This window comes from Lepidochelys kempii, chromosome 22 (genome assembly GCF_965140265.1).
Source record: "Lepidochelys kempii isolate rLepKem1 chromosome 22, rLepKem1.hap2, whole genome shotgun sequence".
In the NCBI taxonomy this organism is placed as follows: Eukaryota; Metazoa; Chordata; order Testudines; family Cheloniidae; genus Lepidochelys; species Lepidochelys kempii.
In genome coordinates this window covers 2,290,142-2,434,320 of record NC_133277.1, presented here as the reverse complement: position 1 = coordinate 2,434,320, position 144,179 = coordinate 2,290,142, and the positions used below count along the sequence as shown (strand labels likewise).

The window sequence follows — 144,179 nt, the reverse complement described above, 5'->3', positions numbered from 1 at the left end:
ACAGGGACACGATTTCGTCATGTGCGTGTGCAGCTATATGAATAACAGCGATCCTACCAGAGCGGGAGCTTTCCTGCAGGGCCTCTCTCCTAAGCCTTTACTCTTGTTCAGGAAGATCGTACCCTTAAATAAGCAATGCCCTGTCCCACTGCCATCCATCGGAGTATGCAAACATGATCACTGTGAGATGTGAGCTCCTTAGGGAGGGACTGGCTTCATTCGTGTCTTCTCCAGGGCTGAGCACATGGTCAGAGGTAAGAACTCACACCTGACCAGTAGTCATAGGAATAAATACTAAAGAACCCAGTTCCCATGTGTGGGTGCCAGGTGGCATCCGGAGCCCAAGTCCCACTGAGAGTCATGGAGACCTGTGCCCCTAAGTCCCACAACTCCTTTTGAGGATCCTGCTGTGAAGGACTCTGTCCTCTTGCATAGACAATGAGTCAGTAAATTCACCCCCTCTGAAACTTGACTCTGTGTCGACTGTCACTCAGCGATGCCCTAGAGGCCCAGTTGCTAAAGTCTCTCTAACGCACACACAGTCAGAAATCCTGCTGGAGGAATATCCCATAAGGACATGTTCTCAGCACACCCAGCCCCAAACAACCAAGTGCTGCTCCAGCTGCAAGCCAACAAGTCACAAAAGAACTCTGAAAAAAGAAAAGCTGACAGCGTTTCCCACACAGAGCAGAGTCTTTCCTTTTGTCATCAGCCAGCCAGGCTCCCCATACCTTTACATACAGACAGAGAGGATTATTCCAATGGCAGGCATTCACTGCATGAACAGACCTGACTCTGTGCAGCCTCTCCTTAGTTACAAAAATCAGCCACAAGTACAAAGCACACATCTCCCAGCTATCGGTGATAACAATAAAGATGCTATTTAATCTCAGCCAGTTACACTGATGCATAATATAGAAAATAAGGCAGGTGCAACTTAAATTCTTAGAGAGGAGTTTCTTATCTAGGAAATATGGGGCAGGTGAGAAGAAGTTGGTGTGATGGGTTCCTCCTGGGGTGCCACCTGGAACTGGGGTATCACTGAGCCCACTGACTCACCAGCCTGGGCTCCCTCTCAGCACTGTACTGCTGTGACAATCTGCAGACCATTCTGGGTCCTACACTCCCACCAGCATTCACTCAGGCAGGGACACACCCAGCTTCAGTTACATGCAGGTTCTGACCAGCCACTGAATGAACCAACAATAGAGAGGCTACAGCCAAGATGCCCTCAGCTTCCCAGCCTTGTACCCCAGAGCTCTATCATCCTGCCCTGGTCAAAACCCCCACCAGTATGAATTTATTACTCAGTTTTCCCCTCCCTCAATGTGGAGAGGAATATGCACACTTGTGTTAACCACACTGAGATTTCCCCCCAGACACTTCACTCAAAAACACACTGGTTTAGATAAAGCAAAAAATCCCCAAGTTTATTAACTACAAAAATATAGATTTTAAGTGATTATAAGGGATAGCAAACAGATCAAAGCAGATTATCTAGCAAATAAACAAAACTAAAAACTAAGCCTAAGATACCAGAAAGACTGGATATGAATTAGCAAATTCTTACCCTGGCTGATGACACAAGCAGTCCACCAGGTTTCCATACACAGGCTAGACATCCTTTTAGCCTGGGACCAGCACTTCCCCCAGTTCAGTCTTTGTTTCTCAGATGTTTCCAGGAGTGTTCTTGTGTGGGGAGTGAGGTCCCCAGGTGATGTCACACCCCACCTAATATAGCTTTACTATATGACAGGAACCCTTTGTTCCAGATTCAGTTCCCAGCCCAGTTTGTGGAAAAATACAGGTACCCAAAATGGAGTTCAGTGTCATGTGGTCTGGTCACATACCCTTGCTGAGTCATAGCAGCCATTACTTACAGGGCAGCTGAAACATTTACAGGAAGGCTAAGTCCTTTCATAGCCCATTGTCTTTGCTGATGGGCCATCAGCCCTGTCTAGCTTCTTCATTGTTGTACCTGAAAGGCTAGCTGTGGGTGTTACTCAGAGTAGGCACGTTTGGAATACAGATACATAGTCAGTATTCATAACTTCAGATACAAAAGGGATACATGCATACAAATAGGATAACCATATTTAGCAAATCATAACTTTTCCAATGACACCTCACATGACCCGTCTTGTACAAAATGCATCACAATAATGTCATAATTACATCATAATCATACAACTGTGAAGAATATGGGCTGCAGTGTCACAGTCAGTGTTTATAAACACAGTAAGTTCATTAACTTTCTTACACAACCAGAATGATGTAGGGATCCTGTAATCCTGGACTCACATGAGTCGTCCTTCCTCCCATGTGCAGGGCTTGGAAAGGGTTTCACTTCAGGATTCATCCACATCAGTTGCAAAGTGTTACAAGAGCTCTAAGCTTTAAGCCACCCTCTGTGATCATGTTCCCACTGCAAGGGCCTGCGTCTCCGCATGCAGGACATGACAAACATCCGCTGCTTTTGGTCTACTCGGAGCCTGCAGGGCAGGGCAGCAGGCTCCAGGAATGGGGAGCAGGGGAATAGCTGTCTGTGATCCAGCTGCAGACTAACGTGGCAGAGCTGCTGGAGTCAGGGAAGCCCATTCTGCATTTAAGACTCTTGATCTTCATGCACAATGGACCAAAGTGATTCTGGAGGAGGCAGCTGCCATTCCTAGCAGAATGCTAGACGGTATTACATGGTTCAGCCACTAGGTGATGCAGTGCGTAAAAAACTTAGTAAGCGAATCTCCAGTGAGCACGTCTGGTGAGCATCTCTCTGGGAAGGGAGCTCTGTAGTCAGTCTGTACCTGCTATTGTAGCCCTGCAACCTACTGTGTACAAGGTGTACATGACAGGTCCCAGATCTCAAACCAAACATGCGCAGTCTCTGGCTTTAAACCCGGTGCTAGGAATGTCCATGAGCAGAGCTGGAGTCTCCAAACCACCAGTGTGGGTGGCCAGGTCACCTCCTGGGGCGGGGCTAGTTCCTTTCCTTCGCCAAACCCTATCCCTAAAGGAAGGAAGCCCACTACCACAGTGGACAAGAACTGGTGCCCCCTGCTCTCCTGCCAGTCATCTATGATCGTCCTCTGATGTCACATACCGGGCAATGCAGGGCAAGGAGGGCCAGGCAGCCACAGCCTGGAGCGTTGATATTTAGAGGCCACAGGAATAGATAGCTGAGAAATGGTCTAAGGAGTACCTCAGACATGCAGCAAGGCAAACAGTGCTGTGCTGTTGCATTACACCTGCAATGTGACTCAGACACAGGCTTTGGATTGGCAGAAGTCAGCTTTTCCAGTCTGCAGAAAAAAGAAATTATGCCAGGGTGCTCAAGGGGTTGGCTGATTCACCCGGCTGGGTGCACGAACACCATCTGTGTGAAAGCCAAGCTGGGTGGCAGCATTTGTGCACATGTCCCAGAGGAAAACGTTCCCGCGTTCTGTCCAATAGCAGTGTTTTCTCCTGCTGTTAGTTTCTGAGGGCGTAAAGCAGTAGTCTCAAACTTTTGCATTGGTGACCCCTTTTGCACTGCAAGCCTCTGAGTGTGACCCCCCCCCTTATAAATTGAAAACACATTTTTTATATTTAACACTACTGTAAATGCCAGAGGCGAAGCAGGGAGTGGGATAGAGGCTGACAGCTCACGACCCCCATGTAATAACCTTGTGACCCCTGAGGGGTCACAACCCCCAGCTTGAGAACCCCTGATATAAAGGATCTGTGTGAGCCCCCTGGAAGTTCTTGGGGCTTGGGTCACAAGTACAGCTCTGAAATCAGGTGATCTGAGCTTTGGGGGATCAGCTTTGAAAGCCATGAAGAATAAAGAGAAGGTCCTGGCTGGTCACTGACTTTCAGGACAGAGACTGACCTAGGCAACTGGTTAGTGATTGGTCAGTACAAATGGGAAACACTTCCTCCTGTCTGACCGCCTCGGTCTCTTCTAACATGGCATGGTAATTACACCTCTCTTCTTCAGTTGTCCCCCAGATCCCGGTCATTAGTTTGATCACCATTTTACTGGGAAGTGTCAGGCTCTTGAAACTTTGCTGAGAAACAGTGCATTGATTCACCTACTTGGCTTTTAACTGAAGAGCTACTAGGAAACAAGGGAAAGAGATGCAGTATCTATGAGGATTGGAGGTGGCGGCAGTGGGAACACCGACGGGGTCAACATAGACTCAAGGACAAATATGATCAAATCCCCCTCAAAACACCTCTGTGGTGCCCACCAGTTTTGAGTTCCTCCCTCTCCGAGTTATTTCTTCCCCTGGATTTCCCAGTACACCCTGTCTCCCAGCTTGTAAGTTCTTTGGGGCAGGGACTGTCTGTTTGCCATGAATGGCTCTGAGCACTGGTATCTAACAAAGAATAAATAATAATAACAAACGAGCAGCTTTCCTCCCTGCGCTTGGAGAATCAGCACCACCACACCAGATCTCCCAGTGCAGTCACTACTCCTACCCCCATCACCAGTCCCAACCCCAATCATTGCTCCGACCCACGCCGATCACCCAGACCTCCCTTTCTGTCCCTTCAGCCATTGCTTGCACATACCGGCGGAGACAAGCTTTTACAAGGAGGTAAATATTTGGAGTCTCTTTCACCAGCCTCTAAATCCCTGGGGTGCAGCATCCTGTCAGCCGAATGATTCCCCAGAGGTGAGAGGAAGTAAAAGAACCATCCCTCAGCCTGGCGGCTCTCCCCACAGGCGCTGCGGTGACAACAGCCCCTTGGGGCAGCCCGGTGTTGGTGGGGCGTGCTGCTCCGCGGCTTGCCTGCCTCGAGCCAAGCCGGCTGTGGGACTCAGGAGTCTGGTGAAAGGCGCTTACCTCGCAGCCGGTGCCGGTGCCCAGGCTGGTGGTGCTGGAGCTGCCTTGTCTGCCTGTTGGGCCCCTGCAGGCCCCTCCTGCCCTGTCCCTCTGGCCAGGTGCAGGGACACGGGCACACCTGGGAGCCCCAGCCCCAGGGGAGGGAAGCCAAGCCCAGCAGGAGGAGTGCCGAGAGCATCTCGAGGAGAAACGCTCCCAGCCAGATCCTGGCTCCGAGAAGCAACTTCCCACAAGAAATTCTTTCCAGTCAAAGGATCCAAAGGCGAGGCTCCTGCCCCCGCCCTGCCTGCGCGGCTCTCCCCTCCGCTGGGGAAGGTATTGGGAATTTGTTATGAAGCATGTTTTTCAGCTGCTTTTGTACTTTTTTTCCTCCTTTTTTTCCCCCCTTCTTCTTTTTGAAGTGGTGGACAATGGGGGAGGAAGGCATGTAGGCCCCATGCTGTGAGGGGGCTGCGTGGCACCACGGGGGCTGCTTTCTCCGCACCATCTGTGACATCAGAACAGCGAGGGGGGGCAGCACCACCAGGAGTTGGGCGCAATATTGTGAAGAACTAAATTAACTGATCAGTGGAGAAAAGGCAAACAGCGTCTTTGTGGTTCCTTCTCAGCACCAGCCATCTCTGCCTTTAACCCCTTTCTCTGCCGTGCCTGCGCTCTCAGCCGGCCCAGCGAGACTGGCTCCATAAAGGAATGCCTCCTGCTTTAGAAAAGGCTGTTTTCAAACAAAATTGACCGTCCCCTGATAGATTTAACCGCTTGTCGGCTGCTCCTTTGTCAAACTGGTGTGAGACGGGGTAGCTTGGAGGGGGCCTGCGACATGTTCATTTGTCACAAGGAGACAGGCACTTTAAATGGTTACAATTACAGTTATTGCACTGGCTGCAATTATTTCATCATTCCACTGCTGAAAATCATGGGGGCTCCTTTTGTTCTTATGGCTCAACCCAGTTTCTCTCCAGCCCATTTTCCCTTTTCTCTTGTTTTCTGGGATTTTTTATTCACTAAGAAAGATTTAACAAAGATAATTAAATGAAAGAGATTTGTACCCAGTTAGCTCCTGTGCAAAGCCATCTATCTTCCCAGCTCCTCCGATCTCCTCCCCACCCAGCCGTCCGCCCACCCAGAATGCAGACTCCCAACAAGCAAAGCCCTCTCCTCTGGGCGCCTGCCTGCCCCCAGCGAGCAGAGCCATCAGCACCCCACCTCAGCTCCAGAGGCAGAGCCGCCTCACCTCATCTCTGTGGCTTAGCACCTTCAGGGCTGACCCCAAACTTGAAAGTGCCCAAAGCGTGGGGCTGCTGGACCGCACAACTCCAGCGTGGCCCGTGAACAGACAAGGGCCTGTCAGAAGCTTCCTTCCCCATCGCCCAGGGCTGCCCAGTTGTGGGTTTGGTTTGGGCCTATCGTGACACAGCCAAACAATGCACAGAAGGAGTCACAGCCTGGCTGATAGATGTCTGCGGTGAGTTCAGTGCACTCCTGTTGATTCAGAACTGACAAGGCCCGAAGGGCCCATCCAGACCATCCAGTCTGACCCTCTGCATAGCCCAGGCCAGAGACATCTCCCCTCCCGCCACACTGATTCCTGCCTCCAGCCCAGCACTTGTGGATGAGCTAGAGTGGAGCTTTCGCACAGGGACACCTGATCTCGAGCTAAAGGTTTCCGGAGATGGAGCCTTAGCTGCATTGCTGGGTAAGCTGTTCCAGTGACTAATTCCCCTCACTGTGAAACACTTATTTCCAGTTTGCATTTGTCCAGAATCAGCGTCCAGCTATTGGCTCAATTCTGCCTTTGCTGGGAGATTAGAGAGTTGTCTACTTTCAGAAATTTCCTCCCCGCATAGGCACTTGTAGATCCCAACCAAAGCGCATCTTAGTCGTCCCGTTGTTAAGCTAAATAGATTGAGCCCCTTCAATCTCTCTCACTATCGGGCATTCATTCTTGTGGTTCTTCTGTGAACCTGCTCCAATTTATCAATATCCTTTGGCTGTGTGGATGCCATTTCAGTAATGGTCTCACTAGTGCCCAATACAGAGCTAACCCCCAGCTCCCTGCTGCTGCTTGATTTCCCTTTTATACATCCCAGGGTCACGTCAGCGCCTTTTGTCACAATGCTGCACTGGGAGCTTGTGCTTGGCCGATTATCAGCAATGACCTCAATTGTCTTTGGTACTCACCAAAAGTCAGAGTCTCATGAACTTTAGCCCCAGTGTGAGTGGGACGGTGTTGCTAATTACTCTCCTGCTTAAGAAGTGTCTGTATCCAGTCAGAGAGCAGACACAGGACTAAGTGGCTGGCCACATGCTACAAATAATGAAGAGGAACTTGCTGGAGTGAATGGGGGCTACAGTTGTCCACAGGAAAGACTTGGTGAATACTTATGAGTAACGAAGAGGCTCCCAGAGACCAGGATCAGGACATGAACAGACAAAAATGATTTATACAAATGGAATCATTCTACCGGATCTAATTACAGCAACGACCGTGGAGTGTGTCTGTGAGACTGAGCAATGCAAAGCCCTCCTGTGACGTGTGGGGGAGGGCTGAGCTGTGGTTGCTGCTGGAGCATCACCACCTGACCTTACAGCAGACTTACGGTCTGAAAAGGGACGCTATAAAAATGGCATTATGGGCTCTGTGTGGGCCTTGTCTCTCGGTGTCTCCACATCCATCACAGGGCTGCTTTTCCAACTGCCTGCCCTGCAAACTCGCCTTGGAACTGAAAGTCAAACTCTGTTCTTTCTGAGGCTCAGTCTAACTAGGAGGGCTTTGCCAGTTTAGCTACATTGGTTCATCCACTGATAGCCATGGAAGTGGCAAACCCTCACATCCACGCCACTTTCATGGCTATCAGTGCTGGCTAACATTGCGCCGGCAAATATCTGACAAGATGCTGCAACAGCTAGGGAGTACATAGAGATCCTGGCAAATCCCACACGACCAGCCCACCCTGACCGAGAACGGCCTCCTTGCCACCGACCCAAATCAAGAAAACCCATCTGGTCTTGTGGCCCAACCCTCCTTGTGGAAGAGAAGGATGTTCACAGAAGATGGTCTGAAGTCTGAACAGCTGCCAATGCACCAAACAAAAATCTAATCAATGACCCAACTGTGCACGTCTTTCCTCCCCCGGCACGTACAGACAGCTCTAACCTGTGCATGCTTACTCCATAGAGGGAAAGTGAGGGAATTGCCGAATGGCAACTGTGGCATGGTGCAAACTGTTGGACACATCACAGACAACTGGCCAATCCATGTTCACCCTGGAAGTGTCGGAGCCATTCACATGGCTACCCCCTCTGCTCTGGACTGGATAAGAGACCTTAAGATCCAACTGGAGCAACTCCATTGCTTTCACTGTTCCACTATCACATATGAAAGAAGATGATGGGCAAACTCTCCTCATGCAGACAGAGCTTACACTGGCAAGACCACTTGTGCTGGTATAGCTTATACCTTGAACCCAAATGGATACACTGTACCGATGTCACAGGATCGGTGCCATGCCCCAGCTTTTCAATAATGTCTTGGAGGAACCCCTGCCATGTGGCAGCCCTGCTGAGGAGCCCAACTCATCCTTCAGGGCAGGCCACACTCCTAGGCTCCAGCACTCCGGCTTCACACTGTGAGCTCCACCCAGCACATCCAATGGAGACAGGCTCCTGGTGGAGACTCGTATACACTTCACACGTCAGGGACTAGTGCACCTCAGCCAGTATTTTCAGTGACACCCGCGCAGCGTTTTCCAGACACAGTCGGGTTTAGTAGCCAGCATAGCCCAGTCTGGTCACGCCAGAGCAGGTCACCAGCCAAGCTGTAGAGAACTCCATGTCAATTGTAGCAGGCCTTGGCCTTTGCATGGCTCTTCCTTTTTGTCTGTTGCATCTTCCACCCCGGCTGGTTGTAGTAATGCCGGAGCTTTCAGCGCTAAGGGTGTGACGGCTCGGCTAGGGGAGAGACTCCCCTCCCTTTGCCCCATTTGTGGAGGTAATCCCCCAGCTGATTCACCACCTCCATAGAAGTCATCCCCTTATTCTTTTGAATGCCCTGAAGCCTTGTCCTATCAGCCTCTGGAGTCAGTTCAGATTTAAGCAGCAACGCCACTTGAAGTTGCTCATAATCCCTGCAGTCTGAGCCATCCATGTGGCTGTAGGCGTCTACAGCTTTGCCCCAATAAGGGGGGAGAAAATGGAGGGAACCCGATTCAAGTCACAAGGCTTTTAAAGGTGGGGAGATAGGCAGCAATATGTCCCCCTCCTTAAACTGGGCAACAGCTGAGCATCTCTGCTGACAGCGAAGTTAGCATGACATGCCCTGCCCCAGCTTATCGGTTCCCCAGATCTCTGGCTCCTCATATGCTCAAGGGCCAGCTCCTGCTTTGTCTGTCAGTCTTGCTTTGGTGCTGTGCCACCTTGGGCTGGTGTTCTCTAGCACACCTAGAAAGTGGCTTCTCCTCATGCTGTTGGGGCCAGTCCCGCTCTGCGCTCTCCCACGCATAATCACTCAGCCTCTGCCACTCCCACTTCGCTTTCCTTAGCTGCAGTTTTTCCCACTGCAGACGTGGGGTGCTGTGACTGGATGGGGCTTGGTCACTGCTCTGGTCACTGTATATGCTCCTGACATCCTCCTGCACACCTCCCTCCGGCACCTCATTGCAGCCTTGCCATCCCTGCTGGTCCATTATGGCCTGTGTCTCCTGGGGCACCAGCATGCCCTGCAAGAGAGCCGGGACCCTCTCCCAGCTCCTGGCCCGCTCTGCCTTTGGACAGCTTCGTGCAGCAAAGCTCTGTCCTTTTAAGCTCTCCAGAGTTTAGTTTAGAGGGGGAAAAGCAGTGGATGACTTTAGCAAAACTTTTGATACAGTCTCCCACAGTATTCTTGCCAGCAAGTTAAAGAAGTATGGGCTGGATAAATGGACTATAAGGTGGATAGAAAGTTGGCTAGATTGTCGGGCTCAATGGGTAGTGATCAATGGCTCCATGTCTAGTTGGCAGCTGGTATCAAGTGGAGTGCCCCAAGGGTCAGTCCTCGGGCCAGTTTTGTTCAATATCTTCATTAATGATCTGGAGGATGGTGTGGATTGCACCCTCAGCAAGTTTGCAGATGACACTAAACTGGGAGGAGAGGTAGATACGCTGGAGGGTAGGGATAGGATACAGACGAATCTAGACAAATTGGAGGATTGGGCCAAAAGAAATCTGATGAGGTTCAACAAGGACAAGTGCAGAGTCCTGCACTTGGGACGGAAGAACCCCATGCACCGCTACAGACTAGGGACCGAATGGCTAGGCAGCAGTTCTGCAGAAAAGGACCTAGGGGTTACAGTGGACGAGAAGCTGGATATGAGTCAACAGTGTGCCCTTGTTGCCAAGAAGGCCAATGGCATTTTGGGCTGTATAAGTAGGGGTATTGCCAGCAAATCGAGGGACTTGATCATTCCCCTCTATTTGACATTGGCGAGGCCTCATCTGGAGTGCTGTGTCCAGTTTTGGGCCCCAAACTACAAGAAGGATGCGGAAAAATTGGAAAGAGTCCAGCGGAGGGCAACAAAAATGATTAGGGGGCTGGAGCACATGACTTATGAGGAGAGGCTGAGGGAACTGGGCTTGTTTAGTCTAGAGAAGAGAAGAATGAGGGGGGATTTGATAGCTGTTTTCAACTACCTGAAAGGGGGTTCCAAAGAGGACGGATCTAGTCTGTTCTCAGTGGTACCAGATGACAGAACAAGGAGTAATGATCTCAAGTCGCAGTGCGGGAGGTTTACGTTGGATGTTAGGAAAAACTTTTTTTCACTAGGAGGGTGGTGAAGCACTGAAATGCGTTACCTAGGGAGGTGGTGGAATCTCCTTCCATTGAGGTTTTCAAGGTCAGGCTTGACAAAGCCCTGGCTGGGATGATTTAGTTGGGGTTGGTCCTGCTTTGAGCAGGGGGTTGGACTAGATGACCTTCTGGGGTCCCTTCCAACCCTGATAGTCTGTGATTCTATGATTCCCTGGACAGCTCCCCTAGCTCCTCTTCCCTGAGGTGTTCACAACTCACCGTCTGTCGGTCCTGTTCTCTCCTCCCAAAGAGAACATTTTTCTCTTGTATTTCACAACCCAGGGTTGTGAGTTCAATCCTTGACGGGGCCATTTAGGGATCTGGGGCAAAAATTGGGGATTGGTCCTGCTTTGAGCAGGGGGTTGGACTAGATGACCTCCTGAGGCCCCTTCCCACCCTGAGAGTCTGTGATTCTTTCTACAATACTTGTTTCTACTGCTGTCGTCACGTGCTGGAACTTCACCACTTTCCTGTTCCACATGCACTGCCACCGAGATGTCCCCGTTACTGGACTCACTGGACCTCTGGCTTCACTGAGTGCAGCCTCGCAGTGCTGGGCCTCCTGCTCTCACCCGTCCCAGGACAGAATGCTACAGCTCTCTCACCCTTAGCACGGGCCCTGGGCTACTGCACCCTTGGTATCCACCAGGCTTCTCCAGCAGGGGGTCAGCACCAGGGGTGCCGGAACAAGGGGGCCAGGGCCCCATCACTTTTAAAAATGGGAGGGCTATGCCCTTCCACCAGTTATCAGCTGTAAGGGTGAGGGAGGGAGGAATACAGATGTAGGGGCCTGGCAGAGCTGGTATGGCTGGTCACTAAGGGGTTAAAGGAAGGTGTCGTCAGCAAAGTCTTGATTAATATGGAGTCTCTTGGAGTTACACACATGGGAGGCTGCCTTGGTTGCTGATTCCCAGGAAGGAGCCAACTTTCCAGCAGCCCCCTCTTCTGTTGCTTCAGTTTCCCATAGTCAGCATGTCCCATTGCCTGGCCATCTAAGGCTGGGCTGGGTTCCCCAAGGGGACGGTCGGTACATTGGGCAGCTCCCAGGAGCTGAGAGCGCCTGTTCCCCCCTTTGACACCATGAGCCCATAAATCACCATGGGATGGAGTGACACTAACGCTGGGTGGCAAATTTCAACAAAACCCATTTCTTGTTCATTTTTGTCTAATTGCTCATTTCCCTCTGAAGCTGCCCACCGAAAGTCTCTGGCTGCGAGCAGGCACTTCCCCTGCAAATCTTTGCTTCACCAGAAACCCATTTGTCACTGAGAAGCGCCAATGAAAACATTTTGAACAGCCCTAACTGACACCATGTGACTCAGCCTGAGTGAGGAGCCGTGCAGCTCCGCACTGGCCCAGGAGCACAGCTGGGGCATCATAGGGCCCTGGAGCATCTGAGATTGGGCCCAGCTTCCCCTCTGCTCCGTGGGGCAAATACACTGCACTAGCCCTTCTCCTTGCCAAGCTCTCTTCCACCTCCACACCTGCTCCACTGCACTGGCCAGTGCAGGGACAAGGCAGAGGGGCCTTAGCCTGCTCCCCCCTCCCCTCGCTATTCCTTCCGCACACAGCCTGATGATGCAGGTGGCCAGTACAGGGCAGGAAGGCAGCACCGTAGGGTCCCAAGTGAGTGCGCTAAACTCAGTGAAAAACCATTCTGAGCTGGGAACATTTTCCACTCAGTTTGCACTGGTGTAAATTCGCAAGGTGCAGGGCAATGGAGAATCACGCCTTTTGTGTCAGCAGCTTGTACAGGGAAGTTGCTGTGCAAAGGGCTTTGTGCACATCAAAGTTTCTAGGTTAGACAGCTGTGAAGGAGAACACGGCAGTAATGGAATTGTGGAAGAAATCAAATCCTCTCTCTCTGTTTGGACGCAGTAAGTCAGAGACAAGTTTTATTTCAAGCAATTGCAGGGGGAGACTGCAAGGCAGGAGTTACCCTGGCCTTAGACAAGTCTCCAAACAACAAGCGGTTTATCACAAATATTTATAGTTTTCGTTACATACATTGACAAATAGCAATTGCACTTTGTTCATACATTGTCCTTCCTGATATCTTATTATTATTAATGATTTTCTGCTACCACTACATTCTATTTTGTCTAAAAACAAGGTCAGACAGCTTAGCAATTTTCTGTATGCTTTCCCCAGTCCTGCCTTTGCAAGTTTCGCGTTATTAGGGTTATAGTTAGCCTAACTTTTGCTCTGTTTCTACAGAACCAAGGTGGCTACACAAAAATCTCTTTCTCTCATTTCCTACTTCCACAGAACATTCTGTAAGTCGGGGGCCCTGCTGTCTTCCGTCAGTGTGATGCACACAACTGCAGATAGACAGCACGTGCAGGTATGCACACAACCCAGTATGTGCCACACACATCCAGCAGGTGCAGGTATGCTGTCTGTCTGTCTGTCCTGGCTCATCTCTGTGTATTGCTGTCTGTCTGTCTGTCCGGGCTCATTACTGCGTACTGCTGCCTGTCTTTCTGTCCCGGGCTCATCACTGTGCTATAGCCCCTTCCAGCAGAGGATCTCCAAACACTCACAGGCCCATGTCATTCTCATGCTGCAGTGGGGAAGTTGAGCCCCGGAGAGGCCGAGTGACGTGCCCAAGTTCTCACAGGGAGTAAGCAGCTGAGCCAGGAATTGAACCTGCGGCCTGACTGCCAGCTCTGCCCACTAGGCACACCCTCACTCCCACCCTCCCCGACTGACACAAAGGACGGTGCATGGATCCATTACCCATAACCCGCAGTGAGGGCTGGAGGCTGTACAGGCCTTTGTGCCCCGCCCCGACTGGGGCTGGCAGCGGAAGGGGCTCCCTCCCCGTCTGATCGTTCTCAGCCCAGCTGCCGCCTGCCCAGGAGCACGTCCGCCCCCCTCCCGGCTTTCACCTGTGAACCGGCACGGTGGGGGCTGTGCAGACACACTCCTGCCTGCCCCGCACAGCGCCGAGCAGCAGGGGCCCTTTTTAATCCGGGGTCGACCTTTAAATTGGTCCCTAATCATCCCCCCGGGAGGACGGGGGGCTTTCGGATGCCTCCCGAGGAGCGGCCGTTTGCCCAGAGCCGCCGGCCTTTGTTGGCCTGGTGCGCGCGCCGACAGCTCGCGAGGGAAGGGAAAGGCCCCCCTGCAGGTGAGCGCGTTGGGGGGGCGCCTTTCTTCCCCAGGGAGCTTACTGTTCCCATGGCGACCAATGGGCCACCCCCGGCCACTGGCCCAGTCACCTCCCCGCTGCCACGCCGGCGCCCTGAAAGGAAGGGTGGAGTGCGGGGATGTTTCCCGGAGTTGGTTAACAGGCTGCCCAGTCCAGGGGGGCACGTCGGGGAGGGGGCGAGCCACCCGGTGGGGTGGGGGGCTTGTGCTTCAACAAAGAGCAAAGCCAGGCAGCGAGGCTACGACCGACTTCTGCTTGACTGCAGCTCAATGGAGGTGGCCCGGGCTGCAGGGAAGGGGCTTCTCTTTGTGCCTCGTCCCCAGCTGGCACCTGACAAAGGGGGCTGCTCCGAGCCCCCAGTGAAATACTGCTCCAGCCCCGCTTTGTTCCACTGATTTTCCCACTCGTCTGGGGGAGTGGCGGGGGGGAGGGGAGGTGTGTGAACGAGGCAGGGCGCTGCGGAGCCGGGGGAGCTGCTACGCTGGAGATGGGCTGGTGAAGGTGGATCCAGGAGAATGGCTGTGTGGGCCTGCAGCCGCCAACTGCTGCGCAGCCTCTGAGATCGCTCCAGGGCCCCCCCAGTCCGCCTCCGCAGTGACCCAGGCTGCCCCTGGGGCATTTAACCCTCCTAGCTTTCCCCACCAGGGCCCATTCCCAATGCCGGGGTCTAGGCAAAGCCCCGTGGGCTGCAGGCTCGCTGTACAGCTGAGGCCTGCTCTTCTGGGGCACACGGCAGGGACTGGCTCCAGACCAGCTCTCTGGATTCTGGGGTTCATCTCACTTCCTCCCTGGGGCAGAGCTGGGGCTGATGTGGGTGGTAATCCTGCAGGGGTAGATGCCCTAGACTAGAAATCGGTTTAGATGCCTCAGTTGAGCCACATTCCTTGGAGCTTTTCCACCTCCTGGTGCCCAAGGATCCCGGTCCAATAATGGTTTAAGCAAAGGGCCCTGGTGTGGCCATGGGGACACTAACCCAGGCCACATAGCCATGGCAGTGCTCAGGGCCTGAGTCTGAGCTTTAAGCCAGCTTGGGGCTTCCCCTATTCTGGAGCTTGACCCTGGCACAAATTAGAGCAACTGCAGCCCCGATGCCTGTGTCCCCAAAGAGCCCTTCCAGCAACTGGGACTAGCTGGAACCCAGCAGCGCTGCAGCCATGCTGCCCTGGTTCCTGCCACAGCCCCTGCAGAGCCCCAGCCCAGGCTGGGGGGAAGGGGTGGCTGGTGAGCAGAGGCCCCTGTCTAGGGCTGGGCGCAGAGAGTGCACCCGCGCCCCCTCGGATCTGACTGCATGGAGGAGGGGCCAGGCCCCCTTCACCAGTGCTTGGCCTCTCTGCTGGGCCTGTCGCCAGGGGCCACCTGGGGAGGTAGAGCTGGGGATACGGACACCTGTCCGCTAGGAGCTGGACTGAGAGGCACAAACTCAGATCACACAGCCCCCCCCAACAGCCAGCCCCTAGTCACTGCCACCTGAAGCCAGGTCTGAACCGGTGACGTTGGGGTGGAGGCCTCCACACCCTGTTACCTCACACAGAGCTTGGTAATCAGGTGAAGCTAGGAAACAGCACTGGCTGTGAGCGGCTGGCTCCTGCGCTGAGCCCTGAGCAATGGAGGGCCAGGAAAGGCGCCCCTCTCATCTCCTGAAAATGACCCCTTCCAGCTGGAGATGGTGCCATATGCACTCTGCCCTAGGGCCCTGCAGAGAGGCAACAAGAGCTGGGAGCTCAGGGGACTGGGCCAGGTGAGCAGTGGAGCAAAGCAGTGCTCTCAGGGGTGCGTTCTTTCCACAGGGCCCTGCAGGGGAGGGCAGGAGCATCCTGGCTCTGGCCATGGGGGCAGACACTAGGGAGCGTTTCTTCCTGGCGGAAACTTGCTCTGGACGCTTGTGGCCCAGTGACTGCGCTGGGCTTAGAATGAATCAGTCCAACTCACTTTTCCTGCTGTCCTGCCCCGTCGCCTTTGCTCCTCTCTCCTCTCTGCTCCCATGGAGCCCAGGGAGTGGAGAAGATCGAGGGGCAGTTTAGAATCCATGGGAGCACAGGGGCTGTGAATGCCGTACATATTCCCATCCGCACCTCCCTGATTGTCCGGCCCAGGCCTCCAGCCCATCCATAGTGTTTTGAGGCATCTGCCCATTCTGAAGAGCCTACAGGAGCTGAGGAAAACCATGAGAGGGCTCCCTGGACTAGAGGAGTGATCTCTGCAGCAGGGAGGCCAGCCCGTTAGCCCAGGACAGGCACAAGGAGGTAAAGGTACCCTGGTCTCCCCACACAGAGCCTTCCAGCTGCTCCTCACAGTCATTCCAAACACCTACAGGTGCAAGAGAAATGTGAGCGTCAATGGAGGCACCAAGGGACATGGGAAAGCTATAAAGGGCTGAGGGTAGAATTTACAGGGTGCTACAAGAGATTAACACCCCATTTATTATTAGGTTAGATGAGGTTTTTGATCAGCATAGTCTCCACTCTCCCTACCCCCACATGAGGCTAGAATTAGGAGTAGCCCCAAGCCAGAGGCAAACCCACAGCTGTGCTTTGTCTCTATTCTTCGGCCGCACTTGCTAACCTTTGGGCTAGCAGACGTGAAGGGCTTTAACCTGCTGCAATAAATCAAGCTCCTGCAGCAGAGCCAGGTATCCTAGCCACCAGCCCGCACACCTCTCATTAGCTACCTAATATACTCTTTACAGCTGCAGAAAAAGTGTTTCACTGCATACAGTGGCATTCTTTACTGCTGATCACAGAGGAGTTTGATTCAGGGGCAGTTTTTTTCAGCAGATCACAAAGCTCCATGTATCTCAAACACCCTACCTCACACCACATGGGCTTGGGGCCTCTAGGTTTAGCTGAGAAGAGGAAGCACAACCCCTTACTCCATCGCTATTGGTTATGGTGGTAGCATCTCTGGCAGCTGCAAAATGGTAAGGAGAGGGAAGGGACGGTCCTGGGGTTAACAGAGCCCGGAATAGGGGTCACTTGATGTTGGTGACCTTCTGGTCTCCATTCCCAATACAACCAACACCCAAATTGCTTCAACAGCGAGACAAGAGTCGGGGCTATAAAAGGAACCTCTCAGAATCAGCCACTCCTCTTATGTGGGAGCTCTGCTTCTTCCAGTGGGAATCCATTTTCCATTCTGAATTGCCTGGGGAGCCATAAAACATTTAGTTATATGGGCCCAGCCAACCTTAAAGTGTTTGATTTAAAGGTAAAAGCTTCCTGAGACAGAGCAGCAGGAGAGACGGGCAGATGAAGAGATCAGCCATTAACCTTCAGGGGCAGACATGCGGTGACCCCGCTCCAAATATGTTGTACACAGTATGTGTGTAATTAACCCTGCAGGACAGCTCTCCTCTGCACAACCCATTTCACTGCAGGGAAGAGGGCAGCAGGTAATGCCCCTAAGGAGAGAGGGAGAGAGATGGGTAGGAAAATGATGTCTAGTATGGACCCGGAGCACGGTGATACCACATGCTAGCAGACCAAGTAGGGACTGGGAGTAAGTTCCATTAAAATTCGATCCCTGTCTGCCATTAACTCCTGATGTGCTCCATGCCTCAGTTTCTCCACCAGTGACAGGGGGATAATGATACCCACCCATGTAGAGCACTGGGAAATTCTCCGACGATGGCTGCTCTGTAAATGCACATGATTCCTTCCCTTTGTTTATCATTTTGAAATGATCCCAGTTCCTGTGTCCCCTTGAGCACAGGCCAGACTCAAAAGTGTCACCCAAACCAGTGTGTGGATGCACACACCGAACAAGAACCAACAGGACTCATTTTCCTTCACTCCCCAACCAACGTTGACTCGAAAACCATCTCCTTTCGCATGAGACCAGAACGAGCAATTTCAGCCCCCAGAGTAAATGTGGGATTTGAACGACAGTACTTCCTCCTCCATAGCTACAGCCTGGTGTGACCGCTTAAGTCTCCACTGGGTAAGGTGGTGCCAGCCGTGTGCCACATCACTGTGGAGCCACATTAGGGATCCCTCTGTCTCACAGTCATGGCATAGGCTGCAGCCCCCTGGAGAAAGGCTAAGTGTCTCGGCATTCTCTGGCTGGCAGAGACGCTGGGAGCCATGATTAAGCCGCTGAGATTCCCCCTATTTCTGATGTGAAACAGATGGTTGTTGCATTCTGTCCAAACCAGAGACTGTCCCCAGGCGGGACTGGGGATGAACTTAACCGAGCTTCACATTACCTGTCCCCGCTGCTCTTTGACTGAGTGTCTGTGAATGCCCCTGCTGGCTTTTTATTAAACCACCCAGACTGGCTTCAAATTTACTTCATTCTGCAAATAAAGGCTGGTCAACAACTTCCCAGCCGTCTGTGGGGGCGGAGGGGAGCAGGCATCGCATTCGCACCTGCCAGCCATCCAGTTCAGTGTGGCTTCAGCCCTGCAGTAAAACAAAGCCTTTCATGCCCTAAGAATCCTGGCCTGGGCTCTGTACCCAGGACTCTGTACCCAGGGCTGTTTACTGGAAAGACAGAGATGTGTCAGAAATTCAGCCCCAGCGCAAGAGCCTCCCAATCCCATGACATTCACTTCAGTGTCTCCATGCTCAGAAACAATGCAGTCATTCTTGGCATGGCCAACAAAGCAGCTCCAGGTCAGTGCATCCTAATATACCCTCAGCTGCCCCTGGGGGCAGGGCTAATCATGGGCAGCTTTCCAGGGAGTTACACACGGGACAGCCAGGATGGGCTGGGGAGCACCCACTGAAGACATGGGCAGAGAGGAAGTGCTCATATTCCTGGGATGGTGATGGAGGTTCCAACTTCCTTAAAACTTAGATAATCATAATAGTTCCTTCTAGCCTTAAAAATCTACATCTATTGTCTCCCTCAGGAGATCATCCACCTTCCATGGCATGGCACTCAGTACAGCTCCTCAGTTGGTAAGCAAGGTTTAAAACCCCTGCAGTACAAAAAGGGACACCCAAGAAGCATCATCTAACTATGTCACAGATTTACCATAAATCTGCTTAGTCCACCTACATTTCAGGTCTTCTTCACAAGACCGCATGTGCCTGGCATTTGCTCATGCATAGAAGAGAAGATTTATGCAGCTGCAGAGAACCATACATTGGTCTCAGACTTTGGGACCCCGGTTGCAGTGCACAACGGAAAGCCTAACGTAACACAGCCACCGAAGAGAAACAGAACCTGACGGAGCCCTTTGGAGCAGCAGGGCTAATCCAACTGGAGCAAAGATCGTGACCCATCAACTGACAAAATGGTGATGCAAATATCAGTAAGACTGAAAACAGAAGGTTAAGAGGTGACTTGATCACAGTCTGTCAGTATCTACAGGGGGAGACATGATTTCTGTGCTCTCCACTCTAGCAGACAGGCAGAACGCGAGCCAACAGCTGGAAACTGAAGCTAGCCAAATTCACAGGGGAAATAAGATGCAAATTTTAACAATGAGGGTAACGAACCACTGGAACAATTTAGCAAGGGATATGGTAGATTCTGATCATAGAATATCAGGGTTGGAAGAGACCTCAGGAGGTCATCTAGTCCAACCCCCTGCTCAAAGCAGGACCAATCCCCAACTAAATCATCCCAGTCAGGGCTTTGTCAAGCCTGATCTTAAAAACCGCTAAGGAAGGAGATTCCACCACCTCCCTAGGTAACCCATTTCAGTGCTTCACCACCCTCCTAGTGAAAAAGTTTTTCCTAATATGCAACCTAAACCTCCTCCACTGCAACTTGAGACCATTACTCCTTGTTCTGTCATCTGCCACCGCTGAGAACAGTCTAGATCCATCCTCTTTGGAACCCCCTTTCAGGTAGTTGAAAGCAGCTATCAAATCCCCTCATTCTTCTCTTCTGCAGACTAAACAATCCCAGTTCCCTCAGCCTCTCCGCATAAGTCATGTGCTCCAGCCCCCTAATCATTTTTGTTGCCCTCCGCTGGACGCTTTCCAAACTTTTTTCCAATACGTGGCGGGTGCACTAGCTGGGTCTAGCAGGGTGGTTATCCCACGCCGGCCCTGAAGGGATTAAAGCAGCCCTGGAGAGGGCTATGGCTAGGAACAGCTAGGCTGATTGGGGGAAGCAGCCACAGCTGAGGCCACGCCTCAATCAGGCCACAGCTGACCCTTAAAAGAGGGCTGTGGGCCAGAAGCTGGAGGAGTCTGACTCTAGCCCTGGAGTGGGAAGGGCTAGCTGCCTGGGAGCAAGATATCTGAAGCGGGGAAGTGCACGGGGAGCCCCAGGCTGCAGGCCTTATTAAAGGCCCAAAAAGATAGATAGGCAAAGGCAGCAGGTCCTAACCTCCTTGCCAATGATGAGTGGTTTACAGACGGCAGTCTGCCCCAGTGAGTGGGGGCTAGATGATGACTGGCAGTAGCCACTGAGGCAAGGTGGGTTTAGAGCGTTGGGGTTCCCCTGGGAGGGGAGACGCAGAGCGAGGGGGTACTGCTGGGGCAGAACCCTGAGGGAAAGGGGCACTGGGGTCCGGGAGGGACACGGGGCCAGCGGCAGGCAAGATGCTGGGGCCTGCAGAGGGCGCTCCATATGCTGGACAGCTAATTCCCAGGATGACCAGCAGGAGGCGCCACACCAGGGAGTCATCGTGTCGCTACACCGGGGTACGTGGCGGGTGCACTAGCTGGGGTAGGGGAGGAGATGTCACCATTAGCCCTCGAGCACTGACACAAGTTTACTGACAAGCAATGGGGAAAAGAATCTATCACCACCCTGTGAAGGAGGCCATCGCCTTCATTTGGCATTTGAAGCTCTTGACCAAAACGCAGCTAAACCCCTTTAAAAATCCTCCTGAGCAGATGGTCTCCTCGTTGTTCAAGTTTGGACCTAAACCAGGAAGTGGTTCATTTCATTACAATTAGTTTTTCCCACTCTTCAGCTTATAGCCATGGTGAGTGCCTTCCTTTCTCCCCCCTCCTGCCCTGTCCTCTACCTCCAAGCCATCTAGGCCGGAACTAATAGGATTGACTCTGTTTCATTCATTCCCTTTTCTGTTGCCTGGTTGGATTTCCACCACACGTAGCCCCATCTTTCCAAACATTTATCAAGGCTTAAGGAATGCAGGGAGCCAATGTGCCTAGCAATTGGCCTGCAAGTCGAGGTGACTCATGTTTGCAAAGAGATCCTTACAGGAGACGACTGAGTGCTGTGTGTTGCTGCTGTCCCTTCACACATGCAGCCACCTTGTGAGCTGGACTTTCAGAATACTCTTGTTGGCCTGGCTCCTGGCAGGGAAGCGTTTTGTGAGGCAGGTGGGATGTTCTAATGAGCTGGAAAACAGGTGAGGCATCACCGCTAGAACTGGGCGTTTCAGGGCACCCTGTGTCTGGACAGCACAGGAGTTTGCTGGAGTGGAGCCCAGGAATAGTGGCACCAACGCTCTTCTGGCTTTTGGTGCCTTGCGTTTCTGGGAGGGGATGGTGGCAGGTGACTGCCATGCCAGGCTTTCGCTCTGACGCAGAGCTGGGCTGGGGCACATCTTTGTTAATTCCAGCCCAGTAACTGCCTGGAACAAGAGTGACTAAGAGGGCAATAAATACACCAGGGGACAGACACCTAGGAGAGGATCCTCTGACAAACCGCGTTAGGTACCTGGGTCTCCAGCCACCTCGTCTGTGGCCCGACCATCCTCAGACCCAGAACTCTTGAACTCATCTGGCCTCTCCTTGTATAACCTGGCTGGCCTCCACTGTGGACTTCCCTCCGAAGGCAAACACCGCCCCAGTGCAAGGAGCAGCCAGAAGGGGCATGTGTTAAACAAAAGGAAGAGACCAGAGATAGCTGGAAAGAAGCAAGGCTGGAGGACAGCTGACCTACAGCAGCAGCCGCATCGCCAGAGACGACAGGGCTGGAGAGCTCCCTGCCTGTTGTGTTGCTTTGCTGCAGAAGTCGAGAGCCTGTTCTGTGGCCTGCTAACCAAGGAAGGCCCCTGAGGAGTGGTCCAGTTCCTGGGGCAGGACACAGGGTCAGACATCTGAGCCCTGGGACGTCTGTCTGAAAGGTGCCGGAACCAGCAAAGCCCAGCTCTGCAGTGAGACTGACTCCAGCCCCCTGGGAGCTCTTGCTGTTAGGGACCTGCCGTTACCATCACGGCAGAGATTTATCCAAACAGCTCCTTGCTCTGAGCTTGCTGCGCGAGATGCAGCCCTGGGGGCGTCCCCCCACTGGCCTCAGCAATACAGTTAAAGCCAGTCAGGGGAAGAAATGAAATATGGTGTAGAAAGGCCAGCAAGATGGAGGCAGTGCCGTCACTGGGACTACAGGCATGCCCAGGGGGAAAGGGCCAAGGACAAGGCTACGATGAAGGGAGGGCAACTAGCTGGGCCCCGTTGAGGTGCCTTGCCATCCCAAAACGGTGAGGGGTCGCCAGAGGCAGAAAGCAGGGCCAAGCACCGTTCCTCCATGTTCGGTTACACAGACCAAACACACTGGGGAAGACAATCCAGAGAGTGATTGTGCAGACCTGCTGAGAGGAGGGCAGCCTGTGACATGGGCTTGCACCCGGCGCCGAGGAAGTGCATCTAGATGCCCATGGGGATACTGGCCGTTTCACAGTAAATGGGAGCTAATGGAAACTGAAACTTGTTCCCACCAGCATTGAAAGAAAGAAATCACGAGAATGAGGATCTGGGCATCTCCGAAGAAGCTGGCGAGTCAGCAACAGGAGGGTCTCTGCAGCATGTTAAAAGGGTTTGTGGTTTCTTCTTCACCAGCGTGGGGAAAACACCCTCCTTTCCTAGCTTCCAAAGACTGGGCTTGTCTTTGCGCTTTCAAGCTGTTCCCATTTGCTTTCATGGTTCCTCATTGTTTGTTTGCTTTTCCTGGGCTGGGCAATGGGTAGGTGCTTGAAGCCAGGCTGGGTGGGTGAGGAAGTATCCCCTCCCTGCCTGATTGCTTCATTCCCTGTTGTGAGGTGATGCTAACATCACACACAGGCCCCATAACCTGTGTACATATCTCATCATGACTGAGTTCTGTGCATTACAAGCTTGCATAAAAGATCTTACCTTATACATTATTACAGTAAAATAACATAGCATGAAATCAGCTGGTTTAACTGCTTATTTTTCTGGATTTAGACCTTCTGTTCTCCCCTGGGTATGTCTGGACTCTGACTGTCACATACTCGCCTACATGGGTTTCACTCTTATCCCTTTCCCCACTCCTGCTGCTAACATGACCAGCAGTTAAATAGAAAAGGAGGACTTGTGGCACCTACTTGTTAGAGACTAACTAACTTATTTGAGCATAAGCTTTCGTGAGCTTCTTTCATGAAAGCTCACGCTCAAATAAGTTTGTTAGTCTCTAAGGCGCCACAAGTCCTCCTGTTCTTTTTGCGGCTACAGACTAACACGGCTGCTCCTCTGACGAGCAGTTAAATAGTTATTGCTTATATTCAAGTGTCATCAGTGGTCTTGGGCGTTAACACCCCAGAGAGATCAATGGGCAGAAGAGATGGTTGCACCTCTCACAGCAATTGTTTCAGGCTGTTTGCAGACTCAGGCAGACGTTGCAGCATCAGATGACCTTGTGTACAGGGGAATGTTTGTTTGGTGTGCTTTTCTGCTCGAACGCTACTGGTCTAACTATACAGTGCATCCCCACCGCTTTGCTTATGCAACTTCAGGTCCTTCCTGTGTATTGTGTTCACACAGCTCTGTGCCTTTTCATTCTGTGCAGATATCCCACGGTGCAATGTTTCATTGTTAAGCTCAGTGAATTCTGGGATTTTCCTTGTGGTGCATTGTGGGATACCTACTGGAGCCAGCTGGAACTCTAGGTCTAATTAACAAACTCTCCTGATATCTTTCATGGTATCCCATGATTCATCTGGCTTCAGCGATCCAGCAACATTTTCAAACTGTTGTCAGATAGCAGGGAGAAAACACTGCTGAGTGCCATGATCCATACAGGTATTGACGTGAACAGGCTGCTCCAGTCGATGTACTGGCAGCCAGGATGCTTTGAATGAGTTGAGTGCATTCACCGGTATAGCCACTGTGATGCTGGGTGGCTCTTGCTCGAGGAGAAAGAGAACGACATTGAGCAGGTACTTCTGCAGGGCATTCTCCTGGAGCAGCTGCACACAGTGGAGTGTCGCGTCCAGGCTTGGCCACCCACCGCCACCCGGTCAGACAGGCCAGTGCAGCAGGATGCAGAAGGCTACTTTCCTGGAGATCTGAGCCGAGCTCATGCCAGAGCAGCAGAACACCGACATGAGAGCCCCCCTCAGCACTGGGATACCATATTTCAAGTTCCCAAATGGAGGACACTGCTGGGGAATGGGGAGTTCGAGGCCCAGGCTCCTTCTCGCCTCCAGTGGGATGGCAGAGGGGCAGGCTGGGCAGTGTTTTCTGAGGAGCCACTCAGGGACCTCACACCACGGCTGTGCTACACACTGGGCACTTGTTCCACTCCATGTTTCCTGCCTGGCCGACGCCAGTCAGAGCGGCATACATCGCCACACGTGCTTTTTGGAAATGTCTCCCAGTGGCTGGCCGGTTTGGTGAATGGCAAAGATCCGCCGGTCCCGCCCCCGACAGCTGCTTACCCCCAGGCATGTTCCCATACACGGCTGCCAGGTCCCCAGCACCCCCCTTGGTTTGAATGCCACGGGCAGAGAGTGAGCCCAAAGCCCGGCGCCAGCCTGTACCCTGGGCACAGGAACAGCAGACTCTCAGGCCACCCAGCTCGGAAGGCAACGCAGAAGTAAGGGTGTGGGAGCGGGGGCTATTGCAAGGGGCTCCCGCCTTGTGCTCATGGTTCACTAGGGTGGCTGTCACGCCTAGCAGTGATAATCCAAGGAGGCGGCCGTCCTGTCTAGTGGCAATAGTTCCCTAGAGCGGCCGTCCTGCCTAGTGGCAATAATTCAAGGTGGTGACAGTCCTGCCTAATGGCTGTCACCAGGGCAGGAGCAGGGGAGCTTGGGCCCTCCCTACTTCACTGGGTTCTGACCCAGGGTCCTGTGAAGCTGACTTGGCTGCTCACCTGGCTTCATCTGGTTTTCAGCTTCCCTAGGTCGCTTCCTGCTCCAGGACGGCTCCCATCTGGCCGCTGCACGACTCTGGGGAGCGTTGGCTTCTGGCTCCTCCGCTGGGTGCTGCAGCTCCCATCACTCACCAGCTCGATACTGGCTCCATTCCAGTCCTTCTGGGGAGCTCCCAGGGCGCATCCTGATCACTGGCTTACCAGCCCCAGCCTGAGCTGCTGGCTGGCTTTTAAACCTGTCCTCCAGTCTGAGCATGCCCCGCGTGGGGGTGGGGCCTTATTAGCCCATAAGCGTTCCTTAACCCTGTGATTGGGGGGTGTTTCAGGGGCTCCTGCCTAGTAAGGGGGTCTTACACCCCATCACAAGGTGGCAATGCCTTCAGAGCTGGGCGCCCGGCCAGGAGTTGCTGCTCTCCAGCTGCCCAGCTCAGAATCACGGACACGTGTTCAGATTTCAAAAATCCACCTGGACGGAGATTGGAGGACCATAGAGGTCATGTCTGGGAAACCCGGACGTGTGGGAACCCTACTTCCGCATGGAGATGCATGTGGCCGCCTGGATGCTCGTCCCCCTCAACTGCCCATGAGTAGCTAAACGGTTTGGTGGGGGTAGATCACGTATCATGGAGGTGTTCTGCTGTGGAGAGGGTGCTGCTGTGCCAGGCCAGAAAGCTGGGCAGTACCCAGGAGGTTACTGACAGATTTGTACATTGGGGTTCCTGAATTGTATAGAGGCCATTGATGGGCTCCCTGTACCTGACCTTTGCCCCTCAAAACAGGCCTTGGCGTTCATCAACAGGAAGGGGAGTTGCCCCCTTGTGCTGCAAGGCCTGGCTGATCGGTGCTGCAGGTTCACCAGCACTGATGTGGGTTAGGCTCCATGCTACCATGATCTTTAGAAACTCAGCCCTGTTTTAGGCAAGGAAAAGTGGAACTTTTACTTCCCAGGCCACTATGGACATTAATGGTGGATTTCAGAGTAGCAGCCGTGTTAGTCTGTATTCGCAAAAAGAAAAGGAGGACTTGTGGCACCTTAGAGACTAACCAATTTATTAGAGCATAAGCTTTCGTGAGCTACAGCTCACTTCCTCAGATGCATATCGTGGAAACTGCAGTTTCCACGATATGCATCTGAGGAAGTGAGCTGTAGCTCACGAAAGCTTATGCTCTAATAAATTGGTTAGTCTCTAAGGTGCCACAAGTCCTCCTTTTCTTTTTTATTAATGGTGGAGTGATTCCTCCTGTCAGATGGGGGGGGCTCAGTTTCCCCTCTGCTTCTCTGCCTTATCAAACCATTTACTTGTCACTTGGACAGGAGAAAAGAGCTGTCTGACTGTTCCCCATGTGGCTGCAGACAGAAGGGAAGGTGGAGGTTTCTCATGACAAGGCTGGAGGGCTCTGAGCAGTCTCTGTCTCCCTGGATAGTTGTGTGCTGTGCTTTGCACAACAGCTGTGAGACCAAGAAACCCAGTCTCCCTGAGGGCTGGGAGTCGGAGAGCTGGGCTGGGCTTGCAGAGAGGCTGCCTCGTGGCTGGTCAGGGAAGCGTTGTGCTGTACTCTCAGGCCAGGGTGGAGTGCAGAAAACCAAGGAAATGAGCAGAATAGATTTGCTTTGTATGGCGATGCTATTAGGAATGGCCATTGCTCAGGGGGGCTGAGCCTCAGAGGGTTGTAAATACAAACCCTCTGCTGATCGACCTGAGAACACAGGGCACAGTGAAAGAACTGGGCAGGCCTGCCCCGAGTTGGAGCCACTCGTTGTCGGGTGGGTGGCAGGTGCTAGAGGACAGAGGCACACACGTTGTTATTGTCCCAGTCCCAGGCTCCAGGCCAGCAATGATGATAAAGCATTGCTTTTTTTTCTCTGTTTTGGATTCCTTCCTCTTCTGCTCTCCCAGGCTGCGGTGCCTTGGAGATAGTCAGAGGTTTCCATCTTATTTCTCCCTTACACAGGCCCCCTATACCAGTACTGGGCAGCTGGGCTTGGGAGGGAAGGACGGGGCCACCCAGGGGCAGTTAGTAACTGCATGTGAACCTCCGCAGGCCGGGGGTGTCACAGAAACCCCGTTTCCTCCCAAGGTGTCGGCACCGGCTCCAGCCCCTGACCGAGCTCACACGCTAAGAGTAGAAGTGTAGTTGTGGAGGCGGGGGGGGACTCGTTGCCTCAGTACAATCCCATCTAAGGCCGCAGTTACGTACGGGGGCAGCTGGACCCCCCCAGCGCTCCCACCCCCATGGCACCGCTCCTGTTTCCCGTTCGGGCAGACTACCTCGATCAGCGCTAGCCCAGGTGTGGGCGTGAGCTGGCAATGACCCGCAGGAGGTAACGCCCTGGCGCCAGCCAAGCCAGAGCTGCAGGCCAGGCAGCGGAGGAGAGCTCCGCAGGGGAAGTCTGGGAGCCGTTTGTCTATTGTCTGCAAGGATGCGAATCTCTGCCTGTTGGCAGGGCAGACTCTGCTAGCTGCAATCCCAGGGTCACGGTGGCTAATTGGTGAATTATTCACTGTTAAATCCCACAGGACTTTCCTACTGGGAACCCCTGCACAGAGCTGACAACCGGCTTCGACAATAGCAAGTACACCCTGTGAGGTCCATGGAAGGAGCAGCCCTGCACCAAACCTCGCCAGTCCCTTGCATTGCTCCCGTCCCCTCTGGCTCCCCATGGATCCAGCCCACCTCTCTCTGGGGTAGGGACCACGTCCCCTCCCGTCTGTAAAGCACCTTGCACTGGTATAGCAGAGCCCTCTCTCAGAGGGGCGCTGACTTCTCTGGGGATTTCCTGTAAGTGCACATGTGGCCTGCAGGGCTGGAGCAAGAGCCTCAGCTCACAGATCCCTCGATTCCAAGGCCAGAAGGGACGCCTGTGATCATCTAGTCTGACCCCCCCTGCACAGCACAGGCCAGAGCACTGGTGCCAGCTTCCAACTTACCCCAGGGCGGCTCAACCCCTGCCCCAATTAACGCTTAGAGCAGATCATTTTGAAGGACATCCCACCTGGATTTTAGCATTGCCAGTGAAGGAGAACCCCCCACGACCCTTGGTTAATCCCAGATGCTGAGGAGCAGACCTCTCAGCCATAGCTCCATTCCCAGCCATGCAGAAACTTTCCCAGTGCTTTGCCCTGCGTAGCTTTCAGTGAGTCAGGATACGAGCTTCCTGTTGCTCCCCAGGCCAGCAGATCTCCCCTTCCTGGAGCCTGCAGTGGCTTTTGCTGCGTCCCGTTCTCCTTATGACTCTCCGGTGCAGGGAGAAGAGGTTCCCAGGTTACAGCTGCTGCCAGCCAGTGCAGGGCGTGTCAGGGTGCTGCTCTCAGACCTGCTCTGCCGTGGGTCACCCGCTTCTCTGCTGCTGCATCCCTGGACAGGCCGAGCTGAGCAAACAGAACCTCCCCCGCCAGCTCCCAGCCCCCTGCTACCAACAAATGCTTCCCAGCCAGTCGTAATGTGTGGGGCCTAGTTCAGCCCCCTTGGGGCTCTTCTTGCTCTGTGAGATGGGCAAGAGCTGGTGTGTCAACCTCGGCTGTGAAACACAAGCCCAGGCCTGCTGCTTTTGAATCCCCAAAGTCTGACGTGTGAAAAAGTTCTTCTGCACAACCAGCCCGAGGAGGCCGTTTCTCTACACGGCAGCGTGCCGGTCCTGGGGCAACAGTGCCAGGGGGGTCCGATGGGGGCCTGCCGGAATGCCCCTGCCACTTGTGCCCTCGGCGTGACCCCCACACCCTTGCAGCCCTTCCTGCTGTTGGGGTGTGCGACAGCCCCTCCTCCTGTTAAGACGGGAGAGTTAAACCATTTTATTCAGTAACAAACATCCCCTACACACTTTGCTGCTGCTAAGTCAGCGTGGCGCTGTGCTGGGTGCATGCCGCACGGCTGCAGGGCTGGGGGACACTCTCTGCTCTCTCTGCGCGAGCTAGGGGCGAATACTGCCCTGTCGCTGCACCATGGGGCTTGTCACCTGGATTGATTTTTCCTCCTTTTAACATTGTTGCCCTTAGGAATCCATTGGGCCCGATTCTGTGCAGCCCTGCCCTGGTGCAAAGCGAGCAAGCCAGCGCTCGCCCCACCACACCCGGTGGTCGGAGACGGCCGAGGTGCCAGGCAGGGGACGCAGGCCCTGCTTCGATTCTGTGTCTGGCAGGCCCGTGTCAGTGCGTCTCCCTGGGGCGGTTGAGAGCTGCCATGCCAGAGTGGGGTCCAGCTGTGCCTGTGAGTGCCATTGGAGGGTACGGACATGCCCTGTCCCACTGGCATTCGGGGCGCGGGGTGGTGGTGGTGCTGGGGGCTGACTCTGACACCGGGGGAAAATGGCTGTTGTTCCAGATGACCATTTATGTGAAATTGCCCTGTTTTTTCTGACTCCTCCCCCTTCCCCTGGCATTCAGGGAGGCGTGGGCTAGGAGGCTGGCTGGGCCCACTCGGCCACACTCGGGGCTTGTTCCAGCCAACACCGGCATTCTCAGAAATGCACACTTAAGAAACAGCAGGGTTGGCCATTCTGTGGGAAACACGAACCAGCCCGATGCTGGGCCTAGACCTGCGCTGACGGGATCGACGGGCTGGGGCCAGCCCATGGCCTTTCAGCTCCATCCGGCGGCTTACCAGACTGCACACGCTGCTTCCAGACCCACGCGGCCCTGCCCCGCACGCCGTGCTCTCCTGACCCGCCCCCTCGGCTATCACAGCTAGCCCTGTCTAAGGAGGCCCTGCCGACTTGCTCGGGTCCAAGGGGCTATCGATGGGTGTCTCAGAGGGGTTCCGGTAAGAACCTCCAGCGGGGTCTAATAACCCAGTGCTTCCCAAATGTCCCAACCTGCCCAAGGCCCAAATTCATGGCAGGGCAGGGTGGGAGGAGGCCCAAACTCATAGGCCAGCATCCTTCTCTTCTGCCACCACCTCCTTGCCCACCGAGGGGGCGCCACCCCTCCCGCCCGCACCAGGACCCACCGTCTGGCACCGCAGCCCCAATTCCCTCTTGTCCACGTCCGCTCTAAGGTGCTGATCCCAGTCGTTTCCACCTCTCTCTCCAGGAGAGCTTTTCCACGGCCTTGATCTTGGTCCTCACCCGCCTCTAAACCCCATCTAAAGAAAACGACAGCGTGGTAGCAAAACCGCTCATCTGAGACCAACTAGACAAAAGCAAAAGCTGGCAGACGTGCATCCTGTGCATTTCCTTTAGGGGTTTTAATTGCTGTGTCTCGCTTTACAATATACTGTACCCTTTCTACATCAGTACAGCTGGGAACAGAAACTGGGACACACAGAAAGGGGCCTGTTTTCCCGCTATAGCAAAGTTAGTCTCATAATGAGGAAAGTGCAAGGAGGAGTGACACGTACGTTGCCATGGAGAGCGGAGCTGATGACATGGGAAGAGGCAGGCAGGTCCATCTCTCAGGCCAGTGCGGCAGGCCACAATCCAGCTGAAAGAGACGTGTGACTGGAAAGGGTCCCTACCCCACACCTTCATAATGCATTCATTTTAAAAGAAGGAAGCTACCCAAGCACCCTTTCCAGCAGAAATCCCCCCTGCTCCTCCCATGGCCCAAAGGAGGACTAGTGCGACTTTTACTTCTCCTCTATGATGGGAGAAGTCGGCCTCAGGCTTTTACTGCAAACCCAGATTTTTCTGTCTGATTTACCCTAAGAATTGGCCTCTGCCTTCAGCATTGCCGCAGTGACTGTCCACTCAGTATCTGAGTGCTGATTAGGATCTGGAGAGGAGCCCTCCAGGAGCTGCACCCGTCCAGCGGAGTGGAGCCTCAAACAGTCCAATTGCCCCAACGATTCTAATCACATGCTGAGCCCAAAGTGATTCCACTTTGCAGCCATCTCTATGACTGGGAAAGGGCCAGAAAGGGCCCACCAACCAGCAAACAAGCGTTTGCACCACAGCTCACCTACGACTGGCTCCAACCACCCCCTGCATGCTCAACACCAGGGCGGGAGTGACGGGGTGAGCACCAGTCCCTGGCTATTAGAGATGCCAGACGTTGTTCCTCAAGAAGGGCCATTCCCCTCCTTCTGGCGGGGTTCGTGCCTCTTTCTCTTCAGTGTGTTGAACAAACATCTCTATGAACTGCTTCCCCAGATTCTGAATCAGCTCATCCTTCAAGCACTAGCCTTGGGGTCCTTCAAGCACTAGCCTTGGGGTCATGAGCTGGCCAGTCCTGTGGAGCAGGCAAGGAAGGGACTTGGTTCATGCCACACCCAGTTATAGCAGGGCCCTCGTTCTTGGTGCACTGTAAGATGCATTCTGTCCCGAGGGGCACTCTACAGCGGCAGAGGCTCGCAGATGAGCGATTCTCCATTGCTTGCTCACAAGGCACTGGGGCTATTGCTTGGCTTCGGCATGACACAGTTGGCTGAGGATTGTTCTGCCTGGAGCCAACCTTAGAATTAACCATCAGAGCTGGGCGAAATCTTCCGGGCCAGCTTTCTTTTTTTCCACCAAAACCACAGATTTGGATTGGTGGAAATATTTCACAAATCTGGGTTGAATTTGCCTAATAAACAAAAAACCACCCCAAAACCCAAAATAAAAATTCTGGAAAAAATCACACCTTTCTGTTGGGCTATTTGACTTCAGTTGTTTGTTTGAAAAAGATTAAAAACCTTCAACCCGAAGGGCTTTGTTTCAGGCTGAACAAAGCGTTTCATTCATCTGGGGGCAATTCAATTTTTTTCAACTATTTCAGTTCACTGAAAAAAATTTCATTTTGAGCCAACCTGAAACAAATTCCTCCCTCGCCCCAAATTTTTCACTCTGCCCAGCGAACTGGAAGCCCAGCTTTGTGTACAGCTCCAGGCACATCAGGCCTGGCCTGGCTCCCTGGCATCTCAGAAGCTGCTACTGGGAGGAGAGGGGTGCTGGGGCTCTGGCACGGGTTTCCTTTAACCGAAGCGTTAATGAGTCATTGGCGTTAAATGCCTGGTACCAGCGAACGGGCCCCAGGGGGTTCACGGCCTGGTGACAGTCCCCCACCAGTGCTGCCGCTTGCCTCCTGCAGCGTCGTCAGTGTCCGGTCTCTGCTCCCAACACAGTTTTCCAGCCTAGACCGGACCTGGGTTTCTAGTGTAAAAAATCAAGTGAAATTGAAGGGTCCTGGGACCCCCTCTTCGTGCGGAGGGCACAAGGCCTGGTGGCCCCCGGCAGCACATACAAGGCAGCTGCTGGCTGCAGAGCTGGGTTTGTGGGGCTCAAAGGAGAGGGGGCAGAGCCACTGGGAGCCTTGGGGGGTTGCAGAGCCATTCACATGACCCCAGCCCAGGCGTTGGGACTAAATGGGTTTTTTGGGGGGGGCAGGTTCTGCTGTTACTTGGTCTTGTCCCAGCTCCCACAGGTGCCCGCACTCCTCTCCGCCCTGGGCACCAGTTGCTCCCTTGGCAGCAGACACTGACCCCGGGCCCCTTGGATCTGCCCTGAGTGGTGGAGTCGACCCGGCTGTGCTCAGGCTCTGCCTGCCCTGTGCTTTGGGCTGGGGCATGGATGGACTTTGCCCCCTTCTTCCCCTCACACTCTTTAATTGCGGGGTGGGGGGGGCTCACTGTCCCCTCCCAGGGGTTGCCACCTGACCAGGTTTTCCCAGGATCACCCCTCTTTCGAGGGACATGTTCCGGGAAATCTGCCCGGGGCTGAGCACTCCTGGCTAGTTGTCCAGTTCTGTGGGCTCAGGATCCTCCCGGATGTGCCGGGCTCAGAGATGGCAGCTCCTCCCGCAGGGTCTGTCTTCACTGCAGTTCGCCTGGCTCTCCCCAGGCTCCACCCCACCCCCACCCCAAGCGGGGTGGTGCTTTGAGCCCCAGCCAGCTGGCCTGGCTGGGAGGTGGGCTGGAGTCTGGGCACCGCTCTCCCTAGAGCTGGGTGACCTGCCCTCTTTGCAGAGTGGATGCAGGTTAAATCATTCCAGTGCCGATAGTCCTCCAGTGCTTTCCCACAATCCCCCCAGGAGGTCAGACGAGTTCTCTGACTGTTCACCGGGGAAGAGTCGTAGAGTGGGTTGCTCCGTGCAGCACAACGCACCCTGGGATGTGCCCCCAGCAGACCGAGCGACACACAGCAGGGCGTGCAGCCGCCAAGAGGATGCAGTAACTTGGGCAGGGCTTTGCAGTGCAGTTGGGCTGCACTAACTCAGTGCTCAGACCTGGGTGCTGATCACCTGGATTACCTCTGCAGTGAAGACTGCCCCCCCAGGGATGGAGTGCCCCCCAATCCGAGTTCCTCCACAGGTCTTACATAACTGCCGGTGCAGGAGTCACTCCTGATTTACTCTGGCCTGGCTGAGAACTGGGTCAGGCTGTGAGCCTGCAAAGCTCCCTCCTTCAGAGAGTGAGATGTTTTTCTGAGCCCTCAGCTCAGCACCAAGGAGCAGAAAGTGCCTGACCTGAGAGGTGCGTTGGTCATGTTTGGCCTCGAAAGCTGTTCCACAGTGGGCTAAAGGTGCTGAGGAGTCTTAAAATCACCCTCAAGCTTTTCCTCAACTGTTTCTACGTGTTGAAGGTGAGGCCCCAGGTCCCGGCCCGGCCAGACCCGCCTGTCTGCGATGCGCACAGCTTGGGCGCCAGGTTTTGTTCGGCAGTGGTGGCAGATGAATGGAGCAAAGCAGCCAGGCTGGAGGGTAGTAGGTTTAGTTTATTAGTCAACAGTGTCTGCTCTTACAGGGATGCAGTACAAGCTCTTGGGTGTGAGGAGGACGTGGGACCCTGACCCCTCCTGGCTAGATGGCAGCTTCTCTCACCACACATTGCTGGGGGTGGGATGAACGTCTCCATGCCACCGTCCCCAGAGAAGTCCAACATGAATATGTACCAGTGTCACGTCTGAACGTCCGTGTAAAGAACAGGCCATTTTCACAGAAAATAAAGACATGGCAGAGCTGGCGGGGGAAGGGAAGACAGCAGTCGGGCCAACTAAACACTTGTCAGGCAAATCCCAGGGCCCAGCGTGCTAGAAGCAAGCAGACTGCGAGGAAACGTGGTCCGTGCAGCTGTATGTGACGGGACGTAGAGCTATTTCACAGCAAAAGAACATACCCCAAGCTGTGCTAGTGACCTGGAGTTCAAGTCCGGGCCCTCGAAGGTCCCCCGTCCCCCCCGCCTGGGGGGCTGCCTGCAGGAAGTCAGTGACAGTCCGTGGAGCTGACCCTGCAGGCAGCAGGGTGTCACACGCCAGCCTGCACCTCTAGCTTCGCCACGGGGCGGCGCCGTGGAGGGAACAGGGCGGCTCCCGTTGGGCTGGCAAAGCTGCCCCGCTCTGCTGCCCCAAGCAGAGATGAGATGAGGCTGAGGCTGGGGGCCTGGTGGGGCCAGGACTCACATCTGCGCTCGCTGAAGCAGTGACTTCGTGCAGCTGTTTTGGGCCCTCTGCGCTGCTCTGGCGGGGCAAAGGGCTGGAAACTGCAGGTTCCCCTCAGCTGAGGAGTCCCCGTGGCATAGGTGTGGTGTGGAGAAGGGTCCCAACTGGAATAGCCAGCTCCTAAGCTGGCCCCTGGGGCAGCCCTGGGCATATGCACGGCCGGAAGGTTACTGCTCTGGCTCTTCTCAGCGAGCATGTTGCCCTCTTGGGGCCACAGCCAGCCAGAAAATTTTGATCTGAGGCTGCTTTAAAGTAGGCTGTGGCTGGGGCCCCCTGTAACTGGTCCCATGATCAGGGACCCGCAGTGAGCTTCTTTGTGGCTGTCAGCTCCACCCAGTGGCCGTCTACTTTGCTTTTGTCAAATGGAAGGACAGAGCATGCTTAATTCTGGGACGGCTCTTGTCAGCGGCCGGTGCGTGTTCACACGCAACGATAACACTGCCGGCTGGGGGGCACGCTCACGCACCAGAGGAGTCTCTGCAGTCCTGCTCATTTGGGGCATGTTTAAATCCAGCTTGCTGAGACTCAGACGCAGAAAAGCAGGTAAGGGGGAGCGCAGACATCACTGACCGGCCAAAGTGTCGGCTTCTTGGAGGGGGTCATGTCCTTTTCTGGATTAAGCCCTGTTCAAAGGCCTGGTGAATCAGGTCTGGAATGTGATCTACCCTAACGTCCAGGTCTGGAATGTGATCTACCCTGTGTTTGGCTTGAGGGGAAAGTGGCACAGCCCAACCCCCTGCATTCAGTGGCCGGGTGACTCCACTGAGCACAGCCATCAAGCCTAACTCCGGCACAAGCATGGACTAGCTTCAGCAGCATGCTGCCTCTGACGGGCCTTCCAGCCTCGCACCAAGCCCTGTAAATGAGCAACGACTCACCAAGCAGTGTCCTGACAGTCCTAGGCCTCCGCTCCCTCGAAAGCAGCACCGCAGTGCTTTGTGAATGTCTGCGAGGTCCGTCCAATGATCAGCACATGCAGACAGGCCCCCGCTACAGGGACACGGCCACACGTGTGTGCCCACAGACACGCTCCACGCCGACATCGGCCCACAGGGGTGTGTGTGTGTGTGCGAGCTCACATGCAAATGCACTTGCCCACAGGCTCACGTCATGTCACACTGAGATGCACCTTCACGCAGACATGCACACCTAGTCACACTCGGAAGCATGTCTGCTCACACATGCCTACTCATGCTAAGCTGCACACACCCACACTCACGCTCACACACACATGCAGCGCTGCATAGGGACAGATCTCAAATGTGAGGGAATTAGTTTGACACCCCAGAAAGCCAAAGCTTAGTGAGCTGCCTGGGATTGCTCTAGAGTGTTAAATAGCAAATTAGTGTCTTTAAATCCGCTGAAGCTTGAACACTGAGGCTACAGTAAATTTTAAACTGGGCTCAGCCAGCCAGCAGAGCAACGCGATTCACCTTTATCGACAGGCAGTACCTGGGCCCACACGCGGACATACACACGCCTGAAACAAACGCACTGCCACCTGCTAGAGACACATTCCTAGCCAGTGGGAGCTTCCTGTTCACACGAGCTAGATGCCCTCAGGCATTGATTTCGACAGAGTTGCCCTCCTCCTGCTCCCGGATGATATGAACGCCAGCAGTCCGCAGCATGCGAGTAGCGCTCCGGGAGCACACAGGAGAGCCTGGGGACCCTGGTGGGGATTTGTGTACTCTGGAGGAGGCTGGAGATCGGGCTGGGGAGCGGTGATATCTGCGAGCCGATCGAACAGGAGGACCTGGGGATCTGCCAGGAGGAGAGCTGGAGTAGCTGGGCGGTCCTTGCTCAGCTGCGGTTCTGGCATCCGGAGGGGACTCCTCTTCTGCCTCCGGAGAATCCTTCAGGAATACAAGAAGAAGCAACAGGTGGCATTCAGGATGAGCTGGGCAAAGACAGTAGGGACACTGCAGTTGAGGCAGGCCTTAAAAGCCAGCAAGAGGCAGATCCTGCAGGAGTGCCGTAGCTGGGTTCAGGAGCTGCGTTCTCCAGCCAGCGCTTTTCCATTCCCAAAGCCACACAGGGATGAATGCTCGTGTGACCCCCAAGTCACAGCACTAGGAGTCACGGGCAGCCTTTGATAGCATGACTTACTATCGTTCAATCTGTTCCATCCTCCTCTGAGCGCAGACAGGTCTCAGGCCGCTGCGGAGCGGGGACAGATCATGCCAGAGGGCATTTGTAAACAGCATCAATCGTGTTTGCTGCCAGTGCCGGACCCCTGGACGTTTGAGGGGGTTTCCCAGGAGCTGCCTGCCCTAAAGCGCTGCTCAGATGGTGCTTTCTGATCTCCTGAGCTGCGGATTATCGCACACACCGGCTCCCTTCCCTGGAGAAGGTTCAGCCTGCAGGGGATCAGAATGGCACGTTTTGCTGCCCACGCCCACAGTGCTTCTGCACAGCACCCTGCTCTCTGCCTGCCTACCAACTGGTGTTGCCCTTGAGTCACAATAAGCTTGAATGAGACAAGCCCTCAGAGAAGGATGAGGGGGCGGGGCATTGTTGAAGCTGAACTTGTCTTCCTTGCTTGTTCTTTTTAATAACAGCGCAGGTGAGAAATGAAGAAGCCACAGTCCATGGTTAAGGATGTGACTCAGCTGCCATTAAACGGCTAGTTTTTATATCCCTCCCAGGTTGCATTCTGAAAAAAGCCCCTTGCCGTTTGAAATTCCTTGTGTGTACAGTTCAGCCAGGGGACAATGATCTGGAAAAGCCTGGGCTTACCAAGACAGGTTTGGGACTTAGCAAATTGGGGAGGGGGGGATTTCAATTTTTGAAGAATCTTGTCATTTTTCTGTTCTGTCTCTGTTAGGCCTGGGGCTGGCTACCCTTTATGTGTTTGATAATTGGTTCTATGAGATGCTTTCGTGTGGGATCGCTGTCGCACTGAGTGAAGCAGGAAGGCCTGCGAGATGCCCATCCTGCCACACCAGTGCTGGGCTGCTGGACATACTTAATCCACTCCCAGGGTGCTGGAAGAGTTCCCAGCCCTGGGACTACTGGAACAGAAGAGCCCAGCAGCCACTGTCAAAGGAGCCCACGTTCTGGGCCCATGGTAAAAGCTCACCCTGTTTCTTGCAATTGTCAGCTGTACAGAGGCCTGGTAACAGGGAGGGGGTCTACTGGAGCTGTGTGGGAGTGAAAGCCAGGGGCAGGCTATTTTTGTACACTTGGTGGGCCGGGCTCCTCCATACCCAGATAAATGCAGTCTGATATCCTGGGTTGAATGTTCCACTGCAGCCAGCTACTTGGGACCTGCCAAACTCACAGGTGCCACAAATCCCATTGCTACCTGCAAATGCGCCCTGGCATGTGCTGATCCAGCTTCTTTTCATGCATGGCAGGTTTGTTAGAGCCAGGTGAATCTCAGCAATTTGCTTTGGAGGAGCTCGACTGGCCATTTCCAGGGTGGGTCCCCCTGGGATTCACGGCCCACAAGTTTTGCTTTGAGTTTCTGGTTCAAACAAACTTCAAACCTCAGAGAAATTCAGTCAGAATGTCTGGGTCTCCCCCTGTTTCACCTGAAACCACAAGTCCTGCTCAATTTCCATGCACGGCTCTAAACTGCTCCAAATTTGTCCAAGACAAACAGCTTCCCCCAAGCAATGCAGAAGACTCAGCCAAGCAAGTCTATGACTAGTGCTGGTAAAAAAAGTTGCTAGGGCTTAACTGAAAGTGTTTCACACAGTTCCAGGATTGCGAGTCCATTTACAGGATCCATGCCCGTGCCTCCATGTGAACATGTCCCCTTTGGCCTTGCCTGGAACAATGCTGTTTCACCCTCTTATATGGAAAGAAATTGCCCTGCGCCATCCCAGGGGAAAGCTGTGAAATTACTGGCCTACAGACCCTACGGCTTACAAAGCACAACACTTACTTTGTCCTTTAAGATGTAGAGAGCAACCGGATTCCTGCGTTCATGTTCTCCGCTGCGGGGGACAATCTCAACTGCACAGAAACAGCAACAAACCCCAGTGACATTTCTGATTAATAGCTGGAGAAGGACCCTACGCACAGCGTGTGTGTGTCTGTGTGTGTGTTTGTGTGTCCGTCCGTCCATCCCAGCTGCTGCCTAGGCCGGACCTGGTGTGTGGGTGTTAGAATCCTCCTGGCTTTGCTTAGATTCCAGGAACAGGACAAAGACTCAAACTGCAAGTTTACACAATCTTCCAGTCTCCATTAAGTCAGACTTACTGAGCTAGATTTTGGAAATCCTGCCAGTTGTTTGTGTGACTGAATTACACTGCAGTGCAGGCATGGGCTGCCAAGTACAGAGTCACACATGAGTGGGGTAAAAACATGCCCATGCGTGCTTGATCAGGAGTGGGCAGAGCTGGCAATATTGGCTTCCTCCCGAGTGTAATATTTAGACAAATTCTGTGGGCAGCCCCCAAAGGCTGCATCGTAGCAGGAACCTGAGATCACAGCAATCAGCTACTGAAGTTTAGGGAGCAAGAGCCAGCAGCTCTAGGGGTGGCCTTTGGCATATAGAACCCCTCCTCTGCTGGGCCCCACATGAGAAATTGGCTCAGATACAGGAAAGGGAAACAGGACTTTTTTGCTCAGATTCGTGGTCTGTGCAAAATCAAACAGGAACCAGGGGGTTATGGAGGATAGGACCCTCAATGGCTGTTAGACAGCATGGGCAGGGATGGTGTCCCTAGCCTCTGTTTGCCAGACACTGGCAATGGCGACAGGGGATGGATCACTTGATCATTACCTGTGCTGTTCATTCCCTCTGGGGCTCCTGGCACTGGCCAGTTTCGGAAGACAGGATACTGGGCTAGATGGACCTTTGGTCTGATCCAGTATGGCTGTTCCTATGTTCTTATACAAGTCCCTTTGTACCCCCCAGCCCTGCAAACAGGCCGAGTGACACAACACTTGCTTTAGGATCCCATCTGGCCTCTGGTTTCATGCATGCATACAGAGCCCCACTGAAGGAACAGGGTCTTAAGCAGAAGCCAGAATAAATGATGGGACTCAGGAGCTAGAAAGCAGAGAAACCTGAAAACAGTTTTTTGCCAGAGCATGGTGCTCCAAAGCCTTCAGTGGAGATTTCCCACCTCCATGTGAAGCAGGGCTTCCATTGAACCGATGCCACAGAGGAGTGGTTACATGCCTGAACCTCCCCATGCTGGGAGCTCAGGATTAATAGCTGAAAGAATGCACAAACTGAAAGAGCGTGCAAAAAATCACAAGGGAAATAGTGTATGCACATGTGGGCCGGAGCCACCGGTGCTGTATTTATTAACGCTTGTCTCTTCCTGCTGGTTTGTCTCAATGTTAAAAGTGTGGGTTTGGTTAGGCCTGTAGTCCATTAACCCTAGGGTGACCAGCCAGCAAATGTGAAAAATTGGGACGGGGTGGGGGGTAATAGGAGCCTATATAAGAAAAAGACCCAAAAATCGGGACCGTCCCTATAAAATCGGGACATCTGGTCACCCTAGTTAACCCTGGCTCTGGGATGATGCACAGGCAGGGACATTTCACCCACACATTGATTATTCAGGATAACAACATGATTAAACATTTTCAGACTAATTTTCTGGCTAATGGATCCCTGGGAAATAATTGCTTAGGACAGAGCCTGGTGCCCTTTCTTATACAGGAAGCCAGAACAAAATCTAGCCTGTTATTATTTATTGTACATGACGTTGACCCAGCTAGCGTTTACTAGTGGCTCTGGAGCTACCCAGCGTGAGGAGTCCTGCAGTGATGACTGCGCCTAACGGCAAGGGTCTGCAGGTCGTGAGGGTCATCGCATAAGAAGAGGGTCACTAAGGAGCCCTGACAACAAGCTGTTACCAGCTGTTTTCCGAGCTGCCCAGTTTGTGTCAACAGGAAAACTCCCCTTTGACTGTTTTCTTTGCCTGCAGCGGTGCTGTGATAAGTGGCTACAAATAGCAACAAAAGCCACATTGGCAGGATTGGCCAACAAGCCCTGGGAGGCTCCAGCCATCTGTGCCCTGCAGAGAGTTCAGAGTAGACAGAATCTCAGGACAATTATTTACCTTCGTGCTTTAAATGCTCTTCGTTCTGATCCATGTATTCGGAGGAGCTTTGCTTGTCCAGCTTCTGTTTGTCTCTGTTAAATGTACAAGGTGTTTTGTAAAGAACAAGCCGGGAGACGTGTGCTCAGATGCCCTTTACTAACAATGTTCTTGTCCCAGGGGAAGGCCCTTTGTGTGCTACTTGTCCTGCAATGTTCACGGCTCTTCTGCTCTAAGGCAGCACAATGGCACTGACGCACTGCTGCTGGGGAGCTTTCCCCAGCTTTATACATAGCCGAGGCCGCTGATGAGGAATGTGTTCAGTGGCCGAAGGGAACAAAAATCCCAGGACTGCAAAATGAAAGGAGGATGGCAGCTGAGTCTTGAAGATGCTGCAGCTGGACCCTGCCTGCTCCAGGACCTGTCACCTCAGCTACTGCAATAATGGCCAGCAAATTCCTGGGACAGCAGGATGGTTTGAAACACACATAGGGTGACGTGGGGCAATGTGGGAAAGCAGCCAGGCAGTGAATGAGCGGGAGAGAGATTGAGGGGATTCGGGAATTGGATTGGGATGAGATCCCAGCTCTAGGGGGACAGAAGGGAACAGCACTGCAGCAGTGACTCCAGGGAAAAGGCAGGTGAGGAGTAGGGGTTAAATATACATGAGAATGGCACCGCGTGACTAAGGTCAGAATCCACTGCATCCTACCTGGAGTATTGGGGGGAGGGACAGCTCAGTGGTTTGAGCATTGGCCTGCTAAACCCAGGGTTGAGAGTTCAATCCTTGAGGGGGCCATTTAGGGATCTGGGGCAAAAATTGGGGGTTGGTCCTGCTTTGAACAGGGGGTGGGACTAGATGACCTCCTGAGGTCCCTTCCAACCCTGAGATTCTGTGAAACAAGGAACTGACTTGTAGCCCGGGTTCTATGGCAGCACTAGTCACGGAGGGGCTGGGGTAGGGCTCCTCCACTGGGAATGGCTTGACTTTTATCAGGGGTTTAGGTCTGGAAATAGCTCAGGGTGCATGATTAGTTAGCCCAGTCTGCCCTATTGTTGAGGTGGAGATAAGCTGGTGTTTAGCCGTCCCCAATTTTAAACATTTCTGGTTTTTAAAAAACCTACCCAAGACTTTGTAAGAGACTATTTGAAAGTGAACTACAGCGGGGGGAGGGGGGGCGCGGTGGGAACGACTTGCAGTCCCTTTGGTAGAGCTGTCCCAGGCTGTTCTGTCCTGTGACCAGGGCAGATAATCATGAGCCATGCCCAGCGCTGCGACAGCCCCTCCTGTCTGCACGCAGCGGGGACTCTGCCCCGCTGGGTGCGTGGGGTTATTGGGGTTATTCATTAATTCCTGGGGGGGGGGTCAGTTCATCGTAGGTTTGATTGATTGCGGAGTTTGTCGAGTTTAAGTGCCCAGGGCTCTGGGGAGCCCCTTCTCGGAGAGAATAAAGACACCAAGGACGTGTTACTGGGGTTGTGTTCCCTGTGGCAGACAGAAACCCCCTGGGTCCACAGACAGCCCAGCAAACCACATGGAGCCATTTGCTGGGAGATGGTCCCCAGAGCGCTCCCAGCTCCTCAGCCAGCCCCACCCCACTCCCCCCGTCACGGCTGCCATGGGTGAGAACATGCAGTGTGAGAGGACAGATTGGAAAGAGAGAGAATAGGCCACAAGGAAACAAATACAGATAATACTGGTGTGTCCAAGAGAGACAGGCCTGACAGAGCAGGGGGAGCAGCCAGGGAAGCTGTGTCCCCATGCGATCCCTGGGATAGGGCTTGGAGCCGGGAGGGGAGCAGCCAGGGGGAGCTGTGTCCCCGTGCAATACCCGGGATCGGGCTGGGAGCCGGGAGCCTGGTGCAGGGGATCCATCGGGGGAGCTGTGTCCCTGTGCAATACCTGGGATGGGGCTGGGAGCCGGGAGGCTGGTGCAGAGGATCCATCGGGGGAGCTGTGTTCCCCTGTGATTCCCGGGATGGGGCTGGGAGCCAGGAGGCTGGTGCAGGGGATCCATCGGGGGAGCTGTGTTCCCGTGCGATCCCCAGGACGGGGCTGGGGGCTGGGAGCTGGGAGGGGAGCAGCCGGGGGAGCTGGGTCCCTGTGCAATACTCGGGATGGGGTTGGGAGCCGGGAGGCTGGCACTGGGGAGCAGCCAGGGGGAGCTGTGTCCCTGTGTGATCCCCGGGATGGGGCTGGGAGCTGGGAGAGGAGCAGCCAGAGGGAGCTGTGTCCCTGAGCAGTCCCCAAGATGGGACTGAGAGCTGGGAGGCTGGCACTGGGGAAGCAGAGTGACAGGTATTTTATTCAAGTTAGGTGAAAATGCTCACTTTTTGGAGGGTTTCCAGCAGGCACAGACCGTCACCAAGGTGACGAGAAGGAAAATGCCCCCAGTGGAGAGGATTATGTAGAGGGAGCTCCTTCCTAGGAGAGAGAAGGCAGAGGAATTACCGCTCACACCCACAGCGGCTGCCCTGTCACTGCCTCAGCCTTGACAATGCCCATTCTGCTCTCTGCAGACAGTACAAGGAACAACCCCAGCGTCTGTCCGCCCTCAGCAGTGCTCAGCTCGGGGTCACGCTGACACCCTGCCAGGGATGCCCCAGCTCCCACTGACGGAGGAGAACCCAAACAGCCCTGGAGATGAACACAATCCTCTGTTTCTTTCAGTTCCAACACACACAGCTGGGGAAGGCTGGAGAAGAGCTGGAGCAGCCTCTATGGGCCCCCAGCATAAGGCAAATGGTGCAGAAAGAGACAATTTGCCCCTCTTCTAGGCTTCCAGCCTGAGCCCCCAGGACTTAGTTAAGTGCCCTGCTGCATCACTTCCCAGGTGTCTGTCAAACACCGTACCCAGCAGGGATTCTGCAGCGGCACTGAATGCCAGCGACTAGCAGAGAACATTTGCTGGCCCTGGATCTTGGACACACTGGACCCTCAGTGCCCAGGCTGCGGGATTGTCTGTGTCAGTGAGACTCAGACCTCAGGGATTCAGGAGCCAAATTAGCGATCAACAGTACCCAAAAGAGCCATCGTAGTGTGAATTCATTGTGTCATTTACTATAGTACTATTCATATTTAAACAGTATGATGGGAAAATTTAGTTTTTATATATATATATAAATATTAGGGCTGTCAAGTGATTAAAAAACGTCATCGCAATTAATCGTGCGATTAATCACACTGTTAAACAATAATAGAATACCATTTATTTTAATATTTTTGGATGTTTTCTATATTTTCACATATATTGATTTCACAGAATACAGTCTTCAGTGCTGACTTTATATTTATTTTTATTACAAATATTTGCATTGTAAAAAACAAAAGGAATAGTATTTTTCAATTTGCCTAATACAAGTACTGCAGAGAAATCTCTTTATCATGACAGTTGAACTTACAAATGTAGAATTATGAACAAAAAATAACTGCACTCAAAAATAAAACAATGTAAAGCATTAGAACTTACAAGTCCACTCAGTCCTACTTCTTGCTCATCCAATCGCTCAGACAAACAAATTTGTTTACATTTGCAGGACATAATGCTTAGGGTTGCCAGGCATCTGGTCTTCAACCGGAACGCCCAGTCAAAAAGGGGCCCTGGTGACTCTGGTCAGCACCGCTGACCGGGCCGCTAAAGGTCCGGTTGGTGGAGCAGTGGGGCTAAGGCAGGCTGCCTACCTGCCCTGGCTCTGTGTGGCTCAAATAAGCGGCCAGCATGTCCGGCTCCTAGGTGCAGGGGCAGCCACGGGGGCTCCCCATGCTGTCCCTGCCCGAGCTGCAGGGCCGGTGCCTGAAAGAGCAGGCAGTGCACAGAACTCCCCGGTTCCTCCGCCTAGGAGCTGGGCATGCCAGCCGCTTCCAGGAGCTGCATGGAGGCAGGGCAGGGCAGGCAGGGAGCCTGCCTAAGCCCCACTGCACTATTGCCCAGGAGCCACCTGAGATAAGTGCCACCCAACTGGAGCCTGCACCTGAATCCCCCTCCTGCACCCCAACCCCCTACCCCAGGTTAGAACCCCCTCCCGCACCATAACTCCCTCCTGGAGCCCTCACCTCACACCCTGTCCTTCACTCCACGCCCCTGCCCCAGCCCTGAGCCCCCTCCCACAGCCAAACTCCCTCTCAGAGCCCGCATTCCACATCCCCTCCTGCATCTAAACCTCAGCCCTGAGCCCCCTCCTGCACCCAAACTCCCTCCCAGAGTGCAGACCCTACACCACCCTCCCACACCCCAACCCCCTGCCCCAGCCATGAGCCCCCTACAGAATCATAGAATAACAGAGTTGGAAGGGACCTCCGGAGCCCATCTAGTCCAACCCCCTGCCCAGAGCAGGACCAATCCCAACTAAATCATCCCAGCCAGGGCTTTGTCAAACCTGACCTTAAAAACTTCTAAGGAAGGGGATTCCACCACCTGCCTAGGTAACGCATTCCAGTGTTTCACCACCCTCCTAGTGAAAAAGTTTTTCCTAATATCCAACCTAAACCTCCCCCACTGCAACTTGAGACCATTACTTCTTGTCCTGTCATCTGCTATCACTGAGAATAGTCTAGATCCATCCTCTTTGGATCCACCTTTCAGTTAGTTAAAAACAGCTATCAAATCCCCCCTCATTCTTCTCTTCCATAGACTAAACAGTTCCCTCAGCCTCTCCTCATAAGTCATGTGTTCCAGACCCCTAATCATTTTTGTTGCCCTTCACTGGACTCTCTCCAATTTCTCCACATCCTTCTTGTAGTGTGGGGCCCAAAACTGGACACAGTACTCCAGATGAGGCCTCACCAATGTTGAATAGAGGGGAACAATCACTTGCAATGCCCCTACTTATACACCCCAAAATGTTGTTGACCTTCTTGGCAACAAGGGCACACTGTTGACTCATATCCAGCTTCTTGTCCACTGTCACCCCTAGGTCCTTCTCTACAGAACTGCTGCCTAGCCATTCGGTCCCTAGTCTGTAGCGGTTCATTGGATTCTTCCGTCCTAAGTGCAGGACTCTGCACTTGTCCTTGTTGAACCTCATCAGATTTCTTTTGGCCCAATCCTCCAATTTGTCTAGGTCCTTCTGTATCCTATCCCTACCCTCCAGAGTATCCACCACTCCTCCCAGTTTAGTGTCATCCGCAAACTTGCTGAGGGTGCAATCCACACCATCCTCCAGATCATTTATGAAGATATTGAACAAAACCGGCCCCAGGACCGAACCCTGGGGCACTCCGCTAGATACCGGCTGCCAGCTAGACATGGAGCCATTGATCACTACCCGTTGAGCCCGACAATCTAGCCAACTTTCTACCCACCTTGTAGTGCATCCATCCAGCCCATACTTCTTTAACTTGCTGACAAGAATACTGTGGGAGACCGTGTCAAAAGCGTTGCTAAAGTTGAGGAATAACACATCCACTGCTTTCCCTTCATCCACAGAACCAGTTATCTCATCATAGAAGGCAATTAGATTAGTCAGGCATGACTTTCCCTTGGTGAATCCATGCTGACTGTTCCTGATCACTTTCCTCTTGTCTAAGTGCTTCAGAATTGATTCCTTGAGGACATACTCCATGATTTTTCCGGGGATTGAGGTGAGGCTGACCGGCCTGTAGTTCCCAGGATTGTCCTTCTTCCCTTTTTTAAAGATGGGCACTACATTAGCCTTTTTCCAGTCTTCCAGGACTTCCCCCGATCGCCATGAGTTTTCAAAGATAATGGCCAATGGCTCTGCAATCACATCCGCCAATTCCTTTAGCACTCTTGGATGCAACACATCCGGCCCCATGGACTTGTGCACGTCCAGTTTTTCTAAATAGTCCCGAACCACTTCTTCCTTCACAGAGGGCTGGCCACCTCCTCCCCATGCTCTGCTGCCCAGTGCAGTAGTCTGGGAGCTGACTTTGTTCGTGAAGACAGAGGCAAAAAACGCATTGAGTACATTAGCTTTTTCCACATCCTCTGTCACTAGGTTGCCTCCCTCATTTAGTAAGGGGCCCACACTTTCCTTGGCTTTCTTCTTATTGCCAACATACCTGAAGAAACCCTTCTTGTTACTCTTAACATCCCTCGTTAGCTGCAACTCCAGGTGTGATTTAGCCCTCCTGATTTCATTCCTACATGCCCGAGCAATATTTATATACTCATCCCTGGTCATTTGTCCAATCTTCCACTTCTTGTAAGCCTCTTTTTTGTGTTTAAGATCAGCAAGGATTTCTCTGTGAAGCCAAGTTCATCGCCTGCCATATTTACTATTCTTTCTACACATCGGGATGGTTTGTCCCTGTAACCTCAATAAGGATTCTTTAAAATACAGCCAGCTCTCCTGGACTCCTTTTCCCCTCATGTTATTCTCCCAGGGGATCTTGCCCATCAGTTCTCTGAGGGAGTCAAAGTCTGCTTTTCTGAAGTCCAGTGTCCGTATTCTGCTGCTCTCTTTTCTTCCTTGTGTCAGGATCCTGAACTCGACCATCTCATGGTCACTGCCTCCCAGGTTCCCATACACTTTTGCTTCCCCCACTAATTCTTCCCGGTTTGTGAGCAGCAGGTCAAGAAGAGCTCTGCCCCTAGTTGGTTCCTCCAGCACTTGCACCAGGAAATTGTCCCTCTAGTTTCCAAAAACTTCCTGGATTGTCTGTGCACCGCTGTTTTGCTCTCCCAACAGATATTAGGATGATTGAAGTCGCCCATGAGAACCAGGGCGTGCGATCTAGTAGCTTCTGCGACTTGCCGGAAGAAAGCCTCATCCACCTCATCCCCCTGGTCCGGTGGTCTATAGCAGACTCCCACCACGACATCACTCTTGTTGCTCAGGCTTCTAAACTTAATCCAGAGACTCTCAGGTTTTTCTGCAGTTTCATACTTGAGCTCTGAGCAGTCATACTGCTCCCTTACATACAGTGCAACTCCCTCACCTTTTCTGGCCTCCCTATCCTTCCTGAACAGTTTATACCCATCCATGACAGTACTCCAGTCATGCGAATTATCCCACCAAGTCTCCGTTATTCCAATCACATCATAATTCCCTGACTTTGCCAGGACCTCCAGTTCTCCCTGCTTGCTTCCCAGGCTTTGTGCATTTGTATACAGGTGTAAGCAGCGTCAGGATGAGCTCCACCCTGACATCTGGTGGTGAGGTGTGGCAAGTTGTGGAAAAGAACTTCAGGGGCTGATCTAATTTGCATAGGCACACCGACCTCGCCTAGCATGAGCCCATAGCTGCCCAAATGGTCACTTTGGCTGCTGTGGGATCCCCAGTGTCCCTGTTATTGGGGCAGGAAGAATAAATTGTTATTACCCTGACTATGGGAACTGTGCTTGGAACTGTACTGGGCCTTTTGTTATGATGGAGGTACTCGCCATCAACTGAGCAGCACTCGCTAGGCAAGGGACATGGGTTCCAAAACTCTGTGAATAGAGAGAGAGGGGGACTGGGGGGTAAGTATTAATACTTGGTGGTATGGGCCCCTTGGTGAGGGCCTTACATGCTAATTGCACTTCTTCCTCTCTCCACTGTGGAATATCAGGGCTAATTTTGATTCCATTAGGAGTCTAGTTACAGGCTGCTGAGCTCACTTTGGGCTAACGGTGCACCAGCACTGAGGCTCCCCTACCACAAGCTGAATTCACCCAAGAGCTGAAATCACTGAGTGTTGTGTTAGGTAGTGGGGGAGCCTGAAGATACATGGTGGAGCAGTTTGCGGGACGGCCGGAGCGGCTGGTGGACAGGCTGGGGGAGCAGTTTGCGGGACGGCCGGAGCGCCTGGTGGACAGGCTGGGGGAGCAGTTTGCGGGACGGCCGGAGTGCCTGGTGGACAGGCTGGGGGAGCAGTTTGCGGGAGGGCTGGAGCGGCTGGTGGACAGGCTGGTGGAGCCGTTCATAGGACGGTGGGAGCTGCTTGTGGGACGCCGAGCGAAGCAGTTCGTGGGGCGGTGGGCGGAGCGGAGCAAAGGCCTATGGAGCTGTGGGGTGGTCAGCTTCAGATCATGTAAGGTGCCCCTTACCTCTCTCTCTCTCTCCCCCCCCCAATCTCCACCCAGGTTGGGAGGTAAAACTCTGCAGATAAACTTTCGAACTCTGGGGCTGCCTGACCAGGGACAGAGACTTTTGGGCCACTGGACTTTTGGGACTTTGGGTGATTTGGGGTTACTGGACTCAAGAACCAAAGGGAAAGGACATGCCCCGATTTGCTTGGGGTGGGGTTTTTGCTCATGGGTTGTGTTATGAATCCTGTTGGTGGTGTTTCCCCAACATAATGCCACATTGTTTCTCTCTGTTATTAAAAGGCTTTTTGCTACACTCAGACTATATGCTTGCGAGAGGGGAAGCATTGCCTCTTGGAGGCACCCAGTGGGGGTGGTATATATTTGTCCCAGTTCACTGGATGGGGGCTTGAGCCGGTTTGCATTGTGTTATGGGAATGGATCCCCTAGATATTGAACCCGGCCCTTGTTGCTGCCAACTCTGACGGGCAGAAGGGTTACATAGGCACTTGAGATAACCCGCTGATCACCCTTTGTTCTCAGGATGAGGCAGGAGCCCTCCCCTCTCACATGCTCCTGCTCGTGCTTCCTCCCGGTATCCCGCTTCCCCACTTACCTCAGGGCTTTGGTGTCCTTCCCCCGGTGAACCTAGTTTAAAGCCCTCCTCACTAGGTTAGCCAGCCTGCTTGCAAAGATGCTCTTCCCTCTCTTCGCTAAGTGGAGCCCATCTCTGCCTAGCACTCCTCCTTCATGGAACACCATCCCATGGTCGAAGAATCCAAAGCCTTCTCTCCGACACCACCTGCGTAGCCATTCATTGACTTCCACGATTTGACGGTCTCTACCCAGGCCTTTTCCTTCCACGGGGAGGATGAACGAGAACACCACTTGCACCTCATACTCCTTTATCCTCCTTCCCAGAGCCACGTAGTCCGCAGTGATCCGCTCAAGGTCATTCTTGGCAGTATCCTTGGTGCCCACGTGGAGAAGCAGGAAGGGGTAGCGATCCGAGGGCTTGATGAGTCTCGGCAGACTCTCCGTCACATCGCGAATCTTAGCTCCTGGCAAGCAGCAGACTTCTCTGTTTTCCCAGTCAGGGCGGCAGATAGATGACTCAGTCCCCCTGAGGAGAGAGTCCCCGACCACCACCACCCGCCTCCTTCTCTTGGGAGTGGTGGTCGTGGAACCCCCAACCTTAGGACAGTGCATCTCATGCCTTTCAACTGGTGGAGTCTCCTTCTGCTCCCTTCCCCCAGACGTATCATCTGGGCCACTCCCCGCAATGGTACCTGTGGAGAGAACATGAAAACGGTTACTTACCTGTATCCGCGTTGCTGGTACATGGACGTTCCCCCTTCTTCGTCTGGAGGTCACATGCTGCCAGATTTCTTCACCGTCCTCCTGTCCACGCTGCGCAGCATGCTCTGAATCTTCAGAACCTTGTGCCCCTCCTGCACCCCAAACCTCTTATCTCTGGTCCCACCACAGAACCTGCAGCACCAGCTGGAGCCCTCACCCCCTCCTGCACCCCAATCCCCTGCCCCAGCCTAGAGCTCCCTCCTGCACCCTGAACCCCTCATTTCTGGCCCCACCCTAGAACCCACACCCTCAGCTGGAGCCCTCACCGCCTCCCGCACCCCAACCCCCTGCCCCAGCCTGGTGAAAGTGAGTGAGGGTCAGAGAGAGCGAGCAACAGAGGGAGGGGGGATGGAGTGAGTGAGGGTGGGGCAGGGGGAGAGGTAAAGGTGTTCGGTTTTGTGCGATTAGCGAGTTGGCAACCCTAATAGCGCTGCCCACTTCTTGTTTATAATGTCACCTGAAAGTGAGAACAGGTGTTTACATGGCACTATTGTAGCCGGCATCTCAAGATATTTACATGCCAGATGCACAAAAGATTCATCTGTCCCTTCATGCTTCAACCACCATTCCAGAGGTCATGCGTCCATGCCGATGATGGGTTCTGCTTGATAACGATCCATAGCAGTGCAGACCAACACATGTTCACTTTTATCATCTGAGTCAGAGGCCACCAGCAGAAGGTTGATTTTATTTTTTGGTGGTTCGGGTTCTGTAGTTTCCGCATCAGAGTGTTGCTCTTTTAAGACTTCTGAAAGCATGCTCCATACCTCGTCCCTCTCAGATTTTTGGAAGACACTTCAAATTCTTAAACCTTGGGTTGAGCGCTGTAGCTATCTTTAGAAATCTCACATTGGTACCCTCTTTGCGTTTTGTCAAATCTGCAGTGAAAGTGTTCTTAAAATGAACAACGTGTTCTGGGTCATCATCCGACATGGCTAGAACATGAAATATACGGCAGAGTGCAGGTAAAACAGAGCAGAGGACCTACAATCACATTCTTTTTTAATGAGCATCATCAGCATGGAAGCATGTCCTCTGCAATGGTGGCCGAAGCATGAAGGGGTATACGAATGTTTAGCATGTCTGGCACGTAAATATCTTCCAATGCCAGCTACAAAAGTGCCATGTGAATGCCTGTTCTCACTTACGAGTGACACTGTAAATAAGAAGAGGGCAGCATTATCTCCTGTAAATGTAAACAAACTTGTTTGTTTTAGCGACTGGCTGAACAAGAAGTAGGACTGAGTGGACTTGTAGGCTCTGAAGCTTTACATTGTTTTATTTTTGAGTGCAGTTATGTAACAAGAAAAATCTACATTTGTAAGCTGCACTTTCAGGATAAAGAGATTGCACTATGGTACTTGTATGAGGTGAATTGAAAAATACTGTTTTACAGTGCAAATATTTGTAATAAAAAATAATTATATAAAGTGAGCCCTGTGCACTGTGTATTCTGTGTTGTAATTGAAATCAGTATATTTGAAAATGTAGAAAATCATCCAAAATATTTAATAAATGCCAATTGGTATTTTATTGTACAACAGTGCAATTAAAACTGCGATGACTTAATTTTTTTTGTTAATTGTGTGAGTTAACTGCAATTAATCAACAGCCCTATAAATAATATATGGATTGATTATTCTCACAGCAAAATGACTGACCAAGTATTATTATTTTATCAACTACAATTGGCTAATAACACAGTAAAAGCCTCCTGATTGGTTAATAGTTTAGACTGGTTAATAATCCAGTCACCCAGTGTTTCAATAACATGTGCTGCAAAGAGCCACAGGAGACACATTAAAGAGCCCCTCATGGCTCCCAAGCCACAGTCCGAGTGTCCCTGGTCTATGTGCTCCAGCCCCAACGCCTTTGACTCAGAAATGGGCTCTGTGCAGAAATGCCCATGCTGCACTGACGCTCCTGCTCCTGGCAGGGCTAATCTTCTGGGCACCAGGCTGCAGGTGGCCAATTATGGCCCATGTTCATGCTGTTTCCAGTGGTGCTGGGTGCTTCTGGTTTGGTGGGTGCCCAGCTGAGCTCTGGGCCAGAGGGAGGCCCCAGGACATGGTGATTTTGTTTTGCTCTGTAAAAGCCATGTTGCCGACTGATTACAAGCCCTCTGGCCAATGCTCTGGTCATATGGACACTCGCTGTAATACATGGCTACAGTCTGGGACTGGTGTCCGGCGGACTGAAGCCCCTGGGTTCATCCAGCACCTCAAGCCAGGCCTCTGCCTCTCCACCAACCAGCTTGTGCCTCACCCTCAGGAGGGGAGTGCAGAACAACTGGCCTTGTGGTGTGACCAGGGCCTCTTGCTGAGAACCGCCTGCCCCCCGCCCCCTCCGGGTTACACCAGAGGCTGAGAGTGTGAGCTGCTTATTGTGCAGGAACATCACCGACTGGCTCAGACTCAGCATCGAGGAGCGGGAGGAAAGATCAGTGGAGCAGCAGCCAGCCACCTGAATTCAGGCCAGTCTGCAGGCTGCGTGGCTGCAGGGTGGCCCCCCTGTGCCATGGCTGCTCTGAGCGCTCCAGCCAGTTGATAGGTTCCCTCTCGTTCCATGCCTGTGACGGAACATCCCGTGCTGTTCTCAGCCCCACCTGAGCTCACCTCCAGGCCGCTCAGCAAGGACTGACAGGTGTGGGATACGCAGACTTCGCTCTGAGCAATGCACGCTGGGAGTTAGCGATTGCAGAGTTATAAACTGTTCTGAAAACAGCTGGCTCACAAAAATGTTCCCAGAGCTAGTTACCGTGTTTGTAACGTTCTGGGTTCCAGAGGGGTGCCAAGAGTAGGCCAGTAAGTCTAGCCGTGATGTGGAGACAGGCTGAGAGGACAAGACTACAGAGCTCAGCTGGGCAAACTTTTTCAGGAAAATAGATTATTCACTGAAAAACGCCATTTCACAACAAATCTGATGTGAATTCACCGACTCGTTCTGGCCAAAAATCTTATTTGGGGGGCTAGAATCACAAGGGGACTTTGGGACTGTTCACAAAGTGGTAGTGGAGGAGACTCGCACTTGACAACGTTTAGCCCCGTGGTTAGGGCACTCATCTAGCATGTGGGAGACCCAGGTCCAAGTCCCCTCTTGACCTGCTGTGGAGCAGGGAGTTGAATGTGGGTCCAGCCCCCAGGCGAGCACTCTAACGGCTGGGTTCTGGGGCTCTCACACGGGCCCGTTGAAGCTGTTCCACTTTGGATAAATAACTAAAGAGCCAGTTGGGCAGCTCACCTCCCAGATGAGTGCCCTAAACACCAGACCATAAAGTCATTTATTCTCTCACTCTCTCTGGCCCAGTGACTAGTTCCTGCACGGTAGAACAGCACCAAGAGGAGAGATTGAGGGATCCCCACCTTAGAGCAGTCATTTGCCTAATGGTCAGGAAGCTCCCCGCAGTGCTTGGAAACCCACATTCAAAGCCCTGCTCTGAAACCTGAATGCTGGTCTCCCACATCCCAAATGCCCTAAGACTGGAGATAGAAGTGGGGGCTTTCCAGCTGGTTTGTGCTGGTTTGTCTTTTAAAAATTGCCAGAAACAAAATGGTTTGTGTCAAATGAAAAGTTTCCTTGGCTCCAAAGCAGACTTTGCCAATTCACCAAAAACTTCAGAAGTTTTTGGATATGGTTTGGATCGAACCACTTTTTAAAAAAAATATTTTTTGGACCTGCCAGTGAACTGAAAAATCAGTGATTTGCCCAGCTCTGCTACACAGGTTATGGGTCTGCTCATCTGCTTGTCTCAGCGATCACTAACTGGGAGTCCGCTGGGAAGCACCAAGGGCCTGATTTTCATTTGTACCTATGGCAAATATCAATCTCAGCTGAGGATGGGCTGCTCAGCTCCTCTGCACGTGTGAAACCTACGATTATAAAATTTGGGCACCACGTTTAGGCACAAATTCTCAAGTGTTACCACAAATGTAACAGAGCATGAACTTCTCTCCTAGCCACTCCCCCCTGCAAGGGGGGACTTTCACTGTTGCCAACTCTCTCAATTTTATCTTGATAATTGATGATAATTTACTGTGATAATTGGTGCATGTCTTTGCAATAACCACAGTCTTGTAGCAGGTAAGCCTGATACCAGTTGGAATGAAAAACAATATCCGTGAAGGAGTAATTCCATTTGGTGCTGCTGCTTTGCAGCTAATTCTTAGTTGAGCAAAAGCTCTGCCCCCTGGCATTTCCTGCAGCTGTGCTGGCTTCCAGACATCTTGGTCTTCCAAGCCTCTGGGTGCAGTCAGTGCTGCCAAGAGGAGGACTTTCACTCTAAGGCACACCTCTGTCTGCCGAGGCATCCGCACTGAACATTCAGGTAGAATGGCCACCTTCTTCAAACTTGCTCGTTGGAATGTGAGGACAATGTGCTCTGATATGCTAAATGATCTGGAGGAGGCCAGTGACAATAGGAAGTCTGCCATCGATGTAGGCCATCTCTCTGAAACCAGACTAACTACAGGCTCTCTGTACCAGAGGCATTATATTTTCTTCTGGCACAGAAAAAGCAAACAAGACCACCATGAACATGGGGTGGGTTTTGCAGTCAAAAATGCAGTAGTATCCCTGGTTGAATGTCCCATTGCAACATCAGAATGAATTGTACCACTAAGAATATCTGCCCCAGGAGGCTTTGCCAACATCATTAGTATATCTGCTCCATCACTCTCCAACTTTGAAGAGAAGCACTTGTTCTATCCGCAGCTTGACAGTGCCATCAGCAAGCTACCACTGGGCAAGCAACTCTGTCTAGTGAGAGACTTCAACACCAGAGTCAGCTCAGGTCACAAGATGTAGGTGCTATGCACTGGCCACCATGGAGGGGGGAAAATGAACAACAATGGGCAAAGGCCGGAGCTCTGCACCCCCGAGGACTGTGCATGACCGATACCTACTTCCAAGGCAGTCTCTTGCTGGACGGTCTTGTGGAGACACCCCAGATGTAGATGTTGGCACTGACTGAATTTAATTGTCACCTGCAGAAAACATCTACAGGATGTTCTCCAGACTCACGGTTTTCACAGTATGTGGCAATATATGGCTTTCACTATGGAAATTCCATCATACCCAGCAAAACTGTTGCCCATGTATTAACATCAACAACACAAAAGACCAAGAAAGATGTCTCCAATTTACTGCAAATCTCCTGTAAGCTATGTCACCAGTTGCACTTCTCCTGAATGCTGATGCAGCATAAATACACTCAGAATGAACACACACATAGCTGCAATGGTAGCTTTTGGTAAAAAGACTGTAGAAGATAAAGGCTGCTTTGACGCATATTCTGAAGAAATGCTTCCAGTTATTGAATCAAAGTACACAGCATATCTGCACCATGGCGGGAACTCCTCTCCTGAGAGACGGGCTAACCGCAGAGTGGCCAAAGAACAATGCAACTAGCAGCAAGGCAATGTGCTAAATCATACTGGCTCAATCTGTGTGAGAAGACACCTCCTAGATCTCCATTCTCAATGGATGCTTGTACGTATGATGCAATCAAGAAAGCAATAGGTCCGTCAGCCAAAAAGGCTGCCTCATTCAAATCTCTTAATGGAGACATCACCATTGACGGGAGCAAACAGATGCAGTGATGGGTTGAACACTATCACGAAATCGATTCATGTGAAACCACAGTCTCTGAAGCAGCACTAAATGCAACCCCCAAGCTTCAGGCCACCCAACAGCTTGATACAGAACAGTTTAAAAATAAGCTAGTGCAGCTACTCACCTTCCTAGCAGCAGGAAAGGCAGCGGAAAGAGATGGAATTCCAGCTGAAGTACTGAAACAAGGGCAAGTTGCGCTGAAACATCCACACAATGTCTTGCTTGGCTCCTGGAGGGAAGGAGGGGCACCACTGACATGAAGGACGCCAACATCACAACATTGTATAAAGCAAAAGGAGATCGTAGTAATTGCCACCACTACTGAGGAATTTGTCTCCTCGCTCTTGCTGGCAAGGCATTTGCATAGGTCTTTCTCAACACGTAAGTTCTGGCTGAACAAACATATCCACAGAGTCAGTGCAGCTTCCATGCTGGTAGATCTACTATCAACATGGTCTTCACACTAAGGCAAGAATAACATCAAGAACAAGGAAAACCTCTCTACTTCGCCTTCCTAGATCTTACAATGGTGTTGACCTGGTCAGAAGAACAAGCCTTTTTCAACTGCCAGAGAGAACTGGTTGCCCCCCAGTCCTCCTCAGTCAGATTCAATTCTTCCATGATGGCATGAAGGCTACACTCTAGTATTAAGGTGATCAATCTGAGAGATCAGAAATGTCCTGTAATTTCGAACAGGGATGTGTTTTGGCACAACACTCTTTGGTCTATTCTGTCTGCTACTTTGTCATGCTTTCTCCTCTCCATACAAGATCAAATGGGAAAAACTCTTCAATATTGCACACCTAAGAGCAAACAACGAAGTCCAACACCTGCTGATAAGAGAATTTATTTCTGCCAGCAATGCAGGACTCATCCCACAAAGTGAAGAGGTGCTTCTACAACTTTGTAATAGCTTTTTGCTACCTTGTGACACATTTGGACTAACCATCAGTCTAAAGAAGACAATGAATATGGTGTGTTGATTGCACCAGAAGTTTCAACAGCTAACACCACACTAAAAGTCGTGCCACAAGGTTCTGCTATCTAGCATCAACTGTATCAGATAACTTATCTCTAGATGAAGAGTTTAAATCTCACATCAGGAAGGCAGGTCCTACCTATATTTGGCCAACTGACTAAGTGTGTGGGGGATAACAGGAAACTAACACTGACCACCCAGGTATGGGTTTGCCAGATGTGTGTTTCAAGCATGCTGCTTTATGGTGGCAAGACCTGGACCTCCAACAACAGGCATAAAGAAGACTAAACACCGTGCACAGCCATTGTCCATACTGTGCTCTAAATATTAAGTGGGAAAGCAGAGTTCCTGACTCCGAAGTAAAGCAAAATTGCCAAATCCAATCACTAATCTCAAATACAGACATCTCCGTTGCCTTGGTCTTCTGCATCAGACGGATGATGGACCCATTCCAAAGCATCTCCTGTATGGAGAACTTGTGGACGCTGCAAGGCTACTGGGCCGGCTTAGCTTGATGTTCAAGGACATTTGCAAGAGGGACTTGGAAATGTTCAAGATCTACACTGCAAGCTGGGAAGATACAGCTAATAACAGGCTGCCCTGCAGCACTGCGCTGTGCCAGGGTTAGTCATATAGGCTGAAGAGAGGTGTTTGAGAGAGGGGAAAGCAAAGAGGAAAGCATAGCAGGCCTCAAGGAGAATGGTTGCCACTGTTTTGATATTCTTCTTAAAGCCCTAGCTCCTGGAGTCAAGTGATGGCATGAGAATCTCAGCCTTCATGTTTAAATGAGTAAGTTTCTAGCTCACTCAAGGTTACTTTCTAAGGCCACGGAAAAGAGCCCAATATGTATTTTTTTTAAAATCTCATGATTGTTTGAGGCCAGCTCATGATTTCTGAATGTTTGAGGTTGGCAATACTGCATTTTTAACATCGTGAGTGGAGGAGATTCCTCTCCTGGTGGGTGAGATGCCAGATGAGCAGCACAGAGGTCGGTGCAAGGTTATAGCATCATCTGAAAGGCTCATCTGATCTAGTGAAAACGTTTTTCCTAATATCCAATCTAAACCTCCCACACTGTAACTTGATACCATTACTCCTTGTTCTGTCATCAGCTACCACTGAGAACAGTCTAGATCCATCCTCTTTGGAACCCTCTTTCAAGTAGTTGAAAGCAGCTATCAAATCCCCCTCATTCTTCTCTTCCTCAGACTAAACAATCCCAGTTCCCTCAGCCTCTCCTCATAAGTCATGTGTTCCAGTCCCCTAATCATTTTTGTTGCCCTCCGCTGGACTCTTTCCAATTTTTCCACATCCTTCTTGTAGTGCGGGGCCCAAAACTGGACACAGTACTCCAGATAAGGCCTCACCAATATTGAATAGAGGGGAACGATCACGTCCCTCGATCCACTGGCAATGCCCCTACTCATACATCCCAAAATGCCATTGGCCTTCTTGGCAACAAGGGCACACTGTTGACTCATATCCAGCTTCTCGTCCACTGTAACCCCTAGGTCCTTTTCTGCAGAACTGCTGACGGGCCATTCGGTCCCTAGTCTGTAGTGGTGCATGGGATTCTTCCGTCCTAATGATAGGACTCTGCACTTGTCCTTGTTAAACCTCATCAGATTTCTTTTGGCCAAATCCTCTAATTTGTCTAGGGCTCTCTGTATCCTATCCCTAGCCTCCAGCTTATCTACATCTCCTCCCAGTTTAGTGTCATCTGCAAACTTGCTGAGGGTGCGATCCACACCATCCTCCAGATCATTTATGAAGATATTGAACAAAACCGGCCCCAGGACCGATCCTTGGGGCACTCCACTTGATACCAGCTGCCAACTAGACATGGAGCCATTGATCACTACCCATTGAGCCCGACAATCTAGCCAACTTTCTATCCACCTTATAGTCCATTCATCCAGCCCATACTTCTTTAACTTGCTGGCAAGAATACTGTGGGAGACCGTGTCAAAAGCTTTGCTAAAGTCAAGGAACAACAGGTCCACTGCTTTCCTTTCATCCACAGAACCAGTTATCTCATCATAGAAGGCAATGAGATTAGTCAGGCACGACTTGCCCTTGGTGAATCCATGCTGACTGTTCCTGATCACTTTCCTCTCCTCCAAGTGCTTCAGAATTGATTCCTTGAGGACCTGCTCCATGATTTTTCCAGGGACTGAGGTGAGGCTGATGGCCTGTAGTTCCCAGGATCCTCCTTCTTCCCTTTTTTAAAGATGGGCACTACATTAGCCTTTTTCCAGTCGTCCGGGACTTCCCCGGATCGCCATGAGTTTTCAAAGATAATGGCCAATGGCTCTGCAATCACATCCGCCAACTCCTTTAGCATTCTCGGATGCAATGCATCCGGCCCCATGGACTTGTGCATGTCCAGCTTTTCTGAATAGTCCCGAACCACTTCTTTCTCCACAGAGGGCTGGTCACCTCCTCCCCATGCTGTGCTGCCCAGTGCAGTAGTCTGGGAGCTGACCTTGTTCATGAAGACAGAGGCAAAGAAAGCATTGAGTACATTAGCTTTTTCCACATCCTCTGTCATTAGGTTGCCTCCCTCATTCAGTAAGGGGCCCACGTTTTCCTTGACTTTCTTCTTGTTGCCAACATACCTGAAGAAACCCTTCTTGTTACTCTTAACATCTCTTGCTAGCTGCAACTCCAGGTGGGATTTGGCCTTCCTGATTACACTCTTGCATCCCTGAGCAATATTTTTATACTCCTTCCTGGTCATTTGTCCAATCTTCCACGTCTTGTAAGCTTCTTTTTGGTGGTGAAGATCAGCAAGGATTTCACTGTTAAGCCAAGCTGGTCGCCTGCCATATTTACTTATTCTTTCTACACATCGGAATGGTTTGTCCCTGTAACCTCAATAAGGATTCTTTAAAATACAGCCAGCTCTCCTGGTTCCTCCAGCCCTGGCTATAAAGAGCAGCATTTCATTGGCTAGGATACTTCTGCATGAGCATCAGACCCAGAACACCCTGGCACCCTCACACCCACCTGCAAACATTCTGCATAGGTCCAGTATTAAACCCCATTTATAACTGGAGCCTGTAATTACAAAGGTGGGATAGGCTCTGGCCCCACCGCCAGGCTGACACAAGGCACTGTTGGCCTGGCAGGACAGAACTGTGGCACTTTGTTATGCAGGGTCCAGAGGGCATGACACAGGCAAGGGTGTCAGGGCCATGGAACTCTGCAGGCCCTTCGTCCACAGATAGGACCAGGCAGGAGCCCCCCTCTTTGAACACTGCATTTCTCTGGCACAGGTATAATCAGGCTTTGTATCCCAGCTACAGGGACAGAAAAGAAAGGAGTTGTGACAAACGAAGAAAGGCATCTAATTTAACTCTATTTGCCCTGCAGCTCTGAGGACAAGTTCAGCACGTCAGTGACTTTTCCCCACTTCAGAGAGTTTAAAGGCTAAAGAGGACACAGATTCCTGCCTTCTCACCCTCACTCATTTCCAGCATGGAACCAACATTTCACTCTTTGGGACCAGCTGGGTTGTTAACGTGACAGGAGAGACCTTAGCAGACTGGCTGATGTTTGGGTTTTGCATCACGGACTGGGGTGGGAATTGCACGCATTTTAGTGCTCTATTAACTTAGGGAGAGGTTTGAGTTCAGTAGCAGTACAGTGCGGGCAGTGCCCAGCAATGCAGCCTAGCCCTTTGTCTGAACGCAGTGGGAAGTGAGGGGGCGGGATAGCTCAGTGGTTTGAGCATTGGCCTGCTCAACCCAGGGTTGCGAGCTCAATCCTTGAGGGGGCCATTTACAGATCGCGGGGCAAAAATTGGGGATTGGCCCTGCTTTGAGCAGGGGGCGGGACTAGATGACCTCCTGAGGTCCCTTCCCACCCTGAGATTCTATGAAGCGTGCCCCATCAGGGATATAACGTTTCCCAGAAGATAGAGCCTGCAGGGCGCCTGACAGACAGTGCAAACAAAGCCCTGGATGTTTGTGAGGCTCAGATACAACAGTGATGGGCGCCCCATGGAACTGCCTCATCAGTGCCAGGTTTGGATGGTGGCAGCAGGTGAGACAGGGCCGCACACTGAATGTCTCTGTCCCTTTCCATGCATCTCCAACCCCCTGTCCCCAGTCTGGCCTTGTCCCATGCATTCAGACTTCCCTGCGGCCCCTGGCCCCCAGTGCTGCTGGGCATCGCAGGGAAGCAGCAAGCACAGGACAGAGGGTCTACCTGCTCTCAATTCCTGTGCCCGATGCCACACTGAGCCCCACGGACCAGGAGGAGCATTTGCAGGAAGAGCCCGGCTCAGCCTGGCAGCCCTGAGCTGGAGCTCGCTCTGTGATGGACTGTTCTGAGATTTCACTACTTGTCTTAACAGATGCCTGGTGAGCATGTGCAAACGGTGATTTTCAGATGCTAAATCTGGGTATTATTATATGGGGGCAGCAAATGCCATTTCCCTGACCCAAAGGCTGCCGCCCTGCCAAATTTCAAGTCCCTGCTCCAAAGCACCGTCACACTAGGGCTTCTCAAAGAAATCACGGGTAGGAATTTTTTAACATGGACTAAACAACCAGTGCTAACTACTGGGGAGTTTATAGGCTAACTTCAGCTGCAGAACGTATTATCCCAAGAGAAGATCACAGAAAGTATTTGTAAGCGTTAGTACTGAGACAGTATCATTCACTTCTCATGCACTGGGAGAGGGTAAGGATCTCTACAACACTTGTGCCTTGCACTGCGGCTGCCCAGAGGGAAGGGTGAAGTGGCCATACAGTGGTCGCTTGGCACCTTCTTTCTGCCACAGGAAGGCGCTGTGTGGAGGGCAGTGGCGAGAGTGGTCTGCGCTAGGACTAAGGAATGGACCACGGGATCTCTCCAGGCAGTCAGTGTGCAGGGGCTGCAGTTCAGAGACTGGCCCAGTGGCCTCAGAAGGCTGCACTGCCATGCCATGCTCTAGCTGCAGATGGCAGGTGGATTTCACCTACACTTCACCCACAGAGAATCGGAGAGTGGCTATTTCAGATACAGTGAGAAGGCAAAAGCCTTCTAAAAGATCGGCCACCCCAGAGTGGGAACCTGGCCACCCCAGAGTGGGAACCTGGCCCCACACACCGTGGGCTCTGCACATGCAGATAATTACTGCTTTTATGCAACCCTGAGAAAACACAAGTAGTTATATCATTTGGTATCAGCAACTACCAATTACTCAGTCACTTCCTGTAACAATTAACTAATCTTAGTAATACAGAGCAATCACCAGTAAAGGGCTTTTCATTGGATTTAAACGTGCCCTGCCTGAAATCACCATGATGTGTTCCCCGTGTGTGCCAGGCTGGAGAGTTTCTGCAGCACGTGGAATGGACAATGGCACCACACGAACTTTATGCCTTCCCTCACATGTCCGCGCCGTTGGAATACTTACTATACACCGTCAGCTTTATCGGGACACTGCGCCCGCTACTAATGGGGTTTTCTACCAGACAGCTGTAAATGTCATCATCAGACATGAGGACTCTTGTGATGGTGAGCACCTTCTGATCGTGGGAGAGCAGCAGCCGTGAGTCGTTGCTGAGGGGCTTGCCGTCCTTCAGCCAGGTGTAGGTAGGCTTTGTACCATTCTCGTGGGAGCAGTTCAGGGTGAAATACTCACTGAGCTCCAGCACGGTGGATGATGCAAGGACAACGTGAGGCTTTGAAATTGGAACTAGAAGAAAAAGAAAATAAAAATACTTCTAATGAGCACTAGGAAAGAGACGGCACCTCCCCGCAGTGTTTCAACCCCTGCCCCTGCTCCAATATCTTTCCCCATTCCTGGCCTGAGGAGAAACTGGTGTAGCCAGCAGCAGAGTCCTGCTCATTGATTGCACTTGGCCATTTTCGGGTTCTTTGGGGTTTTCTTTCAGACTCAGTGAACGCTCTGACTTTGCTGCAGGCAGTGCCAGATGCTAGGGAGGCAGAATGTGGCAGCCCTGACGATAAAACCAACCCCCCGACAATCAACCGTACTGCAACAAAGCCACGAAAGAGTCAGGGGGTCTGGCCATGGAGGAGCACTGAAGAAGAGTGAATCCCCTTGTCCTCCATGCTCAAATGAGTGGGACTCAGCAAACTCTGACTGCAAAGCGCTGCTGAGTTTTCTAGCAGTCCTCCCATGTCATTATTTGTCTGCACCCAGAGACCCCAAAGGAGAGTGGAGCCATATTGTGCTGGGAGGTACACAGACACTTACTGGAAGAGACAGCTCCTGCCCCAAAGAGTTTGCCCTCTAATAGACAAAGGGAGGGTCATTCTCTCCCCATTTTACAGATGGGACCTGAACCCAGAGAGATTAAGGGACTTGCCCAAGGTCACACCGGGAGTCTATGACAGAGCTGGGACAGAGCACAGTGCTCCGGGGTCCCAGCCCAGCACCTAAACCACAAGGATGTCCTTCCTCTCCGTAGGGGTTAGCAGGCGTGTTTGTGAGTCTCTCCCATAAACCCTCGTCTCCATCTCATTCCGCCTTGTAGCTGTTTGGCCACGGCCCTCTGTCCCCAGCTGCTGCCGGGATTCCATTCACGGTGTACTGGTAATGGCAAAAGCCCCTTGACCTGTTAATCAGCCGGCTGAAATCCCAGCTCCTCGTACTCAGGGAGAGGTTTCCCCTCCCACACTTGGTGCTGGGAGGCAGTGACATTAACCAAACACTGGTCTGTGGCAGCCACAGAGGCCCCATGCCACGGCCCACCCTCCCTCAATCACCCTGTCTGACATGATGGGTGACAGGGACAGGAGCTAAGGAAGCTCTCACTAGAGGAGGGTGCTGCCAATCCAGAGCGAGAGCGCTGCCCTACCCAAGTGGCTGGCAGGGCTGGCAGGAGGAGGCACCAGCTTAGGGGAGAGCACATCTGGATGTTGCTGGTGGAGACAGCAGGCCCAAATACAGCCTGAAGCCAGGGCAGGGGGTTGACTCAGGGAGCAAGCCGGGCACATGGCCACAGCCAGGCTGGGAGAGGGGCCCCATGGAGGCCTGCCCGGCACAGCCATGACGAGGCCAGATGCCTGGCAATGCAGCAGGGACCGCGATTCACACTGCAAGTCCCTGCAGCAGGAGGTGCCTAGCTTGGGGCTAACAGACCAGAGCTGGGGCTGTTTGAGCTCTAAATCAGGTTTGAGAGCGTCCCTCCGTAGCACAGGGTTTTACATTTAAAAATGACTACAAACCTGTGTGCAGCCAGTAATACAGGCAAGGACTGTGTCTTCCATTGTGTTTGTACAGCCCCTAGCACAGTGGGGCCTGATTGGGACCTATGGACACTACCACAATCCACAGGTTAAATAACAATAGAGCTCCACAAACTGAGTGATTGCACAAATAAGCGTACGTCACTTGTTCTTAATGTGGATCAGCTCATATGGGGATCTTGCTAGCAGCTACAGCTGATCAAAATGAATTTCCATTCTGCAGGAAACTTGGACATTTCAAAATCTGTTTTCATTCCAAATTGGACTGAAAAATGTTTTCCAAATTTCCGGCAAAACAGAATTTCTGCACATTTCCAGTTTCAGAAAAATTGCATTTCAGAATTGTGAAATGTTGCTTAGACTGTTAATGGTTTGTTCATGTTTATATTTTTATTATTTTTACATTATTTCATAACGTCTCTGGTCGGAGCGCGTAACGATTCATGTCCAAGTGGCAGACTATTCCATTCATTACAGCACAAACGGGAGACACTACAATCGAGAAAAAAGATAAGATGGTTCAATCTGTACCAAGTGGCAGCTGCCTGCAAGAATCTTAGACGTACATAAAATAAAAAGAACTGGATATTTCAACTGTTATGCCATAGTACGGCCTGTGAGGAGTAGTAGGAATTCATATTATGCACTGCTGCTACGGAAACGAGGAAAACCTATAAAATAAAATTGAAAACAAATGTTTGGAAGTCCCTGAGATTAAAATGTTTGAAAATGGGAAAGAATATGGCAGACGACATGTTTTCTGCGGGGTTTTGTCAAAATGTACACATTTGACATAAACAGTATTTGGCAAACCAGCACGACCAGCAACATGCCTATTAATTGTCACAGGTCAGAGCAACTGCACCTACATTCCCCCCTCTAGGGCCCACCAAGCGCACCCACCCTCGGGCTTCCAGCTCCCCAGGCATCACATCTCTTGGGCAGAGCCCTGTGTTTCTCTTCCTCCTGACAGGCATATTTCCAGGCTGCACAGTCCCCTGCCTATATTGTGAGTTCCCCAGCAAGCCAAACTGTCTAAGCAGGCCTGCTTTGCCTTCTCCTCAAACAGTGTAATTGCCACGGTTAAGTTAACACAGGGCTCTTTCTAAGCATAGTTATTCTTAAAGTGAAAGCATTATAGAGAAAACATGTTACAAACAGTACAAGAACCTACAAATAAACTTACCAGAGATCACCCCTCAAGGGCTCAGACAGGTAAACAGTCCTTCAAACAAAATTTTTGTGTGGCTACAAGCTCAAAACTCCTTTTTCCCAGAACAAGAACAAATGCAAAGCTTAGTCCCTCCTTTATACAGTTTGGGGTTTGATATGGGAATAGCTAAGTCCTAGACAATGGGTTTCTCCTCAGGGTGTAGTTTCCAAAGGACGGGGTTTTGCAGAACCGGAGGAGTTACATTTGCGTACGCCTCCCCTTAGAGATTTTTTGGGGAACCCACTGAATTTTAAAACTTCACCTTGTTTCAAATAGTCCTTTGAAGCTCCCAACACTTTTCAGTGTTTACATTAGTCAGGTCTCCTCCTTGGAGACGTCACACACAATCCCACAATAATATGTGGACATTTGCATTTTCCAGACAATGACCTCCTAAGATACTTCAACTTAAGTCAGTAAGGTTTGTCCACGATATTGCAGGACATTGCCATAGCCGTCATGCTAATTACAAGACTTCTCTTGGACTGGATATAGGAAACTAAACCTTCCTGGAGGCTCCTGTGAATGATCAGTACTGAGACTAGAGAGAGCACTCCGTATACCCTTTTGAAACCACCAGCTTTCCATAGTCTGATCAGGTGCGATCCTGGCCCCGCTGAAGTCAGTGGGAGTTCTGAGGTCATTGGGGCCAGGATTTCACCCATATGACCGGATGGAGGACAATGGGACTCAGCAGGAAGCTTTGCACTTGGTAGCGTTTGCAGTGAGGTAATGTTATTCTGACTCCTAGTTGCCTAGCTGTCACCATCTTCAAGAAATAAGGTCATGCTTTTCGGTGCTCTGGAGTTGCTAGGTCCTTTGTCTCTGGCGTTTCTGAAGTAGTAAATAAACTAGAAATCTAATCAAATGTTGAATAATAGAGCTCCGCAGCCTGAAGGCAAACAGCACATTCGAGCACTGTTGCACAGAGCTGTCTGTGCATTTGTGTTTTGTAGAGGGCCGGGAATATCACCAAACAAACAATGAATTCTAACAAGGGTTGCTTAGCAAATGAGAATGATGAATAATGAAAAGCACTTTGCGTTTTTAGTGTAACATGTGCTAAGGGCAGGAAGCTTGTCCTGCTGCAAAGCCAAACAGTTACTCCATAAGAACATATGAAAGGCCAGACTGGGCCAGACCAAAGGTCCATCTAGCCCAATATCCTGTCTTCCGACAGTGGCCGATGCCTGGTGCCCCAGAGGGAATGAACAGAACAGGGAATCATCAAATGATCTGTCACCCATTGCCAGCTTCTGGCAAACAAAGGCTAGGGACACCATCCCTGCCCATCCTGGCTAATAGTCACTGATGGACCTACCCTCTATGAGTTTATCTAGTTCTTTTTTTAAACCCTGTTATAGTCTTGGCCTTCACAACATCCTCTGGCAATGAGTTCCACAGGTTGACTGTGTGCTGTGTGAAGAAACACACCTCTACCCCGATATAACGCTGTCCTCGGAAGCCAAAAAATCTTCCCGTGTTATAGGTGAAACCGCGTTATATCGAACTTCTTTTGGCCTCGAGCATTTCCGTTATTAATAGTCAGCAAATCATTTTTGTCAGAACTAACACGGTGTATGCAGTAAATAAATCTGTTCTACAATGGTTAAATTGTATCTCCTTTCTTTAATTACAACAATTATTTTGTAAAATTTGCCCACGCCTAATACAGGGTTTGATATGGGAATAGCTAAGTCCTAGACAATGGGTTTCTCCTCAGGGTGTAGTTTCCAAAGGACGAGGTTTTGCAGAACCGGAGGAGTTACATTTGCGTACGCCTCCCCCTAGAGATTTCTTGGGGAACCCACTGAATTTTAAAACTTCACCTTGTTTCAAATAGTCCTTTGAAGCTCCCAACACTTTTCAGTGTTTACATTAGTCAGGTCTCCTCCCTGGAGACGTCCCTGATTTTTTACATCAGGGTTCAAAATTGTATGGAGGGCCAGGTAGGTAAGGCTGTGCCTCCCCAAACAGCCTGGCCTCACCCCCTATCCGACCCCCACCTACTTTCCACCCCCTGACCTACCCCTCAGAACCCCCGACCCATCCAACCCCCCCCACTCCTGTCCCCTGACTACCCCCTCCAGAGATCTCCCCATCCCTAATCACCCCCAGAACCCCACCCCCTACTCAACTCCCCTGCTCCCTGTCCCGTGACTGCCCCGACCCCTATCCACACCCCCGCCTCCTAACAGGCACCCTGGGACTCCCACACCCTATCTAATGCCCCCATTCCCCGTCCCCTGACCGCCCCACCCCCAGAACCTCTGAACCATCCAACCTGCCCTGCTCCCTGTCCCCTGACCGCCCCCCCGAGACCCTCTGCCCCTTATCGAACCCCTCGGCTCCGGCCCAGCACCCTTAAAATGCTTCTCAGAGCAGCATGTCTGACACGCTGACGCGCTGATCCCAAGAGCGCTGCTTTACCGCGTTGTATGCGAACCCGTGTTATATCAGGTCGCGTTATATCGGGGTAGAGGTGTACTTCCTTTTGTTTGTTTTAAACCTGCTGCCTATTCATTTCATTTGATGACCCCTAGTTCTTGTGTTATGAGGAGTAAATAACACTTCCTTATTCACTTTCTCCACACCAGTCATGATTTTGTAGACCTCTATCATATCCCCACACAGTGGACTCTTGTCCAAGCTGAAAAGTCCCAGTCCTATTAATCTCTCCTCATATTGAAGCTGTTCCATATCCCAATCATTTTTGTTACCCTTTTCTGAACCTTTTCCAATTCCAACATATCTTTTTTTCGATGGGGAGACCACATCTGCACGCAGTATTCAAGATGTGGGCGTACCGGGGATTTATATGGAGGCAACAGGATATTTTCTGTCTTATTATTGATCCCTTTCTTAATGATTCCCAACATTCTGTTCGCTTTTTTGACTGACGCTGCACATTGAGTGGCTGTTTTCAGAGAGCTATCCACAATGACTCCAAGATCTCTTTCTTGAGCGGTAACAGCTAATTAAGACCCCATCATTTTACATGTATAGTTGGGATTATGTTTTCCAATGTGCATTACTTTGCAGTTATCAACATTGAATTTCATCTGCCATTTTGTTGCCCACTAACCCAGTTTTGTGAGATCCTTTTGTAGCTCTTCACAGACTGCCTGGGATTTAACTATCTTGAGTAGTTTTGTATCATCTGCAAATTTTGCCACCTCACTGTTTACCCTTTTTTCCAGATCATTTATGAATATATTGAATAGGACTGGCTGCAGTACAGACCCCTGGGGGACATCACTATTTACCTCTCTCCATTCTGAAAAACTGACCATTTATTCATACCCTTTGTTTCCTATCTTTTAACCAGTTACCAATCCATGAGAGGACCTCTTATCCCATGACAGCTTACTTTGCTTAAGGGTTTTGGTCAGGGACCTTGTCAAAGGCTTTCTGAAAATCTAAGTATACTATATCCGCATGCTTGTTGACCCCCTCAAAGAATTCTAGTAGATTGGTGTGGCATGATTTTTCTTTACAAAAACCATGTTGACTCTTCCCCAACAGATTATGTTCATCTATGTCAGGGGTCTCAAACTCCTGGCCCGCGGGTCATCTGTGGCCTGAGAACCTCCCCAGTGTGGCCCGTGGGGCTCCAGCAATTTTGGGGCCAGGTCTCTCCTGGCAAACTAGAAGTGACATTTCAAAGGGACTTGGCAGCATATGGCCAGGCATCAAGTCACAGGGCAATGATTCTTCTGGCGTGACTGCCCTTGGAGTACAGCATTCAGTTCTGGCCACCTTGGTACCAGAAAGACAGTGACAAGCTAGAGGGAATCCAGGGATGATCAATACTCATGATCAGAAGCCTGGCAGGTGTGAGTGAAAGATCCAAATGGGCCAAACTCACGCTTGGTGTAACTCCAATTAAATCAGGGATAGACTTGGCTTGATGTGCATAGCTTCCCTAAACAATGACTAAAAGTAGGGAGAAGGGGACATAATGGGTTGCAAGTATTTAGGACGATGTGCGAGAGCAAACCAGGAATAATGGCACTGAGCAAAAAGTACGGCATGAGTAGCACAGAGCCATTCCTGGGCGGGAGGCGTGTGAGGGCGCAGAACGGCCTCCTGGGGGAAAGGCAGAAGCTCCACTGCTTGGGACTCTTGACAGCACAGAAGAATAGAAACTCTGGGAGACAACACTGCACACTCAGGGGAATTGGTTTGTACAGCACCTAGCACAATGGGTCCCGCAGTTGGCTGGCCCTTAGGCATTACCGTAATAAACATGATGGACACTAATAATAACTGAATGAATTTTTCTATCCATCACTCCTCTGACTCTCTGACATGGTGCCCAGCACGATACCTGCATTGCTTATAACACCCTCAACCCCAGCCATTCAATTACATAGGCAAGTGTGTCACTTGCTAACTATGGCGACCTTAAATGTAGAGCCCTGCGTATCCACAGATATCTGCAGAGATCCACATCCGCGGATGCAAATATCCATGAACCATTTTTGTGGATTGCAGATCGGACGCGGATACAAATTTTGTATCTGTGCAGGGCTCTACTTAAATGACCTGGGTAGGAAGGAGAATAGTGAGGTGATAAAATTTCACCAGGTTTCACCCCTCCCATCCCTCTGCCAGAGGCTTCTGCTGGCCCCTGAGTGCCTTCCTGTGGTCACTGTGTAAGAGTGTTATGGAACTTCCTAACCAGGGGAAGACGGTTTCACCTCACAATCTGCAGTGACCTCAAAGAGGGAGATTCCAAAGGCATGGAGAGCAGTCAGGTGCCATCTCCCATTGTAAGATATATGGGACTACCTCCTATTTATGCTATTGAACCACTCCCCCAAAGACGATAGCTGACTAGTGTGAATGACACCCTACATGAAAGCCTTGTATAGTCAACGCCCATTGTCTGTGCTTGGCCTCCAATAGCAGAAGGCTGCAAGAATCCATGTCTGTGGCAATTTCTGCCAGGAAATCCCAGGTGCCAGTTGCATCTGCAAAATTGCACAAGATAACAATGGAGTTTCAAGAAAATCCAGGTGCTTGGGAGTGTTCCCATTGTGACAAGCCAGGTCCCTACAGCACAGTGCGGTGGTGATAACACCGAGAGTGACATCTGTGTGGTGCAAAGAGACCTGCAGACCATGACTGTAGGCACAAGAATGTGACTGTGGGGAAATAAAAAAGGGCTATATTTCACGCATCAAGTACCTCTGAACTACTGCTGATGTCTTACTCCTTGTCTGGCTACAGTACTGAATCTTCTTCATATCTTCTATGGCCAGAAGAAATCTGGACATGGACTAAGCAACATGTATCCATGGCCATGACTTGAGAATCAATGGCACCACATCCATGTGGGTTTTGCTGGTCCTTTCAAAGCCCAAATTAATGGTGTTACATTTGCAAATGAATTGTAACTCTACAGTTTCTCTTTGAAGTCTGTTTTTGAAGTTTTTGTGTTGAAGGATGGCTACTTTTAAATCTGTTATAGAGTGTCCAGGGAGATTGAAGTGTTCTCCTACTGGTTTTTGTATGTTACCGTTCCTGATGTCTGACTTGTGTCCATTTATCCTTTTACGTAGAGACTGGTTACATGATACAGTTCTGCAGTGACCTGGAAGCCTACTTTCGCCGTCTCCGACTCAAGGAATATTTTCAACACACCACTGAACAGTGTACTGACCCACAGGAATCCTCCTGCCAACACTACAAGAAGAAGAATTCTGTGTGGACTCCTCCTGATGGTTGAAATGACAGACTGGACTTCTACAGAGAGTGCTTCCACAGACGTAAACAGGCTGAAATTGTGAACAGCTTCACTTGCCCCATAACCTCAGCCGTACAGAACACAACGCCATCCACAGCCTCAGAAACAACTCTGACATCATAATCAAAGGGGCTGACAAAGGAGGCGCTGTCGTCATCATGAACAGGTCAGATTATGAACAGGAGGCTACCAGGCAACTCTCCAACACCACGTTCTACAGGCCACTATCCTCCAGTCCCACTGAGGAGAACCAAAAGAAACTACACCATCTGCTCAAGAAACTCCCTGCCATAGCACAGGAACAAATCTACCGAGACACACCCCTAGAGCCCCAACCAGGGGTATTCTATCTGCTACCCAAGATCCATAAACCTGGAAATCTTGGACGCCCCATCATCTCAGGTACTGGCATTCTTACAGCAGGATTATCTGGCTGTTTGGACCCTCTCTTCAGGCCCTACGCTACCAGCACTCTTAGCTATCTTCGAGACACCACCGACTTCATGAGGAAACAACAATGCATTGGGGATCTTCGTGAAAACACCATCCTGGCCACCATGGATGTAGAAGCTCTTTACACCAATATTCCATATGAGGATGGACTACAAGCCGTCAGGAACAGTATCACTGATGAGGCCACAGCACCCCTGGTGGCTGAACTTTGTGACTTTGTCCTCATCCACAACCATTTCAGATTTGTGGACAACTTATACCTTCAAATCAGCGGCACTGCGATGGGTACCCGCAGGGCCCCACAGTATGCCAACATTTTTATGGCTGACTTAGAACAACGCTTCCTCAGCTCTTGTCCCCTAACGCCCCTACTCTACTTGCGCTACATTGATGACATCTTCATCATCTGGACCCAAGGGAAGGAGGCCCTTGAAGAATTCCACCATGATTTCAACAATTTCCACCCCACCATCAACCTCAGCCTGGACCAGTCCACACAAGAGAAACACTTCCTGGACACTACAGTGCAAATAAGTGATGGTCACATAAACACCACCCTATACCGGAAACCTATTGACCGCTATACTTACCTACATGCCTCCAGCTTCCATCCAGGACACATCACACGATCCATTGTCTACAGCCAAGCCCTAAGATACAACCAAATTAGCTCCAGTCCCTCAGACAAACACCTACAAGATCTTTATCAGGCATTCTTAAAACTACAATACCCACCTGGGGAAGTGAGGAAACAGACTGACAGAGCAAGACGGGTACCTAGAAGTCACCTACTACAGGACAGACCCAATGAAAATAATAACAGAACACAACTGGCCATCACCTACATTCCCCAGCACATCATCAACAATCTACAACCTATCCTGGAAAATGATCCCTCACTCTCACCGACCTTGGGAGGCAGGCCAGTCCTCGCTTACAGACAGCCCCCCAACCTGAAGCAAATACTCACCAGGACCTACATACCACACCACAGAAACACTAACCCAGGAACCAATCCCTGTAACAAACTCCGTGAGGTAATAAAGAAACTGTTTTATGCTGGCTTGGTAAATCTAAGTATTGGAATAGCCACCAGCTTTATGCGGATTGTCTGCCCCATTCTTTGCTGTTCACCCTAATTGAGTGACCACAGCTGGCTCCCCACTAGGACCCCGGTCACAGAAGGTTTGTCCAAGCTGAAGTTCTCTGGGGCATTGAAGAGTGGCATGTTGATGAGATCCTGCAACCCGTGTTGTTTTGTTCCTTCTGTAAGCAACCTTTGATGCTGTTTTCCTTCTGTTTCTGTTCTTCTCTGGTACTACTTTACTCCTGGCACTGTGCCATGTATTTCAGGTACGTGGGAGGTTGCAGACCGCTACTAGTAGGTCAAGCTTCTGTACCAGATATAGACTGGCCACAGAGCTTCCTTCTCTGGTAGATACACCAGAAACTTATCTTCGATAAGATCCTTTAAAGCTCTGCCAGGAATCACTGTTGTGAGCTTAAATAAGCTCCACACATCACTACCTATTGGCTGAAAAATATAATGCAGTTTAGTATTTCATTACAGTCTCCTCCACCACGAGGCCTGCCAGCGAATCGCTCCCAGCTAGGATTGCCAGCCCTCCAGGTTTGTCCTGAGTCTCCAGGAATTAAAGATTATGTCATGTGATGAAACCTCCAGGAATACACCCAACCAAAATCAGCAACCCGACTCCCAGCACGAGTCTCGTCCGCCTATTAAAAGGGTATCTTGGCCATGCAACACCATCTCTGTGTGTAGCGCATGTTGGACTGGCTCTGTCTTGGCGCTGTCAGTGCTAAGATAAAATTAGACAGGCCAGCCATTAACACACAGGTGATTTTCCTGGCAAGGCTTGATTTATAGACTGGAGTAATCTCTCTGCTACGCCACTGCTAACTGACTGGCACAGCGAGGCGCTGATACGGCTCACACCATTCATCTTCATCAAAGCTTCAATCTCATGATCACTTACTCCTAGTTCTGGCCAACCACGAAGACTTAACATTTCACGTTACTTCTGTGTGATAATACTGTACAGCCAGTAAGTGTAGAGGTCATTGCATAGGTCTTTGATGTAGCATCTGTGACCCCCCAAGAACCTACCCACAGCTATTCAAACAGCAAAGCAGTCTGAGCTCGTGAGACAGCAAAACCAAGAGCAACTTGCCAGACTGGAAAAACAAGAAACTAGCTTAGAATTTGTCGACAGAGCCCGCAAGAGTGCTACAAGTCATTACCGTAAGGCCCCTGGCGCAAGGAGAAATAATTCCCAGGCTGAGAGGGATGAATTCCAGTCAGACATCAAAGCCCTGCAGCCTAAATGCACAATATCTGGAAAAAATCATACCCCAAGAGATGATGCACATCCACCCAAAAGCACAAGGTGTAATAAATGCACAAAGTATGGACATTTTGCAATTGTTTGCTGAATCAAAGCAATAGGGAAATTGGCTTATATTACAGACAATCAAGAGCCATTGTTTCTGGGATCTATCACATGTGATGACACAGAGTCTGCCTGGAGAGTGAAACTGAATATTCATGGAAAGACAATTGACTTTAAAATAGACCCAGAAGCAGACCTCACAGGAGGGACTTAACATAACCTTCAACACCTCCAGAGCTGAAGTCACCTGACACAGCTCTGACTAGCCCTGGAGTTTTTCTGACTGACATGGGCCAGTTCACCACAGAAGCAATTTAAAAAGACAAAAGCTTTGCATTCAGGGTGCATGTGATCAAAGGATCAAAGACCAACAACCTTCTCAGCTGCAGCATGGCAGCTGTGATGGGTCTGGTGAGAAAGGTGGGAAATGTACAAACACCTCTACCAGACAGAGACTAGCAGCAGATTTATACAAATCCAGAGCCCATCATTATCTGTTTTTCCAGGTATATAGAAATAATGTACTCACAAGACATAACATGTCACAGTGTTATCAAGAAGCTGAAGTGCACTTTTGATCATTTCAGTATTCCAGAACATCTAGTGACGGACAATGGACCATAATTCATTGCAGCAGAATTTAAGTCATTCAGAAGGAAATATGATTTTAATTGTATTACTAGCAGCCCACATTACTCAAAAGCAAATGGAGAGGCTGACAGAGGTGTACAGAGAGCCAAGAAAATCCTACAGCGGGAAGACCCATTCCTTGCTCTTCTGAGTTACAGATCAACACCAATAGCGGCTACTGGATATAATCCAGCACGTGGGGAGACAACTCAGAAATACTGTTTCAACTCTGAAAAAGAATCTGTCTCCAAAATGTCCAGACATGAAGAAAGTAGCCAAACTGGATGAAAAGCAAAAAGAGCTTACACACACTTTTGCAACAGAGAACTGTTGGGTCCAGGACCTGGTGACTGTGTTCATGTCACACTGGATGGAGAAAAAGGATGGACAACTTCGTCCTCATGAAGAAAAATAATTCAGTGCCCAGATCACATGTGAGCAAGATCGACAGTGGAGAGTTCAGCAGGAACCATCGACATCTACAGTTTGTTCCTTAGAGAGAACAATCCACAGAGAAAACTCTACAGCTGGTGGATGCAGAACCAGGAAAAGACTCAAGGATTCCAAACCAACCGCAGCCAGTCATTAACCGGTAGACTGCCAGATAACCAAGTTGTTATGCATTCAGGGCATATAATTAGAAAACCAGTATGGTTCAGCGACACTTAGCAGACTGATCTGTGCTGAACTTCAAAGATAGCACGATAGTGTAAATATTGTAAATGGTAGGAATGTAGGACTTAAAGGGGGAGATGCAATGAAACACTAAACTGTATCAGAGAAACAGGGAGAGTGAGGGAATATCTTTTATTGGACTAACTTCTATTGGTGAAAGAGACAAACTTCTGAGCTTACACAGAGCTCTTCTTCAGCTCTGGGAAAGGTATTCAGAGGGTCGCAGCTAAATGCAAGGTGAAACAGATTGTTTCGCATAAGGAGTTAACATGTTGTAAGAAGCTGTTCAAGGTGAAGTGGAAGGACAAAGGAGGGTTAGTGAGTCAGTAAGGGAAGGGCCTGTCTTTTTGTTATGTGTGTATAGACCCAAGCGTAATGGGGCCCCGACCCCTTGATGGAGCCCCAAAGCGTTAATGCAAAGCACGTAATAGATAATAACAGTCCAGGATGGGGAGGCTGGACCTTTCCAGGGTTCCCTACCAGCTCTTTTAATGTGTCTCAAATTTGACATGCAACAACCCTTGTTAATCCAATTCTGTGCTTCACACACAGCCCTGCCAATGAGCCTGTTACCCAGTCCTGGGGCCCCCACTGCATAGCTCTTACCAACGTATCCGCACCCCTCTCTCGCTGGCCTGCAGAACCCCAGGCTGTTCCAGTGAAGGGTCCTCCCCAGCCTATAGGATTAGAGAGCTGGCTTTCTAAAAAGTTCCATTTGCGAAAGTTTGGGAAATTACCCCCAGTGCTGGGATGGGTGAAAAACACTTGGAATGATGTGCAGTGCAGGAGAGCTAGGCGGTTTGCTGAAATTGTGTCTCGCATTTTCCTGCCCTTCTCCTTCCCTGTGACTGAAGATTTGCTGGTGCCTAAGGCCTGCTCCTTGGTTTGGATTGAGTCTGCATGATCAATTGGGAAAGTGAATCATCCATATTCTATTTGGAAACCACATGCCTGAGGACAAACTCCAAATTCCCAAGACTGATGCAAAAACCAAGCAGGAAATGTTTGGGCCCCTCCACTAACCCTAACTACATCTTTAAATTGAAAAGGTTGGAGCCCTTACAAATGTCCTTAATAGTTAACCAATCTGATAAGAGGAATGCAGGCTAGATGGGCTTGTGCTGTAAAAATGGATACTTGGAAAGTTACCCTGTTTATGAAAGTCTAAGGACTAAGAATTGCTGTGGTTCTAAGAACTTTTACTGAGGTTCCTCCTGCATTTAGCATGGAGCAAAATCCTCCTGACAGCACTTTGCTGGGCTACAGAGAGCTGGCCTGGATCAGTCCTTTAAATTCTCTGTAATAAAGAGGAGAACAAAGGGACTCCAGGGAGGATTTTACTGAACAAAGGAGCTGTGCTCATTTTCTTGGGAAGTTCTGTACACTTACTGTCCACGGTAAGGTTAATGTTCTTCTCCCCGGTAAAGGTGTCATCTGTGATGGAGATCTCCACCTCATAGGTGCCCTCGTCTGACAGCTGCAGGTGACTGATCAACAGGGAGCCATTCTCAAGTATTTTAATCCGGTCCTTGTAATCGGGGCGCAGGTTGCCAATGATCTCGGTGCCGATGGACTGTACCACTGTGGTAGGCTTGTCTCGCTTCAGCTGCCATTTGATCACAGGTTTATCGCTGCTGGTGCTGGTGTACCTCACCGAGAGCAGGGCAGGTTTGCCAACTATGCCATGGATGAGGAGAACTGGGCTGGTGATATTGACGCCTTCCAGTAGACCTAGAGGGAAAAGACAGCAGGGCTGGTTAAGGCAAGGCTAAGACTCGTGTTATCGCTGTGGGAGTGACAGTCTAATACCTGTGTTCAGCTTCTGAAGATGCCCAGAGGTTTCCAGAAACCTTGTCAGGCTCAGTCTTAGCTGGCTGCTTATGCAGTTAATGAAAGTACTGAGCCTTCTCTCCTGAGAGTTTATTCCACATTTCGCAGGAGCCAACGGCAACCCTACTGATGTCAGTGGGGCTGCGCTGGCTAAGTGAGAACAGAACTGAGCCCTTCTCAAGACAATGAGCGATACCTATTTCCGGGCATGCTGCGGCTGACCCTTGCAGCTCAGGCTGTGAGGCCCTTATCTCCTTACTGCGGTTTTAAATGGTGAGACAGCAAGACTGAGCATTTACACAGCACCTTCCCCCCACCAACTTTTAGACATTTTACAAGGAAGAGGAAATCTCGTTGTCTCCATTTGAGAGGATATTGAAAAGCAGAGAGGTGAAGTTCTTGCCTCAGGACACAACAAAACAGTGCAGCACTCCTGACTCCAGTTCCCTTCTCTAGCCGCTAGTACACACTGCCTCCAGCGGACTGTGGACAGAAAACTGAGCCACACCAAGGGGGGACAGACTTTCCCAAGGAGCAAGTCTGAATTAATTTTTAAAATCAATGTGTTCTCAGTCAGAGCTACATAAAGTATTTACTGCTAAGAACCCAGGCCTAGACATCCAGGAACCGTCAGAGAACCTGCTGCCAGTGATCATGGATACAAAGGCTGGGATACACGACATGGAGGTAGGGCAGTAGGGGGCCTACCCCAAGGAGTATAGCAAGCAACTGGAATATTCTACACACACTAACTGAGCCATTATCCCCACCATTCACAGTGCTCTACCATTTCAGACACTGCAACACACAAAGCAGCCCCAGCGAGTCAGAGAGACCTGGCAGCGTGCTAATAAAAGGCCTGATGGCGATCAAACCTTCATCTTGCCCACCGCCTTTAATAGCATGATGCAGGTGCATGCTGTAGAGCTGCTTTGTCACATATAACTCGACCTCTCTTCTGATCCTACAGTGCCGTGCAATGTCTTGGGTGCACTGGTGAGCAGTCACAGCCATAGTCCACGCCAGAGGTGTCTGCCTTTCAATGGTGGGTAGTGAAACGATTTGTTATGGCTGTCATGGTGGGAGCATCCTCGATAGTTAAGACTGCAAAAGAGTGTGCATTAACAAAAAAGACAAACACTGTGGACGTGGCTAGGCCACTGAGCAGACATTTGCACAGACCTCACAGTGAGGAGTGTAGCAATATCAAGGCCTTTCATACCCATAAAGTAGGAGCTAAGATAGAACTGGGCCCAAGCTTTTTTACCTTACACAAACCAAGGAAATTAAATTAAATAATGAAGCCAATGTTAAGATTAATCACAGTTAAACTCGAGGTAAATGAAAGTTAGGGCTGAACACATAACCGTTAAGTCCTAGGGTCAGGGAGGTGCCTACTGCTGTCCTCATGAAAACCCACCTAGATCTGGCTAAGTTATAAGCATCTGGAAAATGCTGCATGAACATGCTGAGTAGAGCCTGGTTAGAGGCTTGCTGATAAACTCTCTGAACAGTCCATCTGCACTGAGCATGCTCCAGCCCCACAGAGCTTCCTGTGCATCAACTGCTATCAGCTTGCTCAAGTTCCATAGAGTTTCCTACAGGCCAGTGGTACTGAGCATGCTCCTAGCCTTCGCTCAGGGTATGTCTGACCTTCAGTCATTGGGCCAAAACCTGCACTCCAAGCACACACACACCTCCTTCCAACTGCACTTACAGCTGCGTGTGTGTAGAGCGAGAGGGAATCTGGCCTGCAGATGGAAACAATCATAGAATATCAGGGTTGGAAGAGACCTCAGGAGGTCATCTAGTCCAACCCGCTGCTCAGAGCAGGACCAGTCCCCAGTTTTTGGCCCAGATCCCTAAGTGGCCCCCTCAAGGATTGAACTCACAACTGTGGGTTTAGCAGGCCAACGCTCAGACCACGGAGCTACCCCTCCCCCCAGCGCTCTGCTAGGTACTCCAGTCCATCCATCTCATTGTCAGTGCAGGCCCGTTCCCTACAGAGTGCGGGCTAGCACTGAGCTCGGCCCACTGCCAGAGTCCGTCGTGAACATGCAGTGTGTGGTACTAAAACATCGACTGCCACGTGGCAATATTTGACTTTATTGCAGAATTCCCTACACTGCAACTAGGAGGAAACACCCCCTTAAACTGATCTACTAAAGACTAGGAGGACTTGTGGCACCTTAGAGACTAACCCGTTTATTTGAGCATGAGCTTTCGTGAGCTACAGCTCACTTCATCGGATGCATACCGTGGAAAGTGCAGCAGACTTTATATATACACAGAGACCATGAAACAATACTTCCTCCCACCCCACTCTCCTGCTGGTAATAGCTTATCTAAAGTGATCACTCTCCTTACAATGTGTATGATAATCAAGGTGGGCCATTTCCAGCACAAATCCAGGTTTTCTCTCCCCCCCCGCCCCCCCCCCACAAACTCACTCTAATTCGACAAATTCATGTTTGGCTCATGTGTTCTCTTTCGGCAGTGGATTTTGTCCTAGCTGCTGTGGGGGTTTGGGGCTGGCTATTTAATCTGGTAACCCATTAGTAGAAACGAGCATTTTAAAACAATAAAGAAAATATTTTTTGAACAAAGTGGACACTGGAAATGGCCCACCTTGATTATCATACACATTGTAAGGAGAGTGATCACTTTACATAAGCTATTACCAGCAGAAGAGTGGGGTGGGGGGGAGAGAAAACCTTTTGTAGTGATAACCACCCATTTTTTCATGATTTGTGTGTATAAAAACAAACAGCTTCTGTATTTTCCACAGTATGCATCCGATGAAGTGAGCTGTAGCTGACGAAAGCTTATGCTCAAATAAATTGGTTAGTCTCTAAGGTGCCACAAGTACTCCTTTTCTTTTTGCGAATACAGACTAACTTGGCTGTTACTCTGAAACCTACTAAAGATTAAAGATTGTGAAGTACTTTGAGATCTACTGCTGAAAAGCACTAGATAAAAGCGAGGCATTATTGTTTTGTTACTACAGCAGCCAAGCATTAAATGCAGATTATTCTTTTAAATGGTGTCCACTTTGTTCAAAAAATATTTTCTTTATTGTTTTAAAATGCTCATTTCTACTAATGGGTTACCAGATTAAATAGCCAGCCCCAAACCCCCACAGCAGCTCGGACAGAATCCACTGCCGAAAGAGAACAAATGAGCCAAACATGAATTTGTCGAATTAGAAAAGCGAGATCAGACCTAAAGAACACAGTTCAAACACAAACGCCCCAGCCTTGGCTGATCCACTGTTACACACAGTTTCCGATATTTTGGTGGGTATAATTCTTGCACTGCTGCTCTTAAATGCACATTTAGAAACACTGTCTCTGAGAATCGTACCCTCATTTGGCATGTTTGAGGCAGGGCTGATGGGTGGGGTCAGCCTCACCCAGGGCCAGCTCCAGGCACCAGCGCTCCAAGCAGGTGCTTGGGCCGGTGGTTCGCAAGGGGCGGCAGCGTTTCCGCCGCGGTGGCAATTCGGCGGCAGCTTCTCCGTTCCGCCGGCCGTGGTGGCAGGTTTTTTTCACTGCTTGGGGCGGCAAAACCCGTAGAGCCGGCCCTGGCCTCACAGACACTGTTATGGGAAAGTCTTCAAATCGTCTCCCCCACCTTGGGCAAAGCAGACCAGCCCCAGGCTTTGGCAGGAGGCACAGCCTGCCTGACCTTTCAGTCCCTCAGCACCCACGGCACAATGTCAGCAAGGTGAAGGGCTGTTACAACACCAAGTTAATTACCAAGAACTATGTGTCTGGAGTGGGGTGATGTATGAGCTCATCTCCATTCAGCCAAACACAGAGACAGGAGAGAGGCCAGGAGAAGCCTCCCCAAGCAAGAGGTCAGGAGCCAAGACCGAGCAAGAAAGGGGAGGTTAATGACTGCAATGGGCAACTGGCACAAGGAGAGCCCTGCAATTCCAGGGGCCCGTTTTAAAGTGCTCTACAGTGCATATTGTACAGCAAGGATGCTGGGCCAGTGCTAAACTGGCGGAGGGCCTGTCTGGTTGGCCTGCGAGAGCCAAGGGCTGGCGAATAAGGAGTTAACTCCAGTTCAGATTCCTCCTCCCACAGGTGCTCAGGGCTCTAGGGCTCTGCCACTGCTGCAACATCAATAAGCTGGAACATCAATAGCCGTGAAGCTGCAGCAGCATGGGCTCGTCACCAAGCACATACCCAGGGCCCTGGGCATGCTGCCACCGCCTCACAGCCATTGTTCTTCATGCTAGCTAGACCAACGCACTGGGACGCTACACACAGACCGCAGTCGCACCTCTGTCCGCAGTGTAGACGCACTCTACGGCTGTGTGTTTACTTAAACGTTACCCCGAGAGATCTGCTCTTGAGTTAGCTAATTTCAGTTAGAGCAGCCACGTGGCAAAATATCTCTGGGGCTGCACAGAGTGGTTGTGTTAACAGCTACCGGGAGTTGTAGTCAGTATTTTCATCATCGGGGGAAGGAAGATCTAATGCAGGATCAAGGTCTGTGTCACGGAGTCCCCGGGCGATGCTCTGGAACTACTCCCTACGAGGCCAGCCAGGACTCTGGGGGAGCCTCCTCTCTGTGAGCAGACTGTCTCCAGGGCAAGAAGCTTACACAGCTTTGACCTTCCTGAGGTTGACCTTGGAGCATTCAGCATCCCCGTCCACACCGTGCGCTTCCCACAGCGAGTCTGCAGAAGGCGGGGCTCCTGGGGGAGGCAGAGGGCCCTGCACCCCAATTCCACTGTCAGACGTGACTCTCAGCCAGCCAGTAAAACAGAAGGTTTATTAGACCCCAGGAACATGGTCTAAAACAGAGCCTGCAGGTACAGAGAACAGGACCTCCCAGTCAGGTCTGTCTTGGGAGGCAGGGAGGCCAGAGCCCCATCTGGGCCTCCCTCTATTTCCCCAGCCAGCTCCAAACTGAAACTCTCCAGCCCCTCCTCTGGCCTTTGTCCCTTTCCCGGGCCAGGAGGCCCCCTGATCTCTTTTTCTCCAACCACTTCAGTTGGCACCTTTGCAGGGGAGGGGCCCAGGTCATCAGTTGCCAGGAGATAGGGTGTCAGCCAAACTCTGCACAGACACCATCACCCTGGCCCCCAAGGGCTCTGCGACAATCACACACCCTTATCCCACCACCTCCATACTTAAGAAATACCTAGGTTAAACTGAGGGATAACTCAGTGGTTTGAGCATTGGCCTGCTAAACCCAGGGTTGTGAGTTCAATCCTTGAGGGGGCCATTTAGGGATCTGGGGATTTGTCCTGCTTTGAGCAGGGGGTTGGACTAGATGACCTCCTGAGGTCCCTTCCAACCCTGCTAGTCTATGATTCTATGAGGCACCCACACAATATTCAGAGAAAACATTAAGAACATTCCCACTTTGTCACAGTCTGTGCAGCTGAAGAGAAATTCCACAAGGGGCCCAGCTGAAGCAGAACATATGGTATTAGCAAAAAGAACAGGAGGACTTGTGGCACCTTGGAGACTAACCAATTTATTTGAGCATAAGCTTTCGTGAGCTACAGCTCACTTCATCAGATGCATCTGGATATCGTATGCATCCGATGAAGTGAGCTGTAGCTCATGAAAGCTTATGCTCAAATAAATTGGTTAGTCTCTAAGGTGCCACAAGTACTCCTTTTCTTTTTGCGAATACAGACTAACACGGCTGCTACTGTGAGATATGTATATTAGTTATTGGCCCTAACTCCAGTCCTGTTCACACACAAAAGCTTGATGGGGTGTAACCAGTAAGCTGTGGACTCCAGCTGAGGGTGTTCTGCATTTCAAGCTGATTTCAGCACCAAGCCTCCTCTGTTCCGTTGTGTGGTTCATTGTGGCTCCTTAAGCCTCCTTTAAGAGTTGTTGTTCTCTGCTCAGTGCAGTGATTGCAAGAAAATCCAACTCCAGCCATCTCCACCGAAACCAGGCAACGGAACAAAGAAGCAGAGAGAAATTTCCCTTGGTGACCTTGCACGTACAGGATTACCAGGAACGTACGCATGTAGGTGCATATTGTTAGAGGGTGCCACTCAGACGAAAACACACTGAAAAGGAGGACTTGTGGCACCTTAGAGACTAACCAATTTATTTGAGCATGAGCTTTCGTGAGCTGGTTAGTCTCTAAGGTGCCACAAGTACTCCTTTTCTTTTTGCGAATACAGACTAACACGGCTGCTACTCTGAAAACACACTGCTGTCCCCATGAAAATCTGCAGGGCCCGTCACACCCATTAGTCAGGAGGCCACTGATCTGAAAACCCAAAGCACCCCTGAATGTGTACAGCTCATGGGGCCTCGAGGGGGGTATGGAGCAGCCAATGGACAAATGTTGACAGAGGCCTGGCTGCTGAGCCCCAGCTAGAGCCATTCCCCGACCAAGCCCCTCTCAACCCCCTGCCACTCTGCACCTGGCTCTGAGAAGCCTCGGAGTGCTGCTTTGGATCTGGCTGGTCTCTGAACACAGTGCTCAGTGCAATCCCTCTGCCCCAGGTCCTTCTACCTCTGCTCCGGCACCTGCTTCACCAAACGCACGTGTGTGTGTTGAAGCCTCACGCCCCAGGGCCAGGGGCCAACTTTCCCTCGTGCTCCATGCAGCCTGGAGCTGGGCGCTCCCCGCTGCTAGTCGGAGCAGCTCGGCAGTCAGAGCCTTGCTCTGTGCCGCTCTTGTCTCACTCTCACTCGAGTGATTCTTTTGGCAGGACTTGGATCAGGCAAAACAGAATGTCTCTCCGGCTTTCTTTAAAAGGGCTTTCGTCACACGGGAACTCAACCCTGTAATCCCGGCACTGGCCGGAGACAAACAGCTCCTACGCCAGTGGAGACGGGGGTCCAAGGGCGCCCCAGCCTATGTCGGCTGCAGCCTGCCTGAGGCCTTGCCAGAGCCCACTTGTGCCTGCTGAGAGTGGGGAGTAGGGGGGCGAGGAGGACAGAATGAGGGCGGCCGCCTTCAGCAGCGTTACGGAGCATGCTCCGTCCATGTACGCGTGCTCAGGACAAGCCAAGCAGCAAAGCTGGGGGAGCACGTGACCCCACAGACCCCCTCCCCCATGCGTCTCCTCTGAGCCTCAGTAATATCAGGCAGCTGTGCCTCTGAGCCACACCACCAGTCGGTGTGAGTCAGATCAGCTTCCTCCACAGGCGGTGGGCTTCCAGGCTCGACTCCCACCCAGAGACAACCTGTGCCTGCTGACAGTGGGGGGGCATGCCCCCTGAACAGCTCGAGTCATGCCCCCCTGAGCCCCACCCTCCCAGAAACCAGCTGCCCCTCCATGCAGCTCCCAGCTGTCCCTCTGTTCCAGCTCGTGGGCTCAACTGCTCCGCAGGGAGTGGGCCCGGCCATACCATGTGACCAAGCAATCTAGGGGGCATGTGACCCCACATTTCACCCCCCATATGTCACCTCTGCTCCCATCTGCACCAATGGGGTAAGTTACACCTCCCTGCACTGACTTGTCCCAGAAGTGGCCTTGCCCTGGACAGGACAGGCAATGTCACTGCTGCTGTCTTTCCAGAGGGTCACCACAGCGGGAGTGGGTCCCTCAGGGTCCTGCCCTGCCAGCTGGGTAGAGGGGAGAGTTCCCTTTACATGCTCCCTCTTGTTTACGCAAAAAGATAACATGCACTGTCCACAAAGGAGTTTCTCAGTAATAGAATGTCAGTCGTGAAATCAGCCCATCCCCCAGCTGCTCTGTCTGTCCCTGGCCAAGCTAGTGCTGTTTTCTACTGCCAAAGTCTCCTCCTGGGTGGACTTTCTGCCAGGGTACAGGCTGCTGGAGGGCGCCATGCTGCTGGCCCAGAACCTGGCCCGGAGCTGTTACTCTACAGCCACCAATTAATCACTGTGTTGGGAATGGCAGGGGGAAATATTGCCCTGTTTCACTGATTTTCAAAACCCACTGGGGTCCATCCAGCAGCATGGACTCAGGTTAAAGTACTGGCTCCCAGAACAAGTAGGAAAACTAGTTATTAATTCAATCCATGGTTGTAACAGTCAGTGGTGGAGTAAACCACATGGACTTGGACAACATGGAGCAAGAATGTGGGCCATGGAGTGAAATGTGCACAGACTGCCCCCTACTGCCTCACGGCTCTAGAAGAGTGCAGAGTGCTGCAGATCCTGGCACCAGGGCTGAGACATGGGGCCAGACTTCCAAGCTCTCTGTATTTGCAGTTGGGGCCAGATTTTCAAAAATGCTTAGCACCCAACAGGGAGACACTTGCTTTGGTGCCTAAACGGGAGCTGAGCTCTGGAATATCTGGCCTCTACCGTATGCACCTGCAGGAGAACCTAGAACTTTGTCTTTTTGCAATGAATCCGTCCTAGAGGAAATCTAGAAATAGTGAAGCAAGGGGCAAAAGTCTGCTCCCGGTCACACTGAAGTAACACTCTAAAATCCATGTGGGGTTAATGGAGAGCAGCAGTTGGCCCACTGTCATCCAGAAAGAAAAATAATTGAAACCAATTACAATTATTTTAATGAAATGGAACCAGCTAAGACCACTGTGGCATCCATTTCCTCCAGCGAGCACAAACTTTCTCTCATTTTAACTGCTCCTCTAGATGAGGCTGAAGTAAGGAGCCTTCCTCTGACTCCAGGGTATTAAATGCCTAATTCTATCAGGTCAAGTGCAGGTAACTCCCGCTTTGCTGCTGCAGGGGCAGGGCTGACCCCTGCCCCACCTCTTCCCCCGGAGGCCTGGCCCCACGGTCAAGCCGGAAGCCATAGCCGGGCAGGGGAACCTGGGTCCCTCCACCTGCCTGGGGTGGGGGAGCCTGAGAGCAGCCCCCAGCCTGTGTACCCACCTCCCCAGACTGCCTGCCCAGGGCAGGTGAAGGATCCACATCTCCCCACAGCTGCCTCGGCATCCCAGGCCACTCTTACCCTGACTGGACTCCAGCTTCTGTCCTGTCCAGAGGTCGTGGCCTGGGGGGGGGGGGGGAGGGGGGAGGAGCAGGGAGCTGGGCCCATGGTGAAAAGTGGGAGGGCCATCGCCCCTTGGCCCCCCGGTTCTGGTGTCCCTGTGCCGGGGGGGGGTACAGAAACCACAGCACAGAACAGTCTTAAGTTAATATAATGCTCAGGCAGACAATCTGCTGCTGGGAACAGCTGTTTCTGGCCCCTTAAGTATTCAGAGGAGAGCAGGGTGGGAAAGCTGCATTCAGACACCCCGTTGCCAGAGAGTGTGGCGGAAGGATCTCTGTATCTTAAGGTGGTATTTTTATATGATAAGGCCAAAAGGGAAAGCTGTGATCATCTAGTCTGACCTCCGTTCTAGCACAGGCCAGAGAACTTCCCTGAATTAATTCCTCTTTGAACGACACACCTGAGTGCCTTCCATGTAAAAATCCGTGTCAATAACTGACCTGCTCACCAGCCAGGGAAGGAAGCTCAGGATCGAAAGAAAAGAAAGAAAGAAATTAAATTCTGTGTAGGAAAGGCAGAGAGAAGCAGCAGAAATGCCTTTCCCGTGGCTGGCGGGAAGCACGCCAGAGCGATGCTGGACAATCTGTTCCCAGCTATGGCTCTTTCTCCTGCTGCTATAGAAAGGGGCTCGTCCTTGTGTCAGTGTCATGGCAACAAAGCACTGGAACTGGGAAGGGGAGAGAGGGGCAGAGAGGGCTATAGAGACAGGAGAACCCAGTGAGTGAGCGAGGGAAGCTGGATTGAGAGAGAGAGAGATCCGATGAAGTGAGCTGTAGCTCACAAAAGCTGATGCTCAAATAAATTTGTTCGTTTCTAATGTGCCACAAGTCCTCCTTTTCTTTTTGCGAATACAGACTAACACGGCTGCTACTCTGAAACCAGAGAATAAAGAGTGAGTGAAAATATTTCATGGAACAGAGAAATGATTGATATGGGGAGAGGGCAGTAGAAGAAAAGAGAAATCGGCAGACATCTGTGGAGGAGAGGGATAAAGCGCAGAAACAGAAAGTGGTGAAAGTGGAGAATGGAGCCCACATTTCTATGGAGAAATACAGGCTCGGTGGAACGAACCATTAAATGGATACATAATTGGTTAAACTTCAAACAAAGAGTAACTATTAATGGAATGATGTCAGATTGGAGGGAGGTCTCAAGGGGGGTTCCATAGGGATCTGTTCTGGGCCTGTTGTTGTTTAACGTTGTTATTAATGACCTGGTGTAGGAACAGACAGCATACTGATCAAATTTGCAGATGACACAAAGCTGGGGGGGGGGGGGTTTGCCAACACTTTGGAGGATAAAGCTCAAATTCAGAGGGATTTGATAAATTGAAGAACTGGACTATAGACAACAAAATGAAATTCAACACAGACAAATGTACTATACTTAGGGAAGAGAAACCAAAGGCACAAATACAGAATGAGGGGAAACTGGCTTGACAGCAGCACTGCAGAGAAGTCAACATGAGTCAGCAATGCGATGAAAAGCAAATGCAATTTTAGGCTGCACTGACAGAGGCATGCAAGTCATGGGAGGTGATAGTACCACTCTAGTCGGCACTGGTGAGGCCTCAGCTGGAGTATAGTGTCCAGTTTCAGTCACCGCTGTATAGAAAGGATGTAGAGAAACTGGAAAGGATCCAGAGCTGAGCAATAAGGATGATCAAAGGGATGGAATGCAAGCCATATGAGCAAAGGCTGAAGGAACTGGGTATGTTTAGTTGGAAAAGAGGAGATTAAGGGGGGACATGATAGCCATCTTCAAAAACTTGAAAGGCTGCCATAAAAAAGATGGAGACAAGTTATTTTCTCTTGCCACAGAGGGCAGGACAAGAGGCAATGGGTTCAAACTACAGCAGAACAGATTTAGATTAAATCTCAGGAAAAACTTCCTAACTGTAAGCACAGTAGGACAATGGAACGGACTGCCTAGGGAGGTCATGGAAGCTCCTTCACTGGCGGTTGTCAAAAGAAGGCTAGAGAATCATTTGCCTTGGATGGGTTAGACACAACAAATCCTGCAGCTTGGCAGGGAGTTAGACTAGATGACTCTTGTGGTCCTTTCTAACCCCATGGCTCTAGGATTATAAAATGTGAGTGAATGACCCTGCAGGCTGGATAAAGTGATGGGGGATTGAAGTCCCATTATGGGGCAGGGGGTGATGCTGGAAGAGGTCATTGAATAGCTCTGATTTCTATGGGTAAGGTCTGCACAAGGATCTTGGCAGGGGTGGGGTTCTGGTAATGGCAAGCTGACAGTGCTGGCAGGTTAGTGACTTACAGACAAGGAAGGATGTTTGTGGCCTGTGGTGACTCCAATATTTCTGGGCTATGGAGCAAGCTAAGGCCTGAATTGTCCTCCCCGATTTTTTATCACTGCTTCTCCTCTGGCTGTGCCTCTGCAGTCTCTCTCATGGTGGTTCCTCCTCTCTTCTGCTTTCTGCGCAGGCACCAAAGGACTCTGTCCTTGGCTCCCTCCCCTTCTCATTTCATGCTTTTTCTTTGGGTGATCTCCTCCGCTTGTACGGCTTCAGCTGCCTTCTCTCCACTCAGGAGTCAATCCGACCTCTCTGCTCCTGCCTCATCTCCCTCCATCCATCCTGTCTGACATTCCCTGCTGCAGACTCGCTGCCAGCTGTAACTGCACAGGTGCGTCCACACAGCATTTTGGAACGAGCCTTTGGCAGACTCGCTAGCGGGGCTCACCCCCATGCTCTAAAAGTAGCTCTGTAGACAGCGCACTGAAGTTGTGGCTCAGGCTGGAGCTTGGGGTCTGAAGCCTGGGGGGCGAGGGGAGGGAGGGGCTTCAGAGCCTGAGTCCGTACAGCTATTTCGAGAGCACTGAGGTGAGCCCCACTAGCCGGAGTCTGTCGACCGGGGCTGGGAGGCTCGCTCCCAAATGCTGTGCAGACTTACTCTACAGGGCCAGGAACTGGTCTGAATGGATTCCAAGGCCAGCTGGGACCATTGTGATCATCCAGTCTGCCCCCCGGCATAACACAGACCTGCCCCCAGATAATTCCTGTTTGAACTACAGCTGATCTTTTAGAAAAAAAATTGTGATTTAAAAATGTCCAGTGATGGAGAATCCACCCCAGCGCTGAGGTGAGGGGCTATGTATCTTTGGGATTATTGTGTGCGCCAGTTGTGTTCTTGTGTTGATTTGTGCCTGGGGGGGGGTTATGCTAGGATATTAGTGAAAGTGATGAATGACAGGTGTGTGCTGCCATGAGGGGCTATTTGTGTTTGGGCATGGGTGGCTGTCATAACCATATAGCTAAGGGTAGCCTAGAATTCCTCCTTACCTGTAAGGGGTTAAGAAGTTCAAATAACCTGGTTTGCACCTGACCAAAAGGACCAAAGGAGAAAGAAGATACTTTCAAATCGGGGCAGGGGGAGGCTTTGTTTGTGTGTTCTCTTGGGAAGCAGAGAAGCATCAGGTCAGAAAACTCCTTCTCCTATAAACCAATCCTGAACGAGTCTCTAATATTACAAAAATAGTAAGTAAAGCCAGGCAAGGCGTGTTAGATTATCTTTTGTTTTAGCTTGTGAATTTTCCCTTTGCTAGAGGGAGGTTTATTCCTGGTTTTTTGGTGACTTTGAACTAAGCCTAGAGGGAGTTCCTCTGTGTTTGTGAAAATTCTTCTTTTAGGAATCTGATAGGGGTTTTTAGTGTCCTAAAAACCCAAGGGTCTGGTTTACCTATTTGATTGGTATATTATTCTCAAGCCTCCCCAGGAAAGAGGATGTAAGTGCTTGGGGGGATATTTTAGGGAACAGGAACTCCAAGTGGTCCTTTCCCTGATTCTTTGTCTAAATCACTTGGTGGTGGCAGCATACTGTTCAAGGACAAGGTGGAATTTGTGCCTTGGGGAAGTTTTTAACCTAAGCTGTTAAAAATAAGCTTAGGGGGTCTTTCATGCGGGTCCCCATATCTGTACCCCAGAGTGGGGAAGGAACCCTGACTGTGGTGCATGAATTGCCAGCTGGGGGAAACTAGCCCCCAACCCTGCCCCTTCTGCACACACACCCCTGCTGGAGTCCAGAGCCCCCCCCACCCAACAGCAGCTGCCGGCCCCTGCCCCAGGCTAGCCCCCCCAGCCCTGAGGCACTGGGAGGGCAAGCGGCGTTGCCTCAGCCTGAGCTGGGGCCACCGCATAGGGGGATTGGAGTCACACCGATTGGGAAGGAGGATGGGGGGAGCCTGGAGGCGGAGAATGGCATAGCCTCCCCAGTCTATCAAACCCACTGTCCATGGTTTGGGGTTTTTGTGTGTGCTGGTTGTGTAGCTATGTGGGTGGTTTTTAACAACTGTGGCAGTTGGGCCCCGTAACCCACCATTTGTGTGGTCTCCCTTGTACAACCAATGAAATTGTTGCATGCAAATTAACTGTAGAATAAGGGTAGTGATTGGTGAGTTATCTTTGATATCACAACCATCTAGGACTCTTGGCATGGCATAGATATAGGCCTTACTGTTGCACTTGTTACTGCTTCACATCTGAAGAAGTGAGCTGTAGCTCACGAAAGCTTATGCTCTAATAAATTGGTTAGTCTCTAAGGTGCCACAAGTCCTCCTTTTCTTTTTGCGAATACAGACTAACACGGCTGTTACTCTGAAACCTGTTGCACGGGTGTAATTCATAAAGTCAAAATGACTGAGAACTTAAAAATTGGATGGTAACAGACCGTGAATCTCAGTGATAATTCATCTTCTTGATATTCTGAACAAAAAGAGGTCTCAACCATGCTTCTAGTTTTTTCATCACTTCACACTGACTCAACAGACATATTAGGCTTCAGAGTGACACACAGAATGACAATCTTGGATTCTTATTATTTAGATTTGTTCTCTATATAGGTACTTACAGACTATGATCAGGTCACCTCTTCACCTTCTGTATGGTAAACTAAATCAACTCAGCTCCTTGAATCTGTCACTTTCAGGCAGGTTTTCCAATCCTTTATTCATTCTTGTGGCTCTTTTCTGACACCTTCCAATTTATCAACAGCCTTCTTGAATTGTGAAGACCAGAACCTGACACAGGATTACGGTAACAATTGCACAGGTAACAATTACAGGGGTAATATAACCTCTCTATTCATACTTCAGAGTCCCCTGTTTATAAATCCAAGGATTGTATTCATCCTTTTTGCCACAGCTTCATACTGGGAGCACATGGTCAGCTAATTATTCACCATGACCTCCAAGACCTTTTCCGAATCCCTGCTTCCTAGCATAGAGTGCCCGATCTTGTAAATATGGCCTATATTCTTTGTTCCTAGAGGTAAATATTTACATTTGGCTACATTAAAACACAGATTATTTGCTTGTGCCCAATTTATCAAGCGATCCAAATCGCTCTGCACTGGTGACCTGTCCGCTTCGTTATTTACCGCTGCCCCAATTTTTTGTGGCACCTGCCAACTTTATTAGTGATGATTTTATGTTTTCTTCCTCATCATTGATAAAAATGTTAAATAGCGTAGGGCCAAAACCACATCCCTATAGGACTCCACTCAAGACACATCTGCTCAGTGCTGATTCCCCAGTTACAATTGTATTTTGAGACCCATCAAGTTAGCAATATTTTAATCCATTTAATGTGTGCGATATATATTTTTGTATTGTTCTAGTTTCTTAAATAAAATGTTGTGTGGTACCAAATCAAATGCCTTACAGAGGTCTAAGTATATTACATCAACACTATTACCTTTAAGAACATAAGCACAGCCATACTGGGACAGGCCAATGGTCCATCTAGTCCAGTATCCTGTCTCTGACAGTGGCCAGAGCAGATGCTTCTGACTGTTGGAGGTTTAGGGACACCCAGAGCATGCATCCCTGACCATCTTGACTAATATCCATTGATGGACCTATCCTGCATGAGTTCCAGAGGTTGATTAGGCATTGTGTGAAGAAGTACTTCCTTTTGTTTGTTTTAAACCTGATGCCTCATAATTTCATCCAGTGACCCCTATACATTGTGTTATGTGAGGGGGTAAATTACACTTTCCTATTAACTGTCTCCACACCAGTCATGTTGTTATAGACCACTGTCATATCTCCTCTTAGTCGTCTCTTTTCTAGGCTGAACAGTCCCAATCTTATTACTCTCTCCTAGTATGGAAGCTGCTCCATCCCCTTAATATTTTCATTGCCCTTCTCTGCACTTCCTCCAATTCTAATATTGCTTTTTTGATATGTGACAATCAGGACTGCATGCAATATTCAAGGTATGGACTTACCATGGACGTATATAGCAGCATTATGATATTTTCCGTTTTATTCTCTATCCCTTTCCTAACGGTTCCTAACATTCTGTTCACTTTTTTGACTGCCACTGCACACTGAGCAGATGTTTTCAGAGAACTCTCCACAATGACCCCAAGATCTCATTCTTGAGTAACAGCTAATTTAGGCCCCATCATTTTGTGTGTATAGTTGAGATTATGTTTTCCAATGTGGATCACTTTGCAATTATCAACATTGAATTTCATCTGCCATTTCGTTGCCCAGTCACCCAGTTTTGTGAGATCTCTTTGTAACTCTTCCCAGTCTGTTTTGTACTTAACTATCTTGAGTAGTTTTGTATCATCTGCAGATTTTGCCACCTCACTGTTCACCCCCTTTTCCACATCATTCATGCACATGTTGAACAGCACTCGTCCCAGTACAAATCCTTGGGGGACTCCACTATTCACTTCTCTCCTTTGTGAAAGCTGACCATTTATTCCTACCCTTTGTTTCCTATCCTTTAACCAGTTACTGATGCATGAAAAGATCTTCCCTTTTATCCCATTACTCCTTACTTTGCGTAAGAACCTTTGCTGAAGAACCTTGTCAAAGGCTTTCTGAAACTCCAAGGACACTATATCCACTGGATCCCCCTTGTCCACATGTTTTTGACCCCCTCAAAGAATTCTAATAGATTGGTGAGGTGTGATTTCCCTTTACAAAAGCTGTGTTGACTCTTCCCCAAAATATCGTATTTATCTACATGTCTGATCACTTTGTTCTTTACTGTAGTTTCAGCCAATTGCCTGGTCCTGTAGTCAGGCTTACAGGCCTGTAATTGCCAGGATCACCTCTGGAGCCTTTTTTTAAAATAGGTGTCACATTAGCTACCCTCCAGTCATCTGGTACAGAAGCTGATTAAACGATAGGTTGCATAGAAGGTTGCCAAGCCTCCAGTATTTTTGTTCTGGAGTCTCCAGGAATTAAAGATTATGTCATGTGATGAAATATCCAGGAATATGTCCAATCAAAATTGGCAACCCTATTACATACCACTATTTGTAGTTCTGCAATTTCATATTTGAGTTCCTGCAGAACTCTTGGGTAAATGCCATTTGGTCCTGATGAGTTATTCATATTTAATTTATCAAGTTGTTCCAAAACCTCCTCTATTGGCACCTCAATCTGGGACAGCTCCTCAGATTTGACACCTAAAAGGAATGTTTCAGGTGTGGGAAGCTCCCTCGCATCCTCTGCAGTGCAGACTAATGTGCAGAATTCATGTAGTTTTGCCACAATGGCCTTGTCTTCCTTGAGTGCTCTGTTAGCACCTTTATCATCCAAGCTTCCTTTGCAGGCTTCCTTCTCCTGATGTGCTTAACTTTTTTTTTTTATTGTTCGTTTTTGTGTCTTTTGCTGGTTGCTCTTCAGTTTCTTTCCTGACCTACTTAATAATTATAATTACACTTGACTTGCCAGAGTTTATGCGCCTTTCTATTTTCATCACTAGGATTTGTCTTCCAATTTTTAAAGGATGCCTTCTTGTCTCTAGCCTTTTGTCTCTTTTACTCTGTTGTTTATCAGGGTGGCATTTTTTGCATCTCTTACTGTTTTTTTTATTTGGGATTTACATTTAATTTGAGCCCATATTATGGTGTTTTCAAATTGTCTCCATATAGTTAGCAGGCAGTTCACGCTCATGACTGTTCCTTTTAATTTCTATTTAAATAGACTCCTCATTTTTGTGTAGTTCTCATTTTTGAAGTTAAATGCTACTGTGGTGGGTTTCTTTGGTATTTGCCCTCCTACAAGGAAGTTAAATTTAATTACATTATGGTCGCTGTTACCAAGTGGTTCTGCTCTATTCACATCTTGATCCTGTGCCCCACTTAGGACTAAATGAAGAATTGCCTCTCCCCTGTGGATTCCAGGACTAGCTGCCCCAAGAAGCAGTCATTTATGGTGTCTAAAAATTTTTATCTCTGTATCCTATCCTGATTTGCCTAGTCAATATAAGGATATTTGAAATCCATCATTATTGTTGTGTTTTCTGCCTTTGTAGCCTCTCTCATCTCCCTGAGCATTTCACAATCACTACCCCGGCCACGTGGTCAGCAGTATATTCCTACTGCTTTATTCTTATTATTCAACCATGGAATTTCTATCCATAGAGATTCTATGCTAGTGTTTGATTCATTTAAGATGTTTTACACTATTTGACTCTATGCTTTCTTGCATATATAGTGCCACTTTATCAACCAAGCTTGTAATCTCATCAAAAAAAGATATCAGGTTAGTTTGACAGGATCTCTTTTCCACAAATTCATGTTGGCATTAATTATTCTCCTCTCTTTTAATTCTTTATTAATCAAGTTCCATATCATATGTCCCATTCGTTTGCCCAGGATTAATGTCAGGGCCTAGGCAGGATCATTGCTCTTGCACTGGACCAGTGTTATATTTCTGGAGTCAGCAGAGAAGGAGCTAGAGAAAGAGAGGCAGAGGGCATTGATGGACACACAGCTCTCTGCTGCTGTGGCTTTATCGTTCTAGCTGCAAAGCTGAAGCTAATATGAAAGTGAGGTTTTGCACTAGGGAGGGGGTAGTGCTCAAACATTTAAAGGGACAGGACATTAGATTTCACCGAGCTAGTAATCAATTATAAACCACACCACCAGTTTGGGGCTGTCTGCTCCATTTTTGGCAATCTGCCCTGAGGCTGACACTTGCGGTTGTGAGCCACTCCAGACAATATGACAATTGGCATAGTCATGACAGGATTCACATGCCACAGGTCAATTGGGCTTAAAGTTCATAACCCAATGCTGTGAGAAGTTTAAATTTGATACTGAGAGTTTTTATGGGTTAAAGATTAGTCACAATGAGCGAATGACAGTCACAGGAGGATCTTGACACAACAGACCTTGGAAAATTATGCAGAAGTAGAAGAATATCCCATAAAAAGCAAGCTCAGATCAGCAACGGGGAGCTCTGCTCATAGACTTTGACCAAGGAGCAGGGTCTGAGCACCCCCATACCTCAGATGTCACAAAGACCACTGCAGTGGAACTGTTCTGGCTGAAGCTCATGGAAGCCCAGAAAGAATGTGAGCACCAGGTACTGACGGTGGAACTTTGGACCCAGGAGAAGAAAAAAACCACTGAAACTGAGAAAGAACAACTAGCAGCTGAGGAGAGAACAGCAGCAAAACGTCCAAAGTCTGCCTGGGCCATAAGAAATGCCTCGGGCTGTGCCCAGCTGCCATCCCCAGCAGTGACCCTGTAGGTGAGCATTCAGGCCACCACAGCGACAGGGTGTGGAGGACATGTACTCTGCTGCCACCAGCACCGAGCCTGTTCTGTGACTAGAGGTCACTTCCTTGGCTATGGCTGCATTACACAACCTCGTCACAGGACCTGAATTCAGACTATGCTGCAGACTTGTGTGACGAGGAGGACCAGGGGCACTCCAGAAGGCTTGGGGCCTGAGCAGAAATCCTAGGCAAAGGAAGATGCAGCAGGAAGAGACAATGTCTACTTTTTTGAAGGCCTTTTTGCTCAGAGGGTGGGCTGTTGCTCTGAACTGTCTGATAGGAATGTCTCCTATCCTAGAGAGACAAAAGGCCAAGTTACTCCTGCTGTCAGTCCTCGGTGTGTGCATGGCAGTGGGGTTCGTTGTTTGATCTACAGCCCTGGGATAGAGGGGCTGCCGCTCTGCTCGCCTGCCCCCTGCTAGTCCATGCAGAGGTAGGGCTGCTATTTGCACTCCAAGCTTTGGAGTCTGGAAGAGAGAGCTGAGTAAACACTGCCTGGCTAACAGACAGCCCAGGGCACATTTCTTCAGCCATGATGTGGAGAGGGAGGAAATATTCCATATCTGATGGGCCGCCTCCGATAGGACATCGGCCTGCAGCCTGGATGCCGTAATCCAACGGCAAACAAAACCTGCATTGAAATGCGGCAGAGGGAAAATGACTCATCTGGGCGACAATTCAGTGTTAGATTAGGAGCTGTGTGCAGGAGCATAAGAAAAGGCTTAAACAAGTCCGAAAGTCATGAGACCCATTAGTATGCAGAGCATCTCCTCCTTCCAGCTCCATGCAACCAGCAGAAAACGCTATTTCTGCTAACAAGTGATCTAAAGACAAAGGCTGATGAAAAACAAGTTCCTGATTCAGACATCCCCTTTCCTGGGGAGAGGGATGTGTGGGGCAGAAGTAGGGTGACCATATTTCCCAAAGGGAAAATGGGACATAGCGAGGGGCTTGCCTGAGCCCCGCCACATGGGGCTGGCCTGAGCCACTTGCCCAAACCCTCTTCCCTGCATGGGGGGAAGGCAGGGCCTGGGCGAGCAGCGATGCACACACTACATAGGGTCACCCTATTTCCTAAAGGCTGGGGCTGGTGTTGCTGCTCGCCCGAGCCCTGCCTGCCCCCTTCCAGAGCCCTGCCCACCCCCCACCGTCACCATCCCCCGTGGAGCTGGCATCACAGCTCTCCTCCCCTCCCACCCCCGCACATTCCTCTGCACCCCACTTTGCTTTTTTTTTTTGCTTTTTTTTTTAAACAAAAGTGGACATTTGTCCCGTTTGCTCTGGCCAACTGATCAAGTCGGCAAGAGCAAATAGGACAAATGCCCACTTGTGTCAAAAAAGTCCGGCTGGCTGGGACAGGGCTTAAAAAAGGGACTGTCCCAGCCAAAACGGGACATATGGTCACCCTAGATAGAAGGAAGGGAGGGATAGCTCAGTGGTTTGATAGCTCAGTGGTTTGAGCATTGGCCTGCTAAACCCAGGGTTGTGAGCTCAGTCCTTGAGGGGGCCACTTAGGGATCTGGGGCAAAAATTGGGGATTGGTCCTGCTTTGAGCAGGGGTTTGGACTAGATGACCTCCTGAGGTCCCTTCCAACCCTGATATTCGATGATTCTAAGGGATAAGAAGTAGGAGCACCCACTCCCTGACTAGACTGTCTACTCTGCTGACTGTCACTTGGCAAATCCAATGTGCCGAGCCCTCTCCCATTCCTTTTCCTATCTCCCCTTAAACTCGCTGTATGCTTAGCCAGGCACCTCTGATCCCCTGGCTGGCCCTCTCTACTCTGGCTGCTCTGCCTGGTCCTTTATCACTTGTGCTGGATCTGCTCAGCTAACGATCTATGCTCCCTGGGGCAGGGAACGTGGGCCAAATTTTCAGTTAAACCTACAGAGAGGTGCCTAATGGAATAGACTAAAGCACCTAACAGGTCTGGCGCCTAACTCCTATTGAAAGTCAATGACAGTGAGGCACCTAACCCACATAGGCACCTTTGTAAATCCAGTCTCTTGGCTTCCTCTGTGTTTGTGCCATTCGCAGCTCTGACAGCGTCTAGCTAATGTCCAAGCCTGACTCGGCGATGCAGTGACCTTCCCCTGTTCGCCAAGCCTTGGGCCAGTCCTGACGTCAGCAGGATCTCTGGCTCCGTGTGAGATGAAGCGGGAGAGACAGATGTTAACCAACGGCCCTGGGCATGGGGAGATTCTAGGAGCATGTGCCAGGCTTTTCCTACCAAGTAACCCGTGGGCTTTAGTCACTTGCCAAGAGCTGCTTTCTCCTGCTTCTGGATGGTGGGGAGTAACTAAGTGAACATGCGGAGTCATGGAACTCCACAAGCCACACACACCACTTTGCTTTGGCCACCACCTGCCCCAGGATCCAGCCCCCTCATCCACAAATAAGAATAGGGCAAGGTGGTCGATACAGGTGAAGCGTCCTGTTCGGGATGGGTAGCTATGGGGGAGGGTGGAGTGGGGCAACCTCTGTGCATCCCCACCCTATACCTTCTCTAGGAACTCAGGCCCCAGTGCTGGGGCTGGAGGGAGGGATCTCAGGAGACTCCCCGGGGCACTCTGGGGTTTCAGCACAAACCTGTACAGAAATGGAGCGGGGGGGGGGGGGGGGAGTCACTGGCACAGGGGAGTGGGCTTTCCTCTTCCCCTGCCCCCAGCTGCCAAACCTATTCAGCACCCACCTCTCTTCTCTAGAGAAGGGGGCGGGGGGCAGGAGGAAACCATCTCCCCTTGTTCAGGGCAGTTCACGCAGGGCGAATGCCCACAGGGCTGGGTCACTCTATTTATAAGCAGGAAGGTAGCTGATCTGTCAGCCGCTTGCCCTCTTACGAAACATCCACATTGTATTTCACATCGGAAAGGGGGGGAGGGATTGTCATAAATATAAAGGGAAGGGTAAACACCTTTAAATCCCTCCTGGCCAGAGGAAAAACCCTTTCACCTGTAAAGGGTTAAGAAGCTAAGATAACCTCACTGGCACCTGACCAAAATGACCAATGAGGAGATAAGATACTTTCAAATCTGGAGGGAGGGAAACAAAGGGTCCTCTCTGTCTGTGTGTTGCTTTTGTCGGGACCAGAGCAGGCATGCAGGTCAGAACTCCTGTAAAGGGTTAGTAAGCAATCTAGTTAGATATGCGTTAGATTCTGTTTTGTTTAAATGGCTGATAAAATAAGTTGTGCTGAATGGAATGGATATTCCTGTTTTTGTGTCTTTTTGTAACTTAAGGTTTTGCCTAGAGGGATTCTCTACATTTGAATCTGATTACCCTGTAAGATATTTACCATCCTGATTTTACAGAGGTGATTCTTTTACTTTTTCTTTAATTAAAATTCTTCTTTTAAGAACCTGATTACTTTTTCATTGTTCTTAAGATCCAAGGGTTTGGGTCTGTGTTCACCTATGCAAATTGGTGAGGATTTTTATCAAGCCTTCCCCAGGAAAGGGGGGTGTAGGGCTTGGGGGGATTTTGGGGGGAAAGACATTTCCAAGTGGGCTCTTTCCCTGTTATATTTGTTAGATACTTGGTGATGGCAGCAATAAAGTCCCGGTACAAAAGGTAAAATAGTTTGTACCTTGGGGAAGTTTTAACCTAAGCTGGTAAGTTTTAACCTAAGCTTAGGGGGTCTTTCATGCAGGTCCCCACATCTGTACCCTAGAGTTCAGAGTGGGCAAGGAACCTTGACAGGGATAAATGGCTGGCCTTGGTGCTAAATGTCAGGAACAGGGGGCTGCGCTTCCAGGAGCCAGTTCCAGTTGTGGGGAAGAATGGGGTTGCCAGAAGCAGAGGGCAAAGTCTTTGGGTGTTGGGCCTATCTCCCCCCAGCTTGAGGTTAAAGGCTGCAGAGAGGCAGTTCCCAAGGAAGGCAGCAGTACAGACACAGTGACCATACTAATCAGCAGCTGCACAAAGGCAACAGGGCAGGACGGGCTTTGACCTGAACAAAGCCAGTGGGGCCATTGTGAAAGGCCTCTCTCAGCCAATCGGTACCCAACTTTGCTCCGCATTTCAGCAGCCACTAAGGAAATGTATTTGGGGCACCTAATCCTTTCTATTGTACAGCAGTCTTAGCTGAATAAAGAGTCTCTCAACCCGCACAGATTCAAGTAGCCTGGTAATCTGCAGAGATTGCCTTCCACAGTGGTTGAGACTCAGAGAAGTGGCAGAGTGGGGCTAGGCCTGGCCTGAAAAGGGATGTGCTGCCATGCTCCAGCCCGGAGACAGCAGCTGGAAAGCTTGCCACATGGCAGGGGCTTGCTCTGCAGGCAGCATTTCCCCAGAGTTGCTCTGTGAGGCACAGAGACCCCCAGATCTGATTGGTGGAACCCTAGGGGCCCTGCCTGGTTCCCAGCTCTTATTTAACCCAAGCCCAGGGACAGGAAGTTGTCCATACAGCTGGGTTCTCCCTGCTGAGGGTTCCTGCGTTTGGCCTTCCACGGTCATCTTGGTCAACTGAGCCGAATCCAAACCAACCATGGTAGATGCAGATATCTAATGCACAAATGGAAAATCAAGGACTCCCCAGTGTGCGCGTGTGGTTCCCCACAACAGACCATCAAACAGCTCGCCACCTACTGCCCAATATATAAATATGAAGGTGGCATCCCTGCAGTAAATTCTGCTACTCCTGATGTAGCCATTTGGCTTGATCAACTTCAGTGAATTTATAGTTGCTGCCCTACACCAGCTGTCTGAAAGCAGCAGCAGCAGCAGCTAAAAGGGAGGAATGGGCTGAGCTACGCTAGTCGAAGCACATGTTGCCATCCGATTTCATTGCATTTTAATGTGGAAGGAACAAAGTGTTCCACATCAAAAATGGTATTTTTAAATCATCCATTGCGGCTCAAAGCCACATTTTGCAGATCGGTTCCTTCTCAAAATGTGTTTATTTTTAAGAGTCCAAAGTAAATATTCCGTGAGCCCTTACAGGATGCAGACACCTGACCGTCACAAAAGCATGTGTCCACTGCCCCCTTCCCCCTCCCTGAATGGCCCTACTGAAGGGGAAGACACATATGTCTTACTGCTGGGATCTGTGGTAGTTCACGCTGATTGGCACCCCATCACTGACAGCAGCACCCGTTCATGTCTATGCATAAAGAACCGAGGGTTGCCTTGGTGACAGTCAGACTGGATGGAGGAGGACACATCTGTGTGAGGTGGGCAGAGGTGGCATGTATACTGAGTAGGTGAAAGCAGCCGGTTGGTAGGCAGTACCTTACCCTGCAGGTGGTGCTCTGTCCTGCTCTCAGTCACTGTGAATGGGACTAGCAGAAAGCAAGAGCTGAGAGAGGTAGGATCGGAGCGGTGCAAGGCATAGGGTGGGGACGCTGGGAGGACAGGGGCTGGCTCACGAAAGTAATAACAAAGGGGGACGGTAAAAAGGATGGGAGAAGATACAAGCACAAAATCTAGATGCTCAGAACAAAATTAATCAAGGAACCAAAGAACACAAAGAGAAGAAATTACTGAATTGCCTGTACACCAATGCTAGGAGTCTGGGTAACAAACAAGAGGATTTGGAATTGCTGATTGAGACGCATAATTCAATCTATTTGTTTTAATGAAACCACGTGGGATGATGTGCACAATTGTAATGTTACAATCAATGGTTATAATCTATTGAGGAAGGGCCAAGGGGACAAAACGGGAGGGGAAGTGGGACTCTATGTCAAAAACAGTATTACCTGTGTCTGAGTCACCGATAACTCGGAAGAAAATTATCTTGTCCTAACAGATGGAGCATAAGTGGGTGTCTGCTACAGACCACCAAATCATGCCAGCAGACAGGATGGCTGCTTCTTAACATACCTGTTTCCAATGTGTAAGGAAAAAAGCTGTGTGATCATGAGGGACTTCAATTTGAATGACTCATGGTGGAGGTCTCATGCAGCCAGTGCTAAAACATCCTTGGATTTTCTAATTGTTATAGATGACAATTTCCTGGGGGGATTCTTTATTAGACCTAATCCTCACAAATAAAGAGGAGCTTATCACAGAACTAAAAATTAATCGTCTCTTCGGTATAAGTGAGCGTGACTTGATCACATTTATAATCTACAAACAATACAGCCCAGACCAGTAATATATATCCTTGGTGCTTCAGAATGTTGAAAACAAGTAAGAGCCAGATCAGCTGGGAGGAAGAATGTAATCAGAACAATATAAATGACAATTAGAAATTGTCTAAAAACACCTTCCCAGAAGCCCAAAAAGCCACAATCCCACAACTGAGGAAGAAGGTCACGGTGGTTAAAAAAGATGACCTGGTTTAGAGGGGAATTGAAGGCAGCTATAAAAATAATAATAATTAATAATGTAATATATAACAAATAAAAAATAGAGAAAGTTGATAGGTTTCAGAGTAACAGCCGTGTTAGTCTGTATTCGCAAAAAGAAAAGGAGGACTTGTGGCACCTTAGAGACTAACCAATTTATCTGAGCATAAGCTTTCGTGAGCTACAGCTCACTTCATCGGATGCATACTGTGGAAAGTACAGAAGATCTTTTTATACACACAAACCATGAAAAAATGGGTGTTTACCATTGCAAAAGGTTTTCTGTCCCCCCACCCCACTCTCCTGCTAGTAATAGCTTATCTAAAGTGATCACTCTCCTTACAATGTGTATGATAATCAAGTTGGGCCATTTCCAGCACAAATCCAGGTTTTCTCCCCCCTCACAAACCCACTCTCCTGTTGGTAATAGCTTATCCAAAGTGATCACTCTTCTTACAATGTGTATGATAATCAAGATGGGCCATCTCCAGCACAAATCCAGGGTTTAACAAGAACGTCGGGGGGGGGGGTAGGAGGAAAAAACAAGGGGAAATAGGTTACATTGCATAATGACTTAGCCACTCCCAGTCTCTATTCAAGCCTAAGTTAATAGTATCCAATTTGCAAATGAATTCCAATTCAACAGTTTCTCGCTTGAGTCTGGTTTTGAAGTTTTTCTGTTGTAATATCGCAACTTTCATGTCTGTAATCGCGTGACCAGAGAGATTGAAGTGTTCTCCGACTGGTTTATGAATGCTATAATTCTTGACATCTGATTTGTGTCCATTTATTCTTTTACGTAGAGACTGTCCAGTTTGACCAATGTTCATGGCAGAGGGGCATTGCTGGCACATGATGGCATATATCACATTGGTAGATGTGCAGGTGAACGAGCCTCTGATAGTGTGGCTGATGTAATTAGGCCCTGTGATGGTGTCCCCTGAATAGATATGTGGACACAGTTGGCAACGGGCTTTGTTGCAAGGATAGGTTCCTGGGTTAGTGGTTCTGTTGTGTGGTATGTGGTTGTTGGTGAGTATTTGCTTCAGGTTGCGGGGCTGTCTGTAGGCAAGGACTGGCCTGTCTCCCAAGATTTGTGAGTGTGTTGGGTCATCCTTCAGGATAGGTTGTAGATCCTTAATAATGTGTTGGAGGGGTTTTAGTTGGGGGCTGAAGGTGAGGGCTAGTGGCATTCTGTTATTTTCTTTGTGAGGCCTGTCCTGTAGTAAGTGACTTCTGGGAACTCTTCTGGCTCTATCAATCTGTTTCTTCACTTCCGCAGGTGGGTATTGTAGTTGTAAGAATGCTTGATAGAGATCTTGTAGGTGTTTGTCTCTGTCTGAGGGGTTGGAGCAAATGTGGTTGTATCGCAGAGCTTGGCTGTAGACGATGGACCGTGTGGTGTGGTCTGGGTGAAAGCTGGAGGCATGTAGGTAGGAATAGCGGTGAGTAGGTTTCCGATATAGGGTGGTGTTTATGTGACCATCGCTTATTAGCACCGTAGTGTCCTGGAAGAGGATCTCTTGTGTGGACTGGACCAGGCTGAGGTTGATGGTGGGATGGAAATTGTTGAAATCATGGTGGAATTCCTCAAGGGCTTCTTTTCCATGGGTCCAGATGATGAAGATGTCATCAATATAGCGCAAGTAGAGTAGGGGCGATAGGGGACGAGAGCTGAGGAAGCGTTGTTCTAAGTCAGCCATAAAAATGTTGGCATACTGTGGGGCCATGTGGGTACCCATAGCAGTGCCGCTGATCTGAAGGTAAACATTGTCTCCAAATGTGAAATAGTTATGGGTAAGGACAAAGTCACAAAGTTCAGCCACCAGGTTAGCTGTGACATTATCGGGGATAGTGTTCTTGACGGCTTGTAGTCCATCTTTGTGTGGAATGTTGGTGTAGAGGGCTTCTACATCCATAGTGGCCAGGATGGTGTTATCAGGAAGATCACCGATGGATTGTAGTTTCCTCAGGAAGTCAGTGGTGTCTCGAAGGTAGCTGGGAGTGCTGGTAGCCTAGGGCCTGAGGAGGGAGTCTACATAGCCAGACAATCCTGCTGTCAGGGTGCCAATGCCTGAGATGATGGGGCGCCCAGGATTTCCAGGTTTATGGATCTTGGGTAGTAGATAGAATATCCCAGGTCAAGGTTCCAGGGGTGTGTCTGTGCGGATTTGATCTTGTGCTTTTTCAGGGAGTTTCTTGAGCAAATGCTGTAGTTTCTTTTGGTAACTCTCAGTGGGATCATAGGGTAATGGCTTGTAGAAAGTGGTGTCGGAGAGCTGCCGAGCAGCCTCTTGTTCATATTCTGATCTATTCATGATGACGACAGCACCTCCTTTGTCAGCCTTTTTGATTATGATGTCAGAGTTGTTTCTGAGGCTGTGGATGGCATTGTATTCTGCACGGCTGAGGAGAGTGGGGTGGGGGGAGAGAAAACCTTTTGCAGTGGTAAACACCCATTTTTTCATGGTTTGTATGTATAAAAAGATCTTCTGTACTTTCCACAGTATGCATCCGATGAAGTGAGCTGTAGCTCACCAAAGCTTATGCTCAAATAAATTGGTTAGTCTCTAAGGTGCCACAAGTACTCCTTTTCTTTTTGAGAAAGTTGATAGTAATTAACAAAATCAGAAACAACAAAGTATACAAAATTGATAAGGGAAGCAAAGGGACACAAGGAGAAATCTATGGCCAGCAGAGACAAGGATAATAATGAGTTTATTATGTATATTAGTATTTAAAATAATCCTAACAATGGTACCGGTCCATTACAAGATGGAACTGGTAGAATTATCAATAATAATGGAGCAAAGGAAGAAGTATTCAATAAACATTTCTGTTCTATAGTTGGGGAAATCAGATGATGTAGTCATATTATATGATGATGATAAACTTTCCATTCTACTTGTATCTCAGGGACATATTAAATAGCAGCTACAAAAGTTAGACATTTTAAAATCTGCAGGTCTAGATAACTTTGCATCTAAGAGTTTTAAAAGAGCTGGCTGAGGAGTTGGCTGGACCATTAATGTTGATTTTCAGTATGTCTTGGAACACTGGGGGAAGTTCCAGAAGATTGGAATAATGCTGATGTTGTACCGCTATTTAAAAAGGGCAAATGGATGACCTAGAAAATTTATCACATTAGTGGATGTGCAGGTGAATGAGTCCCTGATGGTGTGATCATCAACACACGATCCATTGTCTACAGCCAAGCCCTAAGATACAACTGAATTTGCTCCAGTCCCTCAGACAGAGACAAACACCTACACGATCTTTATCAAGCATTCTTAAAACTACAATGCCTACCTGGGGAAGTGAGGAAACAGACTGACAGAGGGAGACGGGTACCCAGAAGTCACCTACTACAGGACAGGCCCAACGAGAAAAATAACAGAACACCACTGGCCATCGCATACAGCCCCCAGCTAAAACCTCTCCAGCACATCATCAATGATCTACAACCTATCCTGGAAAACAATTCCTCACTCTCACAGACCTTGGGAGAGAGGCCAGTCCTCGCTTACAGACAGTACCCCAACCTGAAGCAAATACTCACCAGCAACTACACACCACACCACAGAAACACTAATCCAGGAACCAATCCCTGTAACAAACCTCATTGCCTACTCTGTCCCCATATCTACTCTAGCGACACCATCAGAGGACCCAACGACATCAGCCACACCATCAGGGGCTCATTCACCTGCACATCTACTAATGTGAGATATGCCATCGTGTGCCAGCAATGCCCCTCTGCCATGTACATTAGCCAAACCGGACAGTCTCTATGTAAAAGAATAAATGGACACAAATCAGACATTGGGAATGGTAACATACAAAAGTCAGTAGGAGAACATTTCAATCTTCCTGGACACTCTATAACAGATTTAAAAGTAGCCATCCTTGAACAAAAAAACTTCAAAGAAACAGACTTTAAAGAGAAACTGCAGAACTAAAATTCATTTGCAAATTTAATACCATTAATTTGGGCTTGAATAGGGACTGGGAGTGGCTGGCTCACTACAAAAGCAACTTTACCTCTCCTGGAATTGAGACCTCCGCATCCATTATTGGGAGTGAACTACATCCACCCTGATTGTATTGGCCCTGTCCACACTGGTTCTCCACTTGTGAGGTACCTCCCTTCTCTTCATGTGCCAGTATATCTATGCCTGTATCTGTAATTTTCACTCCGTGCATCTGAAGAAGTGGGTTTTTTACCCATGAAACCTTATGCCCAAATAAATCTGTTAGTCTTTAAGGTGCCACCGGACTCCTTGTTGCTTTTGTGGATACAGACTAACATGGCTACCCCCCGATACTAGATAATTATAGGACGGTCCGTCTGATATCAGTCCCTGACAAGATAATGGACTGGCTGATATGGGACTCAATTAATAAAGAACTACAAGAGGGTAATGTAACCCATGCCAATCTACATGGGTTTATGGAAAATAGATCCTGTCAAACTAACCTGATATCTTTTTTGATAGGATTACAAATTTGGCTGATAAAGGTAGTAGTGTTAAAATAATACACTTCTACTTCTATAAGGCATTTGACTTGGTACCTGCATGACATTTTGAATAAAAAACTAGACCAATATAATATTAATGTGGTACACATTAAACTGATTAAAATCTGGCTCACTAATAGGTCTGAAAATGTAACTGTAAATGGGGAATCATCATCAAGCTGGTGCGTTTCCAGTGGGGTCCCACAGGGCTTGGTTCTTGGCCCTACTCAATTTAACATTTTTACCAATTACTTGGAAGAAAACATAAAATCATCCTTGATAAAGTTTGCAGATGACATAAAAATTGGGAAGTGTTAAACAATGAAGAGGACAGGTCACTGATACCGAGCCATCCGGATTGCTGGTAATCTTTGTCAGAACCACTGCTTCCCAGGAGAGAGTCCCCCAGCCTGTAAGTCTGGCCTACATTCTTTGTTCCTAGATGTATACATTTACACTTATTAAAACACATATTGTTTGCTTGCATGCAGTTTACCAAGCAATCCAGATGGCTCTGTATCCCTGAGCTCTCCCCTTCATTATTTATCACTCCGCACTTTGTGTGTCAACTGCACACTTTGTCAGTGATGATTTTATGTTTTCTTCCACGTCACTGATAAAAACGTTAACTAGTGCAGAGCCAGTAGCGGATCCCTGAGGGACCTCACTGGAAACACACCTGCTCCAGAAAGATGATATCCAGTGCTTTAGCCAAAGAGCTGCCAGCAATACGATATGACCTGTAGCTGCCGCAGCACACTGGACACCTTTCTGTGCCCTTTCTGCCTACACTCTGTCAGATGTCCGCCAGCTCTGCGGGGTTGGGACAGGCTGAGAGACTGGCTCCTCCATGGAAAGAGCTGGTCTAACTGTCCTAGTGTTTACCTGTGGGAGAGAACGTGCATGTCTCCTCGTGGGAGGCCTCTCAGCTTTAGCTCCTGATCAGTCCGCATCATTGTGGAGTGTTGGGTTTAGAGCTATTTGAACATACAAGCCACAAAAAAATAGCACAGACTGTTCTAGAGAGAAACATCTTCATTCAGCTCAGAGCTGCTGAAAAGGACTGGAACAAACTGTTCCCAATGTAAAAAGAACAGGAGGACGTGTGGCACCTTAGAGACTAATACATTTATTTGAGCCTAAGCTTTCGTGAGCTACAGCATCCGATGAAGTGAGAATTGCAGGGTTTGGGCTAATTGTTCCGTGAAATGGGTCAGTCTCTAAGGGGCCACACGTCCTCCTTTTCTTTTTGCGAATACAGACGAACACGGCTGCTGCTCTGAAACCTGTTCCCAGTGTGTTCACTGCAAACCAGAACAGCTGAGTGGGACACTGACAACTAACCAGCTACTGGGCAGAGTCTGTAGCTGGCAGGAGTGGATTAGCACGAGCACAGCATGGCACCAAGGGGGACTTTTCAAAGGTAAATTAAAGCAGAAACCAAAAAGCAGCCAGAGTCTCTATCAGGGAAGCCCATTCCAGAGAGTGACTGAACTATGCACATGTGGGCTGCCACAAGAAACCGTGACATGGGAGACAGTTCTTCCCTATAGCAGCTGGCTAGATCAAACTGTATCCAGGCTCACACGCAGCTCCCATTCAATTCCACATCTCTTGGGAGCTGGGAAGTCAGTATGAACATAGATGAGATTGTGCAGAAGCAAGGTTTTAAACTAAACTACTTTTACGGTATTTCTACAGTAATATCAGGAGCCAGTTACTTTCCAAATGTGATATGGTCTCTTTTACACTTTGACTAGGGCTTGAGTCAAAACTTATGGCCAGCATGCGTGGCAGTAACTACATAACATTTTGTTTGAACTTTCCAGCACCTCCAGACCTTGGCTTAGCATTAAACACAGCTGAATTATGGGTCTCAACCTCCTTCAATTGTCTTTCCAGAAGAGGGTGTTAGATTAACTCACAACATCAAACTGTCCTGCTTCTACAACTCATTCAAACAGAACAAACACTCCCCAGGCCCGATTCACAATGTGTCTGATTTCAGAGGCACAGATCAACAGTAAGAAACCGCTCGTTAATTCTCTCTCATTGCAGCTGGAACAATCCTTTCCCGAAGCCAGAGAGCTGCTGTGTGAGGGGAAAGAAAAGGTATTCAGGGCGGTTGCTTGAATAAACACCCCCTGCTCATGTAGGGGCTAAGCAGGCTCATGAACGCCAGCATTCAGCTCCAAAGCCTCACCTCACCCCCTCTTCCCGCCACACAACAACATCTGCACACCCTCTCCCACTTCCCAGATTCTTAAGAGATTTGTTTTCCTACCTGGGTGGATTAGAAGAAGGCACACTAAGTGCACGAAACCTGGAGCACTAGGGACTCTGGACAAGGCTTCCCTTTCTCTCTTCATTTTGGGTTTAGCTTTAGGTCCCTCTCGCAGACAATTGGCATGATTTGTCCACTCCGGGCACGTCCCTCAGTACCGCTTGGAGTTGTCCTGCCACCGCTCAGCCCTGCCAACTCCTCTTTGAATAGACAGAGCTCTGTGTGTTGTTGAGTTTGTCTTTTCTTTTGGTCAGACCTGACATTTTCTGGTTTCATGAACCCTGCATCCTCAGCGTCAGGGGATTAGCTGCCAGGACTGAGAAATAATGAACAATATCCCCAAATCTTCAAACACAAAGTAACAGCGAAGGCCTGACTTAAACCTCTGAAAACAAGGAGCTTCTGAATCCCAGCTGACACTGCCTTTCGCTCGCTCTCTGAGCGTGCAGCGCACAATGCCCTGCACGTGCAATTCTCCCTGAAACGCACCAGCAGGGCAGTTATGCAGGGCATTTGCATTTCCCGGCCTCTCGGGCTCAAGCCAGACACTTAGCATTGTTTTAAAGGGGTTGCGTTCTTTGTGGTCACTGTGCAGTGGAGTTTGCCAAGCTTCCCTGGCTCACTGGATCACAAATAACTCTGCTCTGGTGTCTCAGATGGTCAAATCTCTTGAGGTTCATTAAACAGGACAGTCTTTATAGGAAGCGGCATGAGGGGGGGGACTGCTGCCCCCTAGAGGAACCCTGCTCCCTGACATCTTAACAGATACTTTCCCTTCCCCATGGAGGAAGGGTGTCCTTCCCTGATGCAGGATGCTATCTGCTGCCCATTCTTAGAGCAGTTTAGGCAGAGGACATTTGTTGGGATTCCCTGCAAGACCATGTCCACTTGCCTTATCCAGCCCTACAACACTGCCATGAGTGGATGTTCCATACTGTACCCTTCTGCCAGGTGGTGCCAGGAGTAAGAAGAGCTGGGTTCACTATCTAGAGGTTCCTCTTAATGTTACAAAACCAAACCAGCTTAAGCCTTCTCTGTCCTCACCCCCCCACCCCCAAAATCTGGGAAAACTAAACACTCACACAGAGTGCCTCTAAGGGGCAATGCTTCTTCACTCGCAAACACCGAGTCTGGGGATAACAAGAGAAAACATTTATTAAAAGGGAGTGGCAACTCCACATTAATTTGGCAAAACACCATGATTCAAAAGTGTGCAACTGTAAGTAAAGGCCTGCCTCATAATACGGGGGCAGTGTCCTTTGCCTCAGCTTTCCCCCTTGCAGTGTGAAAGTCCAATGGACAAACGTCCATTTAACATGCCACTTCCTTTCCCCTCTTTTGCACCCACAAAGCCCCAGAATTCAGGGGTGCTTTCACACGGGTTCCCCTCCCATCCGTGCCATCTGCTGCTGTCTCTGCTCACCCACACCGCTAATGTCTCTGCTGCTTGCCACTCACCACGGCCTCCGCCTCCAGCTGCAGTGACATGTTCCGAGATTCCCCCACCGAGCCCGGTTCTCAGTGATCTCAGCAGGGATCTTGGTGCGATCTTTCACTACAGGGCTCTCCCCAAATCCAATGGAAGGCTCAGTCCCCCGACCTGCTGATCAGTGATTTCAGCTCCAGTGACCCCTGAGCAGAACCAGGGGCTCTAAGTGGACTCTGATCAGCTCTCTCTTTAAGCACTGGAGGCAGAGGGTTAAATAGGACTCTTTAAACAGAGGCCATATATCGCCAAGTAGAAACACTTGTCCACCCCCTCAAATGTCCTTTGGACTTTACATTACCCCCTGCTTAGCACGTGAGTCCTGTAGGACATGTTAAGTTGCCTTTTCATAGAATCTCAGGGTTGGAAGGGACCTCAGGAGGTCATCTAGTCCCACTCCCTGCTCAAAGCAGGACCAATCCCCAATTTTTGGCCCAGATCCCTAAGTGGTCCCCTCAAAGATTGAACTCACAACCCTAGGTTTAGCAGGCCAATGCTCAAACCACTGAGCTATCCCTCTCCTTACTTTTAGGCACACAATAAGGATAATTATATTTCATTATCCCTGTGGTCAAGACTAAAGTGAATTTTAACCTAAAATAGCCAAAACTGGTCATTCTGGCGACGCAGTTCTGGCTGCTGAGCACCTAGGTAGAGTCGGAGTGTCGATGGACGCCTTTTCCACCAGTTTGTCAATAGATGGCAGAAGAGAATTCACTCAGATCCTGGCTAACACTGCAGATTGTTCTGCCGGGAGGTGGCATGAATGTGGTCTTGCCTGCTGAAGCCTGCAATCCGTAGTAACACTGAATTCCATCCCTGCAGATTTGGGGGGGCCCTGGGTAAGCACCTAAGGATCCACATATTGATCCAACACTCCAGACGCTCGAATTAGCAATAGACAATTGGTAGGTCAGAGACGGAGGTTATTTACAATGCCCAGTGGTTAATGTGAGGGGCCTGGAGCTAACTCGGTGTGTGTCAATCATCCCTCTGATTACTGCACCCGTTCCGTCACACCTCACCTCACCTGTGTTTGTCTTTTTACAGAGTATGTTTTTTTGTGGCAGAGGCAGCACGTACGTGTGTCTATATAGCACCCAGCATAACACACCCTGAACATGACTGTGCCCTTGGCTACTACAGCACTATAAATAAAGAACTGGGAAGATTGAAGGGGAAGACATGAAGGGGAAAGGAGTCCAGGAGAGCTGGCTGTATTTCAAGGAATCCCTGTTGAGGTTACAGGGACAAACCATCCGGATAAGTCAAAAGAATAGTAAATATGGCAGGTGACCAGCTTGGCTTAACGGTGAAATCCTAGCAGATCTTAAACATAAAAAAGAAGCTCACAAGAAGTGGAAGGTTGGACATATGACCAGGGAAGAGTATAACAATATTGCTTGGGCATGTAGGAATGAAATCAGGAGGGCCAAATCGACCTGGAGCTGCAGCTAGCGAGAGATGTCAAGAGTAACAAGAAGGGTTTCTTCAGGTATGTTGGCAACAAGAAGAAAGCCAAGGAAAGTGTGGGCCCTTTACTGAATGAGGGAGGCAACCTAGTGACAGAGGATGTGGAAAAAGCTAATGTGCTCAATACTTTTTTTGCCTCTGTCTTCACTAACAAAGACAGCTCCCAGACTGCTGCGCTGGTCTTCACAACATGGGGAGTAGATGGCCAGCCCTCTGTGGAGAAAGAGGTGGTTAGGGACTATTTAGAAAAGCTGGACGTGCACAAGTCCATGGGGCCGGACGAGTTGCATCTGAGAGTGCTAAAGTTGCAGTGGGGGAGGTTTAGATTGGATATTAGGAAAAACTTTTTCACTAAGAGGGTGGTGAAACACTGGAATGCATTACCTAGGGAGGTGGTAGAATCTCCTTCCTTAGAGGTTTTTAAGGTCAGGCTTGACAAAGCCCTGGCTGGGATGATTTAACTGGGAATTGGTCCTGCTTTGAGCAGGGGGTTGGACTAGATGACCTTCTGGGGTCCCTTCCAACCCTGATATTCTATGATTCTATGATTCTATGAAAGGAATTGGCGGCTGTGATTGCAGAGCCATTGGCCATTATCTTTGAAAACTCGTGGCGAACGGGGGAAGTCCCAGATGACTGGAAAAAGGCTAATGTAGTGCCAATCTTTAAAAAAGGGAAGAAGGAGGATCCTGGGAACTACAGGCCAGTCAGCCTCACCTCAGTCCCCGGAAAAATCATGGAGCAGGTCCTCAAGGAATCAGTCCTGAAGCACTTACATGAGAGGAAAGTGATCAGGAACAGTCAGCATGGATTCACCAACGGAAGGTCATGCCTGACTAATCTAATCGCCTTCTATGATGAGATTACTGGTTCTGTGGATGAAGGGAAAGCAGTGGATGTATTGTTTCTTGACTTTAGCAAAACTTTTGACACAGTCTCCCACAGTATTCATGTCAGCAAGTTAAAGAAGTATGGGCTGGATGAATGCACTATAAGGTGGATAGAAAGTTGGCTAGATTGTCGGGCTCAACGGGTAGTGATCTGGCTCCATGTCTAGTTGGCAGCCAGTGTCAAGTAGAGTGCCCCAGGGGTTGGCCCTAGGGCCGGTTTTGTTCAATATCTTCATAAATGATCTGGAGGATGGTGTGGATTGCACTCTCAGCAAATCTGCGGATAATACTAAACTGGGAGGAGTGGTGGATACACTGGAGGGTAGGGATAGGATACAGAGGGACCTAGACAAATTGGAGGATTGGGCCAAAAGATATCTGATGAGGTTCAATAAGGATAAGTGCAGGGTCCTGCACTTAGGACGGAAGAACCCAATGCACAGCTACAGACTAGGGACCGAATGGCTAGGCAGCAGTTCTGCGGAAAAGGACCTAGGGGTTACAGTGGATGAAAAGCTGGATATGAGTCAGCAGTGTGCCCTTGTTGCCAAGAAGGCTAATGGCATTTTGGGATGTATAAGTAGGAGCATAGCGAGCAGATCGAGGGACGTGATCGTCCCCCTCTATTCAACATTGGTGAGGCCTCATCTGGAGTACTGTGTCCAGTTTTGGGCCCCACACTACAAGAAGGATGTGGATAAGTTGGAGAGAGTCCAGCGAAGGGCAACAAAAATGATTAGGGGTCTGGAACACATGACTTATGAGGAGAGGCTGAGGGAACTGGGATTGTTTAGTCTGCAGAAGAGAAGAATGAGGGGGGATTTGATAGCTGCTTTCAACTACCTGAGAGGTGGTTCCAGAGAGGATGGTTCTAGACTATTCTCAGTGGTAGAAGAGGACAGGACAAGGAGTAATGGTCTCAAGTTGCAGTGGGGGAGGTTTAGGTTGGATATTAGGAAAATCTTTTTCGCTAGGAGGGTGGTGAAACACTGGAATGCGTTACCTAGGGAGGTGGTAGAATCTCCTTCCTTAGAAGTTTTTAAGGTCAGGCTTGACAAAATCCTGGCTGGGATGATTTAATTGGTGATTGGTCCTGCTTTGAGCAGGGGGTTGGACTAGATGACCTCCTGAGGTCCCTTCCAACCCTGATATTCTATGATTCTATGATTCTGTGATTGTAAGGAGCTGTGTACATGTGTGCTGCTGGTACGTGGATGACACTCATCTGTAGATCTCTTCTACTAATAAGGCATGGCCACCATCTTTATAACCTCAGTCCGCAAGACTTCCCAGTGCCTGGAGGAACTGCAGCTGGCTGAAACGCAGTTGGCACACAGTCAGTGCAGGAAAGACAGAAGTGGTGTTAGGAAGGACAGACACTAGCAGAGCGTACAACCGTACAAACACCGGAAGGACGGAGGTACAGACTGTGCAGAAACAGTGAAGCCGCGGGGTTATCCTGGCCCCCGCACTGCGTCTGCGCTGGTAAGGAGCAATGCCTTCTTGTACCTTCGGCTCAGCAGACTGCTGAAGCCAGTTCTCTCAGACAAGGAGCTGGCCCAGGGATGGACTCATTAGGTGTTGCACCCACAACGGTTGCTGTCCTAGGGGGTCTTTTTAACAGTTTCACTCTTAAATTCTGAATAACCACACAAGCTGGGGCCCCCTCTGCTTCATCAACTAACGGGCGCAGAAAAACTGCAAGTTACAATACCAGCATGGTTTCTGAACCCTCTTCTTGAACGATGGGAAATTATAACCTGAACGTTCTCGGCTACTTAAACAATGGGTTTTGTCTCCAAACACAGACAGAAGAGGAGACAAGGGAGGGAAGAGAACTCCTTTCTGTGCTGGTGGTAAGTAAGTAATGATTGCTGGCAGCTTCAAACTGAAGTCTTGGCTTTTTCCTCTAATAAGCAGAGTTTCTGGTCCATCTGGGGTCAGGTTGGAACAGTTGGATTGGAGGGGCAGTCCCATTGTTTGGGTAAAGTTTCCCCCTTGAAGACAGCATCATCTGAGAGCAGATAAATCCAGACCTAGGCCTGGCCAGATTCCTGGTACTTCTCACTGCTGCCCTGGCCTGAGAGTCAATAGGCACCATAGCTTGGTGCAGAAAGTAGAGAAAAGGACAGACCCAAACCACAGTATGCACAGTATCCACAGTATGCATCCGATGAAGTGAGCTGTAGCTCACGAAAGCTTATGCTCAAATAAATTGGTTAGTCTCTAAGGTGCCACAAGTCCTCCATGTCTTTTTCCAAACCAGACAAAGACTCCTTGGGGTTACTCTGAGTTTATGGGCGGCAGGTTTGTATAATTTTTGGTGGTGACCAAGTGGATCCAACCCATCCATAGGACATGGGGTCCAGGGTGGCCTGGGAGGTTAGCGGGGTGCCTGGCGCCGATGGCAGCGAGCAACCCTGCTCCACCCCGCCTCTTCCTACCCCACCCCCACTCCACCTCTTCCCTGAAGCCCCCACCCCTGAGCAATGCTGGCGAAGTGGAGCGGAGTGGGCTGGGGCCAGGTCACTCACTGCTGCCAGTGCCAGGCCCCCCACTAACTCCCCTGGGCACCCTGGACCCCATGACCCCCTGAAGTACAAGGCAGGGGTAGGCACCACCGTGTTGTGCGATGAACACTTGACAAAATTCCCGGACTTAGTGATGGACATTGGGGGTGGGGGGGTATTATATCATTCAATCATTCAACCCATAAAATAGCACACATTTTGCCACACTGAAAACCCCCCAGTAACCTAGCTAATAAATAATAACAAGAATAAAGAATAATAATAATAAATTCAACTCATATAATTAATGAAAAATGTGTGTCTACTGTATATGAGATTATATGAGAAATGAAAATGAGCTTGCTTTGGGATTTTACAAGGCACTTACATCATTTAAACACATTTGGTACCCTGAGTAATGATAACACTTCTTTCAAATCACATAAATAGGGAACCCATGGTCCCCTTCTCTCACCCCATTGCAAAGGCACAGGGGTTATTGCTGGCTGCCCTAGGGCTGCAGAAAACCCTATGGGCAAAACATATGGAAAGAAGAGGATCAGTTTATACAGAGGGCTGAAGGGGACTCCCACAGTGCATTAATTAACACTTAATAAATACATCAAAAGTAAATACATTACAGAGATAAGAACCTGTAAGGACAGGCTTTACTTCATGAGACGCTCCAGAGAAAGAAGACCCAGAGGAAGTAATGGGAGGGGCAATCCTAAGGAGACCAAAGGGGCTGCTAGAGGGAGCAGACCGAGAACAAGGGTAGGGGCAGAGTCACTGCAGGGTTGACCCAGTCTTCTGCCTCTCCCCTGTGGGTGGAAACACTGATCACTTTCACTATAGGAGGGAACAATAGAATGGAATGCCCAGAAGAATGAATGACTTGAGAACGTTTCAGAGTAACAGCCGTGTTAGTCTGTATTCGCAAAAAGAAAAGGAGGACTTGTGGCACCTTAGAGACGAACCAATTTATTTGAGCATGAGCTTTCATGAGCTACAGCTCACTTTATCGGATGCATACCGTGGAAACTGCATCAGACTTTATATACACACAGAGATCATAAAACAATACCTCCTCCCCCCCACTGTCCTGCTGGTAATAGCTTATCTAAAGTGATCATCAAGTTGGGCCATTTCCAGCACAAATCCAGGTTTTCTCACCCTCCACCCCCCCACACAAATTCACTCTCCTGCTGGTGATATCATGCACATTGTGTAAAGAGTTGTCACTTTGGATGGGCTATCACCAGCAGGAGAGTGAATTTGTGTGTGGGGGTGGAGGGTGAGAAAACCTGGATTTGTGCTGGAAATGGCCCACCTGATGATCACTTTAGATAAGCTATTACCAGCAGGACAGTGGGGTGGGAGGAGGTATTTTTTCATATTCTCTGTGTATAAATAAAGTCTGCTACAGTTTCCACGGCATGCATCCGATGAAGTGAGCTGTAGCTCACGAAAGCTTATGCTCAAATAAATTGGTTAGTCTCTAAGGTGCCACAAGTCCTCCTTTTCTTTTTGCGAATACAGACTAACACGGCTGTTACTCTGAAACCTGTCATTATGCAAGGCACTGCATTTAGCCGTATGGAGTGGAAATCTATCAACTGCATGAAAAAACTTGTACAGATACAGACAGACATCATCTTCCTTTCCAAATGCAAACAGATGGACATCGTACCAAAAGGACTGAAGGTAAAAAATCCATTACAATCTACATACCACACAGACTACGCTGATAGCTTGTGCCACACGCTCTCAAAGAAACTGCGGAATCACCTGATCAACATCCTCTACAGCAAACAGAGAAAGATTAAGAATGAGCTCTCAAAAATGGATACTCTCATAAAAAACCAACCTTCCACACAAACTTCCTCGTGGCTGGACTTTACTAAAACTAGACAAGCCATTTACAACACACACTTTGCTTCTCTACAAAAGAAAAAGGACACTAAACTTTCTAAACTACTACATGCTACAAGGGGCCACAGCAATGGTTCCCTCAACCCACCTAGCAATTTTGTTAACCTATCCAACTATACTCTCAGCCCAGCAGAAGCAGCTGTTCTATCTCAGGGCCTTTCCTTCTGCCCCTCCACCCCCACGAACATGATACAGTTCTGTGGTGACCTAGAATCCTATTTTCGACGTCTCCGACTCAAGGAATATTTCCAAAATACCTCTGAACAACATACTAATCCACAGAGACCTCCCTACCAACACGACAGAAAGAGGGATTCTAGGTGGACTCCTCCTGAAGGTCGAAACAGCAGACTGGACTTCTACATAGAGTGCTTCCGCCGACGTGCACGGGCTGAAATTGTGGAAAAGCAGCATCACTTGCCCCATAACCTCAGCCGTGCAGAACACAATACCATCCACAGCCTCAGAAACAACTCTGACATCATAATCAAAAAGGCTGACAAAGGAGGTGCTGTTGTCATCATGAATAGGTCGGAATATGAACAAGAGGCTGCTCGGCAGCTCTCCAACACGAGTTTCTACAAGCCATTACCCTATGATCCCACTGAGAGTTACCAAAAGCAACTACAGCATTTGCTCAAGAAACTTCCTGAAAAAGCACAAGATCAAATCCGCACAGACACACCCCTGGAACCCCGACCTGGGATATTCTATCTACTACCCAAGATCCATAAACCTGGAAATCCTGGGCGCCCCATCATCTCAGGCATTGGCACCCTGACAGCAGGATTGTCTGGCTATGTAGACTCCCTCCTCAGGCCCTACGCTACCAGCACTCCCAGCTACCTTCGAGACACCACTGACTTCCTAAGGAAACTTCAATCCATCGGTGATCTTCCTGATAACACCATCCTGGCCACTATGGATGTAGAAGCCCTCTACACCAACATTCCACACAAAGATGGACTACAAGCCGTCAGGAACACTATCCCCGATAATGTCACGGCTAACCTGGTGGCTGAACTTTGTTACTTTGTGCTTACCCATAACTACTTCACATTTGGGGACAATGTATACCTTCAGATCAGCGGCACTGCTATGGGTACCCGCATGGCCCCACAGTATGCCAACATTTTTATGGCTGATTTAGAACAACGCTTCCTCAGCTCTCGTCCCCTAAAGCCCCTACTCTACTTGCGCTATATTGATGACATCTTCATCATCTGGACCCATGGAAAAGAAGCCCTTGAGGAATTCCACCATGATTTCAACAATTTCCATCCCACCATCAACCTCAGCCTGGTCCAGTCCACACAAGAGATCCACTTCCTGGACACTACAGTGCTAATAAACAATGGTCACATAAACACCACCCTATACCGGAAACCTACTGGCCGCTATTCCTACCTGCATGCCTCCAGCTTTCACCCTGATCACACCACACGATCCATCGTCTACAGCCAAGCTCTGCAATACAACCGCATTTGCTCCAACCCCTCAGACAGAGACAAACACCTACAAGATCTCTGTCAAGCTTTCTTACAACTACAATACCCACCTGCTGAAGTAAAGAAACAGATTGATAGAGCCAGAAGAGTTCCCAGAAGTTACCTACTACAAGACAGGCCTAACAAAGAAAATAACAGAACGCCACTAGCCGTCACCTTCAGCCCCCAACTAAAACCCCTCCAAAGCATTATTAAGGATCTACAACCTATCCTAAAGGATGACCCAACACTCTCACAAAACTTGGGAGACAGGCCAGTCCTTGCCTACAGACAGCCCCGCAACCTGAAGCAAATACTCACCAACAACCACATACCACACAACAGAACCACTAACCCAGGAACTTATCCTTGCAACAAAGCCCGTTGCCAACTGTGCCCACATATCTATTCAGGGGACACCATCACAGGGCCTAATAACATCAGCCACACTATCAGAGGCTCGTATACCTGCACATCCACCAATGTGATATATGCCATCATGTGCCAGCAATGCCCCTCTGCCATGTACATTGGTCAAACTGGACAGTCTCTACGTAAAAGAATAAATGGACACAAATCAGATGTCAAGAATTATAACATTCATAAACCAGTCGGAGAACACTTCAATCTCTCTGGTCACGCAATCACAGACATGAAGGTCGCTATCTTAAAACAAAAAAACTTCAAATCCAGACTCCAGCGAGAAACTGCTGAATTGGAATTCATTTGCAAATTGGATACTATTAATTTAGGCTTAAATAGAGACTGGGAGTGGCTAAGTCATTATGCAAGGTAGCCTATTTCCTCTTGTTTTTTCCTACCCCCCCCCAGATGTTCTGGTTTAACTTGGATTTAAACTTGGAGAGTGGTCAGTTTGGATGAGCTATTACCAGCAGGAGAGTGAGTTTGTGTGTGTATGGGGGTGGAGGGGATGTGAGAAAACCTGGATTTGTGCTGGAAATGGCCCACCTTAATTATGCACATTGTAGGGAGAATGGTCACTTTGGATGAGCTATTACCAGCAGGATAGTGAGTCTGTGTGTGTGGTTTTTGGGAGGGGGGTGAGGGGGTGAGAGAACCTGGATTTGTGCAGGAAATGGCCCAACTTTATTATCATGCACATTGTGTAAAGAGTTGTCACTTTGGATGGGCTATCACCAGCAGGAGAGTGAATTTGTCGGGGGGGGGGGGTGGAGGGTGAGAAAACCTGGATTTGTGCTGGAAATGGCCCACCTGATGATCACTTTAGATAAGCTATTACCAGCAGGACAGTGGGGTGGGAGGAGGTATTTTTTCATATTCTCTGTGTATAAATAAAGTCTGCTGCAGTTTCCACGGCATGCATCCGATGAAGTGAGCTGTAGCTCACGAAAGCTCATGCTCAAATAAATTGGTTAGTCTCTAAGGTGCCACAAGTCCTCCTTTTCTTTTTGCGAATACAGACTAACACGGCTGTTACTCTGAAACCTGTCCCTACAATGTGCATGGTAATCAAGGTGGGCCATGTCCAGCACAAATCCAGGCTTTCTCACCCCCCCCCTTTTTTTTTTCCGGGGACACACACACACACAAACTCACTCTCCTGCTGGCAATAGCTCATCCAAACTGACCACTCTCCAAGTTTAAATCCAAGTTTAACCAGAACGTCTGGGGGCGGGGGGAGGGGTAGGAAAAAACAAGGGGAAATAGGCTACCTTGCATAATGACAAATGAGAACAATTTCCTGACGGGACCTTTACCCTTGCAGAGCTTTTCTAGCAGCAACATTTACATTTCTACACAGGGTGGTTTGGCCCACAGAAATAAAAATCTGCACACCTTCCATGTGTTTTTGGACCAATGGAAAAAAACAGGTACAATTCAAGTGACTTTTCAAATTGCCTATGAAACCGAGTTAACAAAATAAATGAGCTTATGAACAACCAGAAAATATACTTCTCAAGTGAAAAAACTATCCATGGACTTCTTTGCAAAGAAATTGTCAGTTTTCTTACAAGAAAAAACACAAACTGTCTGGAAAGGAAGAGTCGATTGAATTACTTGCCTCAGTGAAATTAAATACCCAGAGAACTGCTGGGCCTGTAATGACGACAACGATGACTGGGGCTTGCTCACCTGTGGCTCCCCCTCCCCGTGCTGTGGAGGCATAGCCAGGCAGGTCTGCATCTCCAAGCGGGCCCCCAGCCTCAGGTGCGGCTCCCATTGGCCGCGTTGGCCAATAGACTGGGAGCCTCCCAGCCAATGGGCTGGGGCGGAGTAGGAAGGCAAAGGGGGAGATTGCAGGGAGCTCTGGAGTCGGGGTGGAGAGCTGTTTCTGGAGGCACAAAGGGGAGGACTCTCTGGAGAGGGGTGATGGGGGCACAGGGCCAGTTGGAGGGGGAGAGGGTTGTGTGGGTCTCTGTGGGGCAGGGGGAGTGATGGACGGAGCCAGCCGCAGCCCAGGTCTGCTCTGCGGGGGGGTGTTGCTATAGACCCCTCAGGAAGCCCCCTCTGTACTGTGTCTTTTATGCCAGTCCCAGGGTGCCCATCGCTGCTCCTTTCCCCCGCCCACAGCTCCGTCTGTCTGTCCCCACAACCCCCACACCATATCTGTGTGTTTCTGACAGCGACAGACGCTTGCTGCTCTCTCTGCCTGCGGCTCTCTCCCCACCCCTGCTGTGGAGCTGTGGCCAGGCAGCTCTGGCATTGGCCCCTGCAGCTCCCATTGCCCAGGGTTCCCAACCAATGTGCCAGGAGCTGGGTCAGTGCGGGGGCCTCTCCACAGCATGCAGCGACTCCGGGATCTGGAGGAGCTGCTTGTGGGGAGGCGAAGGAGCTGCCCTTGAGGTGAGAGTGTCCCCCGTTGCCGACGCATGGTGCGGGGCCCCCCCAAAGCACGGGGTCTGGGGCCCAAACATTGGTGAAGCTGGGCCCACATTCATGAATATTGATGGAGCATAGGCACCCCGGGCCCATATAACTTGCTGCCTATGCTGAGTTTTACACTGACAGCTCATGGAAGGTTCCTAGATCTTTACAGTCAATGCTCCATGAGCTTTCCGGTAATATCTAATACCAACAAACTTAACCCAGAAACAAAGAAACCTGGAGGAATTTCACACCATTGCCTGCCTAACCCATCCTCAAACACAGAGGTGCAACCCACACTCATGCTGCCCTCTGGCCCCTCTAGTAGTTAGTCTATGGGTAGCCACCAAGCGGCTAAGGCTCTGCCTCGTGCTCCTAGATGCGGCGCTCCCAGGTTGAATCCCCACAGATGATGCAATCGTTATACAGGGTGGGCCCTACTCATCAGTTCATGCCATTTGGCCTATCTTCCCTCAAACAGATCAACTGTTCTTCTAATTCAGGCTATAAATTACTCCATATATCTTAATTATGTGTTTCTGGTTTTGTCAAGGACATGTGTTTTTGCAGCCAAAATGAAAAAATGCTTCTTTTGCTCTGCAGGCACAAAACTTCTAACCAGACATCTGTCTGTCTTTAACTTCAGACATATCAGGATGTTCCTAGCATTGAGCCGTGGGAACTTGGGGGATATGGGCCCTGAAATAACTTGTGTCAATTTTCTAGTCTTAGGTTAGTAGTTATACTGGATTTAAAATCCCAAAAGAAAATACTTGTGTTATTAAAGTATATGTTTTAATATTCATTGTAATCCCTTATAATTATGAATGGAGAAAACACTTGTAATATAGCTACAACTCAAATTATTAAAATTAAAATCAATGCAAACAGGAAAATTTCAATATTTTTTAAAATTAGTATAGGTATAGAGAAAATTCAAAAATTCAATAAAGACAAATGCAAAGTGTGACACTCTGTACCTTTGAGTAGCACTCTGGAATCCATATTTACCACTGTAATATAATTATGATATGTTTTGTATACAGTATGCCTTGTGAGGTATCATTTTAAAAGTCTTGATCTGTTGAACATTAATATCCTGTTGGATTGTATGTGCTGTCATTGTTTGTGAAGTTATGAGGTTTTGCTATGTGTGTGTTACTGAAATATGTTGTGAGGTTGGGAACACCCACAACCAGCCTTTCAGGTACAACAATGGAGTAGCCAGACGTGCTGATGGCTCATTAAAGGGAATCCACACTCTCAACAGCCATCCCAGAAGACTTCTCAGAGAGAACATGTGGACAATGGAAACCGCTTGACTAATGGGGACTGCCTGATCCCCACATCACAGCAGTGACATCATCACTTGGCCTTTTCCGTTCCCCCTACCAACTCAACACCTGGAGGAATGTCTGGAGGACAAAGACTTTGAACTGGGGAAGAGGGTTCCAGGCTGGAAAAGAGTCCCAGCCTGTGTACTGAGGAACTGTACCATCTGTCAGGGCGAGACACTGCTTGATTCAAATTCTGTTTAGTTTATATAACTTAGACTGCAAATTTATTTTTATTTCTTCTGTAACCAACTTTGATCTCTATGCTTGCTACTTATAATCACTTAAAATCTATCATTCTGTAGTTAATAAATCTGTTTTTTACCTAAAACAGTGTGTTTTGGTTGAAGTGCTTGGGAAATCTCAGCTCAGTTTACAAAGGCTGGTGTGTGCCCTCTCCACATAGAGCGAGTGGTAAACTGGATAATGAACTTACACTGGCCAGGCTTCTGATCAGGGTAGGACGGTACAGTTCTGGGGTGTAAGGCTGGGGGGTCTGGGGGGAATTGGCTGTAGTCTCTTTATTAATGGTTCATGAGTGGCTGGGAGAGCATTCATGTAACTCTGTTGGGTGTGTGCCTGCCTGTGGATGGCTGTGTTAGTGCAGTCCCTGCCAGAGGTTTATGGCTTGACAACAGCATCACAGTGTGAGAGGGATACCCCATGCTGGTGGGACAGAAGGCTCAGCGGGCCCACAGTCCAGATTGGGGCCCACAGTCCTGGGGACCCTGTCACACAAAGTACTACACTTAGGAAGGAAAAATCAAATGCACAATTGCAAAATGTGGAATACCCTAGCTAGGTGGTGGTACTGCTGAAAAGGATCTGGGGGTCATAGTGGATCACAAATTGAATATGTGTCAACAATGCGATGCAGTTGCAGAAAAGCTAATATCATTCTGGGGAGCATTAACAAGAGTGTCAGATGTAAGACACGGAAGGTGATTGCTCCCCTCTTCGTTCTAAGAAAAGACGACTGAGGGGGAGCCTGATAACAGTATTCAAATCTATTAAGGGCTGTTATAAAAAGGACAGGGATCAATTGTTCTCCATGTCCACTGAAGGTAGGACAAGTATTAAAGGGCTTAATCTGTAGCAAGGGAGATTTAGGTTAGATATTAGGAAAAACTTTCCCCTATAAGGGTAGATAAACTCTGCAATAGTTTTCCAAAGGAGGTTGTAGAATCCCAATCATTGGAGGCTTTTCAGAACAGGTTGGATAAACCCCTGTCAGGGATAGTCCAGGTTTACCTGGCCCTGCCTGAGTGGAGGGGGCAACTTCATGAGGTCCCTTCCAGCCTGACATTTCTACAATTCTTGGAAAATACTATAAATTGATTGTGTTTACAGCCATGGAGAGTTTAGACTTGGGAGCATTTCCGCTGCATTTATACTTGAGGAATCAGAAAGACAACACAATGAATGGACACTTTACAAATGTGTGTGCATACTGCTCCCTTGAGGAGATATTAGAGGTGTTTCTTTCTGACAAACAGGGCAACAAGGAAGCATTTGGTGCCTGTGCCATTGATCTTGGTCTCAGAGGTCAGTCATTGTACTGTGCTGTGTTCTATGTATCAGGGAATCACCTACTGCTCCCCAAGTTGATGTGGTCTGTAATGTAGCTGCACAGCAGGGCGGCCCTGCCCACCATGCTGCCATGATCTGTCAGAGATTTTAAGAGAGAGTGTTAAGGGTGGTGGGAGATTAGACTGCAGACAAGCCCCTTTTCAGGGAGCTATGTGGATAGGCTAGTTCTTTGGGATCTATAGGAGATACATGCACACACAATGCCTACAGAGTTTCTTTTACAGACTCTGTTGCTGTCTAGAAGGAATCACGTCCTTTGATTATCAAAAGGAAATGAAATGCACATGGGCAGTTCTGACCCCTTCTAGTCAGGGGCGGTGCAGCACAAGACAAGCACAAACACTAGACAGTGGATTCCACACAGAGTACCTAGATTCACTGTCCAACCTTGAGGCTGCAATACTGCACGCTAGGTGCTACACTACAGAGGAGCTGTTAAGCTGAGCTCCTCTGGGCTGCAGGGGGTAAACCAGAGGGATCTGAAGATCTCTTGGCCCTTGGTTTGTCACTGTGGTGTTTGGGACAAATTTCCCCTTCTGGGTAAAACAGGCTGCAATGCCTTAGCCTGTTTGGAAGGTACCGCTGAGCTTGGAAAGGCTGCTGTGTTTGCTGTACAGACCCTCAGTGAAGGAGTCACTCATTGTACCAAAGTGCTCTGACCCACCCATCAAAAGCAGCCCTTCTTCTAGCTGCAGATCTGGATCCCAAAGGACACAGCCACATGCCACCAGAAGACATAGCCATCAGTGACAGCACCATCACCAACAGATCTTACATCACTGCCAGAGGCAGAAACACAATCTCGGAACCGCTGCTGGAGGCTCAGCCACTACTCAGCAAGGCAGCGCTAGCCACTGGGTCCCAAATAGTCTGGTGTGTAGCCATGTGTCTCTTGGCAGAACATACGTAGGGCCCTACTAAAGTCACCATCCATTTTGGTCAATTTCATGGTCATAGGATTATAAAAATCGTAAATGTCATGATTTCAGTTATTTAAATCTGAAATTTCACAGTGTTGTAATTGTAGGGGTCCTGATCCAAAAAAGGAGGTTTTATTGGAGGAGGGGTTACAAGGTTATTTTATGGGGGAGTTGCAGTCAATGTACCCTCTAATTTTTTATATCTATGTGTGGAATAAATTTTGTGCACCAATATGAAGGTGATGTGTGGCGGGGGTGAGGCCGTGGGATTCAGAGTGTGGGGGGTGAGGGCTCAGGGCTGGGGCAGAGGGTTGGGGTGCTGGGGTGAGGGCTTGGGGGTGGGGCCGGTGGTGAGGGGTTCAGCGTGTGGGAGGGGGCTCAAGGGCTGGGGCAGAGCATTGGAGGGTGAGGGCTGCAGCTGGAGTGTGGGCTCTGGGGTGAGGCCAGGGATGAGGACTTTGGAGTGCAGACTGCCCTGGGGCTGGGGCCAGAGGACTCCCTGCAGCTTGCTCAGACCTGATTGGCTGCTCTTCGCAGTCCTTCTCTAATTGGCTGCCTCCTACACAGACTCCCTAGGGCTCTATTAACCCCTTTATAGGCCAGTGTGGGGCAGGTGCCCCATCACAGTCTCCCTCATAGTGACAGCCATTTGTTTTTCTGTCTCTGTCTTGTGTGTTTTGTCTCTTTCCTGCACAGGCTGCATGGATGCTGAGATCAACCAAACGCAGATCCTGTTGTCCAAAGCCATCAGTGCAACAGCATGTTCTGGTCCCGGGGAGATCCAGGGCAGGGACAGCAGCTGCTCTGCTATTGAGAACCCAGATAGGAAGCTAACCAAGGGGGTCCACATTTTGAAAAGGAAGAAGGAAAAACCAGAGAGAGTGCAGAGAAGAGCCATAGAAATGTTACAAGGGCTGAAAAAATGCCTTACAATGAAGACTTTAGGGAGCTCAATCTTTTAGCTTACCAATAAGAAGATGACAAGTTGATTTGCTTACAGTTGTAACCCTTCTGCCCGTCAGAGTCGGCAGCAGCAAGGGCTGGGTTCAGTATCTAGGGGATCCATTCCAATAACACAATGCAAAACTGGCTCAAGCCCCCACCCAGTGACCTGGGACAAACGTATACCACCCCCGCTGGGCGCCTCCAAGAGGCAATACTTCCCCTCTCCCAAGCACATAGTCTAAGTGTAGCAAAAAGCCTCTAATAACAGAGAAACAATGTGGCATTATGTTGGGGAAACACCACCAACAGGATTCATAACACAACCCATGAGCAAAAACCCCACCCCAAGCAAATCGGGGCATGTCCTTTCCCTTTGGTTCTTGAGTCCAGCAACCCCAAATCACCCAAAGTCCCAGAAGTCCAACGACCCAAAAGTCTCTGTCCCTGGTCAGGGTAGCCCCAGAGTTTGAAAGTTTATCTGCAGAGTTTTACCTCCCATCCTGGGTGGAGATTGGTGGTGGTGGGGGGGGTGTTAAGGGGCACCTGACATGGCCCAAAGCTGATGGCCCCACCTCTCCATGGGGCTCTGCTCTGCCAGCTGCCCCATGAGATGCTCTAGGCATCCGACAAAATGCTCTGCTCCACAAGCCGCTCTGTTATTGGGGCAGGAAGAATAAATAAATAACAGAGATCCCTCAGCAGCCAAAGTGACTATTTGGGCAGCTATGGCCTCATTCTAGGCGGGGTGGGTGTGCCTATGCAAATGAGATCGGCCCCTGAAGTTCTTTTCCACAACTTGCCACACCTCACCACCAGATGTCAGGGTGGAGCTCATCCTGACTGCTTACACAGTGTATAAGTACCTTGATAGGTAGCAAATACCAGGTTCTAAAGCAGGGGTCTCAAACTCCCGGCCCATGGGCCATCTGCAGCCCAAGAACCTCCCCAGTATGGCCCGTGGGGCTCCAGCAATTTTGGGGCCGGGTCTCTCCCTAGGCCCTGCCTGCGCATCCCCTGGGCAATTTACAATGGCCCGGGGCCCCACTCACCACCGGCATCGCAGCAGAGCTGACTGGCTTCTGCCTGCTCTCTCCACATGTCTGCCGGCCCCCCCCTGCAGCCCCAGGGCAGGGCGGGGAGAAGCAGTGCCTCCGCGCACTGCCCGTGCCCCAAGCACCCCTGTGGCCAATGGGAAGCTGCGGGTGCAGTGCCTGGGGGTAGCAGCACAGGGAGGCCCCCCTCAGCCCACCCTGCCTTGGAGACCCAGGTTAAGTGCTGCTCCCCCACCCCCAAACTCCCTCCCAGAGCCTGTACTCCCTCCCCCTTCCCCCACACCCCCTCCCCACACACCCCCAGCCCTTAAACTTCCTCCCAGAGCCTGCACCCCTCACCCTCCTCCCTCACAGAGCCTGCAACCGCACCCCCTCCTTCTGCCCCAGCCCAGAGCCTACACCCGCCACGCAAACTCCATCACAGATCCTTCATCCCAGGCCCCCTCCCCAACCCAAACTCCCTCCCAGAGCCTTAGGCAGGTTGGGGGCAGAGTTTGGGGGGGCAGAGTTTTGTGGTGCAGGTTCTGGGCATCATGAGTGACATTATTGACCTGCTGGGAGGATTTGAGGACCGGCACTGGCCCTAAGGTAAATTGAGTTTGAGACCCCTGGTCTGAAGCGATCTGTAATCTAGCAGAGAAAGGCAGAACGAGAACCAGTGGCTGGAAGATAGAGGCAGAGAAATTTGGACTACAGAGACACACATTTTTCAGCACTGAGGCTGATTAAGCATTGGAACAAATTTGCAAGGAAAGTGACGGATTTTCCATCTCTTGAGGTCTTCAAATAGAGACTGGATATTTTAGTCAAACATAAATGTAACCTTCTGCACATCAGAGTTGGCAGCAACAAGGGCCGGGTTAAGTATCTAGAGGTTCTGTTTCAATAACACAATGCAAAACCGGCTTGAGCCCCCACCCAGTTACATACCACCCCCTTGGGTGCCTCTAAGAGGCAATATTTCCCTGCTTGCAATCACAGAGTCTGAGTGTAGCAAAAAAAACCCCCAAAACCTTTTAGTAAAGGAGGGAAACAATATGGCATTATGTTGTAGAAACACCACAACTAGGGTTTATAAACACAAACCATGAATCAGAGACCAACCCCCAAGCAGATTGGGCTGTGCCCTTTCCCTTTGGTTCTTGAGTCCAGTAACCTAAAAGTCACCCAAAGTCCCAAAAGTCCAGCACAGCCCCAGAGTTCAAAAGTTCATCTGCAGTTTACCTCCCAGCCTGGGTGGAAAAGTGGGGGGGTATGGGGAGACCTTTCATACTCCGCTGCTTGTGTCACTTGTGTCAACAGCCAACTGCCCTGGGTCTTCTACAGCCTTCACCACAAGCTGCTCCACTCCACCAACCATTCCAAAAGCCACATCCCCCTAGCTGCTCACCACTATATCTTCAGTGCTGATACAATATTGGCCCAAAGTAAATACAGCTCACCAGCCTGTAATCTGACTCCTAATAGAACCAAAATTAGCTCTAACACTACATAGTAGAGGGAGACCATAATGAAATTAGCATTTGAAACCATCAAAAGAAACACACATACCTCTCAACACATTGGGTTCTAGAACCCATGTCCCTTGCCTAGCGAGTGCTACTTAATTGAGGGCAAGTCCCTCCATCATAAAATGGCAGGTACAGTTCTACTGTCCTTGATTCACATAACCATGATAACAACACTTTATTACTCCTGTCCCAATAACAAAGAGACTGGGGATCCCACAGCAGCCAAAGTGACCATTTTGGCAAGGAGTCCCATCATGCTAGGCGGGGTGGGTGTGCTCATGCAAACAAGATCAGCCCTTGAAGTCCTTTTCTACAACTCACCACCAGATGTCAGGGTAGAGCTCAACTTGACTGCTTACATCAGTTATTGGGCTCAGTGAAGGGGTAATTGGGTGAAATTCTCTGGTTTGTGTCACACAAGAGCCGAGCCATCTGGACAGTCACCAGTGCGGGTCCTATACGCTAGGCCCATGTGCTTTTAAGCTTCCCTTGGGCTAAGTAGACTGCAGCACTGCTTTTCTTCCCTGCCTCTCTGGCACATTTTCTGGGCACAGACTGTTTGTGACCCCTTCGCAGAAATGGGCCCAAACAGCCTGGGTCCCCTATGCCTCAGGACCAGTGCTGACCCTGTCTTCCCACTGTCTTAAGCACATCCTCCCAAAGCTCCACGCTTGTGGCTGCTCTGGGTTTATAGTTCACTTCTTGGACCACTTGGACTAGATGACCTCCTGAGGTCCCTTCCAACCCTGATATTCTATGATTCTTCAGGGGCACAGCATAGGTGAAGTAAAGATTTACACACAAGTTTTGCAAAGGTCTCCAATGACACGTGCTCTTTACTTTAGCTAGCACATGGAGCTTCCGTTTGAATGGAATCTCAGCTCTCCCTTGTTAGCCCTCTGCTAGGTGCAAGAAATGTTCCCAACTTCTCCTTTGTGTTTTAGCTCAGCTTGGAGGCTCCAAGGCCAGTTTTACAATGAAAATGGCCTTCACAAAACAAAATGGACAGGTAGGCTGGTGGACCCAATCTCCAGACTGGGAAATCAACTAGGCACACCCAGCTGAGTCTGTCACCCCTGTCTCAGGGCCCTGTTTATTCTCCAGCACACAAAACAGAGAAAAGTGGAGCAATAGCATAAAACACTCATCCTGTTCCTAACCTGGGTTTGGACCCTCTATCAGCTTACTGGTCAGGACCTTCCCCAAGCAGAGGGAAGGATGGGGGTTGATTGCAAGGCCAGTTTGCCCTCTTACAGTTATCTGCTCTAACCCCAGTGCATGGGCATGGGCATCTCCTCCTCCCATTGCCTTACAGAGCTGGGTTCTCATTTATATCCCCTAGCTGGGATTCATCAGGTGCAGTCACTAGATGCTGGGTATGAAGATTCCCAGCACCTGCCTGCTGGGATCATCTCCAGAATAGGGCTGGCTGCTCCATGGCCCTCCTGGCTCTTAAAGGGGCAGACCACCCTGTTATCGGAGGTTGCAGATTGACATAGGAGTGTGCAGACATAGTGTAATCTCTCACAGGATGCCACTCCAAAACCCAAAGCTTGGGCTGGCTGGGGTTCACCCATGTGACTCATGGCCAGGTGATTAGAAGGAAGCAATTGCAGCTGCAGGCTCTTTATTTTGGTGCTGGGGAAGGAGAATCAGGAGTGAAAAAGCTGTAGGGCTGACAGAAAGAACAGCTTAGTGCCAGACAGTCCTGGCTAATGTAGCCACCATGGGACCGGGATGAGTCTATACAGCAGGACCAAAAACTCATCGTTCTGAGCTCATGCTGCACCCTCGCTTCAGAGCACACAGTGGGAGCTGAGGATTTGTGCTTCTTGAACTCTGAACCAGGTCAGAGAGCACTTCATCTGTGTACCTAGGCATTGGGGACTGAATCCCTACTCTCATGGGGGATTCAGGGGAAGGTCTCTGTGTAACTTTCCACAGGGATCTCCTTCTGACATTGCTTCCAGACACAGGCTGGGGCTTCGCTGCTTAGTATCGCTTTATTGATGTCGATTTGAGCAGTCACCTCCTGCCTCCCTAAAGGGGGTTGGTGCTGGTCAGCTGCTTGTCCCCAGCACAGGGTTTAGGACCTGGCCACCACGCAACTAGCCTGGAGACCCCCATATGGCAGGGGAGACTCTAGTAAGACAGCTGGACCATGGGCCTGTCTAGCACCCAGACGGATAAATACAGCCTGTGTCACCACCCTAGCGTGACCGAAGGGCTCGTGGGAGATTACTAATTTTCCATATTCGGAAGAGAAATGTTACAGAAGTGCTCTGCATCCACAAATAGGTCAATAAAATATAGGTCAACAAGTTTCCAGTAGGTGGCACTCAACAGTAGTTCCTGGGATCTGTAGCATCAATAGAAACTTTGTGTTGTGCCTTAGACTCTATTAATAGTACACTGCCCTGCCCTTTGGGCAGCAGTCAGTGCCTGGTCTATACCGTAATGGAAAAGGACTACTGACCAAACTACAAAGAGAGACAAGGCGAGTGAGTGAATTTCTTTTACTGGACCAGCTGTTGGTGAAAAAGACAAGCTTTCAAGCTACACCGAGCTCTTCTTCAGGACCTGAAGTTAGTCCAGTAAAAAGAAGCTAGACCAATAAAAGATAGTACCTTACCCGCCTTGTCTCTCTATTATTCTGGGACCAACACAGCTACAGCACTGCAAACAAACTACATAATTCATAGACCGCAAGGCCAGAAGACACCATTGTGATCATCTAGTCTAGTCATTGTGATCATCTAGTGATCACCATTGTGATAATCTAGGCTGACACTTCTTGTCAGCAAGTTAAGGAAGTATGGGCTGGATGAATGCACTACAAGGTGGGTAGAAAGCTGGCTAGATTGTCGGGCTCAACGGGTAGTGATCAATGGCTCCATATCTAGTTGGCAGCCGGTATCAAGTGGGGTACCCCAAGGGTCGGTCCTGGGGCCAGTTTTGTTCAATATCTTCATAAATGATCTGGAGGATGGTGTGGATTGCACTCTCAGCAAATTTGCGGATGATACTAAACTGGGAGGAGTGGTAGATACGCTGGAGGGGAGGGATAGGATACAGAAAGACCTAGACAAATTGGAGGATTGGGCCAAAAGAAATCTGATGAGGTTCAATAAGGATAAGTGCAGGGTCCTGCACTTAGGACGGAAGAACCCAATGCACAGCTACAGACTAGGGACCGAATGGCTAGGCAGCAGTTCTGCGGAAAAGGACCTAGGGGTGACAGTGGACGAGAAGCTGGATATGAGTCAGCAGTGTGCCCTTGTTGCCAAGAAGGCCAATGGCATTTTGGGATGTATAAGTAGGGGCATAGCGAGCAGATCGAGGGACGTGATCATTCCCCTCTATTCGACATTAGTGAGGCCTCATCTGGAGTACTGTGTCCAGTTTTGGGCCCCACACTTCAAGAAGGATGTGGATAAATTGGAGAGAGTCCAGCGAAGGGCAACAAAAATGATTAGGGGACTGGAACACATGAGTTATGAGGAGAGGCTGAGGGAGCTGGGATTGTTTAGCCTGCAGAAGAAAAGAATTAGGGGGGATTTGATAGCTGCTTTCAACTACCTGAAAGGGGGTTCCAAAGAGGATGGCTCTAGACTGTTCTCAATGGTAGCAGATGACAGAACGAGGAGTAATGGTCTCAAGTTGCAGTGGGGGAGGTTTAGATTGGATATTAGGAAAAACTTTTTCACTAAGAGGGTGGTGAAACACTGGAATGTGTTACCTAGGGAGGTGGTAGAATCTCCTTCCTTAGAGGTTTTTAAGGTCAGGCTTGACAAAGCCCTGGCTGCGTTGATTTAACTGGGAATTGGTCCTGCTTTGAGCAGGGGGTTGGACTAGATGACCTTCTGGGGTCCCTTCCAACCCTGATATTCTATGATTCTATGATTCTATGACTCCTGTATAAAACAGTCCACAGAACTTCCTCAAAATAATTTTTAGAGCAGATTTTTTAGAAAAACATCCAACCTTGATATAAAAATTGTCAGTGATAGCAAATCCATCCTGTTCTGGTGTCCACAATTCAAGAAGGGTGTTGATAAATTGAAGAGGGTTCACAGAAGAGCCATGAGAATGACAAAGGATTAGAAAACCTCCCTTGTAGTGATAGACTTAAGGAGCTCAATCTGTTTAGCTTAACAAAGAGAAGGTAAAGGGGTAACTTGATCACAGTCTAGAAGCACCTACATAGGGAACAAATATTTACTAATGGGCTCTTCAATCTATCAAAGAAAAGTCTAACATGATCCAAAGGCTGGAAGTTGAAGCTAGACAAATTCAGACTAGAAATAAGGTGTACATTTTTAACATTGGGGGTAATTAATGAATGGAACAATTTACCAAGGGTTGAGGTGGATTCTCCGTCACTGATGATTTTTCAATCAAGATGGGATGTTTGTCTAAAAGCTCTGTTCTAGGAATTATTATGGGGAAGTTCTCTGGCTTGTGTTATCCAGGTCAGATGAGATGATCACAGTGGTCCCTGGCCTTAAAATTTATGAATAGTACACTGCCCTGCCCTGTGCTGTTCTATGAAACCCTGCACTGTGCTGCACTACAGAGGTGCTGACTTTTAGTTTTCCCCGGGGGTCCCCCACTCCATCCCAAGGCCCTGCCCCTACTTCGCCCCTTCCCCCAAGGCCCTGCCCTCACTCAGACACTTTCCTTCCCTTGCTCCACCCCTTCCCCTGAGGCTCCACCCCCTCTCCTGAGGCTCCGCCCTCCCTCTGCCTCTACCCGTCCCTGCTCCAACCCCTCCCCCAAGACCTCCACCTGCCCACCGCTCGCTGCTCTCTTCTGCCAAACAGCTGTGGCTGGTGGGTGCTTGAGCCCCAGAGCAGCACGAAGTTGGTGCCTATGCTGCGCTATCCTGTGCTGTCTCACACACGCAGTATCTGAGCACCCCCGAGTCATTAATGGTTTTATCCTCCTCCTCCCAATGACCCAGAGAGGGGCTAGCCTTACCTTACAGATGGGGAATGAAGCACTGGGTAAATTAAGTGACTTGTCACACACAAAGTCTGCTGTTGATCTGGGAACTGAACCCAGGTTGCAGGCCATTGCCTTGTCCTCCAGCCCATCCTTACTGCAGCTGAGCAATTACTGGTGCTTGGCAGAGCAACATTCAGCAAAGCCAAACATGTGCCAAATGGTTTGATGTGTGTCTAAGAAAACAGAAGAAGGATTTGTCACATCTGGAAGGGAACATGGGTACCAAGGGACAGTGACCAGCCCCAAAGTCCCGGGCTTCAGTTCTCAGAGCCCAGAACATCGAGATGGGTTTTCCGGCATTCAGGAACCTGTATAAACATCAGCCCACTTGTAATAAGAGATTTTGCTTTGAGTGCTCTGAAATACCTTGCAGCACCTTAAATAGAAAATTGCAGAAAAACCTCGGAAGGTGTTTAAACATCATAAAAATCACTTCTCCCAAATTGACATAATTAAGGTGGTGACAATATCAGGACACTTTGGTTTGCATTAAACACAGGAGTGAAAGTAACTTAAAGGATTTACTGGTGCGCTGGAGTCCTGAGTGGGGGCATGGCCTCAACCGGAAGAGGCAATTTAAAGGCCCTGGGGCTCTGGCTGGGAGCGCTGGGGCCTTTAAATCAGCCCGCTGCAGAGGTGGCTGGGAGCCCCGGGGCTCAGGGGTGAATTAAAGGGCCTGGGGCTCTGGCCGCCGCAGAGCTCTGGGCATTTTAAATCCCTGCTGGAGCCCGGCTCCCAGAGCCCCAGGGCTCTGGCAGCTGGGCTTAGGTGGGGATTTAAAGGGCCCAGTGTTCCGGCCACTGCAGGGAGCCCCCGCCCGAGCCCCACTCCCAGAGCTCTGGTGGCGCTTTAAAGGGCCCGGGGCTCCTCACAGTGGCAGGAACACCTGGCCCTTTAAATCCCCGCCTGAGCCCGGCTCCGGCAGCTGGGCTCCGGAGGTGAATTAAAGGGCCCGGGGCTCCCCACAGTGGCAGGAGCACTGGGCCCTTTAAATCACCGCCGGGAAAGCCGGTCTAGTCCGGCATGGCGTACTGGCTCTTGCTGGTATGCTGGACCGGACCGGCTTACTTTCACCTCTGGCCAAACACCACACTGTCTCAGGGCTGCAGTCACACAGTTCCCTCAATTGCCAGAAGCTCCTAGGTCTCCTCTACAGTTTTCCTTGGTCAGAAAGACAGTCCTCACACTCCCTGGTGGCTAACTCAGCTGGCAGGCTACTGACCCTTCCTCTCCAGTAGAGAGGCAGTAGCTCCTGTCTCTTCGCCAGGCAGCCCCATACTGAGCCAAGGTCTCCTTTAGTCCCCACTCTAGGCCTCACATTGGCTGCAGAGATATGAGGCAGGGCTCGCTGGGCCCAAAGGCTCTTTAACTCCTGGCGGGCAGTTTTTCTGCTTCATCACAGGAAGGTTCCATGTCTCATCAAGATTGCACCTCTTCTCAGCATAACAGACCCTTGGATAGCGCCTAACCCTGCACAAATCTATTCCTTTTATTTTTGTCCATTGAGCCAACATCTTATTTGTTATGAAGGCAAGCAGTTTGCCGCTTTGAATTTCTTCCATCCTACCTCTAGCTCCTGCATTAGGAAGCTGCCGTACCACAAACAGGTAATTTTTGATGTATTAGAAAAGAATGGTTCATTATTTTTCCCATTTCGCTGATTGTGACCTCCACTTCCCTAAACAGCTGTGCAGTTATCTTTGCATTCTAAGTATCCTTGAAATCCTCCCCTATATCTTCATTTTGTTGTTTCTTTAGCTTTAACAGGTTTTTCAGCTGAACTCTCTCTGATTTTCCTTCCACAATACTGATTCTGTGCTATTATTCCCAACACTTCAACTACCAGTATTGTTCCTATATACGTTTTCTCTCTCTTCCCTTTTCAGGCTACCAAATTTCTTCCAATTCCACCTCACCCATAGATTCTCTAAAATTTTGCATGACAGTAGTTCAACAATCCATTACATAGTAGGGACCTTCCCAACTGGCCTTTTATCTGAGACATACTGCATAAGTACCCGATCTCCACTTCATGCTCCTTGCCACAGGCTTGGCCATCAAAATATAGTTTTTCAATTTTCACTGGGCTTCCCCTAAATTAAGCAGCTCACACTTCTAACTGTGGTTTTATTTTATATTTAAGCTTTGAATACTGTCTTCACAGGTGAAATAACGTTTTGGCCTGGGCTCTGTTAGCAACACTCTGTTTTACTGCCACTTTTGAGCTCTTTATTCTTTTGAGTCTCAAGCAACTAAGATCTCAATAGAGTTTTGGCTATGGTGTTATTCATGTTTCTTCTTCTTTGACTTACTAGGTGTTTTCCCTTTTTTAAAAAAGATTATTAATATCCTCTTTAACACACTATTCCTGAATGTCTCAGCTATGCAATGTACTTAGAGTCTGTGCCAAAGCTCCTATTAATATCACTTTTCTTTACGTTACTCAGCTTCAGTTCTTCATTGTCAAACAAGACATTGCCCAAGGCCTCACTAGTTACTAAATTCTGGGATGTAAACTTTCTACCATATATGGCAGAGTGACACAGTTTTCCGCCAAATTATTTGGGAGCTTTAAGCTTATCTCTGTGCCTTTGATACTCATTTTGCAGCTGCAAAGCTGTATTGCCAGAGACAGTCCTTGAAAGAGCTGCTTTTTGTCATTTTCGGCTTTTCAGTAACCACATGGATCAAATCTGCTGCCTCTCTACTGTATAGATACTGTTTCTGAGGAAGGGGATCCTGTCCCTCCACTCAGATACATACATATTCTCCCACACTGGTATTTAAATTTAGCAAAAACTGAAGCAAGAGGCATACACAGCTCCAAAACCTCAAGTATTTTTCACAATCTCCTTTCAATCTATGGAATTTAGCCTTTTAACTGTAAACACCCTGTGAGCCATTGGTATACACATGTTCTCATTAGCCTGTGAGGTACTCCACAGCTTATCTCATCCATGCAGCAGGGAAAGGGCAGAGAAGCAACTGAGAGGGGAGGGTCTCAGCATTGGCTGGAATGCCAGTCTGTGCCTGGGAAACAAGGCCTTTGTGTGGGACTGAGACTGCCTGGGAGGGGTGAGGTCCAGGCTCCCCACCACGAGGAACAACAGAGAGATTAGCTGTGTGAATTTACAACTCAAACACACTGCTGGGAACTAGTACTAGACAGCTCCTTCCCAGCAAACCTGCGTGTGGCTTCATGTACCCACTTCCAGGGAGCTGCCTTTGCAGCACAGATCTCATGGAGACAGGGAGGGGAGTGCCCAGCCTGCATTGGATCCAGGCATTTCCCAGGCTCTAGTGCCATAAACTTTGTGTGGTCCAGCTCCGAGAGGCATTGTGGGAGTACCCAGGGGGCTGCCCCATCTCAAATCAGCTATGTTAGCACAGAGAGGGATTCTGTGTACAGTAAACATTGGATCTGATGAATGACAGCCGCACTGGAATCCTAAGACTGCTCTGTGCCTCTCAGTGAGTGGCAGGGCTTTGCCCATGCCCTGTTTGTGGCGCTGGAAGACAAAGGTGACTCCAGGCCTGGAGTGGAGCCTGGTTAGGATGCAGGGGCTTGGCAGCAGCTTGGGGGGCTCATTTCAGGACTGAGAGCAGCCATAAACTGGACACACACCAGGAAAACCAGAGAAAGGAGCCGCTCTAAGACCTTGCTTATTCCCTTTCCCATTGCTCCCTACATAGGGTTGCCAATTTTGGTTGGATGTACTCCTGGAGACTTCATCACATGACAATCTTTAATTAAAGATTAATTTTTAATTCCTGGAGATTCCAGGCCAATCCTGGAGGGTTAGCAACCCTACGTCCCTAGATGGGCTCAATAATACTTTTTTTCTTTTAAAAGCAAAAAGTGATTTTATTAAGTATAAAAAGGATGTAGGATTTAAGTGGATCCAAGTGATAACAGACAGAACAAAGTAAGTAACCAAGCAAAATAAAATAAAATGTGCAAGTCTAAGCATAATATAATAGGAAACTGAATACAGATCAAATCTCATGCTCAAAGATGTTCCAATACACTTCTTTCACAGACTAGACTCTTTTCTAGTCTGGACCCAATCCTTTCCCCGGGGTACCATCTTTGTTCTAGCTCAGGTGGTAGCTAGGGGATTTCTCATGACTGCAGCTCCTTTTGGTCTTTTTCACCCCCTTTTATAGCTTTGGCACAAGGCGGGACTCTTTTGTCTCTCTGGGTCCCCACCCCTCCTTCTAAATGGAAAAGCACCAGGTTTAAGATAGATTCCAGCACCAGGTGACATGGTCACATGTCCTGTGAGACTTAGCAGGCAAATAAACCTGCCTCTATTCAGTTCAAACAGCCCCCGGGCTGGGTTATCTGCTATTGGAGCATTTCACAGCAGCTCTCCCTGGGCAGGTTGGTACGTGTCATTCACAAACACACTGCTGAAATGGCTGTCCGCCTGGCATGCAGCAAAGCACAGAAGGATAGGCACAGGAGCTGAGCCACACCATAAAAACCAATGCAAAGCCCTACAGGGCTGGTCACATGGTTAGTGTGTTACCCTACAATTTTAGGTTTCAGAGTAGCAGCCGTGTTAGTCTGTATCCGCAAAAAGCAAAGGAGCACTTGTGGCACCGTAGAGACTAACAAATTTATTTGAGCATAAGCATCCGGTGAAGTGAGCTGTAACAAATAAATTTGTTAGTCTCTACGGTGCCACAAGTACTCCTTTTCTTTTTTCCTAAAATTTTAGGCGCCAGTTTTGTTACCTATAAAATTTATCTAATTTTATCAAAAGATTAAACAAGGTTGTGGCCTGCCCTAAAGGAATTGCCAGGATGTTACCAGGGAGCTTGTCTCTGACCAGGGGCGGGCTCCCGAGAGCAAGTTAGTCTTGCTAACCCCGCAAGGACACAGATACAGCCTTCTGCTCAAGGACAGACACACAAGCAGTAATTCTTTGAAAACCAAAAAATATTTATTTAATGAAATAGGAGGTTACAATGTTTTTAATAAAGCAAGAAAGAATAAATAAGATATAGTAAAACACAATAGAATTACATTTAAAAGAAGTGGTGGAACAAAATGAAAACAAAACAACAACAAAAACCCAACACAGACTACACAGGATATCTAACACATACAGTCGTTTCAATGTAATATGCACATAGGGATCCCGTATACACAAAGGCTTTTAGTATTAGTGACACCATATTGGATTAAGTACGGGGTTAAATTGTATACGTGACCTCTATATACACGTGAGAAACCACTGTAATGCCACAGATTTAAAGGAGACATTTACTTAGCACTAACATTAACATTTAATATTAAACAGAAACATTTAATACTTAATACCTAACATAAAGTATTTACATTAACTTCCTGTAAGGGCTGATCAGGCTGTCACAGCATGGGTAGGGGAGATCTCACTCAAACACGGGCATCCAGCTTTATTGACAGCCAGGACCCACACATTCCTTAATGATAGAAAAAAAATCACATTTACACTTCTTCTTACTTCCCTCTGACATAGTCACAAACGGGCCGTTTGCTCTGGCAGTTGGTAGCGTGGCTGTTTTCAAGGCGGGTGCTGCTGTCTTCTCTAGGTCTCCTCAGAAGCAGTGGTGGACGGTGGTTGCCACTTATCCGTTGCTGCAGGGCCGGATTAACCTTTTGTGGGCCTGGCGCCAAACATATTTGTGGGCTCCCACGGGGGCAATGGAGGATGGCACAGGGAGGTCGGTCCCCAGAGCGAGGGGCCAGCCAGGGGCAATGGGGCATGGCATGGCAGGGCTGGCCCCACTCCGCCCAGCCCAGTGCGAGGGCACTATTTACAAACCAGCAGTTGCCAGACACACAGTGGCCTGCCCAGCCCTGTGCTGCCAGCGTGCCCCTTCCCCTCTGGGGTGGACCCATGCCACGCCACACAGCCCCCCCCACCCCCCTCCCGCACAACACCCTCCGACTCCCTATGCCCAGAGCCGCCCTACACAAATGCACAGGGCCCTGCACACCACCCAGGCCCAATGCTCCCCTGCCCACAGCCCCACCACAACTGCCCAGCGCCCCCACAGAACCCCTACTCCCTAGTGCCCCAACACACACAGATCTTCCCCGCTCCCTCACAACCCCCCCCCCCCGACCTCCCAGAGACCCACTGCCCCAAGCCCTCTCTCCTGGCTGCACTCACCAGCCCTGCTGGGAGGCGATTATGTCTGCCGGGCTGATCCGGCAGCGCAGCCAGGGGCAGGTCCCAGGGCCAGGAATCGCTCCGTCCCCTCAGGAGTGGCGCAATCAGTCAAGACGCCTTGCCTGGAGGGGCCCAGCCGAGTCCCCCACACTTTCCCGTCCCCTCCACCTGGCTGAGACTGGCCAGGCTTCTGCACCAGGCCCAGGTGGCTCAGCTTCGGGGAGACGGGTGGGGCCCCACAGGTGGTGGGAAGCAGAGACTGCCCGGAGCCAGAGTCCACTGGGGTCTGGCCAGGGGCCAGAGAGGAGCCCTCGGCCAGCCGGCAGGACCAAGTGGTGGGCAGGGGGCGGAGCAGGGTCTCGGGGTGCAGCGCAAGCCGAGTAGGCCGGGGCCGCGTCTGAGCATGGGCCTGGCTCAGTGGAGCCGCTGGTGCCACTGTAAACCCAGCACTGGTTGCTGCTGGTAAGGAAGCTGCTGGCAGGCAGTTGCTTGTTGCTATGGCAACCTTAGAAATTCTGCCGCTGCTTGATGCTTCTTGTTCTTCCAGGTAGCTGCTTTCGGATGTTCTGTTCTTCTTCTTCTTCTTCTTCTTCTTCTTCTTCTCAGGTGTCCGGCAGATCTGCTCTTCTCAAGGATCCCAAACCCACTACCAACCCAGCCTGCTGGCTCTCGGCCTTATATACTGATTGCTCCCATAAGGTCAGCTCCTCTCAGCCAATCAGCTTTCAGCTTTTCCAGCTCTTCCCTATGACCTCATACCTATTTTTAGGTAGGAAAGCTCCTCCCTCTGATACCATCTTGGATTCTAGACCTTTCTAACCTCCGCCTTCTGATGCCATCTTGTTTGCTAGAACTTTCCACTACCTAAATTTAGACTGGTCTCAGAGCAGCAGCTGTGTTAGTCTGTATTCGCAAAAAGAAAAGGAGGACTTGTGGCACCTTAGAGACTAACCAATTTATTTGAGCATGAGCTTTCGTGGGCTACAGCTAAGTGGGCTGTAGCTCACGAAAGCTCATGCTCAAATAAATTGGTTAGTCTCTAAGGTGCCACAAGTACTCCTTTAAATTTAGACTATTATCCCCGTCTCCACCATTTTGGTCAGCCATGTTAGATTTTCTAAATTTAAACTATCATTAATTTTTACTTAATTAGAGCTTTAATCTTAAAACTAATTACTGTTTAATCAGAGGTGAAAGTAAGCTGGTCTGGCCCGGTACGGCATACGGGCAAGAGCCCGGGGGTCCTGCCACTGTGAGCCCTGGGCCCTTTAAATCACCTCTGGAGCTCCGGCAGCGGGGCTTGGGTGGCACTTTAAAGGGCCGGGGCTCCCCACAGTGGCAGGACCCCCAGCCCCTTTAAAGCGCCACCGGAGCTCTGGCAGCGGGGCTCGGGCGGGGGCTCCCTGCAGTGGCCAGAGCACCGGGCTCTTTAAATCCCCACCTGAGCCTGGCTCCCAGAGCCCCAGGGCTCTGGGAGCCGGGGTCCAGCAGGGATTTAAAATGCCTGGAGCTCTGCGCGGCCGGGAGCCCCGGGGTGAATTAAAGGGCTCGGAGCTCCCAGCCGCCTCTGCAGCGGGGTAATTTAAAGGCCCCAGGACTCCCAGCCAGAGCCCGAGGCCTTTAAATCGCCTCTTCCGGTTGAGACCACGCCCCCACTCAGGACTCCGGCATACCATAAATCCTTTAAGTTACTTTCACCCTTGGGTTCGGCCTCACCAACCTTATGGCTGCCCTGCCCAAAGAAGCCTGGGACTGCGGCAGGGTGTCACCCATGATCCATGAAGGGGCACTCTGGGAGGAAAGCCACCCCAGCGAATTGGAATATAGGGGCCATGCTCCAAACTGAAGGAAGAGTGGTAGGAAGTAGCCCAGGGCAGTGGATTTAGACTCCCTGTTGGGAGGACCCCCTGTTCAGGAGTCAACTCTCACAGGGCCCTGGGTGGAGAGGGAAGGCTCATGTCCCCCTATGCCCCCCCTCTGCCTAAAAGACCGAGGCACCTCAACCAGGGAAACAAGGGGCCAGAGGTAAGGTACACAACCCACTAGGCCGCCTGGCCCTCCAGGAACCGTCTTACACTTTCTCTGGTAGTAGAAGAACCTGTGGCCACAGAACTAAATCACGCATTAAGGGTATTTGGTGTCCAGCCCATAGGTACATTGGAGTTTACCAGGGCAGATTACATCTTAAAGGAATATGTTATTCAACCTCAGATACTGGTACAGACAGGTGGGGGAGTCTGAAAATCCCCAGATACTTCATGTTGCTCCAAGGGCAGCAGCACCTGGTTATGTCATGAGGTACTGCAAAGTGCATTGCCAGAATGTGGGCTCACCTTGGTTGAAGAAACCCCAGATTGTACAGTATGCCTGAGACAATGGGGACAAGGTCAAGCCAAGGTTGCAAGGGCTGGAGAAGGCAAAGATTGTGTAACCTTGTGGGCTGGACACTTGTAATAGGGCACATAACTGGCCAATGTTCTGTTTTGCTCCAAGGCAGGTTACCTGAATATGGGGAAAGGCCATTTTTCCAGTTCCCCACCATGAGATCCACAACATATCAGCTGTTGCCCCTCTGACTGGTGGTGCCCTAGACCAGTGCTTCTCAAGATATCTGATGTGGGGGACCAGCAATTTTTCCCCCCAATATGCGCGCAAACCGGCAGCCGATGGCTCGTGGACCACCACCACTTTGAGTAGAACTGCCCTAGACATTGCGGTACAGTTAAGCTGCGTCATGCCACCATCGCATTTCAATGTGCAGGCCTTAACGAGTAGGCACCCAGAATGTTTGTTGACCTTAGGTCAGGAAAGTTGAATTTTTCAAAGTGATACAGATGTGCTGAGAAATTCCCCATGCTGGAAGTTCGCATACAAGATTGGGGACCATCTGTGGATACAAATGGTATCAATAGGCTTTGTAACTATGCAAGCTATATTGGTGATCATGTTAATTACTTAGATTTGAAAAGACAGGCACTTGGGTAGGCACTTGGGAAAGAGGAGATGTAAATGAAATACAGGCCTTGGTGAAGCCTTAAAAAGGATTCTATTGCTTCATGCTAGGGAGTGTTCGGAGGAAAGGTATATTTAGGCCTGACTGAAGCCAGCTGTGATCCAACAGTTTTACAGCTTATCATGCTTAATGTTGGGCATGTGCAAGAAAGATGCAGAGTAATCATGTTTGTGAGCAAAACAAAAGATAAAGTAATCCCAAAACTAGAAGAAACTGGTTTGCACTAACATCAAACCTGTTTTGACAGTAAAGGAGCGTTAACGTGGAAACGACAGACTAACACGTACATATAAGATAGCAGAAAGTTATATAAATGGAAGCTGAAGCTGTGTGTTGGCCGGTGCTGGATGTGATCATGGTGAGACCATCCTGATGTGCTTTCCACTTGTAAGTAACTGATCACTTCTTATGAGCTTTGCCTTAATGAAGATTTGTTAGGTCCACCTGCTGAGTGGTGAATTGTAATCCAAGAATGTGCAAATAATCCTCCCTCTCTGCCCAATGCATCGCCCCCTAGCCATGAGCAGAGACAGCAAAGAGACACAGTCATAGGTGCTGGAACTAGGGGTGCTGCACCCCCTGGCTTGAAGTGGTTTCCATCATGCCCAGGGTTTACAGTTTGGTTCAATGTCTCTCAGCACTCCCACTGTACGCATTGTTCCAGCCCCCCTGGATGCCGTGATGAGGCACTTTCATCCCAAAGCATATTACACACATACAGGGTTGCCGAAACCTGCCCCAAGGGGCACAGCTGCAGGGCCTTGCACAGTTCCAGCCCCTTCCCCGAGCCGCTCCCCCACCTGGCCTCAGAAAGTCTGTGGTGCTTAGATAACAAGGCCAGGACATGGCCCCATACCTCCACGTTTTGGCAGGCCATGAATCCAAAGCCAAACCACAAGCAAGCATCAGCAAGATCAGTCCGGCCTGGGCTTGCCCATCTTGAGGTGATTTTGGAACAATGGATGGGTAGACTTGCCAACTTTCTAATTGCACAAAACTGAACACCCTTGCCCCACCCCCTGCCCTGAGGCCACACCCCTTCTCTACAGCCCTGCCCCCACTCATTCCAGCCCCCTCCCTCCATTGCTCACTCTCCCACACCCTCACTCATTTTCACTGGGCTGGGGCAGGGGATTGGGATGTGGGACGGGGTGAAGACTCCAGCTGGGGGTGCAGGCTCCGGGATGGGGCCAGAAATGAGGGGTTAAGGGTGTGGGAGGGGGCTCCAGGCTGGGGCAGGGCCCATGGAGTTGGGGTGCAGTAGGGGGTGCAGGTGTGGGCTCCAGGAGGGGGCTCGGGGCTGGGGCAGAGGGTTGGGGTATGGGAGGGAGGAAGTTTGGGGTGAGGGTTCCAAGAGGAAGTTTGGATGTGGGAGGGGCCTCAGGGCTTGAGCAGGAGGGGGTTGGGGTGCGGGAGCGGGTGCAGGGTCTGGTAGGGTGCTTGGGTGCAGGAGGGAATTCTTACCTGGGGTTCGGGGTGTGGGCTACGGCCAGGCAGCGCTTAGCTCAGGTGGCTCCCGGTTGGCAGCACAGCAGGGCTAAGTCAGGCTCCATGGCTCCACGCTGCTCTGGGAAGTGGCTGCCATGTCCGGCCCATAGGTGGAGGTATGGGCAGGTGGCTCTGCACGGTGCACGATGCCCGCGCCCACCGGTGCCATCCCACAGCTCTCATTGGCCACGGTTCAGGACCAATAGGAGCTGCGGAGGCGGTGCTGGGACAGGGGCAGTGCGTGGAGCTTCCCTGATTGCACCTGTGCCTAGGGGCCGCAGGGACATGCCGGTCGCTTCCGGGAGCTTTGCGGAGCCAGGGCAGGCAGGGAGCCTGCATTAGCCCTGCTGCGCTGCCGACTGGACTTTTAACAGCCTGGTCAGCAGTGCTGACTGGAACCGCCAGACTCCCTTTTTGACTAGGCGCGCCTGTTGAAAACTGGATGTTTTTGGATGGGGCACTGCCCTGGAGCAGAGGAATCACTAGAGGCTGCATAAGGTCCTTCTTAGCCTCAAGCTTGGCATGTGGCAATGGGGGAAATCCTGTACAAGTCTTTTAGTTCTCCTCCCACCCATCTGGTGTCAGCTAGGAGTCAAGGACGTGAAGGTGGCATAAAAGACTGCAAGTGAGACAGACTCAGGCCCAGTGTGGTCTGAGTGACATCCCTTTGAGAGGAAGAGGAAAGAAGTGTCGGTCACAGAGTGGTCCATGGCACTTAAAGC

General features: G+C 49.9%; 1 protein-coding gene across 1 annotated transcript; it reads right to left on the bottom strand.

Annotated features, from left to right (window-relative positions):
- Positions 1-33,393: 33,393 nt before the first annotated feature.
- On the bottom strand, positions 33,394-108,279 carry HEPACAM (hepatic and glial cell adhesion molecule). The gene is made up of 7 exons (XM_073320913.1): positions 107,809-108,279; positions 75,795-76,136; positions 61,470-61,751; positions 42,476-42,569; positions 40,166-40,239; positions 38,029-38,099; positions 33,394-35,992 (listed from the first exon to the last, which is right to left on the bottom strand). The coding sequence occupies exons 1-7, from the start codon at positions 107,891-107,893 to the stop codon at positions 35,696-35,698; spliced, it is 1,245 nt and encodes a 414-aa protein (XP_073177014.1). The 5' UTR covers positions 107,894-108,279; the 3' UTR covers positions 33,394-35,695.
- Positions 108,280-144,179: the final 35,900 nt, after the last annotated feature.

Bases quoted from the DNA above. Each gene is read 5' to 3' on its own strand.
- HEPACAM (XM_073320913.1), bottom strand. From the start codon at position 107,893: ATGAAGAGAGAAAGGGAAGCCTTGTCCAGAGTCCCTAGTGCTCCAGGT. The intron at 76,137-107,808 runs GTAGGAAAACAA...TTTTCCCTCTAG, and splicing joins CCTTCTTCTAATCCACCCAG to GTCTACTGGAAGGCGTCAAT. The intron at 35,993-38,028 runs GTAAGTGTTGTG...GTATTCCTGAAG, and splicing joins TCTACATCTTAAAGGACAAA to GATTCTCCGGAGGCAGAAGA.